Source organism: Macrotis lagotis, chromosome 3 (genome assembly GCF_037893015.1).
Source record: "Macrotis lagotis isolate mMagLag1 chromosome 3, bilby.v1.9.chrom.fasta, whole genome shotgun sequence".
NCBI classification, from domain to species: domain Eukaryota; kingdom Metazoa; phylum Chordata; class Mammalia; order Peramelemorphia; family Peramelidae; genus Macrotis; species Macrotis lagotis.
Genome location: NC_133660.1, coordinates 81599306 through 81743484, shown reverse-complemented (window position 1 = coordinate 81743484; position 144179 = coordinate 81599306). Strand labels below are relative to the sequence as shown.

Sequence of the window (144179 nt, the reverse complement as noted above, 5' to 3'; positions counted from 1 at the left end):
TTTAAAGTACTTAAGGAAGCAGATGCTTTTCTAGAACACCTTTGCTTTCTCTATAATGATCTTTAGTTCCTTTTCCTCTTAAAAAATCAGCTTGTACTTCCAGCAATTCTTGGTTTACATATTGCTGAAGACTGGCTTGCAAAATCTTAAGTATAACTTTGCTGGCATTGCAAAGTGAAATCAATGGTTTGGTAATTTGAACTGTCTTTGGCATTCTCCTTCTTTAGTATTGGGACATTAAACTGATTCTTTCCAAACCAGAGGCCACTATTAAGTTTTCCAAATTTGTTGGCAAGTGCAGTATTGTTTTTAAGGATTTCAAATAGTTCAGCTAGAATTCCATCAACTCCACTTGTTTTATGGTTAGAAATACTTCTGAAGGCATATTTGACTGCATCCTTCAGGATGTCTGGCTCTAGATCAGTAACTACATCATCATGGTTATAGCAAATGTTGAGATCTTTCTTGAATAGTTCATTTCTGTATTCTTGTTGTCTCTTCTTAATCTTTTTCTAATTCTGTTAAGTCCCTATTATTTATCATGCCTATTTTTTGCATGAAACTTTCCTTCAATATTTCTGATTTTCTTAGACATCTCTTGTTCTTTCCATTTTATTGTTTTCTTCTACTTCATTGTCAGTTCATTTAAGAAAATCTTATCTCTCCTGGAATTCTTGGAATTCTTCATTCAACTGGGTATGTCTTTCCATTTTTCCTTTCTCTTTCCTTATTTCCTCAGCAATTTTAAAGCCTTATCAAATAGCCATTTTGCTTTCTTGCTTTCCTTTTTCTTTGGGATGATTTTTGTTGCCACCTCTTGCACACTACTGTGAACTTCTGTCCATAGTTCTTCAGGTACTCCACCAGATCTACTCCCTTTAATCTATTCATCATTTCTACTTTGTATTCATAAGGATATTATTGTGAATGAGATTTAAGGTCATCAATAGAAAAGTGAATGAATTCACATGCTCCCTGGAGTTTAAAATCGCTCAGGATTTATTATAGCAGGCTTACAAAGTATACAGATAAAAAGCTCCTAGAAAAGCAGTAAGCACTGAGGATAGGCTAGGTGAGGTTTCAGTGTATGTGTGTATCTGAGAGAGTGGGGGGTGGGGAGGGAGAGAAAGAACAGATAGTCATAAGGGCTGGTTTAGTCTGGCCACAAGGCATGGGGCCCCCATGGTGCTCCAGCAGGTGCTACAGGTAGAGTCCAGGAGAGAGAGCCCGAGGAGGGTGGTGCTTCTTCTTAAATGCTCTTTTGTAGTGAATTGGACAAAGGGTGGCACTTAGGGAGTGGTCTACAACCTTGCTTAGGTACTATCCAATGGGCAAGCTACTGGTCCTTCCTGTTCCAAGGTGCATGACCTCTTAGTTCAACATGTCATTTCTTGTCATGCCAGCATCAGTGGGCAAGGTCAAGTAGGTAGAACTCAGAAACTGGGGAAAGGTGAAAAATTCAAGGCCAGTTCCATCCTTGAATGGAGTCACACCTTCCATAAAACCCCTTTACAATCATAGCATCTTCTCTGCGTCAATATCACTTAGAATATACACATATGGTCTTATAGTTTTCCCTATTTTCTTCAATTTAAATCTGAATTTTGCAGTAAGAATGCCAAGATCTAGAGCCAAAGTCAGCTTCAAGTTTTATTTTACCTGTCTGTATAGTGGTTCTCCACCTTTGGCTACAAAACATAGAATCAGTCTAATTTCTATATTGAACATCTGGTGGTACAGTAATCTTTTGGGTTGTTGAAAAGAGTATTTGCTATGACCAGTGATTTATCTTGATAAAATCCTATTAATCTCTGCCCTACTTTATTTTATAATTGAAGGTTAAATTTGCCTGTTATTCTAATAATTTTATATTTCTCACTTTAGCATTCCAATTCCCTACAACAGGTATTATAGCTTCTGTGTGTGTGTGTGTGTGTGTGTGTGTGTGTGTATGTATGTGTGTTTTCTTTCTTTAACATACTATAGATCATAGAACTGATCAACTTTGACCTCTGGCATCAGTAGTTGGAATATAGACTTGTATACTGTTATATTGAATGGTTTGCATTCAATTCAAATATATATAATTCTGTGACTTTTGAAATTGCATCCTGTTTTTCCCCACACTTTTATTGACTAGTAAGGCTAGACCATTTCTTCTAAGGGATTCTTGTACACAGTGGTATATTTAATGATCACCTGAATTAAATTCTTCTATTCCCTCCATTTAAGTTCACTGGCACCCAAGATATTGATGTTTTATCTTTTCATCTCCTGTTTGACCACATACAATTTACCTTGGTTCATAGGTTTTTATATCCCATGTTCCTAAGTAATATTGATCTTTACAGCATCAGACTTTTATCACCAGTCACAATCCACAGCTAAGCTTCCTTTAGGCATTCTTTCTGGAACTACTTGTAGTTATCTTCCACTCTTCCCCAGTAACATGATGGACCCCTTCTGACCCAAGAAGCTCATCTTCCAGTGTGATATTTTTAATCATTTTAATTCTATCCATGAAATTTTCTTGGTTCAGAATGGTTTGCCACTTTCTTCTCCAGCAGATCACCTTTTTTTAAGAACTCTCCAACTTGGGTAATTCTGAATAGCATAGCTCATGGTTTCATTGAAGCATGCAAGCCCATCTACAATTACAAAGCAGTGATCCAGGAGGGGATAAACACACATACATGTATGATATGCACATATGTGTATATGTTTAGGGAGGAAGGGAGGGAGGGAGGGAGAGAGAGGAGAGAGAGAGAGAGAGAGAGAGAGAGAGAGAGAGAGAGTAGTAGTAGTAGTAGTAGTAGTAGTAGTAGTAGTAGTAGTAGTAGAAACATGAATTAAATCCTACACTTGAAGTTACAAGATCTGGGTCAAATTCTACCCCCAACTCTAACTAGTCAAAAGACCAAATTGGGATGGCTAGGTGGTTCAGTGGATAGAGCACTGGCCCTGGAGTCAGGAGTACCTGAGTTCAAATCTGGCCTCAGACACTTAATAATTACCTAGCTGTGTGGCCTTGGGCAAGCCACTTAAACCCATTTGCCTTGCATAAACCTTAAAAAAAAAGAAGACCAAATTACTCTACCTCTTTGCTTCTCAGTTTCCTCATTTTTCAAGTAAGGTTCATAATACCTCTGGTACTCATCTCAAATGAGGTCTGTCATGAGGTTCAAATAAGGTAATATAGATAGCAAAATTTAATGTGATATAGAAATGTCAGTTAATATTAATTTTGAGATATCTTAGTAATTAAGAGCTTTTCTATCTTATCCAAATATATACTTTCAATTTCCAGCTCACTTTACCAGACTCTTGACTGAATTCCTTTTCTTTCAGACAAATAAAAGTATATCATTTCCCTACCTCCTTCAATTATCATGAAAATTGTCCTTATCTTTTAAGCTTCTTAGAGTTAATCTTTGTAACTTTGACTGTCACATAATGGTGCTCACAAATTTTTTAAATTGTTTAAAAATAATAGAATCTTGATACTTGCAATCTATTGGAAATGAATCTTTGGGAATATGTTTATATAGCATTTTAAATGCCCTGATTATCAGCATTAAGGAAGGCATAAAACAAGAAAAGATTATGCTTTTAAATTGGTTAACCAAAATTAGGAGGATGTCCTGAAAAGAATACAAATAAAAGATAAATTTTCTTTTTTTTATTTTAAAGATTTGAAGTTGAAATTTAAGAAAATATTAAAATACATTATCAATCAGGGAGATAGTAATGACACAGAACTAAACAAAAACATAGATTGTGTGTGCATATTATGAAGGCTAGTGAAATACAATATCAATGCTTGTGAAATTCCTATATAGAGAAGGGTCACTGACATCCTTCTGGGCCCTGAGAAATTCCTTAGAAATATAACTTTGGCTAGGCACCTTTGGGTCTGAAAATAGTCTGATAGGACCCAAGCGGTCACGGATATACCATAAAATTGTCTAAAGATTTACAAAGCACCCTTGTTAGCCTAATTATCTTGCTGTATCTGTTAAATTCCAGGACTGCCTCCCCTTCCCCAGATGTAACTGGAACCATAAGATAGTAAATTTCACTCCCTCAAACCTGTGGGAAGCCCATGAATATGTGACTCTCTCTGTCTCAGGAAACAAGTTCCTAACACAAAGACCTTGACCCTTTTCCTACTCTGTCTTGCCCCCTATCTATACTGAGCCATATGTTTACATATGTTTGTATTAGTATAACAATACATCTAATTGCTGTCTTGTCTAATTGCTTGCTCTCAGTACCCCCTCCCTCAAAACACTATAAAAACCCTATCCCCTGAACTTTCAGGTACTGTCTGATTTGGGTATTCTTTAATCCCCAAGCAGTCCCCAGTAAATAAAGGTCTCCAAGGTTATCAAATTCTGGTCTCCATCTAGCTCTTTGGGTTCAACACTAGAAAGAGTGTCAGATTCTTCCGAAAGTCTGGAATGAATTCCACACATAAACTCTGGCCTGATCAGAGAAATAGGGACATGAAAGTTTATTATATTACCATGGATACTAAAGTATCAAATTGTTAAGAAATTAAGCAATAATAAAGGTTAGATCTCTTAAAGAAATCTAGCAAAACTAAGAATGAGAGAATAAGTAAAAACAGTTGCAAGGTTGTAAGCAGCAGCTAAATTATTTAGCAAAGTAATGGAGAAAAGTAAGGACAGTTTCTAGAGGATTGTAATTTGGCTAGATTTCTTAGGGCAATTGGTTAAGAAAGTAACAAGGCAAAACTTCTAAAGTATGTTGATGTCTCATCTGGAGGAAGAATTAGGGTGGTGCTTGGTAAGGACCAAGGAGTGGTCAATATGCTCCAGAGGTCAACTCAGTGACTTTAAGTGGTATTAGTAAGGTAGACAATGAGATTTGAGTATGGGTCATTTTGAGTAGTTTAGACTGCCCTGAAAAAGTTGTAGTGCCAAGAAATGGGTAAAGGAGGAATTAAGGTATTTGCATCTTTCTTTGGAGTAAGTTTGGGGAACAGTTGAGTATATTTATATCACAGTATCCATTTTTGATGGAATAGTCTTTGGAGCTTGGCCAACTTTTTATTTTTATCATTATATCAAAATATTCCAAATGAAAGTGCCCTCAAGTAAAATAGCTTTTAGAGTATAGATTGCAGTTCTACAATGGGAGCTATTTATCTAGATAACAATGGGATGAGAATCAGACACCCACACAAAATGCAAGGCATCATTTTTCTCTATTATTTCCTTTACTACAAGAGGATTGTTTTCTGGTGGAGATTTATGGTCATTTTTTACCTTTTTAAAGTTTGTTTTGTTTCGCATTTATTAAATATTTCCAAGAATTGGAGACAGAATTGTGCTCTCTCTCTCTCTTTTTCTTTTTTAATTTTCAAGACTTGACAACTTAGATAACTGGATAGGCAAAGCAAAGAAAGAAAGGAGGGAAAGGAGAGAAGGAAGAAGAGGGAAGGGAAAGGGAGGGAAGAGGAGATGAAAGGGAAGAAATGGGGAAAAAGGGAAGGAGAAGGGAGAGAAAGGATGCAAGAGGAGGAAGAGGGAAAGGGAAGGTGAGGAAAAGGAAAAATTAAGAAAGGGAAGAAGATGAGGAACAAGAGTGAAGAAAGGGGGAAAAAAGGAAGAAAAAGAGCGGAACACGGAGGGAGAAGGTGAAAGAAAGAGGGAGAAGGAAGAGAGAGGTGGAAAACAGAAGACCAGAATAGGGAGGGGGGAGGAACAAAGAAATAAGTGAAGCAGATGAGAGAAGGGAAGAGGAGGATAAGAGGGGGGACAAAGGATGAGGGCACGGAGAGAAGGTCAAGGGCAGAGCAGCAAGACCAGGGAGGCGTAGCTCTTCCCGCTCCAGGTTCCACGCCACACCTTGATTGGCTCCGCCCTCCGGCCCGGCCCCGCCCCCTGCGCTCGGAGCCACGAGCTCCCCGGCCTATTCCCCGTTGCCAGGAAACCGCGCTCTCCCCCGGGTCCTTGAGGATCCCTGGCCGCTCCCGCCTCTCCCTGGGGGTATCCAATCAGAGGCTGTCCGCCCGTCACGCGGCCAGCGGCCCCGCCCCCTCCGGGCCCTCCCCCCCCCCCCCCCGCTCCCGGGCCACGCCCATCCCATCCCGGCCTCCGGCCCCGGGGGGTGGAGGGGGCCGGGCGAGGCTGAGGCGGGGCCATGCTGTCCCCCGGGCTCCGCTCTCGGCTTTCAGCACCTGCCGCTGTCCGCCGCAGGCGTGCCCGTCGCTTCCCGCTCTTCCTCCAGGTAGGGAGGCGGCAGCCCGAGGGGCCCGGGAGGTGCTGGGGCGGGGGGCAGCAGCGGGGCATGGGCAGCCGCCGGCGCCGGAGGGGTGCGGGGGGCAGGCACTGCTCGGAGAGGAGGGGGAGAAGGCATCGGGCACTGCTCGCCCTGCCTCTTTGGGCGGGGCGGGGCCGACACACCTGGCCGGGGCCCCTGCCAGCCCCAGGACTCCGGTCCCGCCCGCAGAAGCCTCCCGGCAGGGTCTGGCGGACCCACCTGTGCCATCCAGCGCCCGGGGCCCCGGGGCAGTCTGGAGGATGCTGTATTTGTGGGCAGCACAAATTGAGATTGCGACTGTGATTGCGGACTGAACCAGTCATCCAGCATCCAAGTGCGTGCCCACTGTTACAATGGCCAGGCGCGCTGCCAAGCCGCGGGGATACAAAGAAAAGCAAAAAATCCAAAACAAACCAAAACACACAGCCCCCTCCCGCAAGGGGGGGTGCAATCTCAAGGGGTCAGTCTCAAGGAGGAAAGACGACAAGCAGATCGCTCTGTACAGACGATACCTGCAGGGGCTAGAGGGAAAATGGGAAAGAAATGACAGAAGGCATGAGAATTAAGAGAAACCAAGAATAGCGGGATTCTCGGGCGGCTAGGTGGCGCAGTGGACAGAGCACCGGCCCTGGAGTCAGGAGCACCTGAGTTCAAATCCGACCTCAGACACTCAATAATTAACCTAGCTGTGTGGCCTTGGGCAAGCCACTTAACCCCATGTGCCTTGCAAAAACCCCCAAGAATAAAGGACAATTTAGGGGCGGCTAGGTGGCGCAGTGAATAAAGCACCGGCCCTGGAGTCAGGAGTTACATGGGTTCAAATCCGATCCTGGGCAAGACACTTAACTCCATTTGCCTTGCAAAAACATAAAAAAAATAAACCACGTTGAATGTATTTTAAAGAATGATGAAAACATATTTTTGTTTTTCTGTATTATTCTGTATTATCGAGCAAATGCTTTGTGTTAGTAAAAAAACCAAAAATATCCTAACAGTCCCCTTACTCATCTCTCATCTTTGAACATCGACAAAAGTTATTTTTTAAATAAAACTTTATAGATTTGTTATACTCTCCCAGGAAAATAAACTTGCTACTAGCTCCCATATCATCTCTATGTAGATAACTCTGAGAACTAGATATCAAGCCTCTCCTGGTCTGTTTAGTAAACCCACAGAAGGTCACATCACACTCAGCATGCGACCCACAGACATTCCTACTCTACATTATTGCAGCAGCTTCCTTATTGGTCTTCCTCTCTCGAGTTTCTCACGATACCAGTCTTTTTCAAAATAATTTTTCTTAAGCATAGATCTGGCCATGTCTCTCCAAACTCAATTAACTCCAGTGGCCTCACAGATAAAATAAAAACTCCTCTTTTTAGCTTTTAAAGCCTTATAAAACCTAGATTCAGGTGATTTCTCCCCGTTTCATTGAACATTATTCCTCTTTGCACAGTCTAAGCAAATTGACTTTCGTTTCTCATACTCTTCACTCCATCTCTAATTGAAGCACTTTTATACAGGCATCTCCTGTCTTTTGATTATATTCCTTCTTTCTCTTTGCCTCAGAGAGTTCCTCTCTTAAGATAATGCTCAGGTGCCACCTTCTGCATGAAATCTCTTTTGATTTTCCCAACTATTGGTGGCTTACCTCCTTAGTTTTTTGGTAATTGCTAGGGCAGCTAGGTGGTGAAACAAGATAGAGCATTGGCTCAAGTTCAGGAAGCCTCATCTTCATGAGTTCAAATCTGTCCTCAGACACTTACTCCTTTGTGACCCTTGATAAGTCCCTTAACCCTGTTTGCCTCAGTTCTTCATCTAGAAAAGGAAATGAGTTTAGTTCTGTTTAACCTTAATCTGCTAGATCAAAAAGTGCAAATGGCAAGCCACTCTAGCATCTTTGACAAGAATACATCATGGATATAGTCATGAAGAGATGAATACATTGGAGTGACTAAATAACAACCACCACCATATTGTTGCATGCCTGTGAAACCTCAACATTTTATTGGCACCATGCCAGCAAACTATATCACTTCCATTTGAATTGTCTTAGGAACATTCTGATCAGAATGTTCTGGCAGAAGAGGATACCAGATACTATGGTCCTTTCTCAAACTAAACTGCCAAACATTCAAACTCTACTGTAGAGATTTCAACTGCAATGGGCTGGCCAAAGTTGTTTGAAGGCAAACAAATGCTTGCCAAAAATATATTTTGGAGAACTCACTTCAGGGCAAGCTCTCACCAGGTGGTCAGAAAAAGCAATACAGGTACAATCTCAAAGTCTCTTAAGAACTTTGGAATTGATTGTGTGATGTATTAGAACTGGCACATGACTGCCCAGCCTGACATGTCCTCTTCAAGGAAGGTTTTGTGCTCTATGAGCAGAACAGAACTGTAATAGATCAAAATGTTTACAAGACCTATTTGTGCCCAACCTATAGTAGAGCACTCTGAGATTATATTGGTCTGATCAGCCACAGACACACTATAACTTGATTCTGACTTGCCTCTAACATAATAGTGATGTTATTCTAGTCCTCTTCAAGAATGAAGGACAACCACCCAACCACTCAACCAATCATTGAAAGTAGGGATCATTTCATTGTTTAAACTTGTATTTCCACTTAATAAAAACTTTTGATTTGATTAAAGGATGGTTTTCAATTAAGGGAAGGGGATTGTTGGATAAGAGAATTTAAGGGGAACAGGCAGGCAAGGGAAGTATTGATTCTAGCTCCAGTTCTTTTGCTGCTGAGTAATTTCAAGTACCAATTCAATCCAGCTACCTAGTCCAATGCCTACTAGACTTGTAATTTCTTTGGTGTGATGCCCAATTAGTAAGGAGCCTCTGCTCTCAATGAAGATTAACCCCAAACAGGTACTTGATAAATGTGTGCCGAATTAAATTGAATGAAGGATGGCATTCTTCACAGAGGCAAGTTCATTGTAACAAAGGTAAAAGAAATAGCATTATATTAAGAATTGACCAAAATGAAGGATGAGGTCATTGTGACAAACTAGCTATCTAGAATTATGATTCATTTTCTTGGGTATTAATAATAGCTAGCATTTATAATTCTACTGTAAGGTTTTCAGAGTGCTTTACAGATATCTCATTTGATGCTCCCCACTTCACCTTTGTGACATAATTTTGATGTAGATATTACAGGTGTTATTGGCATCATAATTTTACAGATATAAAAACCAAGGCACAAAAAGTGATCATTTGCCCTGAAGTTGCAGGACTAATTAAATTTCAGATGCAGAATTTGGTTCTGTATATTTTTTGACTCCAAGTCCAATGTTCTTTTTTTTTTGACCTAAGATTTAATAAGTACAGTGAAAAAAATTTACAAAGACTTATATACCCAGTATACAACAAAGATATGATGATCAATCTTTTTATTCTTATTTTATTTTTTTTAGGTTTTTTGCAAGGCACTGGGGTTAAGTGGCTTGCCCAAGGCCACACAGCTAGGTAATTATTAAGTGTCTGAGACCGGATTTGAACCCAGGTACTCCTGACTCCAGGGCCAGTGCTTTATCCACTGCGCCACCTAGCTGCCCCTCAAATAACTTCTTGATGGCAGATTCTCTCCCTATGCCATATTTTATTCAGGGCAAGAATTTTTGAGGTGTAACAGCCCCAATACTAACCTTTGAAGTCTGTGCTAACTACCTTTAATTTTTCTTAACATATAATTTTTCTTTAAGGTAAGGCTTCTTAATCTGAGGGTGTATAAATATTTGTAAAAAAATTAACTATTTCAATATTATTGACTTCTTTTGTAATCCTAGGTTTTTTGTTTTCTGTATTTAAAAGATTATTCTAAGAAAAAGTCAATAGACTTCAGCAGAAAGGGTTTCATTACTCCCCAAAAGGTTAAGTGTCTTTGATGGAAGGAAGGCCCCCTTTAGGTATAATCACTTATTCCTTGACAAACTTTTCTCTGTAGAATGCCTGCCTTGACTCTCTACCAAATTCTTGAGGACATATCAAGTATCAGGGGAATATAAGTATAAAAGTGAATGTCATCAGAGATATCAATGGCATGTCCTGGAGGCCTCAGCCTTGTGTTGTTTGTTTTTTGTTTTTGCTATTTTTGCAAGGCAATGGGGTTAAGTAACTTGCCCAAGGCTGCACAGCTAGGTAACTATTAAGTGTCTGAGGCTGGGTTTGAACTCAGGTACTCCTGACTCCAGGGTGGGTGCTCTATCCACTGTGCCACTTATCCGCCGCTCTTATGTTTTTTGTTTTTTTTAGGTTTTTGCAAGGCAAACGGGGTTAAGTGGCTTGCCCAAGGCCACACAGCTAGATCATTATTAAGTGTCTGAAACCAGATTTGAACCCAGGTACTCCTGACTCCAGGGCCGGTGCTTCATCCACTGCGCCACCTAGCCGCCCCCTCTTATATTTTTTTGATGAGACTTGTTCTCCCTAATTTGCTCACGCTAAACAATAGACAATAATCATTTTATTATACTCCTACTATGTACTGTACTAAGCACTGGGGATATGATTAATAAAAGAAAAAATAATCCTTATCCTTAATGAGTTTATAATCTAAAGGGGAAGGCACACAAAAGGAGGCAAAAAACAGCTGGGGGAGGCAAGGGACATTAGAGGATACTTGATGTTCGGAAGTTTGGCAGCAGATGCAAAGAAGAGTGAACTGGAAGTACAGTTTTTGTCCACAGGATAAGTTTGGTACTTCACCATAGGACCCTTTAATCAGAAGGGAGAGAATTATGAGGGAGGTGGTGTCAGTAAAGGCTCAAGTTAGCAGCTTGGTAGAAGTTTAGAAGTTATGAGCAAATCCTGTGAGGGGCATCTCATATGGTAATGCTGAAGCAATCAGACTAGCAGATGGAAAGTAGAATGATGACTTTGTCAGTAGGAAAGCTTTGACTCGTACAATTTCCAGCCCTGAACAATTTGCTTCTCTTTAGGCAGCCTGGTGGTCCATTATATTGGCACTGGACTTAAAATCTAAATTTAGCCTCTGCAGCTCAAAACTCCTGAGCTCAAGTGATCCACCTACCTCAATTTACAGAGACTACAAATGTAAGCACACCACTCAGGTCTCCTTATTCCTATTTTGTCTTTGAATTGGGTGATAAGATATTTAAAATTCTTTTTCAACAAAGTCCTTCAAAAAAATTATTCACTGGATCTCTGGAGATTCTACCCCACTTGACACATGTATAATCAGAATAATGATTGCATACTTGTCTAAGCTGGGAATTACAATCAAATGACCTCTTGGGTTCCTTGAAGCTAAAGATTAATGAGGACATTCAACATATAAATAATGAATTAGAAATTTTTATTTTTTTATTTCACATTCAGGGTATTTATGAAAATTCTTTGACAGTCTAATTGACTTGTTTAGAAATTACTGTTCAGAAGAAATAATTTTAGACCATTGCTTCAAAAATTTATGGGAAATACTATTTTAACTTGAAATATATTGGAAATTAAATACCTATTGCAAAATGATTGCATAGAATGAAGATAATAAGTATTTGTGAGCTTCCAAAATTATAGTGTATTATAATAGCCAGTTGGGTTTAGTTATTTGTATTAGATTTGTTTTACTCTATACAATTTAAATACTTATACCAAGAAAATATTATGGGCAGTATAGATAGACTGTAGGAAATATTTAATTTTCCTTCTTTATGTTCATGTTAATATTTTAAATCCTTTTGTTCATATTTATTTTTTTGCTTTTGTAGGTCAGTGGGGCTGCCCAAGGTCACACAACTTGATAATTATTAAGTGTCTGAGGCCAAATTTGAACTCAGGTCCTCCTGACTCCAGGGCCAGTGCTCTGTCTACGTCCCCTATTCATATTTGTTTTAAATAGAACCTTTACTCAGCCTCAACTTGGCACAGTGGAAATGAAATTAGACTGGAACAAAGGACACGTAGGATCAGATAACAGTTTTGTCATTTTAAAATTGTATGACCTTAAGCAAGTTATCTCAGTTTCTTCACCTGAAAATGTCAGAGATTGGCTTAAGTGATTTCTCAGTTTCTTTCTAGTTCTAATATATCTGAAAATACACTCGAATTTGAAACATTTTACAAAATAATTTTTTTACCATCACATGGACTACAATAGCATTGATTTTTCAAGAAGAGCAGGTATCTCCTATATTGAACTACTTGAAATTCTTGCCTATATCTTTAAATTATATTGACATCCAATATGTGATGGCATAATAATATTTGAGCAAAATGAACTCTGTTGTTTTATGTTCTAAGAAGCTTGACCTCAGGTTGATTGATTTTTTTCAGGATTTAACAATTCTTAAAGACTATTTTCTTGATTGGAAAACAAGCAAGCTGCTCTGCTAGAGAGTATTCATGAGATGAAATCATAAGTTCATGAAGTATTAACATATGCTGAGAGGAATCTAACATCCTTGCAGAACAGTTTCAGTTTAGGACACAAAGCGTTTAGTGATTCTAATATTGACATTTCTTCAGAATTTCAAAAGAGCAATGATTTTATCTATATGAACACTATTGGAAATTAAAATTCTTCCATACTTTCAAAGATAGTTTCATGAATTGAACCCCATCCCCCCCAAAAAATCTATCACCTGGTGAGCAGAATTTTGGCATTAGACCTTTTCTGAGTTTAGATGGATTGGTTCTTAGACAATAGGCATAATTGGTCATGAAATCTTGGACCCAAAATCAATAGTAGAACTTTTGTCAAGGCTTTTGTTCTTCTAGCACAGGGTAGCTATGCAGGGAAGACTTTTGAGTAAGATTTCTATTCGAGAATATAAAATCCAACTTCATCCTACCTTTTAATATGCTGTTGGTTTTTGTCTTTCTTTGGGGGGGGACAACAAATCAACCCCAAATTCTATTATCTGTCTTTATTTTTACATTTCCTTTGAATTCCTTGTATCTTCATGTCGCAGATCTTAATGTGTCTTTAGGAAAAAATAATTCATAAGGAATATCTTTTTTAATGTCTAATAAATGATTCAGACTATTAAAATGAGGAATTTCTTTCTTACAGTCTTCATTTATTCTTCCTTTGTATGGTTACAGAAACAGGCTTTTTAGACTAGAACTGTCTGATTATTCAGTATATAGTAAAGTAGTAAAAAATAGTGGCTTTAAAAATTAGACTTGTAATTTATATATTGTTCCTACCAGTTCTAAGATTAACATGAAATATTATGTTTAGCATAGAATATTTCAGCTATCCCATCTACATGAAAATTACAGAAGTGAGCAAAGGTAAAAACTTTGAATAACCTAGGATATATTTCTAGAAAGCTCTGTAAGTATGCCACTGATTAGAAATCTCCTTTGCAAGAATCAGTTTTGTAACATGATTTATGCTGTGCTAAGTCAAAAAGATTCATCTTTAGCTATGTATAAAAGTGTTCTTTAGAGATTTGTGTTTCGATGACCAGAGATATGAATAATTATTTTCTAATAGTAAGGGATACTTTACATTATTTTAATAATATTTAATTAAGTATCATAGTAAATATACATTATATTTTATTGTATTATTACATTAATTTTTATTAATTTAATTAAAAATTATTGATTATTTAGAATAGATTAAAAAATATGAACAATTAAGCTCAAAATATTTTACTTATACCCAATGAGCTAGACTTTGAACAGATCCTAAATCTAGAACAATTGTTAATATTCTTCATGCCATGTTTTATGCAACCTAAATTAAAGAATCAATGGATAATTTATGGAAAAGATACCATATTATAGTGAATTATATATTTGTTATAAGGATTTTTTTTTTGCTTTTAAATTAGAGGTGATGGTATCGTGGAGAGAAATTGTTAATTATAAATTATAAAATAAGATGAAAAAAATTTAAAAGAAATTTAGAGCAGAGATAGATTACTAGTGGACACCTGGATTCAAGTTCCACATCTTACACATACTAGTTGTATGAATGGACAAATTATTTAACCTGTCAGTGCCTCAGGCTTCTCTAAAAGTTGTAAGCAAGAGTTGATCTTTACTGAAAGAGGAAGTTTTCTTATAGGGAGGTCACAAATATGGTCCAAAAAAGGAGAAAGTTTACTTTTATTTTAAAACATTTTTTTCTCCTCAAAGCTCCTACTATGCCACTTCATCATGGTGTAGTTGTGACCTTGAGTTCTCTGGCAAACTAGAGTCAACCTCAGTTACAAGGGCAAGAGGGCTTCAAGATGATGAATTTTTCTTCCCTAGTTACTTATCCTAGAAAATGTATCTATGGGTATGTGTGTGTGTATGTGTGTGTGTATGTGTATGTATATGTATATGTATATGTATATGTATATGTATATGTATATGTATATGTATATGTATATGTATATGTATATGTATATGAGTGTATGTGTATATGTAGATAATATGTACATATATTCAAATGTATATATCCATATCCATATCCATATCCATATATGAAAACTGTGTTGTAAAATCTGAGAAGCAATGTAGTTCAGGAGGCTGGGTGATAACCCAGAAACCCTAGGGACAAATAGTATACCATAATGGCATACAATTACATGGTAGTATAAATAACATATATTAAACTTATATAGTAATGTTTGTTAAGAATAGGATAACTTCTATCCTTCTATTTAGTACAGTAGCGATTATTGCTATATAGTACTTCTAATAATCATATGTAGGGGAAAAAGCTGATATAATTAAGGTACTGGTAGAAAATTGCCATAATCAAAGAAAACCATTTATATTGCTCATAATAATTTCACAACTTTGATAATTTAAATTTTATTCTGACATTTAGATTAGATTCTACCTAAGCCAGGTAGGAGAAAATTATAGTAACAACTGTTCTTGAGACAGTTTTACTTACTTAGGTTTGGGGGATGTTTCACTATTCTTTAAAGTTGTCTAAAGCAACTTCATATCCCAGTTGAATGAAAGACATTATGGATATTTACAAAAAAGACATTGTCAAAATGGAAAAAAGAAATGAAAATAATTCTAGTAAGAAAAATTGGCAGATCTGTTACAGAATGATCATCTGAGTTAAGTAAGAAAAATTACATTCAACCCTCATAAATGAGAACTTGTTTAATAAGGGCTACTTTAAACTTCAAAGATGATTATCTTAATGTATATCTACTCTCTGCAAATACAGATGATAACCCATTTTATATTTTATGATTTCATGATCTGCTATGTCAGAAAAAATTCTTTACCTGTTTTACTAACTTGATGAGTTTCTCCACCACAACTAGATCGAATCTTCTGGTGGGTCCATATATTCAGATTCATCCTATTTTGGAAGGATGCAAGGAAGTATCAGAGAAAGATGTTAACAGAATAAGGCCTAGTAAATACTCATTAGGTCAGCTTTAAGATAAATGGCCAAACATGCATCTTCTGTTAAAGAAGACAACAGCAGAAAATATCACATTTTAAAAATATCATTAATCTGACTAACAGACATGAAAAAGTTAGTGTGATAAAATTAAAGAGGTAGAAGAAATCTTGCATACTATCAAATCCAAATCTATCATTTTTAGAGTAGCAAATACTAAGACCCAGAGCATGTAATGGACCTTTCTAAGACCACATGACTAATTTAATTGCAAAAACAAGATCAGAATCTAAATCTGACATAATCCAGTGCCCTTTTTTAGAGCAATCTGTTTCCATACCAAATAGCTATAGTATAAGCCACAACCAACTTTTCTGTCTTTTGTTACTTTCTGTCATAGGAAAAAATTCACAAGTTTGGAAAATTATGGTTAAAAAAACTGAGATGATATTAAAATAATGATTAATTTGGCCATATAGCCTGAGTAGATTCACTATATGGGAAATTTTGAAGCTGAGTATGATAGCCCACTTAGAGATATTGAATGAAACTATGTTTTTATTCATGTTTCAAAAAGTATATTGTATATTGAATTGCTTCAGAGTATAGTTAAAGCTTTGATCTCAATTTAAAGGCCTTTGTGTTTTGAGTCACTTACCTCAATGTGCTCCTTATGGCAATTAAGATCCATTAGTTAGCATCAACATTGTTCCCAGCTGGGAATGTAGTAAGAAAGACCAGAAAAAGGATTACAGGTGGTTTTCAGTTGTTCGGACTTGCCTTTAGATTAGGCATTCATAATGTAGGGTTTGTGAACTAGTTTTTAAAAAAATATTTTGCTAATGGTTTTTCAATATAATTGATTTCCTTTATATTTCTATGTATTCAATTTTATGCATTTAGAAACATTATTCTGTAAAGGGAGACATAAAGATTTCTCAGACTGCCAGAGAGATAAGAGCCCTGGGGTATAGTTTAATGTAGCAAAGTTGTGAAGAAAGTAAAATTTACCTTTTAGTCCTACCACACCCCATTTCTCGTTCTTCTCAACAGGATAACAGTCTACTTCAGGTATCCCATTGTCCTGAACCTGCCTAATAATCAGATCTTGAGCTGATCTGAGGCTTCCATGCACTTTTTTTTAAGGTTTTTTTTTTTTGCAAGGCGCAATAGGGTTAAGTGACTTGCTCAAGGCCACACAGCTAAGTAATTATTAAGTATCTGAGGCTGGATTTGAACTCAGATGCTCCTGATTCCAGGGCCAGTGCTCTATCCACTGTGCCACCTAGCTGCCTCTTCTATGCACTTTTCTACCCACTTAAACTTCTCTCCTGTGCTTCCTTCAATGGTATCACTTAGCTAAATCAATAAATTAGATTCCACTAATGGTATAATGACTGTATCCAGTTAATTATACCAGTAGGCATTTGCCAATAATTCACCGTTTTTATTTCATAATCCTTTAATGAAGAATGACAAGATTGATAGAGACATTAGTGTTTTAGGAGTCAAGTTTACTTGCATCTTTCAAAGCATGTCTTATAGGTAGACCCCTTTTGGCTGCCCCTCCCCCAAGAGCTTAAGAAACTGACCTGAAAGACCTAGTGGAGCCCAAATTGGGAGGTAGAGGCCACTTTTATACCTATTTGGAACAAGGGAGCCACTGGGATCCATTCCAGAGCTCAGTTAAGGCAACTTTACTGAAAGGTTGGACTGGTATACTTGAGTAAAGGAACTTAAGCATGATTGGTTCATCTGTATCCCTTTCATTGCAAAGATGAAGAAACTTGCCCACATAGGAATTCAGAGGTAGAGCTAGGACTAAAAACCACCATGCCTAACTGGTGGAAGGCTCTCTTCAGTATGCACTACTGATATCCCAGGGTAACTGATTGATCCCATAATTAATTGATCAACAGTGTCTGAAACCAGATAATATCACCTTGCTCTGTTCCTGGATAAAGAGGAATGTGTGTCCCAAATGTATATAACAATGTGATGAAGGTAACAGTAACTCATGTTCTCAACATGTAGAACTCCTAAATTATAAAATGTGAATCAGGAAATTTGTGAGTCTTTTAAAGAAATTATTTTACAGAAGGATTTACCATGTAAATTGAAAACTTTTATGAAACATTTAAATCTGACTCAATTTACACAAAATAAGATTACACATTATTTTAAAGGGATATATTCATTACATAGAGTGAGTACATAAAGTAGCATTTGTTACCTAGCAGAGATATGGAAAATTTCAGTATATATTTACTTTTATTGTCCTATTTCACTTGACTGCCCTGCTTTTGAGGTGGAAAGCGAAATGGTTTTTTCCCCCCTGTTATTTCACTTTTGTAGGGTTGCTGTGGTTTTAAGTAATATTATCATTCACTCAGACATTGAAGTTTAGAGATGATAAGAGGTACAAGTGATTCAGTTTGTTAAAATATAAATAAAATAACTTCAAATTTTGCAGAAAAAAAATTATGATTGCAGCTGCAGCTCCAGTGGTTCTAGAGCCCACCAATTTTATATTGTTACAGTTAGATGGCAGGAACATTTCATAGGAATGCCCCATGATTTTTTTTACCTTTTTTTGTTTAACATTTTATTTTTTCCATTTACATGTAAAATAATTTATTTTTTAACATTTTATTTTTTCCATTTACATGTAAAATAATTTTTAACATTTGTTTTTAAAACTTTGAGCTTTAAATTATTTTCCTTCCTTCTTCCCCACCCCACCCCCATTGAAAAAACTAGTAAGTTGATATAGGTTATACACATGTAATAAAGTAAAACATTTCAAGCATTATTATGTTGTGAATGAAAACTTAGATAAAAATAAAAACCTCAAGAAAAACAGTAAATGAAAGTCTGTATTCAGAAATCAGTTCTTTCTTTGCAGATGGATAACATTTTTCATCATAAGTCCTTCAGAGTTTTCTTGGATCATTGTATTGATGTATAGCTAAGTCATTCACAGCTAATAATCTTTTTTTTTTAAACTTTTGCAAAGCAATGAGGTTAAGTGATTTGCCCAAGGTCACACAGCTAGATGATTATCAAGTTTCTGAGGCAGAATTTGAAGTCTGGTCCTCCTGACTCAGGACCAGTGCTCTATCTACTGTACCACCTAGCTGCTCCCACAGATGTTCACCTTAAAATATTGCTGTTATTTTGTACACATTTCACTTCGTATCAGCTAAAGTAAGTCTTCAGGTTTTTCTGAGAGCATCTTTCTCATCATTTTCCATAGCAGAATAGTATTCCAACATAATCCCATCCAACAATTTGTTCAACCATTCCCCAACTGATTTCCAAGTTTCCTGCCACCAGAAAAGAATTGCTTTAAATATTTTTGTACATATAAATCCTATTTCTTTTTATTTTTTTAAAATATCTTTTGGGACACAGGCCTAGCAGTGGCATTGTTAGGTCAAAGGGAATGCATGATTTCATTGTTCTTTGGGCACACTTCTAAATTGCTCTATAGAATGATTGAATCAGTTCACAATTCCATCAGTGTCTCATATTTCCCACATCCCCTCCAACATTTGTCATTTTCCTTTTCTGTCCTATTCGCCGATCTAATAGGTGTGAGATAATACCTCAGAATTATTTTAATTTGAATTTCTCCAATAAATGGTGAGTTAGCAAATTTTTCATATGGCTATAGATAGTTTTGATTACTTCACCCAAAAACTGTCCATCTCTTTATCATTCTTCATATCATTTATCAATTGGGGAATTGCTCTCATTTTTATAAATTTGATTCAGTTCTTTATATGTTTGATAATTAAGGCCTTTAGGGACAACTAGGTGGCACAGTGGATAGAACACCAGCCCTGGAATCAGGAGTACCTGAGTTCAAATCCAGCCTCAGACACTTAATAATTACCTAGCTGTATGGCCTTGGACAAGCCACTTAACCTCATTTACCTTGCAAAAAAAAAAAAAAAAGAAAAGAAAAGAAAAAGAAATAAGGCCTTTATCAGAGAAACCATTTCAAAAAATTTTTTTTCATTGTTACTATTGCTAATTGTATTTCTCACCATTCTAATTTCCTACATGTTTATTGTTTTTTCTTTCTTTCACTCTGTCCCCTCTTCAAAAATGTTTTGTTTCTGACTGCTCCCTCTTCCAATCTGCTCTCCTTGTATCACCTCCCCCATCCCCTTCCCCTCCTACTTTGCTGTGTAGTAAGATAGGTTTCTATGCTCAACTGAGTGTGTATGTTAATCCCTCTTTGAGTCAATTCTGATGAGTAAGATTTATTCACTCCTATGCATTTCCCCCTCTCTTCCTCTACTGTAAAAACTTTTTCTTTTCTCTTTTATGGGAAAGAATCTACTCCTTTCTACTTCTCCTGTTCCCTTTCTCACAGTACTTTCCTCTCTCACCCCTTAATTTAATTTTTTAAGATGTCATCACTTCACATACATCTCACACCTAATTTGAAAGTTCTTTTGAGTTACAAGCACCATCCTCCCTTGTAGGAATGTAAACAGTTTAACCTTTCCTGTTTACCTTTTTTATGCTTCTTTTGAGTCTTATATTTGAAGATCAAATTTTCTGTTCAGCTCTGATTTTTTTCATCAGGAAAGCTTGAAAGTCCCCTGTTATATTGAATGTCCTGAAAGAGTATACTCAATTTTGCTGCATAGTTGATTCTTTTTTTTTTTTTGTAGAAGCCCTTTATTAGCAGAATTGCATCTTCAGAAAATTATGAAGCCATTCACCTGGACCAGGTCTAGTTTCCTAACAAAAAGGTTGGGCTTTCCCAAACACACAAATAACCTATAATTTTTAAGAAAGTTGCCAACACTTAATTTACCACTTCCCAACAAGGAACAAAGATGATTTATTGTGTGAAATAAGCAGGGCATCAAACAGGCTACTTCTCTGATTTTGAGTTAGAGAAATGAACACGGTCAGTTGTGCGTAATCTGGCTGAGACAGCCTGGGATTAGCAGCACTGGAGGCTTCAGCTGAAAGCTTGCAAATCTTAGATCCCCACAACAACCCTGTGAGGTAGGTGTTCTCTTCTAACTCCTTAGAACACAAAACAAAACATAGAGAGGTTATTGTGAAGGCTTGTTTGAGGCAGGGCTTGAGCTTGATTCTTCTTGACAGGAATAACTTGTTGCAGTATGATCTCTGCCTCTTAAGCATAACCTTAAACATACAAATGCCACACAGAGATGGAGAGAACAGTAATTTAAACTATATCACAATACACATTTTATCGAATGAATGGATGCAAGAGATGAAGACATTCAAGGGCAAGACAACTCGAATACTTTGCTGGGGGTTTTCTTTGACATCTGCACTTTGGCAGACAGGTTTCCAAAATGAGAGGGGCAGCAGTAGTAGTTATTTCTTATTGAGGGCAATGAGGCGATTTAAGTGATAGATGGATGGATGAATGAATGAATGAATGAATGGATGGATGGATGGATGCAATGGTAGGGAGGGGGAGGTGGTCTTGGTGTAGAATGTCTTTCATTTCATTGGCCATTCTTTATAACCCGAGCTTGGTCCTTCTCCAGTGTCTCCTCTTTGAGTTGTACCTGATCTTATTGCCAGTTTTCATCCAAATCCACTGGGGAACAGGACGATGCTGCTTCTGTTTCTTGGCCAGGAACCTCTTGATTCTGAATGTTTTATGAGAGGACATGATGATGAGATGATAGCCAAGCTTCCACCACAATGGCTGGACGGGCGAAAAAGGGTGCATAGTTGATTCTTGGTTGTATTCCAAGCTCTTTTGCCTTCTGGAATATCATATTCCAAGCCCCTCTGATTCTTTAATATCCAAACTATGACTCCATGATTCTATAATTATTTATTTCTTCTTACTTAGAGTATTTTCTCCTTGACCTGGTAGCTCTGAAATTTGGTGATAATATTCTTGGGATTTTTCAATTTGGAATCTTTTTAAAGAGGTTATCAATAGATTCTTTCAATTTCTATTTTCTCCTCTGGTTCTAGAATATCAGGACAGTTTTCCTTGCCAGTTTCTTGAAAGATGATGTCTAGTTTCTTTTTTTGATCATGGTTTTCAGGTAATCCATTTTTAAATTATCATTCCTGGATCTGTCCACTTACTTTATAGAATGGCTCTAAAACCAAATTTAATGTCTCTTCTCCCTCAGCTGCTATTATTAATGGATTTTTCATTTTTGTTTAAAGGTCCCACCATTCTTTCAGGTAACCAGACTTGAAGTATCTTTGATTCTCTCCCCTATTCCTACCCCATCTTCCTGACTGATACATAACATAGGGTATGCAAAAAAAAGACATACAAAGAAAGCCACTCAGAAAGACTACATTTCCACTGTTCTGATGAACAGAGATCTCATTTCTTCCTCTAGCAAAGCCAATTCTTTAGTATAAAGATCATTCTAAATTCCAGAACCGAGGCTAAATGAACTTTTAAAGCCTGACTATGGGAAGCCTCAGAAGGAAAAGAGGCTAGTGCCCTTAAATGGATGATTGGTAAGAATTGCTGCCCTCTTGCTCAGCAGATTAGTGGATGACTAGACTAGAAGGGTATAGTTAACCCCTTCATTGTGCAGATGAGGAAACTGTCTCAGAGAAATTACATAGGTTACTGAGGATCACTCATGTGTTAAATGAGAGACAGGATTTGAATTCAGGGTTCCTTCACTTAAAATTGAATCCTTTTTATCATACCATATTGCCTCTCAGTAGCTTAGCCTTCCAGTGGTAATTAGAGGTTGTTCAAAATAAGCAGTAAATTAGAAATTGTATCTTTAATATTTCCCATATTTTTTGTCTTAGAGTAATGTTTTAAATCTATTCTGGATTTTAACTACTTTGTTTTCTTAAAACATCTTTTCTCTAATGTAATATTACCTTGCCTCTAAAAATTATCTTCAGTTACTTTTAATTAATTTCCTTATGTCTTTTATGAGAAAGAAGGAAGAAATGATCAGTTTTGTTCAAGAAATATGCCTTTTAACATGTAAAATAATTTCCTAGTGGTAATTTGTAAATTCAAAATTTGTAAAATGATTTCAGAATTTTGCAAATATTTTGGAATGTAGAATATTTACCAAATTGAATACTTATGTTCATAGATGTTCTTATGTGTATATATATATACATATATATATATTTCAAAAATATGGATTATGGCAAAAATAAGAGGAAATAGCATATATATATGTATATATATATATATATATATATATATATATATATATATATATATAATATATATATATATATAAAGATAACTTGGAAACCAGAAAACCAGCATATCCTTATTTGAAGAAGTCACTCTACAAGTAGCTGACAATTATGTCTTAAAGGCTCTCTCTCTCTCTGTTAGAATTATTCTTACCAAATCTCATGCAGATACACAAAGTCATGGATAGAACAAGTTATTTAAGATGGCATTTTTTATCTCCTTTGGTATTACAGAGATTAATTTATAAGTGCTATTTAGTTCATATATACTCATGGATTTACTAAAACTGCAACATTATTGAGTCATGATCAGTAGTATGACAGGGTAGGCACAAAGGAACCAAGATTAAGAGATCAGGATAAAAAGGTATATCAGATACCACAGGGTAAGTAAGAGATTACAATCAGTTATTATAGAAAGATGATTTGTGATTCTATGGTGAAGACAAGTATGATACTCAGCTCAGAATATAACAGTGGTTAGTCAAACTGGAGGTCTGTTTAGACTTTGTCTAAATAGACAAGTCATTGATCCACACAATAATATAAGGAGTCAGAAGACAGAGGCGAAAGTGTCTGTATGACTCATTACTTGAAGAAGATGACTAAGAACATTTCTTCACCAACAATACTTTGAATCCCCATTTTACATATGAGAATGAGGTTTGGAAAAACTTGCCTAGGATCACACCACTAGTAAATGAAATACTCAGGACTCAATCCAAATCAATTCTTAGTCCCAATCTTTGATAATAAAAAGAAAAAGAACTAAAGTAAAAAACTAACAACAAAAACCCCCCCACAAAAAACAAAGCCTCACTGCTACTCCAAGAAGTGATATAAATGTACTTGGTAAAATCAAACCAGGTTCCAAGAACAGAAAAGGAATGGTTTCTCCAGAGATTTCTAAATGGGTAGGTCCATCCAACAGGGTGATTTATTCAGAGTGATTTTAAACTCCTTTCTTAGTGAATTAGTGAAGACTGGCAGGTTCTAGATGTCTCATAGAATTAGGGTTGGAGTACCACAAGTGCTTGTACCAAGTGAATGTGGAGCATCAGCAAAGGTATTCTGGCATTCTAGAACTTATATTACTTAGAACTTAATATTTTGAACTAGATTTATGATTTCATCTGTGTGGTAAGCCACTCTAAAGGAATTTCTTCTCCAAATGCCTTCTTTTCAACATGCATTAAAGCTGTCTAAGTAAATATCACTATGAATAGTGTCACCTAACAAAACAATGAATAGTGGCAGAAGGGAAACAGATTTAACAGAAAACGTTTTAAAACTCATCTAAGCCGGATCACTCCAAGAGCATTTCTAAGTGAAACTGGTAAAAGGAAAAGGAAAAAATGAAAAATGGGCACATATCTCAGTGAAATGTAGTAATTTACTGAGCTGTTAACAACAGTTCTTCCCTGATGTACTGCTATGTGAGAAAAATAACGGCAGTTTTAAGAAATGAAGTCAGGAAGAGCAGTTGGCCAAGACCAAGTGTATAAGTAAGATATTGATGCTAGAGGCAAGAAAAATTTGAAAGCATGGGGGAATAAGTTTTTCAGGATATCTAATTAGAGAAAATAGCAAATTGGAGAAAATACAACAGGCAAAGTTATTGTCCCCTCCTGCCTCATGACAACCAAGAAAGTATCAGTAATGGCCAATTTATGTTTTCTGTCTTACCTCTTTATAAGATTATTTTTTATTTTTAGGGTTTTTTTGCAAGGCATTGGGGTTAAGTGGCTTGCCCAAGGCCACACAGCTAGGTAATTATTAAGTGTCTGAGGTCGGATTTGAACTCAGGTACTCCTGACTCCAGGGCTGATACTCTATCCACCACGCCACCTAGCTGCCCCTCTTTATAAGATTCTTCATGAAAATTATGAAAATATAGAGAACAGTCAACCATTCACAAAAGATTTTCTATAGCAGATCCCATCATCAGCTAGGTGGCATTTAGATGGAGCAGTGGAGAAAGTGCTGGGCCTGAAGTCAAGAGGACCTGAGTTCAAAATAGACCTCAGACACACAGTAGCTCTGAGACCTGGGAAAGTGCTTATCTGTAACATACAGAAGATAATAGCACCTTCCTCCCAGGGTTGTTAGAGGATCAAATAAAATAATCATAAATTGTTAGCACAGGGCCTGGTACATAATAAAGACTATATAAGTGGTAGCTATTGTCATTCTTTTTTGGAGTTTCACAATGATTGGCAGATATAGAGTTCCCACTGAAGTTATTTTTTATAGTTCATGGGCAAGGCTTTTAATCAGTAGAGCAAAATAAAGACTTAATGGCTGTTTGGCAACAAGGTGTTACAGTTCAAGATTCCTTTATAGATGCAAACATGGGAATAACTTTTTCCTGTGGTCTCAGTATCAACATCAAATGAGGTGTAATACAAAGAGTTGGATGTTCTGTAGTGGTGTTTGACATTACCATGGAGTCTGCCTTGTATGGAATTCACATAAAAAAGATATTCCCTATGGGAAATTAAGTCCTCTAAATAATCCTGCTTATAGATGGTATAGGATTGACTACAGAACAATAAAGGGCTCCTTAAAGAGATGCACCTATCACTACTTAAAGGAGATGGTTATAAAAATGCACAGAGAAAAACAAAATGAAAAAAAAAAGTCTGTTGCCTGGGTTATGACATGCATATAATTAAACTAGTCATTCCAACTACTAAGGATAGGATAGAATAACAATAGAAAAAGGACTGGACTGATTTTGGTTAACTACATTGCTTTCAACAGTTCCAAGATGTTCTCTGAAACAAAGCCTCATCTTCTTAATGCCAATATTCATCTAGTAATTCTGTATGACTATGTCTTGAAATACTAAAATCTCAAAAATAATCAAAATTATTGTTGCCCTAAAGCCAACAGAAAAAAAGTATGATAGGCATGAATGAGCGACAGCATATTAACAAGAACAACTTATATGGAAGAAGTATCAAAGATTTCTTTTCTGAACAGAATAATTAATTGAAAAAGGAGGTAGACTGATAATGTAGCAAGGATGAGAGGAGAGAGAACAGATTTTAAATGCTGTGATTACTTTTGAAATATAAAAAAGACTTGAAGGCTTCCAGAATTTGGGGACATTTTTCAAAAAAAAATTGATAGCAGGATATAAACAAAGCCCCCCAAATCAAAGATGTCATGGATGGGTTAAAATTTACACCACTGGAGCAAATATCAAACTGAAGTGTTAGATACCTTGAATACTGAAGTAAATTGTTTTCTACCACAAAAGAGAACTGGTTCCTCAACTAAATTAGGTAAGAAGTTTGACAACATAGTTACAACAAAAGTTGTATTTGCTGGTTGCTTAGGACTAATAGACTCTTAACACTCCTACTAGTACCTTGTTTCATTTGCTAATTAATGCCCATGATAAATAGCAGAATGCTCTTGTGCCTGTAATTCCTCTGCCTTCACTAAGTACTGGCACTATGGAATGTGCTGGGGTTTGTCTGTTTTTGTTTGTTTGTGTGTGTGTGTGTGTGTGTGTGTGTGTGTGTGTGTGTGTGTGTGTGTGTGTCTAGCACCTAACACAATGTCTGGAACTTAATAGGGGCTCAAAAAAATGCTAGCTTACTTGACTGATTTTTCTCCATGTTATTTGATCTGTGATTATTGTAATTTCCCTCTCTCTTTCACTGTAATGTATCATATTTCCCCATGTATAAGGTGCACCCTTTTTGAAAAATTTGGGGTTTAAAAACTGGGAGTGTCTTATACAGTGGTTATAGATTTTTTTTTTACTTACATTTCCCACTTTCTGGCATTTATCTTTGCACTCAAATATTAGGTTACATTAGCCACGTTCTGCCCAGAAATGACTTAGAAAAGATTTTCGTCCTGTCCTGTCTTCAAGTTCAAAGTGATCCAGTTTGCAAAAGTGAATGGAAATTGTAGTGCTGAACCTCAGTTTGATCCTCCTCTAACTGAGAAAACAATCTGAGACTGGCTACGGAAAGAAAAAAAATCTGACTGAAAACGCTCCTGCAGAAGAACATGGCAAGTCAGCAAAATGGCCTGAGTTAAAGAGGGAATTGAAGGGATGGATTGAAGAGCAAAGGGCAAGGGGAATTCCTGTGTCCACAAAGATGGTTCAGCAGGAGGCAAGAAGAATTGCTGATGAAAAGGCAGTTACTGATTTCAAAGAAGGACACAACTGGTGCTTCAGGTCCATGACACAGGACAAAGCAAGCAAGCTTCCACGCACCAGACTTGCCCAAAAGATGCCTGAAAGCTATGAGCAGAAGGTCCCTGAATTTCATGATGAATAAAACTTGAGTTCAATAATTTTATGTAATAAATTTTTTTTTCAAATTTCAGGCCCCCAAATTAAGGTGCATCTTATACATGGGAGCATCTTATATATGGGGAAATACTGTATATTCTTACAATACTTTTCCGAGAAGAAAGAATTTTTTTTTTTACTATTTGTTATTTTACCCTTTTTTTTTTTATGAATTAAATCATGCTTCACTGTCAGTTGAATGTGAGACCTAGAACCTAAAGGAGAATTTTAACAATGTGTCAGAAGTTTTAATGTCATCTGTATGTAAATGCAAATTACATCTTCCTTCACAAACTGGCAAAGCTAGCAAATACTTCATGAACAATCTTTATCTTTAGTTAAGGAGAACATTATAGACCAAATAGGTTTGGCATTAATTTTCATTATATTTCTCATTTGATTTGTAAGATAATAAGCAATGGACCTTTAATAAACATACTTGAATTAAAATCACCTATCTTCACTCCTTTAAAAAAATAGTTTAAAGCAAAACAGCTTGCAACTGCCACAAGTATTTTAGGTTTGAGAAGCCATAACTTTTAAAATTAAATGCATTTGTGTAACTTCAAATCTTGAAGAAGTTCAAAACATGCATCTTCAACTAAATGAACCATTACTAGATAGAGATCTTCTTCATTTTTTAATATAGTAGTACCTGAACTCTATCTCATGGGAGGTATAGACTTAAATTCTGATCATTAACCTTATGCAGTCTGTATTAATATTTAGAAAATTTTACCCTTTATGATCAAGATAAAAGCTATTTTAGTTATGATCACAATTAAAATTTGTTGTAAAATCATCATTTAAAGCAATATGACAAAGAAAACAGAAGGCTGCAGGTAGCCACATACTTCCCTTATATTGCTCCCATTTCCTCAGTATTATAGTTTGTAAGTAGATACTGGCATTCTTTTACTTTAATTTACCTTTTTTTTTGAAGTCTCCTAATCAGCAACTGTACTAGCCTCTTATTTATCTTATTACTTTAGTTTATGGTTCTAAATAGATGGTCTCAGCTTTAACTGCTTATGCTACCATAGCTTCCTAATCTTAGCTTTATGGTTAAAAAGTTAAAGAGACATATAATTTCATCATTTTGTTAATAGGCTAACATGTTATTCATAAATGAGGTCTGTCAAACTCTTAAATGCTAAAAGCCAAAGAATCCCCCTGGCACATGGGTTCACAATTGATATGCTCTAGGAAGAATGAGTGTTCCCAGAGGGTAGCAATCAACTCTGATTAATTAACAATTAATGAGAGAATGCATATTACAGTGAGAAAGTGGGCTCATTCCAAAGAGGTGCTGAGAGAGTGATAGCAAGTCACACTTGAACAAAAAGACTATCTGTACTCACAGAACACCTCCTGCCTGGGGCAAGTTAGACAAAAAAATCCAACACTACCCAAGTCAGACAGAACACAATGGACTAGGAGTTTCACTTTAGATTAAAAATCTGTCTAGTTTGACATAATAGCAATACCAGAATGAGAATATTAAGCCTATCTTTGATCAGTCCTGCCCTTGAGAGAGTGGACACAGAAATAGGTTGGGGAAAAAAATCTCGGGTCTCCTCAATTTTAATAATTGTCTATTAATATGAACAGTTCTTTCTTAAAGGGGAAGGTGTTTTTCCCCACCCTTCATTGTTACAGAAATGTTTTCTGTTCAGTCAATGAGAATAGGAACCAGAAATATAAGGGTACATTATTCTATTAATATTTCTTCTCCTGTTTACTCTTCTTTCCTTCCTATCTGGTATATAAATTACATATATCTAGGCTATATTCCAAACAATAGGTTTAATCTGTAGGGAGACTGAGAGGTTTTTATCCTTGTAAAAATACAATTAAAAGTGAGGGCCTTTGTTTGGGGAAAAAGATGTAGCTAGAGATGCATAATAAAGGCTGGAATAAGGGCCTTACTGATTTCACTTAACTTAATTTGCATGATAATCAGAGATGATTTTAGGATTAAAGCTCTCCTCTGTGATCTTGCATCCACTCAGCAGTTTTTCTTGTTTTTTTACTGGGTGAAAAAACTGAAATGGTTTTTAGAAACTCACAGTCAGGGTGGGGAGGAAAGGCAGTGCTTCAAAATGAAGGTGTTAGGCCCAGAGCTTTTCTCTAGTTTTTTAGTCTTTAATGGTGGCTCCTGATCCACTGCCATTCTTTGAGCCTACCCCAATCCCAGAGACTACTGTGGGCCAGTCAGAGTTGCTGTGCCATGTGTCCATTGGCAAAGGGTCCAAGCACCTCTTCTGTCCCTCGAGGAATCATTCTCAGCTTCTCCGTCTTAGCACCCTAGAAGAGGGAAAAGAGAGAGTCACCATACAAAATATTGATGTCCAAATGAGATGTATTAAAAAAATAATCTTTATAGATAGCTGAGGTCTCCATGGAGCCTCAAGAGACAGGGAATATTGTAACTTTTGAGGTCTGGGCTTCCATTAACTGTCTAGGTGAGCTGGATGTTATTTCAATTAACAGAGTATAGCAATAGATTTAGGAACTTCAAAGTGTTGCTGGAGAAATTTATGCAGCCATTAAGATTGAGAGTTGGTGGAAGTGAAGGAATTCACAACTAGCCCCTGAGTTGAAATAAAGCAGGATTTGTTTCATAAGCCTGCCAAGTTTACAGAGAGAGAGAGAGAGAGCCATAAGAGAGGCTTGGACTCAAGAGAGTCTGACCACATGGAATAGAGGCCCATAGTTCTCCAGCAGCCTAGGCCTGGAGCATGAGGATGTAGCTTAGAGAAAGAAAATGTCTATTCTTGTAGGGAGAAAGAAGGGAGAAGAAAGAACTTCTCTTTGGGATTCCCTGACTTAAATGTGTTTCTGAGGTGATGTATGAGGAGTGGTTTAGCACTTGACTCTAGGTATTCTCCAATATGTAAAAACCATGGTGGGGTAGTCCTCCAAGGAGGGGCCAAGACAGTACTCATTGCATGGGCAACGAAAGGACCCAATAGTCCTTCCCAGTTTGTCTCTGGTTCCTCATGTAAAATGAACTGGAGAAGGAAATGGCAAACCACTCCCATTATCTTTGCCAAGAAAACTCCAAATAGGGTAAAGGAGAGTCAAACTTGACTAAAATGACTGAATAACAACAACTGCCACCACAAAAGATATTTAGAATTTTCTCTTGGTTGAGGAGATGGTGGTATAGATGATCTCCTGAATGTGTGAGGTCTACTTGGAACAGAGAAATAGGGTTTTGTTGAAAAAATATGATATTGTCAATTGTCCGAAACATAGCATGTTCTTGGGATCATGGAAGTTTGAAGTGCCAGTGCTTGACTGGGTACAAGAGAGAGAGAGAGTTTTTTGGGGTACTTAGGATCCTTGCTGGGTTTTTCTTTTTTTTTTTTTTGAGCAACCATGTAAAAGTTAAATAAGGTCTCGAGAATATAGATGTTCATATACTATGACAGTGCATCAGACTCTGAGAGACAGAACTCTGGCTTCTAGTGCCTGCCCCACAGCAACATCAGTTGAGAAGAATAATGAAAGACTGGTTCTGACCCTGAGTATAAGAATAGCAGCACCCTTGTAAATCCCCACTGGTCACCACATTGGGAAAGAAAGTGCCTGCAGGGGACAATGCAATCTGGAGCTTGGGATCTGAGTGATATTGGTAAAGGGCCTAGGAGATAGGCACTTCTGGAGAGGGGGCTTGCAAAGAAGTAAAGAAATCATGATGCTCTCTGACCTGGAAGTGTAAGAAAAACTCATCAATTTTAATTCACATATTACTGCAAAAAGTTATGTTAATTCACAAAGTTCTTTTAGGAGGCAGCAAAATAAAGATAGTTTTTAAGAAGATAGTAAAGTTATGGGAAAAAAACATAACTGAAGGCCAGGATTGGCAGCTGGGCTGAGGTCAGTTCAGATAGTTTAGAAGGGGAGAAAAAGAAAAGCTAGGAACAGCCACAAGGTAGGAGCCAGGCTTCAGCATGGCAAAGAGAATGAAGCTTTTTTTGAGGAGCCGGGCCCATCCTCTGATTTGAGAGAAGTCAGGGGGAGGAGCCAGTGACCACACCCAGAGGGGACTGGGGTCAGTCATACACCCTGGAAGGGTAGGAAGAGGGGGCTGAGGGGTTTCTATTATCACAATGGATTTATATTTCAGAAGAGCTGAACATTGGACAGGAAGTCAGAGGAAAGGTCAGATGACTATTTCCCTAATATTTCTCCTTCAACATTATCAGTTTCAGTAGAATGGCAATCAGTATGTATGAGATGATTTGTAACAGCAAGGACTTGTCTCTTAGAATGATAGGCCTGAGGTTTGCAGGGGAAGTGATTAGGTTTGTTTGTGGAACCAAGGAGGGAGAAAAGAGTTTCTTATACCATCTCCAAATTACATTTAATAATTATAACTATCATATCATATATGGTGTCAGTCCTAAGTACTTAATAACTATGATCTCATTTGAGACTCAACATCAACCCTGGGAGGTAGGTGCTTTTATTACCCACATTCTACAGAAAAAGAAAGTGAGGCAAACAAAATTCAGTAACTTGCCAAAGGTCACTCAGCTAGAAAGTATATTAAATTAGATTTGAACTCAGGTATTTCTGACTCCAGGTCAGGCACTCTATACATTAAGCCACTTAATTGCTCCCCTGTTCATAGCTAAATATATATAAAACACAGAGATTTGGAAGAATTGCACTAATTACCTGGGTTTCTGGGAAAGCCAAGAGAAATGTATTTGAAATGTTTCTTCTTTGGGAAGACTCTTAGTAAGGTGTTTTTTTTTCAATGTACCAGCTAGGTACCAGAAAATGAGCATATTTAATGATTAAACTGGGAATAAAAACTGGGTAACAATCAATACAGTGAATGTAATTTAATTCTAAATCTACCCTAGATTCTATATGGTCTCTTTTAAAATTTCTGAGGTAGTTTATAAAGAAGTCTGTTTTTAGCATCATTTCTAATGGCACCCAGAGCTAGCTAACTAGCCACTCTATTAAATGGAGGGTAAATGGAAGAGCAGAGTGGTGTATTTGATCATCCTATTGATCTTTGGAGAATATTCTCTCCAGCTTTACTCTAATTTCTTGACCATTTTATGAATGGACAAGGGAACTTAATTTTTTCACTTCTTCCTAGAATGGAATTTCAGTTTGCTTATCCAGAACTTAATGATATCAAAAAATTATTAGTTGAGAGTTATATATTCAGACACTTGGCAGAAGCCAAACTTTATCTGATAATTTGGAAACATTCATCAGAGTATTTTTTATTCTGTACTATTTAAATATAGGCTTCCAATTTCTCATTTATTATTCCTTTGATTGGATGTTTATATTCTAGTTTAAACCATTTTAGATGAAATATCATCTTCTACCACTGAATCTCATTTTGCAAAGCTTAGATTTTATTTGGTAAAGTTCTTTTAGTGGGAACACATTATCCTTGTTTAAGGTACTGGGTTTTCTTGATGCTGAATTTATAATTGCCTTAATTTAAAGTAGAAATGTGCTATGGCTTTATATGATTTATATCTCATCCTGGTTTGAAGAAGATGATTGGTATAAAGGACAAGGAAGAGTAAGATGTTTAGGATACAATCCTGATTTTCTGTACTTATTTCTTTGCACACAAGATGTTTTCTCTGCCATTTATATGAATATTTTTTCACAGAAGCATTTTAAGAGTTAAAAAAGTTTTATTTGTGGAGACTAATGAAGTAATTTATAATATGAGACTTATTTTTTATATAATATATATGTTTAGACTAGAGAGATTTTTTCAGCCTTGTGATTTTCAAATGAAATTTTAGTGCTTATTTTTGTTTTATTTAAGTTTGCATTAAGATTCCAAATACAGAAAATATAATTTTTAAGTTTCACACTGAGAACAATCTGTACTGAGAGGCAGAGTAATTGTATGGTACTTAAATAAAATAGAATTCATATATTTTTCCAAGTAGAGCTTCAAACTGTTCTTAATTTCTATATCTTATGATACCCTAATTACATTTGAAATTATAGAATAATTGCCATGGTAACTTCTAGATGGTATTTTAAAAATAGACTATTTTAGCTATTTTGACCTATTATCACTACAGTAATAAAAGAAAATTCTATTTTAAACAGTACCTTTTAAAGTTATATTCTATAGAAGAGTGTTTGGTTTTCTTTTAAAATTTCTACTTTTTAGTGACCACATTCTTAGTCATCAGATAAAGGTCTTTTTGTCCTTTTCTTGATTAACAGCCAAGAAACCAGAAAACATTCAGTTGTATCAGCTTTCTGTTCTCACTGAGTTTATTTCTTGTGCATGAAAGTAAAGAATATGATTTTCCCCCCTTTATTCTATCAAATTTCCTATCTTACCATTTTCTCTATAACTGCTACCTTTTCCATCATTTTTAACCTTTTGTTTTTCTGTTTATCTTTGTCTTCAATAACTATCATTTAGTTATCTTTTCCATTTGTAAAACAAACAGGTAGGGCAAAACTGAGATTTGCAAGGGGCTATATTTGAGGACCAGTATGTGCATGCAGTACTTTCCAAAAAGGGAAAGTAGCAGTGAAATTTGTGTATGCAGGTTTGGGTTTTATAATTAAATGATCAAAACATCTCAATATGTATTTAGTAACACTACTTTAGTGACTTTCAGAAATGGCTCAACAGTAATAGGAACCAAATATTATGTTGCAAATATTGTATAAAATAAGTTTCAAATACAAAATGTAGCAATAAAGCACATTCCAATGGACCACACATGGACAATATCCTTATTAGAATATCCCCAAATCAGAAAAAAAAAATTAAAAGAGAGATTCCCAGGTTATATCTAGGAATATTAATCTGAATTTAAAATGAGCAGGTTATCTTTCTTTTTGGCAGCTTTGTGTGATAATAGAATCTTAAATAGGGCTTTATGTTGAAAATACATGTTTTGAGTGAGAATGATAGAATTTAACTTGAAACATTCAAAACAGTCATGCATAAATTTTGACTTCCACAGGCTGCATTTATTTGTTAAGTCTTAAAAAATGCTGCTTATTGTTTATATTTGAGTTTATTATAAAAGCCAAAGTGTTGAGTTTTTAAGTGAGTATCCTTAAATTTTCTACACAGTGACAGAGATTGCAGTGAATAGGTTGAATTACTCAGCTAAAAACATCCATCTGAAAAATATCCATCTGTAAATCTATTGTAAATATTTCTAGTACTCAGAAACATTAAAATTCTATAAGAACTCTTATAAATTAGGGCCGCTAGGTGGCGTAGTGGATAAAGCACCAGCCTTGGAGCGGGAGTACCTGGGTTCAAATCCGGTCTCAGACACTTAATAATTACCTAGCTGTGTGACCTTGGGCAAGCCACTTAACCCCGTTTGCCTTGCAAAAACCTAAAAAAAAAAAGAACTCTATAAAAGTAGTTATGATTTTATATTTTTAAAACTTGATTTTAGCTTTTGTTGAATAACTTTGAACATGTGTTTCACCTAAGACTTCATATCATTACAATGTAGAATATCTGAAAGGTAAGTTAATATATCTGTATGCAATAACACTTTACATAGATACTTTTATCCTGTATTGGACTGAAGGCCTTTTAGTCATAAATTAATAATATTGTACTAGTTATCTGGGTCCTATTTCCAAACTAGATCATCAGCTAAAAAGTTTTTCTTCTGTGTCGAATATAACCATGAGATAATAGCAAATATATAAAATTCGTATTATTGAGAAAGAGAATAAGAGCAAGAATTTAGGTTTGGGAAAAAAAGTAGAGAAAATAAAATAAAATGGCATCTCTTAAAGGGATGCAATTGCCAAGTTACTGATACTACCAGTTTGTGTGTGGTCTGACAATGCTCAGTATCTTCTCCTGCAGTAAATCTGTATTATTCAGTAAGTATCAGGATTTACTTTCTTCCTCTCAGGTGAAATGATTTGTAACTGCTATAATAAGACTTTGCACTTTGTAAATTAGCAAAGCTTTGGATTGGCCATGGAAATACTTAGGTGGTACCCAAAAAATAATACCTATTCCAAGGTAGGTATAATGTAGATATGCACAATATTTATCCATTAGGTGTGTGTTTGTGTTGTGTGTGTGTGTGTGTGTGTGTGTGTGTGTGTGTGTGTTTGTGTGGGTCCATATAGTATATAGTCAAGCTATGTATAGTTGTGCAAATAGTTATATATATACATATATATATATATATATATGTATGTATATATTAGCCAAGTTGTTGGATTTTTGTGTTGGTTATTAATATGTTTCTGGAAAATTTAAATTAACTTTAAATTTAATATTGATTTCTCTTTTGCATAATCAAGATGTACCATTTAGATTCAAAAATGCAAATAATTATTGGTATTGTGTTAGCAGACTGCTGAATTTAGGATATCAAATCTGACCATCTAGATTTTGTCAATAGGCTGCCAGTTTGATTGTTTAAAAGACTGAAAGTTATGAGGAAGAAAATATGGGTATTTGGGTTCCACTAGAATGTGAAGGGAGGATTGTAAATTTATATTACAAAGACTGGGCTCTTCCTATTGTCTTATGGGCAGGTGATGACCTCAAATCTGATAAAAAAAAAACTGTAGAGATTGCCCCACCTACTTTTAAGTTAACCTAGTCTTGACCTTCTCCTTTGTGCATGCTCTAGGAGATCTAACAGTTCTTTCTCATTAGTATAATGAGCAGGGCAGGGGAAATGTATAGGAACTAATATATCAATTAGCTTTGTAACCTCAGGTTATGATTGACAAGAGAGGGCAGGAACAAAGCCTTTCTAAGTGCATAAAAGAGCTTATATTTTGGAATTTCCCCTTCCTCTCTCTCCCACCATGAGAGAGGTGTGCCATTTTGTTAATATATCTTAATAAAAAACATTTTAATCTCTCTGGACTAAGTATTCTAGAGCCATTTATAACATGAGATATAAAACCAACCTAAAAAAAATACTGACAAGTATTCTCACTTGTGTAACGATATAGTGTTTTATAAGTATATCATGGACACTGAATAAACTATAGGATCAAATAAATATTAAAATTTTTATAATAATAATAATAGTTTACTAGGTAAAATAATAATTATACAGATATTAATATAAATGTTGAAATAGTATGCATACTTTTGTTAGAACTGAATTTTAAATTGCTAAAGATATCTGTAAATGAAAAATGGTCAAAGTAATATTTTATTTTAAAAATTACAGGCAGTTTGCATTTTATGTAAAATTATAAGCTATAATCATTATTGTTATATATAATAAATTATAATAAAACTATAGTTTGAATTTCAAATATTCTATTCATATTTTATATCTGTTGATTGAAACTTAAAACATACAGAATAAATCTTATAAATGGTGACTAGGGGTCCACTCACAAAAGCTCACTTAACTAATCAAATAATAATAGAATTATATATGATAGACATTTAAATAACTGTTATAGATGAATAAATCATAAATTATGGAATTTTTGATTGTAAAGTAACTCAGTTGGCTAGTTTAACTTCTACATTTCATAAACATATTTATACAGATATTTTAAATGAAAGAACTGAATCTCAGAGGTAGAATTAGAGCCCAACAATCTGATTCCAAATACAGTGACTCCTGTTACTAATTCCATTGACTCATTGTTTAATGTAAAATTTGTATACTGATCTCCTTGGGTTTTACCCTCTACCTAATTCTGGATTGAGTATAGGGGAAGAGAGTTCACCTTTTTCCCTTTGGGATAAGAAGCAAAACAAAAACCTGAACTGGATTCCTCATAGGCAGACCCGAACCCAAGTAGCCAGCGGTTACAATAGTAGATGTTGAGGAGTCTCCTGAACTTGTCTTTTTGAGTTGCCCTATTTTCCAGAAACACACATGTCAAGGAAAAGTGCCCTCAAACCCAGCTGACATAATTTGTTTTTGTGTCCTTGGGAGTCAAGACAGGTGCCAGTTGATCTACACCAGACTAAGAAATTGTGCAGCTGGGTCCCCTGTAGATAAGCAGACCCCTCCTACCTTCATGGTCTAGCAGGTCTTAAAGGGAAAAGATTTGTCATTTGCCATCTACTTGTTCTTCCCCTTGGGAGAGGTTAGTCTTTTCCCATGGTTACTGCTTTTTTCCTCCTCCCATGCCACTACCATTTAGGAGGAGATTTTTTGTTCCCTCCTTCATTTGTTTTTTTCCCTTCTTCATTTGTTGTACTGTCACAAATATGCAGTTGACTGTATTGTGAACTTTTTGTATTTGCATAGGGTTTTACATGCATGTCCATTTCTCTTGTAATAAGCCCAATTTTTCACATATGTTTTGTGAAGTTGTGGTTTCCTGTTACCATAAAGGACACAAGTACATGTTTCATGAAGGGTTTGCCTAAAGTGCCAACAGTCTTCTTACCCCTACTTGAGGTCTGTTCGACTGATCAGTGAGTCTCCAGGTTCAACTCCATTTCATGAGAGGACCTAGCCCTACTCACTTCACTCTCAACTACTATTCAGCATTCTTCTCTCCCCAAATCTTGATGGCTGACTGTTTTATATTTATTGCCATTCCCATTAGAATGTAAACTCTTTGAAGAGAGATTATCTTAGTAGACTTTATTTGTATTGCATGCTTTCACTCTCTGCCTCTCTCACTCTCACTCTATCTCTGATTCTCTTTCTTTCCCTTTCTCTCTCCTTTCTGTCATCATCATCCTCATTATCATGGTCTTCAGTTACCACAATACTCTGACCCTAAAAGGATAAAAAAGGAAGTAGTAGGGAATGAATTTGGGATCAGTTCACAGGATACTTCAAATAGAAGTGGGAGGGAGTGGAAAGGTAGACAAAAATGATGAGTTTATTTATTAGAGATGGGGAAAATGAGGAAAATTTATGAAAAACAGTATTTCTATATAAATTAGCTACAATTATTTACCCAATTAGTAATTTTTATTTATATCTTTTTTAAGAAAACATTGGAATCATTTTTTCAATAAATCTTTCTTTTCAGTTTCTTTATCTCCAAAATGTAGAGGTTAGGTTAGAAAATCTGTAAGTCCCTTATAGCTTTAAATCCTATGGTCTTATCCTATAATCTTGATCATAAATCAGACATGTGACCTAATTCAAGTGTTCTGTATCTCATAATTACCTTACTTATTTTTTTTAATGTCTTATTCTCTTTTTGTTCAATGGGATTCAAGTTATAATGGTCATGGGACAAGTCGCCATCCTTCTGCTATTCTTTTATTTCTTGTGGTTTATAGACTATCACACAGATAAAATAATTGCTTTTGTTGTAGGTGAATAACAATGTTAACATTTAAACTCATGTAGAATCACAGAAAGCATCTTTGGTACAGTTCTGGTCATAGTCAGTTCAACAAAGTTGATGATATACACTTTATCCTGTTCCTTCATGACTGTATATTTTCTATTAGATCTCTATATTTTTGAAAGCTTTATGGAAAGATCTTTTGAAAATGTTCTTAAATTTCTGTGGGTCAATGTTATCTCTAGGCAGCTGTAGAACATTCACAGTGTGGACTGTGATGATTGTCTCCTTTTTATTAGAGCTTATTCATTGAATTCCTTAGCCTGCAGTGATCTGTTGCACAGCTTGATTTTTTTTTCTTTCATGAGCTACATTGATAAATGAAGCTTAAGCTCCTTAAAAAACCCCTTCTTTAATTTCTGTGGTTATAATTTATTATAATTATTATTTGATGGAGATCAGACAGAATTGATTCTGGGACAACATGCTATCTTGATATCCTTTCTTCATATTCAATATCCATGGACTTATGCATAGATAGATAAACTAACTGCTTTTCACAATTTACTAAAAGTATTAAGATGTAGATCACAGTCAGCAGACTCATTAAAAAATCCTCAGTAACTCTAATATTAACAAGACAAAAGGAATTATGTGTATGTCTGATTCTATTCCACATAATTTTGATTTTCAACCAGCTCTCTATATTTTGAAAATTTTATTTCATATAGCTTGGAAATTATGGTTATTTGGGATAGCAATATCTATTTACAAACATGGTTAACATTTAAAAATCAGTATTGTGTCCCAGATGATTATGGATTACAGTTGTCACTGATAATGGTCTAGTTCCAGCTGTATATAGAACAGAATTGATACATACCTCATCCTATTTTACCACATTAGGATTTTGATGTATACTGTAATCTTAACCTCTAGATCATTGGAATCATTTTTTCAATAAATCTTCCTTTATTGAATAGTCTTTATTAAAAGAAATAAAACCCAATGACCCTTTCTGACATTATAAGTATCATTTCACCTCTGTAGTTTTTCTATCAATAGGAAGGAGATTATTCCTCCTGGTAACCTTGGAAAAGTCACATAACTTCTTTGGGTCTCAGTTTCTTTATCTCCAAAATGTAGAGGTTAGGCTAGAAAATCTGTAAGTCCCAACTAGATTTTGGGTAGATGTTACATTTTTCTAGCCTATAGTAGTGTGTAGTACATCCTTCACTATTTATTTGTGTGATTCACATTGATCATTACATACTAGAAGTGTAGATTTCAAAAGATACTGGAAAATTCAACTAAAAAACTCTACTGAAATCAGAGCACCATCATAGAGTAGTGGTAGCCAGTTAGAAGATTGTAAACCCCTTGGGGGGGGTTGTGGGGGGGCAGGTCATGAGAGTAGTCAAAAGGATTCATGCTAAACATTATTTAATGGTTTCTTATATACTGAATGTCACAAGTATATTTTTCCTCTGAGGAAATTATATTATATTTATTTATTAAATATATTTATTTATTATATATATTTATTAAATATAAATATATATTTATATTTAAAACATATTAGGGTTTTTTTCCTGCAGATTCAAAATCATGCATGATTACATGCACAATAATTTTGGTGTCTATGCAATGATTACATCAAACTCTAACTACTTCTGACTAAATGTAGTACATCCTTTCAGTTTCTTAACCTGATAGCAAATCATTTCCATACAAGTAGAAGGATTCTGTTTTGTGTAAAGCAATTCCCAATAAATGGTAAGATTCAAGTCCATACATTCATTTGTAAGGGCATATACATTATAAGCATTTTAGAACAATTATGGACCAATAAATGTTCTGAAGCAACAACCTTATTTGTCTCTCATTACAATATTAAACCTATTTTCTATTTTAAACTTATCCTCTGCTTATGTTACTAATTTTCTAAGTGGTAGATTTTCAAATTAATTGGTTGGCCACAAAGGTCAATCATTCAGTAGAACTGTAGAAAATAGCAAGTGAGCCAGAAGAAAGTCACGTATCAGAAGAGATTATTTCCTAACAAAGGTTTAAATATAAACATTTAAAAAATGAAGCACTATATGCAATTGAATTCTAAGGACATTTACCATTTGATACAATGTTTTTTCATTAGTAGGTAGAAAAGTAAATATTTTATATTGCAACTATCTATTCATTTTTGTCAATAGGTTGGGTGGGTGGTTAAAAATTTTTTAAAACTATAAACTAATAAGCTTATAAAAACCTCCTATCATTTTGCACAATATATTTTTATAAGCAGGCATGTTCAGTTTATTCTTCTTTGAAATTAAAACATAAAAATAAATCAATGTGGAATGAGATTTAAGACTGTTTGATATTGATTCAAATATTGCAAATTTTTGTTCAATTAAAAAAGTACAACATTGAAATTAAATGTATATATAATGATTATGTTTGAATATATAATGAATATATATTATAATAAATGTATATAATGATTTATATTTGTTATTACAATAAATTATACTTATAATTTAATATATAAACATTGTTATTTACACTCAAATTGTAAAAGGAAGTCTTGCAGTTAATAACAATCATATCTGGTATTACTGGATTAACTTGTTCATAATTTTATATTTAGTTGCTATATTTTGTGGTTACAATTAAATAATATAATTTTAATTTGGATTTTTTGTAGCAAAAGTTACAATGGTAGTTATTTTAAACACTAAATGAATAAATCTAAAAGAATACAGAGTGATATATTAAATTACCCTGTGGCTGGATATGTTAAGTGACTGACTGACATCCTGAAATCAATATTTATCAGGCAAAAAAAATTTAAAGTAATTAACATCCACCACATATTTAAAAAAAAGTATGTTGTTGCTCAAAGAAGTCTGTGAAACTAAAACAAAAATAACATAGATCAGACTATTGTTTATAATAACTAGACAAAACATTTATCTATAAAAGCTTAGGAACATTTTAAATAGTTGTTTCAAGGCTAAATATTCATAATCTTCAAAATGTATGGAACAAGAACTCTTAAATTATAGAGATGCAGATGGAAAAACTCAAAGTCATGAGATAATGAAATGAATCATCTTCATCATTGTTTCTACTACTGAAGTTTTACCCAAAATTCATTCACTGAATTGATACAAAGGAGAAAGAGGAGAAGAATGATAATGATAATGATGGTAACAGTGACAAATAATGAAGATGATGATGATGATGTGAAAAGTATAGTAAATACTTTTGAAAGAAGTGGACATCACTTCACTAAACAAAAGTAAATGGTAACAATAGGTATATACCCTTAGATTTATTGAATATTGCCAAAAAGTTTACCTCTAGATAAAATTAATGAGACTGCTACAGTTCAAATATTGCTAGAGAGGCTTCATATACATGGCTGAATCATGCAGATAGATCTGTTTGTGGAATCAGAAGAAATAATGATAATTCAGAAACAAGTGCTTGCCACCAAAAATTTCAGAATGTTTGTCCTTTTAAAGCCTGTACTTAATGGTCAAAGAAATATAGTATGATACTAATGTGTCATTCTAGTCACTAGGTCTTATCTTGCTAGATGATCATTACATACTAAGTTTTTGAGATCTTCAGTGATATTTTGTATTGTTGCATAATCTATGTTGATCATAAGGCCAGGATTCTTAAAGATAATCAACTTTAATTTCTTGTGGATGTGACTTAGTCTTTAATTGCCATCATAATAATTCACTATGTCCATAAACAGATTGACATAATTTATCTATTTCTTCACCCTTCTTTGTCTACCTGTTATTGGCTGAGTTCATATATATTTACTCATGTAGGGCCTTTTAATTTTACTTCTTTCAGAGGTAAGCCACTTTCAGTTACATTTACTAATTCCATCAACATGCACCTATAATTTTCATTTAGTGTTGTTTGATCAAATGATATCTACTTGTGCTAAAAGTCTATCTTTAGGTTATTTTTTAACCTTTTTTATATGTTTTAAATATGTCCTTTAATTTTCCTTCTTTTTTTAGGTGAGAAAGTCTCTTTTTGCTTTAAAGTGATGGGACATATATATTAAAGTTGTACAAGTTTTTTATTAGGATGTTTGATAAATCCACTGTGGTTCATTTTATCTTTCAAAAAAGTACATTGGGGGCGGCTAGGTGGTGCAATGGATAGAGCACCAGCCCTGCAGTCAGGAATACCTGAGTTCAAATTTGACCTCAGACACTTAATAATTACCTACCTGTGTGGCCTTGGGCAAGCCACTTAACCCCATTGCCTTGCAAAAATCTAAAAAAAAAAAGTACATTAAAACTGGTAATGTATAGAAATTTTCTTTAAATTTGTTTTTCCTATTGAAGTTTGATTTCAGGATGTCAGCAAGTCTCTTAACATATTTAACATATTTAGGCACAGCATTTTCTTTAATAGCTTTATGCTTGACATGTCTTGTCTGAAAGAGTCCAAGGTAATGATAAATATTTCCTCATTTGTTGATTCAATGTGACCTTCAGATTCAGTATTTATCTTTATTTAATGTACTTTAAGATTTTTATACTTATTAAGTACAAAGGACTTTTTAATACCGTTGGAGAAAATTTCCATAATAATGAAGGAGCTGTTTAATGTGTCTTTCAGTGGAATCTTATAGATTCATGTGATCCTTGTGCATCTAGTGATCATTAAGATGTTTTAGTTTGGCTTCTTCTTTAAGTTGGAAGCCATAATGGATTGAAAATTAGAACCACAATGGCATGAAATATATATTCCCTGAAATTCCTGCATTTTACATCAACTGTTATTGACATTATTGAGTTTTGACATTTTAGAAAAGTTTTTCCTATGGATTTCAATGACTATAATTCTTTTTGGTAATATTAAATCTGTTAAATCTGACATCAAGGCATAGTGATAGCCCTGTTTCCTCAAAGGCTATGATAGTGAAGTGAAAGTTTTTGGTGAGTTTTTTTGTTTTTTGTTTTGCAAGGCAATGGGATTAAGTGACTTGCCCAAGGTCACACACTAGGTAATTGTCTGAGTGCTCTATCTACTGTGCCACCTAGCTGCCCCAAAGTGAAAGTTTTGTCATATTGGAAAGGCTTTGAAATTATATCTTCTTGTACTAGCTAAGAAGTATAGTGGAGAGAGCACCAGTCAGAAGGACCTGAGTTCAAATATAACCTCAGACACTTGATACTTATTAAGTTTGTGATCTTAGGCAAGTCACTTGACCCCACTGGCCCACAAAAACCAAAATCCAAAAAAATGAAATTGTATCTGCTTTTTGCTTTTGATGAAATAGCTAAGTAAGTCTTATCATCAATAGGCATTTTTGGTCATAGCCTCTCATGAAACAAATAAAAATGCAAAATGTTCTATGTCTCCTATTTCACATTAGCAGTAACCATATCAGATATGTATAAAGGCATGTCAGAGAGAGGTACTAAAAAAGAGTCAAGAATTACATAACTTTTAGAATGACTATAAACATCATCTTAAATATTGGTATCTAATGTGATATTATTGTGAAATAATCAAGTTGTGAAATATATTGCTGAAGAAATGAATTTTGTTTTTTTCATAAAAACAAGAGGAAAGGAGTAGTTGTTGTTTCATGAAAAGATGGCTCATAGATTCTCCTTAAAAATTAGAATGACCAGATGAAGTTTGGCAGAGTCAATTTATTCTATATCCAAAAGTATCATGAAATGTCATGTCATGGGACACTTGATCTATTTGCTGAGTAATGATGTTCATAATAAACATTAGCCAAAAGAATACCCATGACTACAATTCCAACTAATAACAATACGAGGGTGGAGAATCTATGAAAATCCTGATAAGATTCTTTGAAGACCTTGATAATACCTGTATACTTTAGTACATTGGTGACTTTAATGCAAAAGTGGACCTGTGGAGGAACAAGGGAAAAAGTTGAAGAAATGTTTCATGAATAAATGTGAATGAAGCTAAATGCTTATACAAAAGCATCCCACTTATATATCATAAATACATTTTTTTGCGATCAGAATTAGAAGGTTTTAGACATGATGATCATTAAATAACACCATAGAAATTAAAAATCTATCTTAGCCTGAAGAAAATGAGTACTGTTAGAGGTAAAACAAATATTAAAATATTTTAAAAAGCAAAATTATTTTGAGACAATTTATTAGATTAGAATTAATACCAAATTAATGGAAGAAATTAAAAATAAGAAACTAGAATGTGCAGTTAAGGCAGCTCCAACTAGATCTATTAAATAAAAAGTTTTGCCATGGAATGAGAAATCAATAAAATAATAGACATCAACACTATTACCATATCCTCTTACCATTTCATGTAAAATGAGTTCCATAACAAAGAAACCAAAGAAGTCTAGAAACTCCATTAACCAACAAATACTAAAGCTCTTTGCCAACTTGAGCTATTTAGTAACCAAAAGTAATAATGCTGGTTTAGACTAAAACTCATTTCCAAAATCTTCCAGAAGTGGAATATTATAAGCAACATCACTTCCTAAAGCAATGAGAAGTAGTGGCAAGGAAAAAAACTAGTTTACAGAAAGTTTAGCAAGAGACTCAACTATTTCAGGTGATCTCAAGAGCACTGAAGCACAAAACTAATAAGAATAATAAAATAAGACTCAACTCAAATCCTACCTTTTGCAAGAGGCTTTTCCCAGTCACCTCCTCCCATTCTGCTTTTCCCCCTCTGCCCACCTCTTCCCACTGGGAATACCCATTTACATTGATTACATATGATATATATTTATTTATAAATATATTTACATACACACTTGTGTGTATACACTAATTAAATCACAGGTTGGGTTTTTTCCTTTTCTTTTTTCTTTTTTTAGGTTTTTGCAAGGCAAATCGGGTTAAGTGGTTTGCCCAAGGCCACACAGCTAGGTAATTACTAAGTGTCTGAGGCTAGATTTGAACTCAAGTACTCCTGACTCCAGGGCTGGTGGTGCTCTATCCACTGCACCACCTAGCCGCCCCTCAGGTTGGGTTTTTTATTTTTTTTTTTTTGTTTTCGCTTTTGAGAAAGTCAGCTTGGCATGTCAATAGAATATCCTAAAGAGTTAGGAAGACTGGGAAGATCTGGTTGTTCAAGGTCCACCTCTGACACATTTTGGTTGTGTGAATCTCACCAACTCACTTAACCTCTCAGCTCCACAAGAAACTCTTTATAACGTTATAATTTGCATAGTGCAGGTGTCATTTGCATTGGTTGATGGAGTTCCCTACACAAATATAATCTTAGATCTAGTCTACAAAAAAGTATACACTAGGATAGTGTGATAAATATTTATTGAAAATCAGTATTAAGTACTTCTGTTCTCCAATTATTCTGAAGATATATTCAACTATAATGAGATAATAATCAGAAAAGTCCTCTTAAATTAGAGCTGATTTGCAAAAGATAAAATATAATTATCTTTTGATGCTAAAGTATTGACTTTCAAGCAGAGAAAACATATCTGATTCAGTATAATAAAATCTGGAAATAAAATTAAATTGGGGTTCTTCCATTGACCTAAAGGAACAAATTGTATAGTTGTCAGGGAAAATGTGAAAGTAGATTTTACTAGGACTTTGTGTATGTTTATAACCTCTATGGCTATTGCAGTACAATAGAACTGAATTCAGAGGTCTATCAAAGTGCAGGATGATTGAAATTCTGCGTTTTAATCATTGAATGATAAGGTGATTTATTGAACAATAGAAATGACTCTAGTATTTCTTCACATGTGTTTCTCTTCTAGTCAAAGATGCCCCAAGTCAAGCAAGTGGGCCTTTTGGCTGCTGGTTGTCAGCCTTGGAACAAAGATGTCTGTGCAGCCAGTGGAGATAGATTTGCTTACTGTGCTACTCTGGCAATCTATATTTATCAGGTAAAATTAATACTTATTAAACATCCAACATTTCATGGAAGTTGTAATGTTTATATTTTAATTTTAATACTTATCAAATTTATTTTTAATTTAAAATTATGGAAATATTATAACAATAAGTTTTATAAAATAATATTTGGATTATAAAACTATTCATATAAAATATGTTATACCTGTATATACTTATGTACTATGTATTTACAGTATGTGTAATTTTTAATATATTTATATTATTTAAGTAAATTTTAATAAATTGTTTTAAAATATTAATAATTTATTATATAAACATTGTATTATTACAAAGGGAATAAATATATATTCCATTTCATTTATTTACTTCTACAGTTGTTGTTAAATTGCCTCAGTCATTTTCAACTTTTTGTGATTCCCATTTAGGGTTTTCTTGACAAAAATACTGCATTGGTTTGCCATTTCCTTCTCTAGCTCATGTTACAATTGAGAAAATGGAGGCCCAGGGTCACACAGTCATGAATTCAGATTTGAACTCAGGTACTCTTGACTCTAAGCCTGGTGCTCTAACCACCACGCCACCTAACTTCCTGTGCTACAATGATTAGGGAACAATTTTCTCATGATTTTCAAACTACTGTCTGTGGCCTGTGTTTCTAACAGCATCATAATAGAAGAATTCTAATAGACTTTTTGAGCTCAGTATAATTGTAAGTCGACCTACAGAAAGCTTGTGAAACCAATGACTATAAGTTGAATGTTGAATATAAACACTCAAGTTTTTATCTCAGTTTCAGGACCCAAAAGTTCTAGTTTCATTACAACTCGTAGTAGAGAGTCATTTCTGAACTTAGTTAAGGTGGTTCCCAAACAACTGATGTATGTAGTTTGTCAATGAGACATTCTTTAGAGTATTTTCCAGAATTTACTCTCCATTGGCATAAACTTTGAGAATCCAGGGCCAATGCCATGCTACAGTGAAATCACAGATTTATGAAAGTATTAGAAAAAAGTAAGTTATTGTGTAGCTAGAATCTGTACTAAAGATTTTTAAATTAAAAGTTTAAGTAATTTAATTTTCTAAATTCTAAAAATTTCATCTAATTTTAATGATCTATTATAATGATCTGTGAATGTCATTGCAAGATATTTTTGCCAGATTAGTTAAGTAATAATCATTTTAGAAACAGTGGAATATCAAAAATAGTGATTTAAAAAATAACCTCTCAGTTCCCCCAAGCAAGTTTTTATGTTATAATTTGTAGTACAGGTACCATCTGTATTTGGAGTTCCCTACACAAATATAATCATAGATCTAGTCTACAAAAAAGTATCCTCAGGGGCATTGTGATAGATAGTTAACAAAAAGATTTAAATATATTCTATGAATGCCTATTTAAGAATGTATATTTTATTTAAGTAAATAATTTAGAAAGCTTAATGTTGATAATATATCAATAAATAAATGTTAAAAACCTGTTAGAAAATAATGCTGAAATATGAAATACTGAAATTTTCATTAAATACAAATAAAATGCATACTAATAGAAATTGGTGTTGTAAAATTTGGAATGATAAATAAATCAGATTGACACTCATTGAAAACTATGAAGTGCTATAAATATGTAAGACATTATTATTTCTTTCAGCTTAAATGTTCAGGGTTTTGTCTGTCACTAAAAATTAATTAGACATGGTAGAATTTTCTTTTAATAATTAAGCAGGTTTTTTTTTCACTGATACAATTTACTAATTGTATCTTATTTCAATGTAATGAGTCTCACTGGGGGTCCAGAGAGGTTTAAATGACTTGCCCAGAGTCATTGAGCCAGGTTAATTAATACATATTCATGCATGTATGTAAAATACAGACTATATAATAGGCATAGTTTATACATATATGTATACATACACACATATGTAGGTATATATTTATATACATACATACATACATACATACATACATACATACATACATGTGTAAGATTTTTTTATTCAGGTCTTGAACTTAAAAGTTCCTTACTCCAAGGCCAGGTCTCTATCCACAATGCTATCTCCCTCTCTTATCATTATTTATAAGTCATAATCACATTTGTAAATTATATGAGGAAAAAATAGAAAACCATGTTCTTTCATTCCAGTTTGGAAACAATATCAAAATGAGGATTAGGCAACATTTAGAGAAGAGTAACAAAAAGATACCAAGGAATTGCAAAGGTGTTTCCACCAATTAATAGCCAAATCAGGTGAACAGTTGTCAGTTCAGTCCTTTTCTGCTGAAATGGTAAAAGTAGATAAAAAAATTATATCACAAGCAGTTCTCTTATATAGGAGAGCTTTAGAATTACATAATTTATGAAAATTTTAAACATTTACAAGGGCATAATCAGTTGCCTGAAGAGGTGGTGGTTTCACCCTTTATTCGGTATTTGAATCTATGTCAGGCATGTTGTAAAAATAATTCTTTTTCAAAATATGGGTAGTACTCTGTGGCCTTTGAGGTTCCTTCCACCTCTGAGATTCTGGATTCTGTGAAGTTAAATGTTTTACTCAAATAAATGACAGATATCTTCCATTTATTTTGTCAGCCAGTGCTGTCTGTATTAGTGGACAGAGTTCTCTCACTTCTCTCATTTCATCCCTAAATGGATATTTTTATAATCCTGACTTGACTTGAAATATTCAAGTCCAACATAGACCATTTTCAATTTAAAATCTCTAATTCATAGTTAGTTTCAGTTCTTTTACTGCAAACATCAAAGTTAATTTCCTTGTACATTTAAATCTTATTTTCACCAAACTTTCCAGTGAACAGTGTATAAATTTAAATAATATATTAATGTATTTGTTTTGTGTATATCCTTTCTTTTAGCTGGATCATCAGTACAATGAATTCAAATTGCATGCAATTATGTCTGAACATAAAAAGACAATCACTGCAATTTCTTGGTGTCCCCACAACCCTGACATCTTTGTGAGTGGCAGTGCAGACCACTTAGTGATTATTTGGAATGTGGCTGAACAAAACATTGTTGCAAAACTTGACAATACAAAAGGTATTTTCACAATAAGAGTTTACTAATTGAATGAATGCTATTTTTCTTTGATAAATGTCAATTAATTTTAAGTTTTAAAGGAGAATAGAATGAATAGAATAATTCATAGAAAGTTATATTTAGTACTAAGTGCTTATCTTTCATATCACATTGTATTTATGCTATGTAATAATTATCTTATTTTCTTCCTAATGTGAGGACAGTTATGGCATATAAAATACTCTTGCTCATGTGTGGAAGTGAGAAATTCTTTTTTCTCCAAAGTTTAAACATTCTACTATTTATTATGGCCTTGAAAATACTGGAGTCAAGGATTCTTCAAACTGATTCTAAAGTGAAGCTGAAAAATCACAGACTGCATACTTTTTTTTTTTTTTTAGGTTTTTGCAAGGCAAACGGGGTTAAGTGGCTTGCACAAGGCCACACAGCTAGGTAATTATTAAGTGTCTGAGAGACGGATTTAAACCCAGGTACTACTGACTTCAGGGTTGGTGCTTTATCCACTATGCCACCTAGCCCCCCCTGACTGCATACTTTCAAACCTTCCTTGGGCTTTCTTGCTCTCTTGTTTAACCTAGTTCAAAGGAGTTTAGGATGTATTTTTTTTTCTTTTGTTGTAACATTAAAAATATTTAACTGATAAATAATGGCAAATAAAGAAGACCTATTATGAAGTATTAAGACCATTTAAAACCAACAAAATAAAAGCATAATTTACTTATTTGTTGCCTAATTATACTTTTTATCTTACATTAAAGACATAATGAAATGAAGATGTCCTCGGACTCCTGAAAGTTATCTATGCAGAAATTATATATGCAGACATCAAAATGATGAGACCAACAATTTTGTCTGTCAGGATTCCCTAGCATAGCTATAATAAACTGGTCATAATGGTTCTGGGGGAGTGGTCATCTAGTTGAACCCAAACTTGGGTAAGAATTTCCTTTTTACCTGACAAATAGTCTTCCAGTCTTTGCTTGAAGAACCTGAGTGAAGAAGAACCTTAAACCTTCCATATCAGTTCATTCCACATCTGGATAACTATAAATTCACATCTTATTGTTAATACTATTTTTCTAGTGTGTGGTTACAAGTCATGAGCTCCAAACAACAAAAGGTAAAAGTAATCCAAAAAGCAATAACAATACATGGTGTAAACAGGTTATGACACATCCCCAAAGAGGTACTGATAATAAAAAAGCAGAGTAATGATGTCTTCAGAGAAATCTTGTCCTTTCAGACTGAAAATCCCCAGTTCACTGTCAAGTGAATCTAATATAGCATCATCTTAAGATTCTTTAACACACTACTTTTCTTCCTACCTATGCTTTCTGGTTTATCAGAGTCCTTTCTAAAATGTAGTCTTGAAAACCAAATTCAAAACTCAAAAATGTTCTCTGAGAAAGAATAAAATAAGAATAAAAACTTCCTAACTCTATATACTGACACTGTAAGGCAACCTTTGAGCACCTTAACCTTTTTTGGCTGAAACACTACATTGTTGGCTCTCATTGAATTTGCATTGGACTAAACTCAGTAGATCATTTTTAGGCACATTCCTCCATCTTGTAAATTTGAAGTTGTTTAAATATAAATCTTTATATTTATCATTATTAAAATTGTCCCCCTTTTCTGGCCTGTTAAAATTTTTTTGTATCTTTTTATGTAGTTTACTATTCCTTTATCTAAGCCATTGCTGAAATTATTAAATGATATAAAAAAAGGAGATGCACCTGAGACACTTCATTAGAAACTCCATATCAATTTCATACTATGATCATTATTCTTTTGATTTCAGTCATTCATCCAGTTCCTGAAAATTCCCCAAACTGTATACTGTCCAGCATATTTCTATTTCTTTCATAATAATAGCATCCTTGATAAATGCTATTTTACAATCTAAATGAACTGTAGCCATTGGATTTCTCTGATTTACTTGAATAGTAGTCCTGTCAAAAATGACTTTGTTTATGTAACATGCTTTATAAATGTCATTGATAAATACCACCCTGAGATTGTGTTTCTTTCAAGTATAGTCCGCCTGTTTTCCTTCTTGCCTTGTGCATCTTGCTCAGGCTATAGGTTCAATTCCTCTTTTGATTGTTCCATTTTCTTGTCTTGCTATATTTTATATGTTATAATTTTGTAAAACATCTGCAAGATCTTAATGTTCTAATTTGGCATACTTAGTAGCCATGGCACATACAAATCAGAATAACATGGCCCCAAAGTGGGAGTTCTGCAAATGAAAGAATTAAAACCTCTTAAGACATAGTGACTAGCCTAGGAGACAAAGCAGTTGTTTAGAATTCAAATTGAAATGGATCCTTGTGGCTGCATATTGACTTAGAAAAACATAAAATTCACATCACCTTTGCTTTATTTTATTTTTATTTTGTTAAACATTTCCCAACTACATTTTAATCTGATTGGGCACTCTGGAGTTTGATACCTGTGAATTAAAAGATACATGGAGTGTAGGGAGTAATGCCTGGAATAGTGGGCCAGGTGAGGCAAGACCAACCAGGACTTCAAGGCCACAGTCCCAGAATTCTGGAGATGAATGGGAAGCTGTCTCTTCTAAGAAGTGACAGAGGAAACAGAAATTTTGAAATTTGGAGGAGGGGAATTGAAATAGTTCCCATTCATATTAAAGTAGGAGGATGGTTACCTACTAGGAATATGAAGAACGGAAACAGAGACTTGTGAAAAGAAGAAATTATTATCATGGTGAATGTGCCTGGAAGGGAGGTGAATAAAAGGATTGCCAAGCAAAGGAAAGTAAAGAGAGCTAATATGCCCAGCAGGATTTATAATGAAAGAAGTTGAAAAGGGTCAGGAGGGGAAAGGGAATGCTAGAATGGTGGTGAACATAGCCCTGGAATAACAGACTTTAGATCAGAGGCAAAATGTGAATAGAAGTTCACAGGATCATAAGTTCAGAGCTGAAAGGAACTTCAAGACAATAGCATTCTAATCCCCTCATTTTAAAGATGAGACTAAAGCACAAGAGGGAATGTGACTTGTACAAGGACAGTAGAGGAAAAGAAAGGGCAAAAGGAGGGAATGTTAATGTTCTGGATGTCAGATGTGAGTGGAAAAGGGTAGATATAGAGATGATGGACTCTGAAGGTGTGCTCACCTCTACCTTTACACAATCAAAATTTGGATATTCTATGTTTTGAAACTTTGTTTTATTTTTTTTACTTAAGGCAGCTAGGGGGCACAGTGGATAGAGTACTGGCCTTTAGAGTCAGGAGGTTGGAAGTTCAAATCCAGCTTCAAACACTAGACACTGTTTAGCTGTGTGATCTTGGACAAGTAACTTAACCCTGATTGCCTCACATCTAGGGCAATCTCCAGTTGTCTTGATTCACATCTGTTCACTGGATGACTCTGGAGGAGAAAATGAGACTGGTGACTTAGCATAGCGTCCCCTCACTCAAATCCAATTCATGTGTTTGTCATGGCATCACCTCCCCTGATGTCATGGTCTTCAAGAATGACAGACAAACATCATCATCATCAAATTTTATTTACTTTTTGGTTTGTCACATTATCAGTTTCAACTATTAAAGCTTATACCTGCATTAAAACTGTTAGGATACACTGTATTCTATGTAAAAAAGTTAAATTTCTGGAAGGAATGAATGCAAATAGAATAGTATTATGTGTTTACTTCCTTGGACTATTTATCTTTTATACCAGTCTCTTTCTTAAATCTATTCCAGGAATTCCTACTTCTGTTAGTTGGTGCTGGAATGCTGGAGATACTGTGGCATTTGTTTCCCGCAGAGGCCCACTGAATATCTGGACTATTTCAGGACCAGATTTAGGTGTGACAGTACACAAAGAGGCCCAGGGTTTTTTGTCTGATATTTGTCTCTTTAGATGGCATCCCCAAAAAAGAGGAAAAGTGATATTTGGGCATACTGATGGAAGCCTTTCAATTTTTCAGCCAGGTAAGCATCTAGACATTTCTAAAAACTATGCATCTTGGAACTTAGAATATTAAATGACTCTGACAGCCTCGTAGAACAGTCCTCATACAGTAGTTGCTCTCTCCTGGTCTCTTTTTAAGTTTTCTTCTACTAAGCATGATAATCATTTACTTAACTCTCTTGATGAGGATATGTCATTGGTAATGCTATGTAAAGTATTTCATAACAGTTTTCTTTGTCCAAGAAAATACTTCTCTGATATTAAAAAAACTTGAAACTTAGTATTTAGTATTATCTTGTTCTGTTTGGTCCCCCATATTTTTTCTCCTTGTTTTTCTGGCTATAGAGCTATAACTTAAACATAAATGGGAGATACTACATGAGAGAGAAAAAGAGCTTATGCCCTCTGTTGCTTCTTGGTCCTCATCCCTCCCTGATTTGGTATGTGTGTCACCGAGCCTAACTCATCATGAAACTTGGCCCATAAATCTGCCAGCAGAAGCAATGTCCTATCTTACCATCCTTTCTAAAAATAGTTCTGGTTATGCATCACTTTGTCCCCTTTCTTTTTCATGAACAAGAGACTCTGGGACTTGTGATCGAGATAACATGTCACATGGAGAAGCAGAAATCCTGCTGCCTCTCAAACCACCATCTCATTCTTTCATTTGATGGATATTTAATCAGTGCTATTTGGAGGATATAAGGGTGAATCACATTCCACCCCAACAAATGATATTTAGAAGAAAAACTAATAATTTTCATTTACTATTATAAGTATATATATTCAATATTCTACAAAAATTTACTATTCAGATTTTTTTTATTCTTTGAATATCATTATTGGTGTAGTTATAGAGTATTGAACTTAGAATCAGAAGACTTGGCTTTGAATCTTGATCCTGACACTCACTAGCTTTGTGACTATGAGTAAATTACTTTACGTTTGTGAAGTTCAGTTTTTTCATGTGAATGAATGAGTGAAAAAAAAGAGAAAAAAAGAAGAAAAATTAAGTGCATTAAATCAGTGCTTGATCTCATGGAGTTTAAATTCTAATAGGAGGAGGAAAAATGACAAGGTAGATTTAAGATTCAAGAACTAGAAAGTAGAAGTGGAGTAAGGGGAAAGACTGAAGATCCATGACTTCTGGGGAGAAGTCTAGTAAATGAAGTAAAGTATTTCTGCAGTTTGGAGCCAAAGGTAGTAAGCAACCAAGGCAAGCACCTATCAAGATATTAGGGTCCTAAGTTTTTTTTTGTTTTTGTTTTTTAGGTTTTTGCAAGGCAAATGGGGTTAAGTGGCTTGCCCAAGGCCACACAGCTAGGTAATTATTAAATGTCTGAGACTGGATTTGAACCCAGGTACTCCTGACTCCAAGGCCGGTGCTTTATCCACTATGCCACCTAGTCGCCCCGTCCTAAGTTTTCTTAATGAAAGTTGTACTTTGTGCATAAATTTGTTGTGAATGAAGTATTTAATGAAATAAAGCACTCTATAAATATATGACTATTAACTTAATTGACTTTTGTACACAGATACATTTGATAGTATATGATAGTCTATAGTCTTAGATTTTTTTTTTAAACTTTAGAGTAATAGGGCATCAGTACATATATTGCCTCCTGGATTTCTGGCCCTCAGAAGGTATACCCTTAACATCTCCTTGTGTTTATATTCTTAAACCATGGATGTACTGCTCTCAAGTACTGATTTCTGGCTACATCCTAGAAGCAAGGTGTGTTCAGTAGCACAGGGGAACTTAATCCTGAAAACTTCGAGGGTAGAAGCCTACAAATGAGGGGATGGGGGAAATCATCTTTCCTTGTTCTGTATGAAAGGAGGCAAAAAACACACATCAACCTCAGACTTTTGATTTTCCCTTTGAACAGAGGAAAATAATGGTCAACAATCCTCACCTAAGTTCTTCAGGAAAACTGCTAGCAAGAATGGCAGGATTATGGCTCTTACTGCCAGAAGGCATGGGTCGCAGGGAGAACTGCAGGGATAGATGTGAAACTGCATACTGCTTGTGTTTCTGCTACCAGAAGTGACTTTTCTCTACATTTCAAGAGAGTAACACATTGTTGAGGGGACCAAGGCAGCCATTTGTCAACCCTCTAATGTCAGAATGACCTGCTAGGTTCTTTAGGCATATATATGTATATGTATATGTATATGTATATGTATATGTATATGTATATGTATATGTATATGTTTATATATGTGTGTATATACATACACACATACATATATATACACACACACACATATATATATATATATATATACACATATATATTTTCAGGGCCTGGTAGAGAACCTATCAAGACTGGTCAGCTGGCTAACTGACTCACTTTGGGTTAATTCATATTGCTAAAGAAATCTCAGTAAAGAAAGTGAGGATGTTTGGGGCAAAGATTTTTTTTTTATTGTTGCTGTTGATTGAATGTAAGAACATCAGAAGAGAAATGCATATTTGGAAAATGAGCAGCTGGTTTAGATGACATCTGAGAATATAACTTGGATTTTACTGAACCACAATTTAAAATATAGGAGAAACAGGTATGGTTTCATCTTACAAGGGTTAGTAAGAGTGTATTTGCCTAGAGCCTTGCAAAACTAATCAAAGGCACTTTAAAAGGGAAAATAGAGGGAGAAAACTGTCTGTGAATTCACCAAATAAGAAAAGACAGTAGCTACAATGGAGGAAGAATAGAAGTAGAGATGCCTACATAATTTTATGAATTTGTAATAGTATAAATTCAAAAGAGTCAGCAATGAAAGCCATGGCCTCATGACTACACATAAATATTCAAATTATGAATAATTAGCAAGGTAAACTAAAGATCCTTTACACCAAGAGACAAATTTGGACTAATTGGTATCATTGATACTTGATAGGATAAAACCCTAACTGGAATATGGCTATGGAATTAGGGGATAACTCATTCAAAAGGAACAGGATAGGTATGTAGTTTTTTTGGGGAGTATAATATTCAATGTATACCATATATTAAGATGTTGTACTCATGTGAGGAGTACTAAGGCAAGAGATGTTTAATAGACAGGATTTGGATGAAGGCTAGTAGAAACAGAACAGAAGTGTTTAGCAGTACCAAATCTCCAACTCTCCTACAAAGTGGTAATCATCTAAACAATTAGTATTAGATAAGAAATTGAGTGGTTGCTTGTTGAAACAGATTAGGTTTACAAAGTACCCAATAACCTAGTGCTTGATAAACTCCAAGATCTCAGCTACTGTTTAACAAAAATTTCTGGGAAAACTGTAAAGTAATATGGCACAAACCAGAGACAGAACAGTGTCTCTCACACTGTATACCTAAGATAATAGATATATAATTTCAACATAAAAAGTGATATCATAAGCAAATTAGAGAAGCATAGGAAAAGTTATTTGTCATATTTATTGATAAAGGAAGAGTTCATGATAAACCAGAGATAAAGGGTTTATAGGAAGTAAAGGACAAATTCAGTCATGGATTTTGTCATTCTTTTTATCATAATGTTTGTTGGGTTTTTTCCTTTTCCTTTATGCAAGAATATTCAACAAATTCTCTTTTTAAAGTTTTATTGATATGTTTTATTTTTACATTACACACATTTATAGATTGTTCCCACTCCATGGGAGTATTCATGTAATAAAGTAAAGCAGTTAAGTAAAACTAAGAATTCATGGATCTCATCTGAAAGTGCATACAGTATTCTATATCTATAGAACCTACCTCAATTTTTTTAAGTCAACTGAAGCATCTTTTCTCTCCTGCCTGCTCCTGACCCTGTTGGAAAAAAAAGAAAAACATTTTTCTTAACAAAAAATACATAGTTGAGCAAAAGAGATTTCCTTTGTGGCTATATAAAAATAGATATGTTTCATTCTGCACCCTAAACCAATCATCTTTCTGTCATAGATAGCATGTTTTATCATCAGTTCTTTGGAATCATGAATAGTCATTATATTTTTCATACAAATACAAAATTTTTACAGTTTTTTATCATATAAATTATTTTAAGATACAAGAGCTTTTTGGAAAATTGCAGAACTACTTGTAATTTACTAACAGAATTTCACATTAATCTAGGCAATTATTTTTTTATCTTCTCTACTTATAAATTGCAGAGTAGAGACAGCTTTGCTTTTTCTACCCTTACAGTAACATGGAGAAAAAATTCTCAATAGGTTCATAAAAAGCTTGCCAAACACAACAGATATATTCACAATCTGAATATATTTGTAGCAACAAATTCTTATTTCTTTCTATACAACCATTACTTCTGTAAATATACTCATCTTCATGATTGTTTTATGGAGTACAAAGAACAGTAATTTGATGCATTATAAATTGTAAATGGTTTATTTTGTAAATAAATAGTTTACTCTTTTTTTTTTTTAAAATAATAGGTTCTAAGAATCAGAAACATGTTCTGAGACCTGAATCTCTTGAAGGGACAGATGAAGAGGATCCTGTTACAGACCTGGAATGGGACCCACTGTCAACTGACTATCTCCTTGTGGCAAATTTGCATAATGGCATTCGCCTTGTAGATTCTGAATCACTCTCTTGTATCACAACATTTAATTTTCCCACTGCCTCAGTATCAGTTCAGTGCTTAGCCTGGGTTCCTACTGCACCTGGGATGTTTATAACTGGAGGTAAGTGTTAATGAGGAGTTTCTATTGAAGTCATTAAATTCTGAAAAAAAAACCAAACCTCTATTATTCTGATTAATTCCAATCAAGTCTTAAAACATTCTAAATTCTGTGCTCCTGAGACAGTATATAAATCTGATTTTCTTTTAAATTTTGTAAGGCAATGGAGTTAAATGATTTGCCTAAGGTTACACGGCTAAGTATTAAGTGTATGTCTGAGGTCACATTTGAACTCAGGTCCTCATGACTCCAGAGCCGGTGCTGTATCTACTGAGCCACCTAGTTTCCCCCAATATATTAATCTGAAAAGGAAATGGAAAGTTATCTTTAGGAGTTTGAATTTTTGTCATGTTGTTTAGATAAAAATGAGATTAGAACCATTTAAGTTTCCTTTGTTCCACTTGAATTTCATCCTCATAACAAAAGTGAAATTAGGACCATATATTTTTCTGGTGTCATTATTATTATATATACAATTTTATTTTGGATTATCAAGTAAATTAGAAGTATTTATGTATGTGACTTTGTCAGATTAGTTTGGTTAAGATTAAGTCTTGATTAAATGTATTGGAAAGAGGTCAATAATTAATAAACTTCAGTAATAAATTGATCAGCCATGACCTAGACCTGAGTTAGACCCAGGTTGGATGATGAGAATGGGTTAATACTCAGAAGTCTTTTTAGTATGAGAAGATATAATAGAGCTTTTTTCTTCTGGAATAGCTTTTAAAAATCTCAGGTCACCTATATGTCAACACAGAGCATCAAAATAGCTTGTTTTAGGTGTGTCTAAAGAAGATGCCATGTGCTTTGTGCTTTTAATAAATTATGATACTTTTTTTCAAATTCTCTTCACTAGGTGATCCTTGTGACCAATTTTAGACATCTTTAAGGCAGCTAGCTGCCAATGAATGTGGAATAGGTCTGTTATGAATAGGGATTCTGAGCTTGAACCTCTAAACTTTGACTTCATTAGTGATATACCCAATATTTTTTTAAGCTTAATAATGCATAGTCCTTTTAGGAAGTATTCTTAGTATCTGACATGGCATATCCTTTATGTATTTTATTTTTAAAATTTGCTTTTGATTAGGATATGGGTTTTTAAAAAATTTTTTGTATTTAAGGCAATGGGGTTAAGTGACTTGCCCAAGGTCACACAGCTAGGCAATTATTAAGTGTCTGAGGACAGATTTGAACTCAGGTACTCTTGACTCCAGGGCTGGTGCTCTATCCACTGCACCAACTAGCACAGGATATAGATTTTTTTTTAAAATTCCATCTTTATTGTTCTTTTCTACCCATATGTATTTCACCTGGCTAGCATGAGGAGAAACATTTGTATGTGGGAAAGGTAATTTCCTCAGCCAAAGATGATAGGAGAACACAAGAATTTGATGGAGAAAAGAGGGCCAGTTTGGCAGCCACAAAGAAGGATGGGAAGAACTTCATTCCTTCTTTATCAATCAAGTGCTCTTGACCCAGGAGACTATGTCTCACCCATCTCTGAAGAATAGAAAGAAAAATCACTCATTTCTGAGTGATTCTGTACAGCAAGTTAGGGAAATGGTCAGATCAAAGTGACTTAAGTAGTATAATTATAAGAGATTTATATAGGGATTGAGAGTATATATAGGGTAACAGGAAAAAAAGCTAAAAGAAGGAAAACACTGTATCTGAAAGCTTTAGTTTACTTTAAAAGTATATGTAGCCAGACTAGCAGAGGCAGCAGCCAGAGCAGCCCCAGCCCGCGCCCTCTCCTGCCCGCCCGCTCGCTCCAGGGTCGCCCGCCCACCCCAGGGTCGCTCTCCCCTCTTCCTCCTCAGCCCGCCCTAGGGTGCCCCCTCGCCTTCCCGCCTGCCCCTATTGTTCTGCCCCCGGCCTCCCGCCCTTCCCTTTCCCACCCACTCCCCCTTTTCCCTTCACTCGCCTCAAGCCCAAAGTTTTTGGCTTCCACTCCCACCAGTGACCAAAGACTTGACCACTTTACAAAGTCCAAATCCCCAGGACACTGCTCGACATGGACACCGGTGTGATTGAAGGTGGATTAAATGTCACTCTCACCATCCGGCTACTTATGCATGGAAAGGAAGTTGGAAACATTATTGGAAAGAAAGGAGAATGGGTCAAGAAGATGCTTGAAGAGAGTGGTGCGCGAATCAACATCTCGGAAGGGAATTGTCCCGAGAGAATAATTACTCTGGCTGGACCTACCAATGCCATCTTTAAAGCTTTTGCTATGATCATTGACAAACTGGAAGAGGACATCAGCAGCTCTATGACCAATAGTACAGCTGCCAGTAGACACCCCAGTCACCCTGAGGCTTGTGGTCCCTGCTAGCCAGTGTGGCTCTCTCACTGGAAAAGGAGGATGCAAGATCAAGGAAATAAGAGAGAGTACAGGGGCTCAGGTACAGGTGGCAGGGGATATGCTACCAAACTCAACTGAGCGGGCCATCACTATTGCTGGCATCCCGCAGTCTATCATTGAGTGTGTCAAACAGATCTGCGTGGTCTTATTGGAGTCTCCCCCGAAGGGCGTGACCATTCCGTACCGGCCCAAGCCGTCCAGCTCTCCAGTCATCTTTGCAGGTGGTCAGGACAGGTACAGCACAGGCAGCGACAGTGTGAGCTTTCCCCACACCACCCCGTCCATGTGCTTCAACCCTGACCTGGAGGGACCACCTCATTCAAGGACAGTATGCCATTCCACAGCCAGATTTGACCAAGCTGCAACAGTTGGCAATGCAAGTCTCACTTTCCCATGACACATGGCAACACCGGATTCAGTGGCATTGAATCCAGCTCTCCAGAGGTGAAAGGCTATTGGGCAGGTTTGTATGCATCTGCTCAGACTACTTCTCATGAACTCACCATTCCAAATGACTTAATTGGCTGCATAATTGGGCGTCAAGGTGCCAAAATCAATGAGATTCGTCAGATGCCTGGGGCTCAGATCAAAATTGCCAATCCAGTGGAAGGATCTACTGATAGGCAGGTTACCATCACTGGATCTGCTGCCAGCATTAGCCTGGCCCAGTATCTAATCAATGTCAGGCTTTCCTCGGAGACGGGTGGCATGGGGAGCAGCTAGAACAATGCAGACTCACCCATAACCCACTTCTGTTGTTCACCACCCATGATCCATCTGTGTAGTTTCTGAACAGTCAGCGATTCCAGGTTTTAAATAGTTTGTAAATTTTCAGTTTCTACACAACTTTATCATCCACTCATGATTTTTTAAATTACAGTGTTTTAATTCCTTTCTCTGTTCAGCCATTAATGCTGAGAACCATATTTAGTTTTATAAGCTTCTCCCTGTTATTTTTTTTTATTTTTTTTGTTTCTTTTTTGTTTTTGTTTTTTGTTTTTTTGGGGGGGGGCTCATGGATTTTTTTTTCTGTTTTTGTCATTGAAATGTAAGAGTGGAATATTAATAAATTTCAGTTTAGTTCTGTAATGTCAGGAATTTTTCAAAAAAAATTAAAAGATGGACTGGAGCTTTTTCCTTGTGAATAGAAAAAAAAGTATATGTAAGGGGGCGACTAGGTGGCACAGTGGATAGAGCATTGGCCCTGGAGAAAGGAGTACCTGAGTTCAAATCTGGCCTCAGATATTTAATAATTGACTTGGGCAAGTAACTTAGTCCCATTGCCTTAATTTTTTAAAAAAAAAAGTAAATGTAAAACTAAATGAATGAAAGCATTTAATAATAACAGATAATTTTGTATAGTACTTGATATGTGCCAGGCACTGTGCTATAATTTCATTTGATCTTCTTAACAATCCTAGGAGGGGAAGGTGCTATTATTATATCCATTTTACAGGTGAGGAAATTGAGGCAAACAGATTTAAGAGCTATACTCAAGGTCACACAGCTCATATCTGAGGTCAGATTTAAAATCAGATCTTCCCGGACTAACATCTGTATCTGCTTTATCACTTTGCTACTCCACCATTTAATAAGCCCTCCTTAGGTGATAAACCCTGTGTCCAACTTTGGAGATACAAATACAAATTATTCCTCTCTTCAAGGATATATATTACATAGAGAGAAACAATATGGAGTTATACACATAAGTGCATAGGTAAGAGCATTAAGATGCAAAAAGTCACAGAGCCAGTGAATGGAGCCCTCCATTCAGGAACAGGTGCAGACTTGATTTTGATCTTGATTCAGAACTAGAAAAATGTCCAGAGATGAAAAGGCTGAAACCTCCAGAGTACTGTTTGGTCTGTGTGAGAAGATGGCTATCTAGGCTATTGAGAAGATGGCCAATGAGAAGGGAGTAATGTAAACTATGAGGTCTACCTGAAGTAGGTCAGATGAGAGACTTGGAATCCTCAGGGAAAAGTCAGAGATTGAAAGTTACACCTCCAGGGAAAGGTCTCTAGGGACTGGTGGATAGGACAGTGAAGGCAGCTGTCAAGGCTGCGGAGCAGCTGGCCAGAAAGTAGAAAGTGAATTTACACTCTCACACATATGTATATGCATATATATATATATGTATATGATATTGAGTGCCATCAACAAAATACACTAAAAGCCCTCTGTTATAGTTTCAGAATTATTTAATTACATTTTATATGTAGTTAAACTAGTTTCAAAACTGGACTTTATTGAAGGGAATTTTTCTTTTCTTATTAGATTCCCAAGTTGGGGTCCTAAGAGTTTGGAACGTTTCAAGGTCAACACCTCTTGAGAATTTTAAATTGAAGAAAACAGGATTTCATGTTTTACATGTACTTAATTCTCCCCCAAAGAAAAAATGTGAGTAAAAATATATTACTTAATAAAAAAATTTCTTGTTGATATCAAATGTAATAGCTGTCCTCAACTCAACATCAAACAGATCTCAGATATTTGATAAAAGAGGAAGTACCATGTGTAATATACAATGAAGGGATATAAGGACATTCTATTTTCCATCTTCATGTCTTTTCACAGACTATCCCCGCTTTTTGAAATATACTCCTTCTTCATTTCTACCTTTTAGAACCCCCCATTTCCATCATAACTCAGATCAGACTCCACCTCTTTCTAAAGCCTTCCCTAATCCTCCTTAACTGCATTGCCCTTATTTTAAGTATCCATATACATATGTACACACTTATTTTGTAGTGTTTACTTGATAAGTGTGAGGAATCTACATACTTATTTTGAATGTACATATGTATATGCTGTCTTCCACTAAAAAAAAAAAAAGCTTCTTGAGGGTAGGGACTATTTTTGTATTTGTATTTGTATGCTTCTGAATTTGTATTCTTAGTCATTTAGTCAATATGCATTTATTAAATACCTATGTCAGGCATGGTACTAAACACTGGGGAGGTGAAAAAAAGACAAAAAAACCAAAAAAAAGCTGTCCTTAAGGAGCTTGCAGTCTAATGTACACATTTCCATAGACCTTGTACCCTCTGTGGCATACAATAAGCATGCAATAAATGCTTGATGACTGATAAATTAATGTTATAATTTTTAAAATTCAGTAGGGTTGTTTTAGATCAGATATTCAAGAGAATATTTGCTTCCAGAAGAGATTTTGTCAGACAGAAAGCAACAACTAAAAGAAAAACAAAAAATAGTAATGTGGGATCTGATTGTGTTATAGAGGTATTTTGTAGAAGTGGAGTCAGATGAGATTGTTTGAAGAATAAGTAAGCATAAGAGGCCCAAAGAAAGATTTTAAATGGATTCTTCTCTCAAATAGAAATCCTTTCAGTAGCATCTATAAAGAGCCTACTCTGTAGCTGGCACTGGAACTACCAAGAAAGGCCAAAGATACTTTCCAGGAGCTCTCAGACTGACAGGATACAGCCTGCAACCAGCTCTGTACAGATTAGATAGTCAGGATAAGTTGGAGATGGTCTCAAAGAGAAGGCACTATATTAAAAATGACTGGGAAGGGATCTGGAAGAACTTGGGGCTTTCACCAAGTTGGGAAGGCAGTCAGGATAGCCAGGAGATGGCACTGAGGAGGCAGAGTACTCCACATGTGGGAGACAACTAGTGGAAGCCCTAAGAACCAGGAGATGGAATGTCCAAGGTGAGGAACAGCCAGGAGGACAGTGTTGCTGGATTGAAGAAAGTAGGAAGGTGATGAAGAGCTTTAAAATCTAGACAGGATTTCATATTTGATCTTAGTGGTATGAAGCAATCACAGGAGTTGACTGAATATGATAGAGGGATAGTTTTAGGAAGATCAGTTTGACAGTTCAGTGGAGGATAGATTATAGTCGGGAGAGACTTGAGGCAGAAAGATCAATCAGCATGCTATTGTAGTCATTCAGGAGAAAAGAAACTCTAATAAATTTGATACATATATTAGGCAGTTGGTAATGAGAGACTGGAGGTCAGGCTAGAGATGAAGTATCGACCAAGTTGATCTGAGAATCATCTGTATAGAAATGGTTATTGAAATGAAGAGAACAGATGGGATCACTAGTTCTACAACCATTGTATATGATCACTGTTTAAAAAGCTCCTAGTTTTTAGACCCCAAATTTTTCAAAAAGAGTGTGTCTTATACATAGGAAATGACAGTATATTCATATACCACGATTTGTTCAGCCATTCCCTCAATTTTCATTTCTTTGCCACTATGAAAAGAATTGCTATAAATATTTTTGTTCAAGTGGGTTTTTTACCCTTTTTTATCTCCTTGAAATACAGATCTAGTAATGGTATTGTTGGATCAAAAGTTACGCACAGTTTTATTATCCTTTGGACATAATTCCAAATTGTTCTCCAGAAAGGTTGGAACAGTTCACAACTTCACCAATAATACATTAAGGTTCCAGTTTTCCCACATCCTTTCCAACATTGATCATTTTCCTTTTTTAGTCATATCTGAAAGGTCTGAGGTGGTACCTCAGAGTTGTTTTAATTTACATTTCTCCAGTCAATAATGATATAGAACATTTTTTCATATGATTATAGATAGCTTTAATTTCTTCATCGAGAACTGCCTGTTCATATCCTTTTACCATTTATCAACTGGGGAATGACTTGTATTTTTATAAATTTGACTCAGTTCTCTATGTATTCTAGAAATGAATTCTTTGTCAGACATTAGTTATAAAAATTGTTTTCCAACTTACTACCTTCTTTTTAATCTTAGTTACATTGGTTCTAATTGTGCAAAACCTTTTTAATTTAAAGTAATCAAAATTATATTATTTGTATTTTATAAGGTTTTTGTATCTCATCTTTTATTCATAAGCTAGACTTGATAGGTAACATATTCCTTGTTCTCCTAATTGGCTTATAATATCACAACATCTAGCAATTTTGCTACAAATTCTCAAAAGAATAAATGTAGTAAAGGACTAAAAAATAAGTATCTGGTAAATTAATATCTCCTTGTATGTAATCTGATGTGATCCTATGTTCTGTGATTCAGTTTGGTAATATAGATGGAATAGTCTACAGAATATTGTATTGTCTCCCAGGTGAAAAGTCATAGAGGCCTTCTTGAAATAAGTAGATTATTCCATAAAAAGCTGTTCTACTTAATCACATTCTAGTCGTCATAAAATATCAGCCATAATATAAATATATATTTGAAACTTAGGACTCATTTTATAGTTTTAGATGTACGTGTATACATTTCTGATTGTTAAAAATAAAAGGTATTAAATGTTTTCAAGATATTATATATTTTATGTTATACATAAAAGCCATTACATATATAAATACATATTTGAGAAAGGGAGAGAGAAAATTAGGAGGTAAAACAACTTATTCAGAAGTTTTAACACTTGTTCCAAAAGCTAGCTTAATTTCTGTAGTGGTGACAAGATGACAATAAGCTAACTTTGTAAAGAATATAGTAGTAGGATTTGGAGATGAAAGGACTTTTAAAGACCACAGTGGTAGTAGGCTAACTCCAATTCTTTTTTTTTGTTTTTTTTGCAAGGCAATGGAGTTAAGTGACTTGCCCAAGGCCACACAGCTAGGTCGCCAATTCTTAAAATGTATTTTTCTTTTCTTTTTTTTTTTTAATTTTTAAGGCAATGGGGATAAGTAACTTGCCCAAGGTCACACTGGTAGGCAATTATTAAGTGCCTGAGGTCAGATTTGAACTCGGGTCCTTCTGACTCCAGGGCCAGTGCTCTATCCACTGTGCCTTAGCTGCCTCAAAATGTACTTTTCTTTTTAGAAACAAATAGAAATAATCTTTAGAATTAGTTGAAGAAATGACATCTAGGTAATGAATATGAATGAAGATGTATTTTAAACAGTATGGAATGTAACTGTTAGTACAGTAGGAAAGGCAGTTCCCTTGAACCACAGGAGCATTTCAGTGATGATTTCTTGACTCATGGTCAAGATTCTGCAGATCAGTAGTAATATCTACATTACAAGTGTAAGATTTAATTGTCTGAAATTAAGATAGGAGATCAAATAACAATGGGGCATTCAAAATACATTGGACTGGGAGTCAAGAAACATTTCCTACTTCTGTCTTTAGCTAGCATTGATTGGATCTGGTTGATTCATGTTTTTTTCTTTGGCTTTACAATCAACAAAAAATCTGGGCTTCATTTACTTCATCTTTAAATAAGCAAGGGATGAACCAGATGATCTATGTGGTCCCTTCTATCTCTTAAATTCTATGATTTTAAAAATAGCTGAAGTTCTCTCTATAAGATGTATTATGCAAGGTTATAGTATCATAGCATTATTCAGAGAAAAGTTTCACATTAAACATTATATCTGTGATTGTTTTAAAAAGTCAGGTCCCTGAAACATGATGAACTATACTTCTACAATGAAATTATTCCTTTGCAACTATATGTTTTTCTTTTTTTGTAAGATTGTCTTAACTATTGTGTATAGATTATGTTTGTGTGTGTGTGTGTTTTTGTATATGTAGAAGTAGGATACCAGGTATGCATAATATATACATTTCCCCCAAAGCAGCAGTGTCTCAAAAGTATTCCTTTATTTGTACAGAAAATTGTGTCAGAATATCTTGGCTTCATTCACAAGATTTAGATTATAAAGGAAAATAAATAATTACACATTTTTATTTTAAAGGATGTAGTAAAACTTTGTTCTGGATTATGAAAAGTAGGCTTATTCATTTTACCACAGTACCTGGCACAAAACAGAAGCTTAATAAATGTTTATTAATTGCTTGACCAGTACTTTCATGTAATTTATACTTTTTTGTTTAAACAGTTTTAGCACAATCTCCAACCAAAAATCATTATACATCCTCAACTAGTGAAGCTGTCCCTCCCCCAAGTCTGACCCAGAATCAAGCCTTTTCTCTTCCTCCGGGCCATGCAGTCTGCTGTTTCATGGATGGTGGAGTCGGGCTTTATGATATGGGAGCCAAGAAATGGGATTTTCTTAGGGATTTGGTATGTCTATTATCTTATTTTAAAATGTATGAGTTACTAACTTTTTATATTATGCAGTCTTATATAGTGAATAGAAGGCAAGACTGGGAGTCATGATTCAAGTCTAATCTTTCATGACATGCTTATGGACCAACCACTTAACTTCTCAGTGTTACAGGCAACTAAGACTGTAAAAGAAGAGTTACTAGCCTATATTGGTGGAGGGAATTTCTTCAATGGGGATTTTATTCTATTAATGAAATCAGAGGTCTAGACCAAAACTCCTACCATCAGTAATAACAAAGGTGATGGTGCAAATGTTTTCAAGCTATATATTACAAATAATGAAGATTTTTTTTAAAAAACCATAGGTAATCTCCCCTTATTGTTTCTCCTTTTGTGCCAAGTCAAAAAGTCTTTGGGCAATGGGTTTGTGAGAGGAAGTAACATTAGGTGTTTAAAACAGAGACGATCTGGTTCAAGCAAGACTCTTGAACCTGTAGTACCTTTCCTACCTTGGTCTGACCACCAAATCCATTACTGTTCTCTGTGATTGGCTAACTGTGACAAGGCAAGATTGTACAAGGCAGACAGGATGAAAATGTCTCCTCCATGGGAATGTCAATCCTTTCCATGGTTATCTTGGGTCCTCTGTGTTCAGAGTCCTAGATCAGAGTTCTTCCATTTTCCACCATTTCATATAGTGAGCCAAAAAGGGAGGAATATTGTTTTAAATGCTTTTCAAGCAAACTCCTGCTACTTGCATGTTTCCTAAAGCTCCTAGGTCTAGTACAGTCCTAAGGATGAAGAAGAGAAAGAGGCCTATAGCTTCTCAGTAGATACTATTTTATAATGCATTTTTGGCTATTCTGTTTATTTCTCTGCCTCTCAGTTCTATGGTGAGTAAACACTGATTTATATATCAGTGATAAGTAAATTTATATATCTGTGATAAGTAAATTGAAGCATGTGTCTCTGTTTGCAGTCAACTAACACCATTATTATGTCACTTGATTAGTAAACAGGGAACTGAAGATTTATTCACTGAGTGAGGACTCAAAGCTAAGTATTCACTAGGAAGACCTACACCCCACTCATAGATAGATAGCATGGGCAGGGAGCAGGGAATGGGGTGAGAGACAGACAGAGAAGAGTGGAGCTGAAAAAAAAAGAGTGGAGCTGACAGACAGACCTCTGATTTGCATGGAACCACTGAAAGCAGGGCTGTTATTCAGAATCTCTGCCTAATGAGCTTTTGGTTAACCATAGTGACCACTGATGGCTTCCTATTGAGAAGACCTGTACTACTGACCTCTGCTATATCTCTTGCAGGGTGCCTCATTGTTAGGGTGTGTGTGGGGTTTATGGCTGCTGGCCCCTGCTATCTCTCTGCAAGGTACCTCATTGTCAAGGTGTGTGAGGGTTTGTGCATAATAAAACAGAATTTTTCTTATTTCTCCAGTCTAAAAGTCTTGTTTCTGTATTTAAGGGGAAAAGGCAAAGGTGAAGCAAGGGAATTCATTTCCTTTCAAAGAAGAAATCCTTGGACCATGTTTTGCTATAACTTGCTCTTAATTGACTAAAAAGTATCAGAAACAGAATATTAATGTGTTCTGTATGTGTATGTGTATATATATATATATATATATATATATATATATATATGTAAATCAATTTCAACTATGTATTGGCCATGTATATTGTGACCATATGTATACTACATATGTATTGTTGTGAAAATAATCTAATTTCTCTGTAATTCAGCAACAAGTCTCAAAGTAGAGAGCCCTGAGAGTGGCAATGCTCCACCCCCATCACCAGCTCTGCTTCCAGCCTAGCTCACAGTAACCATAATCTAGTGGGGCAACTCTTGGGGATGAGCACTTGTCATCCTGCCACTACCACCACACCAATTGCCAACAACGAATGGTTAAACCCAAGATCTCTGAGAATAACAGTACCCTAGAATACAGGCCTTCCCTTCAGCTTTGTCTCTACAGCTGTAGCCCAGGGCAGTAATCCTTGTGAAGATTCAGGTAGCCATGATCTCTGCCAATATTGAAACCATCTAACTCACAGTTGAACTCTGTAAGTTGTTTCTTCCTTTTTTTTAAGGTGATCACCTTCAGAGCAGGAGCTATCTGCTTTTCTATTTACATTCCTAGCTCTTAGCACAATGGAAAGCACTTAAATGCACTTTGATTCATAACAAACTATACAATTAACAGAAAAGTAATGATGTGATAGCTTCTTTTGAAGAATTATAAACAAATTTATTGTTTAATATAATTAAATTGATCATTAGATGGTTTTAGTGGGTGCAAATCTCAGTGAGGAAACGATTTAGTTGCATGAGGCAGGGAGACATAGGATCATATACCCAAGAATCTATCAGAGGTAACACTTGAGCCTTGGTTTTCCTGGACTCCTGATCTCAACTCTTTAAACCCTACTTCATGTTATTTCTCTACTGGCTGGTTAGAACATTAAATTTTGTCATGCATTTCTTCCTATCGCAGGAAAAGATAACTTTTTTGGGATTACTTTACAACTCCATGCTCCTCCAACTAGAGTTATCAAGAGGCCAAACTCACTTGCCTCATATTTAAGGAAATTTTTATGACACTATACCTCCCTTTCATATTACCTCTGATCCAAGTCCCCATTTTTTTTTTTGGTAAGGCAAATGGGGTTAAATGGCTTGCACAAAGACACATACCTAAGTTAGTATTACATGTTTGATGCTAGATTTGAACTGAGGTCCTTCTGACTCCAGGGAGTGCTGTAGCCATTGACCAAAAAGTCCCCATTTTTTTCATGTTACTGGGATATATTTTTCATCTCTCAGGTAAATATTTGCCTTTCTACCACTTAAAGTAACTTCTGTCTCCTGTCCAATACTCAGGTCAGTCATAAACTGAAACCTGCGTTCAAGTGCAATGTCCTATAATCCACCTTTCTGAATTCCTTCCTTCAGGTGCTAGTTCTCCTTTCCCCAAATTATTTTGAATTCTTTTTTTTTTTAGTTTTTGCAAGGCAGTCCCAAGGCCACACAGCTAGGTAATTATTATGTGTCTGAGATCGGATTTGAACTCAGGTCATTCCTTATTCCAGGGCCCATGTTCTATCCCCTGCTCCACCTAGCTGCCCCTGTATTTTTTTTTAAATATGTCTTCCATGTATTTGTTTGTGCTCATGTGGTTTCCTTCAGTACACACTTTGAGAAGGACTGCCTCCTTTTGTCCATGTATCCCCAGAACCTAGCATAATACTAGGACTGTAGTTTCTTTATTGATTGAAGCCATGTCTTTAATAAAAAATCCATATGAAGAATATAATTGAGGGGCGGCTAGGTGGTACAGTGGATCCAGCCCTGGAGTCAGGAGTACCTGAGTTCAAATCTGGGCTCAGACACTTAATAATTACCTAACTGTGTGGCCTTGGGCAAGCCATTTAACTCCACTGCCTTGCCAAAAAAAACAAAAAACAAAAAAAAAAGCCCAAAACCAAAAAAGAATATAATTGCTTTTATGAAAAAGAACACTTGAGATAGATATGAAACAAAGAAATACCACAGAGTCATAAATTGTTAGAAGTAGAAGAGACCTCAGAAATTATTCAGTCTAAGCACACCATTTTACAGATGAGGAAAAGGTCTAGATAAGTTGTGGTGATTTAGTAAAAGTCAAAAAGATTAGAATAGAACCCAGACCAGAGTTCTTGCTACTGTACTATGCTTTCAGAAAAAACCAAAGGATTCTAAAATCTGTTTTTATGGATCTACTATAATTTTCAAATGAAATTTAGTTTTGTTGACTTTAGTATTTTACATAAATTAAATTTAAACCTTAGTTTAAGGGTTTGAATCCTGCTAAGTTATACTGGTACAGATCATTAATAGTCATTTTCCCCTAATAGACTTCTTGGAGCAAATCCTTATTTGCCCTTTTCTCACTCTCTTTTTTGCTGGCCTAACCTTTTCCCCTTTGAATTCCTCCTTCCCATTAAAATAGCAATTTGGTCATTTTTATAGAGTGTAATTCCAGAGACATATTCTTTGGCAGAAGGCAAATATAAGTAGGTTTTCAAATAAATACAGATCAGGAATGTGAGAAACCTTAGCTCAACAGGAGGGCAGAGCACTTGCTGTTAGGTCCTTCTATTCTTATCTTCCCCCTTCCCTCTATTTTTCAGTAATAGACTCAGATCACTTTCACACCTTTAAGGAAAAACCCTGGAGGTTTGGACTGAGAAAATGACTGTGGAGAAAAAGGTAGTCTCAGTCACTCTTTCTGTTTATTATCCAGATGCCAGCCTGGAAAGAGTTATGCAATTTTCTTCAAATTCTTTTTACATTAACAATCTCTTAAGTCAAGATACACTCCAAAAGATTGATGTGGTATATCTCTTTTGAAGTAGGGCAGCAGGGACAAAACAGAAATTATACTTGACACAGATATACTTGACTATTTCCTGAAAGAACATCATATTCATAGGGCCCTTATGTACTTCTTATATCAAATTATTGAAGCACTACTACTGTTATTACTGTATCTAAGTTTAATAATTTTTCTATATTTTACTGTAAAATGTCCATTCACACTTTTATGGCATTACTTGCTTCATTAAAATTAAGAATTCATAAGAATCGAATAAAAATGAGTTGTGGTAGTACAAAAACTCTTTAGCAAATTTCAAACTTGATTTGTATCCTTTTGGTAAGCATAATAATAATTTGTATTTAATATTTATAGTTCTAAAGTATTTTATCTTCTGATCCTCGCCATAACTCTGTGAGGAAGGTACTAGTTGTTATTCCCAATTTACAGATCAGGAAGCTGAAGCCTGAGAGAGGTAAAGTCATTTGCCTAGGAGCATACCACTAGTAGGTGCATTAAGCAGAATTCTAACCCAGGGCTTCCTGATTCCAGGAAAAGCATTCTAGCTACTGTATCACTTTGCTGCTTCGGAATAAGAAGAACTTATTTGACCCAAAGAATAAAACTGGAATTACAGTAGCAAAAATAGTATGAAAAATATATACTTTTTTTATCCCTAGCAATAAGATGGTAGATAAATGATCTATCTTTATTATTGAACCTGTCTCTCATATTTTTAGCAACTATATTTTGTATAGAAAATGTATTTCTCCTTTAAGACATTTTGTTTCATTTATGTCTGTGCTCTTCAATATAATGAAAGGTTTCTTTATAGGAACTCAATAGTAAATGTCTCCACCATTTGGAAAATGGTGTTATTGCAAGTATTTGTGGTTGGAAATTTAACTAGCATTTGTATGGGTTTTTTTTTTTTAGGTTTTTGCAAGGCAAATGGGGTTAAGTGGCTTGCCCAAGGCCACACAGCTAGGTAATTATTAAGTGTCTGAGGCCGCATTTGAACTCAGGTACTCCTGACTCCAGGACATGTGCTGTATCCACTGTGCCACCTAGCCACCCCATTTGTATGGTTTTAAGGAACTTTTGTTCAATGAAATATAAAACTGAAATACATGAAATTATGCTTTAGTTCACTGGTGAGCCAGTATTTCTTCAAATATTATGTCTTTTTATTTATATACTTATTTTCTCATAATCTTTCTAGAAGTCTCCAGTAAGTATGTTAACTTGTCCATATATTCAAAGTTGTCTTGTAGATTGTTTAAAATGGTAACACTTATTATGAATGTGCTTACCTTACATATTATATGTTTTGTTTTTTGTTTGCCTTATAGGGGCATGTGGAAACTATCTTTGACTGCAAATTTAAACCCAATAATCCTAATCTTTTAGCAACAGCTTCATTTGATGGAACTATAAAAGTTTGGGATGTCAATACACTGACAGCAGTCTACACCTCTCCTGGGAATGAAGGAGTTATTTACTCTGTTTCTTGGGCTCCAGGTAAGGATTATTTCATCAAAAATTTAATAAACTATATAGATTTTGTTTCAACTATTTTGCTATTTGAATTATTTTCTTTCTGTAAAAGTTACTTGAATTTGTCAGGAACTATTTTCAAAAAATTTTGTTAGCTCAGTACTCACATAATTATCTTAATAGTATGCAGCAGAAGACTCATTTCTAAATCTGACAAATAGGGAAGATGAAAAGAAGGGTCATCAATGATCAGGAAGAGTTTGGTGCATGCAGTTCTTCAGGCTTATCTGTCCCCCCAAAAGCATGTGGAAATTATTTATGTAAATAAATAGAGAATGGCTTGCTTTTTTGAATATTTGACTCAGTTCTCTGTATATTTTAGAAATGAGTCCTTTGTCAGAATCATTAGTTGTAAAGATTGTTTCCCAATTTACTACATTTCTTTTGATCTTGATTACATTGATTTTATCTGTGCAAAAGCTTTTTAATTTAATGTAATCGAAATCATCTAATTGGTTTTTGGTGATGTTCTCCAAACCTTAGTCATAAACTGTTCCCCTCTCCATAGATCTGACAGGTAGACTAGTCCTTGATCTTCTAATTTGCTTATAGTATTGTTTTTTATGTCTATGTCCTGTAATCATTTGGATCTTATCTTGGTAAAGGGTGTGAGGTGTTGGTCTAATCTTAGTTTCTTCCATACTAACTTCCAATTATCCCAGCAATTTTTATCAAAGAGAGAGTTTTTATCCCAATAGCTGGACTCTTTGGATTTATCATTCCTTATCTTTGAAATGGAAAAGCTGGATGGTTTTCTTGAAGTTGTATTTAGCTCTAAATCCATGCTCCTTTGGCCTTTTATTCTATCATTAAGGAAATAATTATATTTGTTGTTTGTTATTGCACCTTCTTTGGCAGAAGATGATAAAATTCACAGAGTAAACAGTAAGTGCCACTTTGTACTAGGTTCTGTGTTCAGCCTGGGAATGCAAAGGATGGCAAACACAGACCTTGCCTTCCAAGATAGTCATAGTTCAGGAGTCAGATGCCCATAGAATTTTCTCTTCCCATTTTAAAGTGAGAATATCAATGAGGGAAATGAGAAAAAGATGGAGTAAATATGGGGACCTCTCCTTAAGTAATATCATGAGCTACAATAAAAGAGAATTCAGCCTTTAAGTTTTCTGAGCACTCTGCTGACAATAACTTTGTGAAGTAGGTAGTGAAAGGAATTTTATCTTCATTTTCCAGATGAGAAAATTCAAACTCACAAAGAGGTTAAGTGCCTCTAAGAAGAATGTTTAACTCTTCTGACCTTTAATGTTCCTTCATTTCATATGGAACAATCCAAAAGAAATCTGTCCTCATTTTGATTCCCTTAGTTCAGAGACAGTCTTCCATCCTAAAATACCTTGAATCACCTAACAAATAAAAAAAGGAACATCATTTTCATAGTGCAAAATGAATTTCTACTGATTCTTAAATTCAAATCAGAGAATCCTGAGAGTTTCATAGAAAATGCTCATGCTTGTGACCACTCTGACTCTATACTAAATTTAGAGTACTATAGAGATTAGCATAGCCTATATCAGGATGCCATACAGATTCTTGAGGTGTCTATATTTTTGGTACGGACTTATGTTTAAAATGCTTAATATCATTGGAAAGAAGAGTCTTTTCTTTAAAAGATCAAAAGCATTTCTCTATAACCAAGAAATACATTTTTTAACATAGGAACATTGGAAGCTTTTCCAGTAAGACCAGGGATGAAGCAAATAATAATAGCAGTTTTTATGCTATTATTTGATGATGTGCTAGAAATACTGGCTGTAGCAATAATGTAAGGGAAAAATATAAGAGAGTAAGCAAGAGGAGGTAATGGGTTACTTTCAGAACTGTATTAAAGCAACAATAGCAACAAAATCAAGATAATGGCTTCACTAAAACAGAATACAAACTAAAACCATTCAAATCATCAGCATTTCTGTATATAAAGAAGAGAAAGTTGGAGAAAAAGGAATTTAATTTTAAATAACAATTTGTTTTCTCTCTCTCTCTCTCTCTCTCTCTCTATATATATATATATATATATATATATATATAAAAATACAAAAAACTTTTTTCCCTATAGAAAGACCTAAATTATTTGAAAAACAGTTCAGTGCTCATAGCTAGGCTATATCTATATAGTAAGATAAAAATACTACCAAATTTATTCTGCAGAATTAGTATTAAACCAGTCAATTTGCTAGAATTAAACAAAGGATAACAATTAATATGGAACAAGAAATAAGGGATAGAGGAGTAGGATATATTAGATAGACAAGCCTTTGGAGTAAATATAGCTACTTAAATTTCAGCTAGGTCAAAATCACATAGCCCTGGGGGGGGACTCTCGACTTGGAAAAAAACTTGGAAAACTGGAAGTTAGTTTGGCAGAAAGTAAGATTAAATCATCATCTTATACAATACCTATGATAATATTGTATATAACAGTTCCAATGGATAAATGATATAAATATTTAAAATCACATCATAAAATGAGAGAATGAAGCAAAGATATCTTTTACAGATAGATCAAAAATTCATTGCCAAATTGAGAAAAAAATTTTAAAAAACAAAAATAGACAATATATTACAGAAAATTAAAAAAAATTATTGCAATAAAAAAAGGCAAAGTCTTTGCCCACATGGATCCTGTAGTCCAATGTTGGATCCAATATGTAAATAACTAGGTATGTATAAGATATAAATGGAGTAGAAGACCATCTGAAGAGGGAAGTCATTAACTACTGGAGGACCAGGAAAGGTCCACAGGTGGGCTTTGAGTTGAGCCTTGGAGGAAGCCATGGATACTAAGAGGGAGAATTAAGGAGGAAGAATAATCTAGAGGGCATTAACATAACTCTTACTATGTGCCAAGCATCACAGGGAACCAAAGCAAAAGTAAAAAATAGTCTTTGTCCTCAAAAGGAGACAATCTGTAGGTATTATTAATTTGCCAATAGGCCAAATGGTTAGAGGAGATAAAATTTTCAAAGGAAGAATGAAAACTATCAACATTTGAAAAATTATTCAAAATCTTTATGTCTGGTGGTAATTGCAAATTAAAAGTTTTGAAACATCACCTCATATCATCAAATTAGCAAAAGAAGTAAAAGATAGGAAAATTGAAGTTGTCAAATGATTCACTGCTGGTAGAGCTATTAATTCAACCATTCTGAAAAAACGTTTTGGCATTTGTAAGAAAAGTTAATATCCTTTGACCTAAAGATACTATTGCTGGACAAAACCCTAGAAAGTTGATGATTGGGGCGCCTAGGTAGTGCAGTGGAAAAACACCGGCCCTGGAGTCAGGAGTACCTGGGTTCAAATCCGGTCTCAGACACTTAATAATTACCTAGCTGTGTGGCCTTGGGCAAGCCATTAACCCCATTTGCCTTGCAAAAACCTCAAAAAAAAAAAGAAAGTTGATAATTGCAATAAGAGACCCAAATATTTAAAGCAGTGTTATTTCTGATGAAAATACGAAATCTAAAACTATATCAAATAATTTGAGAATGACTGAACAAATCATGATAATTGTATATAATATAATATTACTGCATTACAAGGAATGATATTTGTCCTTAATTCTTGAAGAAGGCCATGACAACAGGGAGAGTGGGGAGTGCTATGCTAAGTCACCAGTCTCACTTTTTCCTCTGAATCCATCTGGGTCCAGTTGCCAGATATGGATCAGAACAACTTGGAGATGACCCTGGATTTGAGGAAATCAGGATTAAGTGACTTGCCCAAAGTCCCATAGCTAGTGTCAAAAGTCTAAGGTCGAATTTGAACTAAGGTACTCCTGACTGCAGGTCTGGTGCTCTATCTACTTTACCCTCTCTCTGCCCAGGTATTAGAAATAATTAAGACAGAAAAATATAGGAAGATTTGAATGAAATGATGAAGAGAATATAAAGCAGAAATACCATACATAATGACTACAACAATCTAAATAATAATACTAAAAGGAGCTTCAATTCAGGCCAATTGCAATGAATAAATATTGTTGGTATCATGTTAGCAAAGTTAAAGGACACATTAACCCTTTATGTTAACAATCAGTAAACCACAAAAGTGGAAAATGATCGGACCATTACAATTATACTTTGGATGTTTTAAGTTAAACCCTATCACAGAAATGTACTTTGCTAAAACAAAATGTACTCTAATTTTGTTAACACAAAATGCTTTAATCAAGAGAAGCAAGTCCAGCTCTTAGGGATGATTCAGTGACTAAAGAAAATGTCTGCTTCCTTACTAATATTAGAAGCAGAGTCAAGCACCATGTTTATAAGACTCTGAAACATCTATATGTAACATTATTTCCTAAGGTGATTTAAATTGTATTGCTGGAGCAACTTCCCGAAATGGCGCTTTTATTTGGGATGTTGAAAAAGGCAAAATGATAACTCGATTCAATGAGGTAAGATTTATTTATTGTTACTTAAATTAGAAAAAAATCGGTGGTGTCTACAAAAAAGGAAAAGAAAATGCATCTTTATTCATCTTACTTATGCTGTATATTTGGGTAGATAATAGCTACAGAAGATATATTTGCTCCAAACTATTCAAGCATTATAGAAAATTGATGATGATGTTTGTCCTTCATTTTTAAAAAAAGACCTCAAAAAAGATCATCAGGGAGATGACAAGAATGAGTGAGGGGGTGCTGTGCTAAGTCACCAGCCTCACTTTCTCTTCAGAGTCATCTGGTCCAGTGGCCAGATATGAATCAGGAAGACTAGAGATGGCCCTGAATGTTTGGCAATCAGGGTTAAGTGACTTGCCCAAGGTCACACAGCTAATACGTGTCATATGTCTGAGGCTGGATTCAGACTCCTGTTCTCCTGATTCCAAGGCTGGTGATCTATCCACTGAGCCATCTAGCTGTCCCTATTATAGAATTATTGAAAATTAGATAGTATTAATTTACCAAAATGAATTCTGAAAACTTCAGTTTTCCCTAAGATTTAGATTGTTCTTAGTCTCCTCATTGCACGTGATACTTAGCATCCTTTCACAAAATTAGTCATATAAAACAAGGTTTGGTGGAAAGAAGTTTTATCTAGGAGTCAGGAAACAATTTGGGATCTATCATTAAGTCACTTGAATGACCTTGGACAAATCATTCAATATCCTCACCCTTTATTTTCCTATTTGCAAAGTGGGAGAGTTGTATATAACTGGTTTTATGATCCTGGGCAAGTCACTTTTCCTTCTCTCTCTCTCTCTCTCTCTCTCTCTCTCTCTCTCTCTCTCTCTCTCTCTCTCTCTCTCTCCCTCTCTCTCTCCCTCTCTCTCCCTCTCTCTCCCTCTCTCTCTCTCTCTTTTCTTATTTTTCTCTTCTTGTTCTTCTCCCTCCTTCCCTCCCTCCCTCTCTCCCTTCTTTCCTTCCTTCCTTCCTTTCTTTAAAATTATGATGGAGTTGAAATAGATGATTTATTCTAATAACCCTTCCAGTCTGATAGTCCATGATTCTGTGATTGAATAATCACTAATGTGCCTTCCAGTTCTAAAACCTGATTATTTTATGATAAAGAAAGAGTTAGGGAACATTTATTTATTAAAATACCAGGCCCTTTAATTGTGTGCAGTTACTGTGTTAAACACTTTAAAAATATCATGAAGATCATTTGATATTTTTCTCTTTCTATTAGTAAAATTGGTAAACAGATTCTATATTACCTTTTGTTTAGAGTTAAATGCCCATCCTATTTTTCATTATCTTAAAAAGATATTTATAGAGGAATGATAACATACAAACATAATACACATTCTTGAAGAATTAGGCATGGAGGAATGAAGGTGATGAAAGAGTAGTTCTTATTGTCCTACTTTTATGTGGTGTTATTATATGAATAATTTTATTTCTATAAAAAATTACCACTATAGTTAAGTCATTGTGTTTTATTCACTAATTTGAATTGGAGGAAGGAGGGGCTTAAGCACAGCACAAACTAGAGAATTCAGGAGAGTCTATGAATTGGAACTGCATTTATAGACTGCTTAGATCTGAAGGCTGAAATGTCCACTATCTTTTAATTGTGCAAATTTAATCTCAGTGTATCATTAAAGTGCCTTCATTTAAAGTTTTTAAATACAATCAAATATAGAAATGAAGGCTATTATTTTGAAATAAATAGCTTCTAGATGTAGTCCCAAATAGGGAGTAGACTGAGGCTGACATGAGCTTGCCTAAGCTCACACAGCTAGTAAGTGTCATATGTCTGAGGCTGGATTCAGACTCCTGCTGTTCTCCTGATTCTAAGGCTGGTTATCCACTGAGCCAGCTAGCTGTCCCTATTATAGAGCTTGGAAGTTCTGAGTTGCACTGGGAAGTGCCAATCATGTATCTGCAATATTTACATTAATATGAGAAGCTTATGGGATCTGGGGGCCATTAAGAGTGCTTATGGAAAAGCAAACCAGTCCAGCAAGTCAAAACTCTTTTGCTTTTTAGAGCAGGATCAGAAGTAAGCCTTGAACTTCTGGATTATATGAGATCAGGAGACCTGGTCCTATAAAAGGAAGGAGGGAAGAAGGAAAAAGGAAAGAAGGAAGAAAGAAGGTTATTATAGATTATGCTTAATAAAAGCTCTATAAATAAACTGCTCTATGAATTGAACTGCTTTGCGAATAAAAATCTCTTTTCAATATGTGCCTTAATACTCATTAGGGACTAGAACTTTAAATTCCACGCTGTTAGTCTCTAGTATGTGTCAGAAGTAGGTCTTGAACCCTAATCCTCCCAACTCCAAGGCCAACTCTTTTTCTACTCTGCCAACCCTCTGTCTCTGATATCATCACAGTTTTCTTCTGTAGATTTGGCATGTGGTTTGTATTATTTTTTATTGATCATGTATTCCATTGGTATTTAGAACTCCTTGCAAGGAAACTCCCTTTGTCAAAATATATCAGTGATTTACTAGGCAATTGATATCTTAGAGAGTTGTCTGGAAGACAAAGAGATGAAGTATCTTACCTATAGTCACATAAGTGGTGAGATTTAAGTCCGGGTCATTTTGACTCTGAGACTGATTCTCCATACAATATATCATGCTGCCTCTCCAAACAAACCAACTATTCTAAACAAAATAAGAACTATATTGTTCACTACTCTCCTTAGAAAGATATCTTCAATTTCCATTTTTTTATTTATTTGGTTTTTACAAGGCAATGGGGTTAAGTGACTTGCCCAAGGTCACACAGCTAAGTAATTATTAAGTGTTTGAGGTCAGATTTGAACTCACATTCTTCTGACTCCAGGGCTGGTGCTCTATCTACTGTGCCACCTAGCTGCTCCCTTCAATTTCTATTATTGCTAAAAATGATTTGACTCTATATCTGAATGCTAACTATCTGTTCCCAATTCCATCCTTCTGGCTCTATATCTGTCCACACTGCTCCCTCATTTCTCTTACATGTGTCCTTGCCATTTCTGCTTGCTGAAACCTGTCTTTTTCTTCAGGGCCCAGCTCAGGGATTAACCTTTCTATGAATCCTTTCTCAGGCCCTTGAGTTAAAAGTGACCTCTTCCTCCTTGAACTTTTTTTTTTTAGTATTTTTCAATTCCTTTAAAATTTTTTTAAAAATTTATTTTCCCACTTATATGTAAAGATAGCTTTCAACATTCATTTTAAAACAGTTTTCTCTCTTCTACCCCTTTCTCCCCTTACCCTAAGATAACTGATATAAGTTATACATGCACAATCAAGTTACATATTTTTCCATATCCACCATGCTATGAAAAAAGAAAAATCATGAGAAAGAAAAAATAAAAAAATTACCAAAAAAGTGAGATTCTATGCTTTGATCTACATTCAAACCCCATAGTTCTTTCTCTGGATGTGAATGGAATTTTCCATCACAAGTCTTTTAGAATCATCTTTGATCACTGTATTGCTGAAAAGAACTAAATCTATCATAGTTGATCTTAATACAATGTTGATGCTACTATGTCCAATGTTTTTCTGTTTCTTCTCACTTCACTCAGCATCAGTTCATGTGTTTCCAGCTTTTTCTGAAATCTACCTGCTCATCATTTTTGATAAAACAGTGATATTCCATTTCATTTCATTTCTTTTTTTCTTTTTTTTTTAGGTTTTTTTGCAAGGCAAATGGGGTTAAGTGGCTTGCCCAAGGCCACACAGCTAGGTAATTATTAAGTGTCTGAGACCAGATTTGAACTCAGGTACTCCTGACTCCAGGGCTGGTGCTCTATACACTGCGCCACCTAGCTGCCCCATTTCATTTCTATACCACATTTTTTCAGCCATTCCCCATTTGATGGACATCCCCTCAATTTCCAATTCTTTGCCACCATAAAAAAAGCTATGTCAATTCTAGAAATAATGGATTAAGTGATTGATGCAGAGTTCTTGGTAAGGGAAAACATGCACCCAGAGAAGTAAATAAATAAAAGCAAAAAAAGGGATGAATTATTTTTTGATAGGCATTTTGCATTTTTTGAAGCATGGAAAGAATGGAATATTCTGTATTGCCTGGAGTCATAAAGATTCCAGAAGAATAGCAACCTGCAGTGCTGATGGATTCTGGTGAGTATTGTGCTTATAAATACCTCTCTTTATGATGCAGAGATTTGATAATACTAATAGCATAATATTAGAGTAGAGAGTAAGAATAATGGACCAAATACATTCTGGTCCCTTCATCTTCTTGGACTTCAGTTTCTTCAAATATAAAATAAGGGGGTTGAATTAAATTCAATCTTTTGGAAAGTCTTTGTAATCTTTTGTAAAACAGTTTCTGATTCTGTGTTATACTTATACAGGGAACAAACATATTGGTAAAGCCCTTACTTGGGAAGTGGTAGGAGCCATCACTATTGTGTATAAAATGTAATATTAGTATCTAGTCCTATATGAATATATATATACTCACATATCTACATATATATGTATTTGGTGATGATTTTAAATTGGTAAAGTTTCTTTCTAAATATGCAAAATAAATCTGATATGTAAATAATGGCAGATACCAGATTGGTAAGGGAACATGAGTAGAAAGATATTGAAAAATGGAAATAAAAACCAAATATAGAATTTACCTCAAATGAACTTTAGGATTCCTTAGAATGTTTTCATGGCACTTCTGAGAGATATATTATCTCCATTTCACACAAGAAGAAATAATAATAGTAGAGCTGATTGATTACTTTATAGTTTATAAAACTGCCCACATTTACTTAGTCATCATTATCCTATAACTTTGTTTTGCATAAGACTAACAATACTTTCCATGAGGGGGCAGAGTAGTATAGTTTAACATAGATATACATGTACATATAAATATACATAGACATATATATATTTATATTTATATGTATGTGTGTGTGTATGTGTGTGTATGCTACTGCTACTGTTTTTAATGGTAGTACCTGATTGCTCTGTCACTATTTCTGTTTGGACTAGTAAATTCTTTAAAAAATTTTTTTTTTTACTTATTTAAGGCTGTGGGGTTAAGTGACGTGCCCAAGGTCACACAGGTGATTACTAAATGTCTGAGACTGGATTTGAACTCAGGTCCTCCTGACTCCAGGGCTGGTACTCTACTCAACATGCTACCCTCTGGGCCAGTAGATTCTTTATGAACCCTGTCTAGTCTGCTCCATCATAAAAAGAGTTTCCAGCTGAAAACAAAACAAAATAAAAATTATAAGGGGAAAATTGCTTTAGGTCCTTGTTTGCAAGCCGGCACTACCTTTTGGCATCCTCAGTATTAATACTAGTATTTCTGTATACATATATTTGAATTCTTTAGTTATACTTAAGCAAATCTGAAACTTTGATGTATGTACCTCACAGGGTTGTTAGGAACAAATATGAGATAACATTTGTAAAATGTTTTATAGTTCTTAAAATCCCCTAAATGTCACTTATTACTATTCTCCTTCTTGTAATATAGTAGTCATAGTAGTCATAGTGTTTGTAGTCATTGTCATGGTCATAGTAGTAGTAGTTGTTGGAATAGTAAAAATTTTTTGGAGTTTTGTTCTCCTTAGCTCACTTTGGCTTATAAATATCATGGTACTTCAGGATATGGTCGGTTTGACCTTCCCTATGCAGCTTCCTCCCTGAGGCTTACCATATTGGTGCTGCACTTAACTAAGAACTACTCACCTCCCCCTCCATGATTCTTTTGTTTTTCTGTGATTCTTATTAAAGAATATATTTAGTAAGTATATGTGTGGTTTACAAATAGCCTTTACAATACTTGACAGCCCAGAGCCAGAGGGGTCTCCAAGAAACCAGCTTAGAGGTTTGTTTATAGGGTAATTTGGTCTACAAAACAATAAATTGCCATAAATATTCATTAAAACTAAGTCCTTTGAGTTTATAGGACTTATACTAGTTAAACTGGAGTTGAATTTTTTTAAAGGTTAATTTTTTTTCTAAGAGTCTGAACTGAATAAAAGAAAGTATGAAAAGAAACAAACATCAAGCCAACAACAAACCAAGAAAAATGGTCCCTGAGACTTGCCTTCTTTTTCTTTTTTCTTTTTTCTTTTTTCTTTTCCTACAGAGTAGAATAGTTTCTGAGTTGTGGGAAAAGAAAGGTCTGTTTTGTTGTTAGCAAAGCATAAGAGATCTTTGGTTGAAGTTAAGGGGGAGTCAGAAATTTGTAGCCATGCTAAAGATGTTTTAATTGTAGCAATTGCTTTGTTATATTACCAAATTAAGCAATTTTATAGAAATAAAGATTAAAACCTTACTAAATTTTAAAATGGCGTAGACTGTGTGATTCTAGATAGATCTCCTTTTGGATGAAATTTTCTCTCTATGAATTCCTTATTCCAGTCAATTCATGGACCTATATTATATTTAGAAACTTAATTTAATTGATATCTATCCCCAAGGATTGGAAATGAATTTGTTAAAGCAAAATGTTAACTTGTTACAATTATAATTATACAATATAAATAAGTACATATTATTTATTATTTTAAAGCACCATTAAGTGTTCCTGGTGCTTTGAAGACAATGTATCTGTCCTGAGGAGATTATACTTTAATTATATAATCTTTGACCCTGGATTAATATATTGGGAATATTGCTTTTTTCCTGTAATTAATTTCAGTATTATTCGAACAATTGATGGTAAAGTTCTCCATAAATACAAACATCCTGCTGCAGTTTTTGGTTGTGATTGGAGCCAAAACAACAAGTAAGTGCAATCTTCTTTTATGAAATGAACAGTGACTTTTGAGATATTTTATGTGCCCTAGTCATCAAACTCAATGGCTATAACAGTTTAAAAAACAACTCTAAAGGCAGTAGCTATCATTCTTTATATTAGATATTGCCCTTAGAAGCAAGTGAGTGAGATCCTTGAAAAGTGAGAGTATATAATGACTTAGCATTCTAGAAGAGAGCTCCCTGAAGAATTCTATGGTGGGAAAAGGAGATGGGCTAGTCACATTGCCAGCTAGCAGGAGGACCGATGTCCAAGTGTTTGCACCAACACCTAGGCAGTGTTCAGAGACCTGGATGGAAGGCCTCCAGCAGGTTGGTCAGGCCTCTGTGGAAGAGCCAGAGAAAACTGTGGCCAGGGAGCACATGGGGGAGAAAGGAGATTTGCCCTGGGGAAAGGAGGCTCAAGCCAGTCTTCCTGTAGGTTCTTAATGCTAAGTCAGAGAGCAGAGCACTAGCTCTTCCTCTGTCACACACAGCTAGGGGCTCTTAGCATCCCTAAGCCTCAGTGTCCTGCTTGGCAGGTGGTCTCTGTAGAATAATAATACATTTTGGAGAATTTGAAAGATGTTAAAGCACTTTCAAATACATTATTTGATCTTCTCAGTATTATAGGAAGAAAATTCATTATTCAGCCAGAACTAAACTGATTTCTACTGAACCTAGGTTCATAGGTCCCCCCCCAACAGATCATTATAAGATAATGTGTGTTAAAGTACCTTGAAAATAATGATGTTTTCATATGATATAAATAATGGCAAAGCATTATTTTAAAATCATGCTTTCTTGCTGATTAAGAAAGACAAAAACGTTTTAAGTCCTTGCAAATCAGTGTAGGGTTCACTTTAGTGACTGTGAAGCTCTCTGATCAACAAAAGTAAGTAAAGGCCTTTTATTTTATTCCTTCCTGCAAGGAACCTAGACATTGTGCTAATTGTTTTTTCTACATTTATGAACCACATCTTATCCCACACTATCTCAAACAAGGACTGTACTGATGCTACAACATATGGTAATTTGAGGAGGTCCCTAAAATGTAAGAACATAGGTGGAGGTTCTTTTTTCCTACTGAAAGTGTATCCTTGTTTGAGGGCTCAGCAAGCCCAGACTGAAAATCACCCATCCAGAGTGGGTGAATCCAAGTCCAATTGTGAACAAATGTTAGTTATTTATAGAAACCCTATAGCAGATGTTATTTAATTCAGATATGATCCCTGAACTCAGTGAACTTATAAACTATCATATCACATTTAGCATTTTTTTCATATTTTCATAAGAAATATCTTGTGGCTTTTCATAGGATTCATCAGAGATATAAATGTTGAAAATATGATGGGGACAGACCTTTGTAGTTCAGGAAGTTACAATACCTGGAAGCAGGTGAATAACCTGCCAAGGCAACCTAAGGTTTACTCCTTCTCAACTCCTCTCCTTTGACTTCCTGAATGTTTAGAACCCATTCCTTTATTCATTTATACCTGTAATGTCCAACCCTTTTTCTATTGGAGGTAAATAGATGTCTCAATGGAGTGTAGGAATACAGTATGGAAGAATGGAGTTAAATCTAGCCTCAGATGTTTACTAGCTTTGTGACCCTGGGGAAGTCACTTAAATCTGTCTGTCTCAGTTTCCTCATCTATAAAATAGGAGAAAATAATAGTACCTGCCTCCCAGGGTTGCAAGTATAAAATGAGTTAATCTAGAAGGGCCAGCTCTCTCTTTCTCTATGGGTGTCTGTTGGGTCTGTTGTCTGTCTGTCTGTTTCTCTCTCTCTCTCTCTCTCTCTCTCTCTGTCTCTGTCTCTCTCGGTCTCTTTGTCTGTCTGTCTCTCTCTCACGACGCAGACATACATATACTCAAATACATTTGTATATGTACATTTTTAATTTTCATCTGTTAAAAACCATGACAAATCCCTCAAGGCCACATTCTAATTCCCCATTCTTCATAAAGCCTTTTCTGACCCTACTCATCAAACATGATCCTTTATTACATCTCACATAGTACTTTACTCTCATCAGCATACCGTAACAAGTGGAATTGTGTTCTAAGGAGAAGCAAAATGTTATAAAGAAAAGAATGCTGGTCTGTAGAGTCAAGAGTGATCTTAGTTTGAATCCTACCTTCAATACTTATGTGACTATGGAGAAATCACTGAGTTCTCCAAGTTTCATTCTCCTCTAATATCTGAAGAACCTTTCTAAAAGCATTGAGTCAAGTGAGATATTATATAACACATTCTTTGTAAATTCATAAATAAAGATCTACATAAATGTCAACTCTATTAACATGTTTGATTTTAGAATATACTTACTTGTGATTGTCATATTACTCTACTATAGTGTGAGATTCATGAGAAGGATCTACTTTATTTAATCTTTGCATACCCTTTATAAACCATATGCTAGCTATAAATGTTTGTTTGGAAGAGGTTGTTAAACTAAATTTAAAGGACAAAATAATGAAACTGCCTGAAGGGTTGGCATTTAATAAAATAGCAGTTACCTTTATGAGGCTTAGTAAAGGGAAATTTTAAGGAAAAAGAAGGAATAGTGAACCTGTCCTAATTATACCAGACTAGGAAATTTGTCAAGAAGCAGATATTTCAGACAACTAAGATAGTCTTATGTGAAAAATGAATGTCTAAATTGTGGCAAATTTAGGGAAGAAATGAGAAGTTGGTTTGGTTTTAAGTTTATGTATGATAATACTAATTTGGTTTATAAATTAAATTGTAAAATAAATAAATTATCTGATACACAGTTTTATTTGAACTGATACCACCATTTTCCTCTTTCATTTTGTTCTCCTTAAGTCTTCAAATCTTTCTCTCTAAATAATAGAGAAAAACCATTGCAAGAAATAAGTATTTATATAGTACCACTATGTGCTAGGTAGTATGCCAAGTGCTTTTTACAAATAATATCTCCTCACAACATAACTGAAAGGTAGATTCTATTATTATCCCCATTTTACAGCCTAGTAAGGGAAACAGAGGTTAAGTGACTTAACCAAGATCCTACAACTTACAAATACCTGAGGCTGCATTTGATGAATTTTTAATTCTAGGACCAGTGCTCAAATTACTCTCTGTCACATAGCTTACAAATTGTTGCATAATAAAATAGAACTATTAAATCATATTATTTAATTCTAAAATATTTTCTCAATGACAAATGATACATGGAACCAATTGTATAATACCATTAATTTTCCTTATATATTTACATTCAACAGCCAACATTTATTAAACACCTCCTATGTAGAAACAACCACTGTGCTTGGTACTGGAAGGGATTAAGAAGATGAAAAAAAACCAACCCATTTCAGTCACTTGTATACCTAGTAGCAGAGAGATGATATTTGTAGAAATTACTATAATATGCAATAAATATAATGTGCAAGAGAAATGCCCATAAATTATTTGGAGAATTACAGTGAATGACAGACAGTCCCTTCCTGTAAAAATGGGGATGACATGATGGAGCATAGTCTCTTTAATTCTGTCTATAAGAATTATTCAAACTCCAGAACATTGAGTTTAGGGTGGGGAAGAGAAAGAAGAGGACAAGAAAGGAGTGTTCAAAAACAAAGAGACTTGCAAAGCCTATTTGTGCTCATGAAATAGTGAATAGTCTAGTTTTCATGGAACATAGCTGTGTAAAGGAGAATGGTCTAAGTTAAAGATATAACAGTTAGGTCAGATGGGGTGAGGCTTACAAGCTAATGAATTTAGACTGTAGTCTATAAATAATGGGAGCCATTGAAAAATTCTGAAGAAGGAGATGGTATGATCATAAGATCTTAAAAACTCATTGTGAATGGGGTAAGTGAATGAAATCTTAAAGGAAGTATTACAAACACTATTAAGAAATTATAAAAGATTTCACTCAAAGATTTGACATCTCTAAAACGTCATTATAGCCCTTTTATATACATTCTTTGCTTTTCTAAGATTTCTTGTATTTTTTTAGTCATGGCCATATAAATAGAAAAGACATACATATCTAAACATACAAATGTACATATATACATTCAGTCAGTCAACAAATATTTAGGAGTGTCTAATATATGTTAGGCACCATTATTAATACCTAGCACATTTCATTATATGGAACAGATACTGATTTGTTGAGTGAATACTAAAGGAATCTGTTTATATTTTAAAATGGCCAGTTTGTAAATGGAACAGGTAGGTTTCTTCATCTTGTAAAGATTTATAGAAATTTGATATGGTTTTTATTTTTAAATTGGTTTTAAATCTAAATTTTTCATAAGAACCAAAATTAAACTCCCTCCATATTTAGGAATTAGAGTAGCTCTCTACTTTTGAATTTGTATGAACACTACCAGATATTCCCGGTTCTGATGGTCATGTTAATAATATTGCAGAGACATGATAGCTACTGGCTGTGAAGACAAAAATGTCCGTGTTTATTACTTAGCCACCAGCTCTGATCAACCACTGAAGGTATTTACTGGACATACTGCAAAGGTGTTTCATGTAAGATGGTCTCCCTTGAGGGAAGGAATACTTTGCAGTGGTTCTGATGATGGGTATGTATTCTTAGATTCTAAATTATTCTTGTTCTAAGTATCCATGCCTAAATTCTAATGCTTATCATCTAAATTTGATGAAGTAGTAAAACCAGCCACATGGATTTCACCACAGAATGGGTTTTAGAAATGCCAAGTTGAGAATCTCTTTGTTTATTTTATTTTTAAATATAAATATTTTGTTTTCCAATTATATACAATAGTAGTTTCTACCTATCATTTTTGTAACGTTTTGAATTTTACAATTTTTCCCCCAACCTTCCTTCCTTCCTCCCCCCCAACAGAAGGAAGTCTGATAATCTTTTACATTGTTTCATTGCTTTACATTGATCAAAATTGAATGTGTTGAAAGAAAAATCATATCCTTGAGAAAAAAGTAAAATATAACAGACAGCAAAATTGTTTAGTACATAAAACAACTTTTTTTTTAAATTGAAGGTAATAGTCTTTGGTCTTTGTTTAAACTCCACAATTCTTTCTTTGGATACAGATGGTATTCTCCATCACAGATAACCTAAAATTGTCCCTGATTTGATGAAATGAGCAAAGTCCATTAAGGTTGATCATCACCCCCATGTTGCTGTTATGGTGTATAATGTTCTTCTGGTTTTTGAGAAATCTCTTAATAGTAACTAACTGTTAATCTCCAGAACAGTAAATAATGGTAAATAAATAATAATAAACATATAAATAAATAAATAAATAAATAATAGTAAATAAATAATAACATGATCTTGTTGGAAAATACTGCATTTGGAATCATGCAGTTTCTGTTCATATTTTTTCCTACCTACTTACCAATTGTATTGGCAAATTCTTTTACTTTTCTATGCTTCTGTTTCTCATCTTTTTAATTAAAGTGTAGCAGGAAGAATTGTTCAAGGGGGGAGGGGGCTTGCAAAGATTGATGAGAATTTGTTTATCAGTGAAAAAATCACAAAGCTCTGAGAAAAAGCATAAATTTCAATTCACAGGTTATTGAAAAAAAGTGAATTCATAGAGTTTTTAGAGAGGCAGCAAGGTAAAGAAGATAGTAAAATTTAAGCAAAGAAGAAACAGCTACAAAAGTTGGATTGGTGAGAACATCAAGGACAATTAAGAAGGGAGAAAGGGAAAGTGGGACAGCCATGAGATAGGTCCACATGGATCCAGAAACTTAAAGATGGAAAGACAAGTTTTTCAGGAAACTCTTGGGGGAGGGATCAGGTCTGGGCAGAACTGAAAGATATCAGAGAGGGACTCAGAGCTTAATACATGATGTAAGGTTGTGTTCCTGCACATGCCTGGAGGGGAACAGAGTTTTAGGTTAACCATAAATTCTTAAATTAAGATTAAGAATTTAGAGCACTTAACTGAAACTGTCAGCTTGACTGGGAGTTAGGGTCTTTATTAACACAAGGAAACCTAGAAGAATTTATGATTTATAACTTGGATACCTGGTGAGACAACTGGAGACACTAGTTTATAGACAGGATAACATAGCAGACTAATATAGTCAATATAGGGAAGGTTTAATAGTTTCAAAAGATTAACTATTTTAATAGAGTCTCTGATTTAATAGTGTCTCATTCCTTGCTTGTAGAGGTTTGCTTGTAAGGAAAGAATTATAATAATACAGAAAAAGAAAAGGATTAAAATATTTTTTCTTAATGGTTTGGTTCTTGTCTTTTGTTATCAAAGAAGATCAAGATGGCATCATTGTTTGAGACAAATTAGAAGTGTGTCCAACTGTGGCTGATAAGATCAATATGAGCTTGGAATGCTCTACCACAAGTTGGGTACAAATAGTCCATGTGAACCCTGGGGTCTTTACTCTAAACTTACAAATGTCACATTTCCTAAGCCTTCCTCATAGAGAGCAGCACCCTCACTGATGAGGGCATGCCATGGTGTACAGTCCTGTGCCAGTGTCTCCCATGCTGTACGATCAGTTCTAATGTTCTTCAATGAGACCTTCAGAGCGTCTCAGTATTGCTTCTTCTGACCCCCTTGTGAGCACTTGCCCTCTGTAAGTTCTCCATAAAGTAGTATTTTGGGAAAACATACGTCTGGCATTCTAACAATGTGTCAAGTCCATCATAGTTGCACTTTCTGTAGCAATGTTGGAATGCTAGGCAGTTTAGCTTGAGAAAGGACCTCAGGGTCTGCTATTTTCTCCTGCCAGTTGATCTTCAGACAATTTAAATGAAAACGATTCATTTCCCTGGCATGGTGTTGATAGGCTGTTCAGGTTTCACAGGCATATAGTAATGAGGTCAACACAACAGCTCTGTAGACCTTCAGTTTGGTAGTCAGTTTAATATCTCTTTTCTCCCACACTTTCTTTTGGATACTGAGAGCTAGCTCTGGCAATGCAAGTGTCAACTTCAATGTCAATGTTTACCTCCTTAGAAAAGATACTGCCCAGGCAAGTGAACTTGTCCACAGTACTCAAAACTTCTCCATTTGATATAATTGATGTTTCCGCATATGGAATGTGTGGTTTTCTTGGTGTTAATTGTTAGACCAAAATTAGCGCAAGCAGCAGAGAATCAATCCATACTTTGTTGCATCTCAGCTTCAGAGGCTGCATTGAGTGCACAATCATTTACAAACAGAAGTTCATACATCAACACTCCCTCCGCTTTGGGCTTGGCTTGTAGCCTTTTCAAATTGAAGAATTTACCATCAGTGTGGTAGCTAAACCTGAGGACATGTTCATCCTCAGTGAAGGTGGCTGAAAACATCATGCTAATAGGTATGGGAGCAAGGAACATTCTCATTTTACTCTATTGGTGACTGGGAAATCTTGAGAGCATCGTCCACCATCCAGAACCCCCAAATTCATGCTATTATGAAATTGACATAGAATACTGATGAACTTCTCCAGGTAACCAAATTTTGACAAAATTTTCCATAAACCTCGTTACTGATGGTATCAAATGGTCAAATATACAAATGTCATATATGGGACTCTGATCTGTTCCTGACATTTTCCTGGAGTTGTGGGGCAGCAAACACCATATTGACTGTTCCTTTACCCTTTCTGAAGCCACACTGACTCTCATGAAGGTGACCTACTTTCAGGTGAAGGATCAGTCTATTGATCTGGCAAGAATCTTACCAGCAATGACTAAAAGAGAAATATCCCTGTGATTGTCTCAGGACAATCTATTCCCTTTACCTTTAAAGAGATAAACAATGGAGGCATCCTTGAAATCTTGGGGGATAACCTCTTCATGCCATATAACTGGAAAATTTCAGTCAGATTTTGGATGAGCAATGGACCCCCTCTCAGCTGGAATCAACACCAGGCCCACTTGAAAGAAGCCTAATGGCATTCAAAACTTCTTCAGTTGGAACTTCAGTTAGGAATTGATTTACTTCATCTTGAGGTAAATGGTCAGTGACTTTTGCATTGATTGATCATGGTCTGTTAAGAACATTATGGAAGTGTTCAGCCCATCTTTCTAGGATCAAATCCCTATTGTTAATCAATGTGGATCCAGCAGAACTGAGTAACTGAGATGTACCATATGTCTTTGGTCTATAAACAGCCTTCAAGGCATCATAAAAGCATTTTAGTTTGTTACTTTCTACATAAAATTGAATTACATCTGTTTTCTTACTGAGCCAAGAAGCCTGAATCTCTCTAAGCTTTGCTTGGACTTTACTTTTTTTTTTTAGGTGGTTTTTTTTTGGTAGGGCAGTAGGGTTAAGTGGCTTACCCAAGGCCACACAACTAGGTAAATTATTAAGAGTCTGAGGCCGGATTTGAACTCAGGTACTCCTGACTCCAGGGCTAGTGCTCTATCCACTGTGCCACCTAGCTGTCCCCGGACTTTACTTTGGATGGAATTAAATTCTGCCTTCTTAGAAATAAATGAATTATCCTGCTGGTAAACCTTGAGGAGTTCTTTTTTTTTCTTGTTTTTACCAATTGTATTGGCAAATTCTTTTACTTTTCTGTATATCTTCATCATTTTCATGTTCTGGTCCAGATGAGCAAATGCAGTGCTGTACACCAGATCTCTGAAAGCTGCCCACTCCTTTTCTGTTCCACTGTTGCCAATTGTGTGTTGACTCAGCTTTCCCTACAAGTTAATAACAAACTGTTCCCATTCAGAGAGACACTCTAATCTTTTGCCATTAATTCTTCTAGTATTTATTTTGCCTTGGGGCTGCCACTTTGGTTGAATATGAATATTTAGATTAGAGTAGATGAGTCTGTGATCAGTCCAGCATTCTGTACCAACGTTGCCTTTTGTCACTCTCACATCATGTCTGTCTCTTCTCCTTACAATTACATAGTCTAATAGATGCCAGTGTTTTCTATGAGGGTGCATCCAGGAAGTTTTATTGTATTTAGGTAAATGGAAGACTGTGATGAGAAGGTTGTGAGATGCATAAGTCTTCAGTAGAAAGTGACTATTGCTGTTGTTGTTTCCAACACCATTCCTCCTGAGGTCTCTACCATGTCTAGTAATCAGCCTACTCTAGCATTAAAGTCACCCAGAGTTATAAGCTTGTCCACTTTTGGTACATTGATGATAAGGGTCTCCAGGATTTCATAATTTTTTTCTTTAACTTCATCAATGTTTGTCACAGTGGGAGCATAGGTACTGATGATGGTGGCATGGAGTTTTCTTGGTAGTAGCAATCTCATTGTCATGAACCTGTCATTCACTCCTTTTGGTAGGTACTCTTGAATGCTGACTAGATTAGTTTTGATTGCAAAACCTACCCTAACTTCATTGTGTTCCTTTTCATGGTGATTACTCCAGAAAAACGTGTATCCAGCTCTAACTTGAGGAAACTGGCTTTTGTTTGCTAGTCTTGTTTTACTCAGGGCTGCTATTTGGATACCATGCTGAGATCTCTTACAACAAGAGCTGTTCCTCTTTCAATGGACTTTTGGGAATGTTCCATGCCCCAATGATGAGGGAACTCCTCTTTGAAGAAGTTTTTGTAGATATTTTTGTGTCTTGACCTAACTGTGGGTTCCTCACCTGTTGCCCTGATTAGGGCAGGATTAGTTAAGCAGACACTTTTTAGGGCACCTTTTCTAGCTCCTTCCTCACATCAGGAGGTGAGCAGTGTGATCCTTAAAAGGACTGCTCAGTCACTCAGGGGGATGCTGAATCCCACTGCAGTGGAGAAATGACCCTATGATCCTGGGCCACCTATGTGCTAGGTTGTGACTACAGCTCCTAGTGCATCTGCACCTGCTACTTCATCACTTGCCTGTCACCACAGGACTTTGAATAATGGTTATGAGTGATGCCTTTTGTTGCATGCATAAATTGAATTTAAGTGAGGTAGAGCTGCTTGAAATCAACTGCCTAACTCTCTCTTCCAAAGTCATCATGATCCAGTATGGCAAGCAGTCAAATCAACTGGTGATGGCTTTAGATGCAGTGGATGACCTTGGCATCTTCAATGACTAACCAAGTTCTAAATGGTCCACAGTTCCTGCTTCAGTGGGGTATACATTATGTTCAAAGAAGACTAGTACCTTGGTGTGAGGGCTGCTGAGCCCTCTTTAGGAATGCTTTCCACCTTTCATGTCTACCTGAGCTACCTAACTCTCACCTGTGGCTTCAAAAAGTTGTATGCACAGTACCACCCCAGTAAACTGTTTCAGCAAGTGGGCTAAGCCAGGTTGAGGGTAACTGAAGGAGTCTCAAACTCATCAGTGGAATGTGCAGAGGAGAACAATTTGTTCTAATGGCCATGAAGCTAGCAGAAGTAGGTGCTGTGTGTTTTAATATAGAAAAAAGGAAAATAGTACAATATTTCTCTGTACCCAGAGTTCATCTGTTTCAAAAGGACTATGAGAAATAGAAGCTATGCATGAGCCCCAGATCACATAACCTATTAATATTCCTTATATTCCTTATTATTTTCATTCAACAACTTATTTATTTATTTATTTTTTTTTTACAAGGCAGTGGGGTTAAGTGGCTTGCCCAAGGCCACACAGCTAGGTAATTATTAAGTGTCTGAGGCCAGATTTGAATTCAGGTACTCCTGACTCTAGGGCTGGTGCTCTATCTACTGTGCCACCTAGCTGCCCCAACAACCAATATTTATTAAGTACCTCCTGTGTAGAAACTACTGTGCTAGGTATGGGGAGGGATTAAAAGGATGAAAAAACAAAACAAAACCTAGTTCAGTCCTCATGACACTCGTACCTAGTAGGAAAGAGAAGACATTTACAGAAGTGACCATAAAAGTAAATATAATGTTCAAGAGAAATGCCTGTAATTTATTTTGAGAATTAGAGTTCAAGACTCTGCTGCTATGGCCAAGCAAAAGATTAAATTCTAAGACTGATAAACAAAGGTGAACTGCAGAGGAGGTTGACATGATTATTTGCTAATCCTCTTTCAATTCCAGAAATGAGTCCAAACAGACCCTGGTAAAGAAAGATCAGGAGTTGTTCAAAAGGAAAAAGCCGAAGGATTGATGCTAGCAAAGAAGCAAACAGTCCTAGAGAAAATGGAGTTCAAAAACCAAACCAGATCCAGAAAACTGAAGGTGCTGATGATGTCAAATATATTATGTGAATTATTAGTAATTGTATACTTCTAGAATCTGCTTGAAATAATAATTTTTTAAATTTAAATTGAAAAAACTTAAGCTATGCTGTTAGTACACTGAATGGCTTGTTAGAAGAAAGGGACAGTTGTTACTGATAATCTTTATTTGCACAATAAGGAATGTTAGAATGAGGGAAAAATCTTGCTAATGAAAGTGATTTAATATTGAAAGGGATTAGTGAGAGAACATGAAATCATCTCTGAACATCCTTAATAATAAGACATAAACTGAACTGTTTATTGGTGGCTTTGGCATTTTACAGATGAAAAAAAGCATAGAGATTAATATAGGTTATTTCCTAATGACTAAATCTGTTAAGAAATCCCAACCTTATAATTACCAAGGGTTCCACTCCAAACATCCTATCTTATATTTTGACTTTTAGTTCAGTAGTTCAGTCATATCCAACTATTTGTGATCCTATATAGAGTTTTCATGGCAAAGATACTGAAATGGTTTGCCATAATCTTCCCTGGTGTATTAAGGCAAGCGGGTTAAAGTGACTTGCCCAGGACCACAGAGCTAGTAAGTATCTGAGGTTAAATTTGAATACAGATCTTCCAGGCTTAGAGCTCTATCCACTGAACCATCTGGTTGTCTCTATACTTTGACTTGTTTGATTAAAAAAAATTAGGACCCAATCCATCCAGCCAAAAAATTACTTAAAGCAACCCTAGTTATTTTACTTAAAGCAGAATAAGTATTTAATAATCAAGTCCATTCTTGTATAGAGGCTTTGAAATTTATCTGACATATTGCTCAATATAATAATAGTTATAATTATGAACATAAAATTTTATAAAATAGTAATTTCTTATATTGTACCATAAGAGATTTATGGGAGTGAGACTGAATGATTCTGTGGGATTTTCTAAAGCTAGTTTCACAGATTACAGCCCCCAAATACATACAATGGATCATGCAGAGCTAACTCATACCTTAAGGACAAAGACACAGATTAACTGTATCATTCAAAAACACAGATTAACTATATCATATATTTAAATCTGGAGGAATATTAGATGTCTTCTAGTCTTTCATACCTTCTCCCCCATCCCATCTTTTTGTAAATATAAATATTTATAGATATAAATATTTGAAGGCAATTAGTGAACAAATGAAACATTTTAAAATTGTGTATTATAAACAAAGCACTGGGTATACAAACAGATGGCTAATATATGGGCATATTTTGATAAATAAAATCTACAAATATAGATTTGTAGTATATTTAAAACTAATGCATTTTTTAATTAGAGGGCTAATTTTGATAGTGGTGATAATAACATTTTATTTAAGTTACTACTCATTATACACTGACCAAAGTAATTGTATTATTGGCATACATACAAACAATATAGAAATAAATAGGAGTTATAGCATTTTTGTCCATGAGCATAATTATTTACTGTTTCCTGAATATAAAAACATTTTACAGACATTAATTTTTATTGTAAAAATTGTCAGATTTTATTTTGTTTTATTGATTATTTTTAAATATAAATAATATTTTAGAAGAAATTCAGCAAGCTAGCTAATTTCCTCTTTAGTATAGTTAATATGAACATTTACTTTTTAAAAATTATTTCTTTATATAAATATCATACCACAAAACTTTTGGTAGGCTTATAGGAAATAAACCAAGATTAGAAGGAAATAAGAAAGCTGGGAAACAACTTATACAATTAGTATTTCTGATAAAGGCCTCATTTCTAAAATATATAAATGATACAACTTTATAAGACTACAAGTCATTGTTCAATTGATACAAGACCAGTTGTGAAGTCAGTTTTCAAATGAAGATTTGAAAGATATTTAGTCATATGAAAAAATGCTCTAAATCACTGTTGAGTAGAGAAATGCAAATTAAAATAACTCTTGAGTTATCACGTAATATCTATCAGATTGGCTAACATGACAGAAAAGGAAAATGACAAATATTAGAGGGAGTATGAGAAAACTGGAACACTAAAGCACTGTTAGTGGAGTTTTGAACAGATCCAACCATTCTGGAGAAATTATAACCAAAAGGCTATTAAATTATCATACCCTTTGATCCACCAATATCACTACTAGGTCTGTATTCCAAAAAGATCATAAAAAAGGGAAAAGGACCCATATGTACAAAAATATTTATAGAAGTTCTTTTTATGGTGGCAAAGAATTAGAAATGGAGGGAATGCTCATTAACTGGGGATAGCTGAAGAAGTTGTGGTTTATAATTGTAATGGAATACTATTATTCTATAAGAAATGATGAGTAGGCATATTTGTCAAACCTGGAAAGATTTACATGAGCTAAGAACTTGCATGATGTACAAGTGAAGTTAGTGGAGCCAAGAGAACATTGTACACAATTTGCCTTGCAAAAACCTTAAAAAAATTACTCCCTAAGAAAAAGTCTCCAGATCCAGATGGATTTACAAGTGAATTTTACCAAACATTTAAGGACCAGTTAATTCCTATTCTACATAAACTATTTTAAAAAATAGGAGAGGAAGGAGTTCTACAAATTCATTTTATGATACAAACATGGTGCTGATACCTAAACTAGGAAGAACCAAAACAGGCAAAGAAAATTATAGACCAATCTCCCCAATAAACATTAATGCAAAAATCTTAAATAAAATTTTAGCAATGAGACTATAGCATTACTAGAATAATATACCATGATCAGGTAGGATTTATACCAGGTAGATGGATATGGTTCAACATTAGAAAAACACTCAACATAATTAAACATATCAATAGCAAAGCCAACAGAAATCATATGATTATCTCAATAGATGCTGAAAAAGACTTTGATAAAATAAACATCTATTCCTATTAAACACTAGAAAGTTTGGGAATAAATGGAATTTTCCTTAAAATAATAAATAGTATCTATCTGAAACTATCAACAAATATTATCAGTAATGTAAATAAACTCTGAGCATTTCCAATAAAATCAGGAGTGAAACAAGGATGCCCATTATTACATTGCTATTCAATATAGTATTAGAAAGTCTAGCAGTAGCAATAAGAGAAGAAAAAGAAATTGAAGGAATCAGAATTGGCAATGAGGAAGCAAAACTTTCACTCTGCAGAAGATATGATGGTATACTTAGAGAACCTGAGAAAGTCATCTGAGAAACTCCTTGAAACAATTAACAAATTCAGCAGAGTATCAGGATATAAAATAAACTTACATAAATCTTCAGCATTGCTAAATATTAACAACAAAGCCCTAAGAGCAAGAGATAGAGAAATTCCATTTAAAATATCAATAGACAACATTAAATGCATGGAAATCTACCTCCCAAGACAAATCCAGAAACTGTATGAACACAATTATAAAGCACTTCTCACCAAATAAAGTCAGATCTAAATAATTGGAAAAAATGCCAAATGCTCATGGTTAGTTTGAGCAAATATAATACAAATGACAATTCTACTTAAATTACTTATTCAGTACCATCCCAATCAAACTACAAAATAACTCCTTTACTGAAAAAAAAATAGTAACAAAATTCATATGGAGCAACAAAAGGTCGAGAATAGCAAGGGAACTGATAAAAAAAATGTAAAGGAAGGTGATCTAGCTCTACAAGATCTAAAACCATACTATAAAGTTGCAGTCATCAAAACTGGTTAAAACATAGAGTGGAATAGGATAGGTTCAAAAGAAGTCGTAGTAAATGACTACAGCAGTCTACTATTTGACAAACTCAAAGACTTCAGCTTCTGAGATAACTCACTATTTGACAAAAGTTGTTGGGAAAACTGGAAAAATAGTATGGCAAAAACTAGGCATACACCCTAGAACAAAATAAGGTCCAAATAGGAACAGGATTTAGACATAAAGAGTGATACCATAAATAAATTAATAGACCAAGAAATATTCTATCTGTCAGATCTATGGAAAGAGGATAAGTTTATGACCAAACAAGAATTACAGACATTATAAACTGCAAAATGAATGATTTTGACTATATTAAATTAAAAAAATTTGCACTAACAAAATCAATGCTGTCAAAATTAGAAGGAAAACAGAAAGCTAGGAAACAATCTTCATAACTAGGAGTTCTGATAAAGGTCTTATTTCTAAAATATATGGAGAATTGCACCAAATTTATAAGGTCACAAAGTCATTCACCAATTGATAAATGGTCAAAGGATATGAAATGGTTTTCAAATGAAGAAATTAAAGCTATATATAATCATATTAAAAATGCTCCAAATCACTATTGATTTGAGAAATGCAAATTTAAACAACAATGAGTTATCATTCCACACCTATCAGATTGTCCAAGATGAAAAAAGGGAAGATGATCAATGCTGGAGTGGTTGTGAGAGGATTGGGACATTATGTGTTGATGGAGTTGTGAATGGATCCAAACATTCTGGAGAGCAATATGGAACTATGCCCAAAGAGCAATAAAACTATTCATACCCTTTGACCCAGCAATTCTAATTCTAGGTCTGTATCTAGAAGAAATTATTAAAAAAAGGGAAAAGTCCCACATATTCCAAAATATTCATACCAGCCCTTTTTGTAGTGGCAAAGAAATGGAAATTGAGGGGACACCCATCAATTGGGGAATGGCTCAGCAAGTTGTGGTACATGAATACTATGGAGTATTATTGTTCTATAAGAAATCATAAATGGTTGGATTCTAGAGAAGCATGGAATGACTTATGGGATCTGATGCTGAATAAAGGGAGTAGAGGCAGGAGAACAATGCATGCATTAACAACAACATTGTGAGATGATCAACCTTGATGGAAGCAGCTACTCTCAGCAGTGCAGAGAGCTAGGACAACTGTTTAGACTGGCTATGGACTATGCTGTACCCATCGAGAGGAAGAAACACACACACACACACACACACACACACACACACACACACACACACACACAGACAGAAAACCAACCCTATAGAATCTGATGAACACTTTATAAAAATTATCTCTTATGTATCTATTTCTCTTAATCCTAATTTCTCATACCAAAAGTAACTAATACTAGTCTGTAAACATGTTTATGAAAATATGTAACCTAACCTGATTGTTCGCTGCTAAGGGGAGGGGGGTGGGAAGGGAGGGTGGAAGGAAATTTTGTAACTTGAAAATATGCATATGCAAATGTATGAGAATAAACAAACAAATAAATAAATAAACCAAAGACAGTTGATGATCAACTTTGATAGACCTAGTTCTCAATAATATAATAACCAGGGGTGGCTAGGTGGTGCAGTGGATAGAGCACCAGCCCTGGAGTCAGGAGTACCTGAGTTCAAATCTGGCCTCAGACACTTAATAATTACCTAGCTGTGTGGCCTTGGGCAAGCTGCTTAACCCCCATTACCTAGCAAACAAACAAACAAACAAACAAACAACAACAAAAAATAATATAGTAACCAAAGACAATTTCAAAAACCTTGTACCACCTACATCCAGAGAAAGGACTATGATATAAATGCAGATCAAAGCATATTATTTTCACTTTGGGGAGGGTTTATTTTCTCATGGTTTTTCCTTTTTGTTCTGATTCTTTTTTTTTTAACATATCTAATGTGGAAATATTTTTAACATGATTGTACATGTATAATCCATATCAGATTGCTTGCTGTTCTTGGGGAGAGGAGAGGGAAGGGAGAAAAATTTGGAACTCAAAGTTTTATAAAAATGAATGCTAAAAAAAAGAAAATATTATCAAGTCCAAAAATTTATAAAACAAAATTATAACTATATCACCTAAATTCTTTGCTGTGAGAAGCAAATTGCAAATAATTTTAAATAATAATAATAATATTTCAGTTATCTTGAATTAGGCTATTAACTCAAAATTCATATATGTCCAATTACGTTACTTTAGCCTAGTTAAATTTTATTTTCATGTATTGTGAAATAGGAGGTTATTTTAATGCATTCTATATAAAAAATGAATGCTAAGTGATAGTGATTATTCTTTTATTCTTTTAGGGCAACTTAATCTTTTAACTGAATTATAATTTATGTTTTATCTATACTATTTTCAGTACTGTTCGAATATGGGATTATACACAAGATGCTTGTATAAATACACTCACTGGACATACTGCACCTGTGCGGGGATTAATGTGGAATCCTGAAATCCCTTATCTACTAATATCAGGCAGCTGGGATAGTACGATCCGGGTGTGGGATACTCGAGAAGGAACCTGTTTAGATACAGTATATGACCATGGTGCAGATGTTTATGGTAACTAATGGTCTTTACCTTGAAAATTCTTTCTTTTGTGGAGAACGCCTGAATTTTATAAATATCCATTTATTTGTTTAATTAAATAATAATATTTAATTAAAATATTGAACTATCTCATATTAAGAATGGGAAATCAGATCACTTAGTCATACCCAAACTGATGGTCCTGAATTCTTTCTTGGAAAATTCATTGAATGTGTTGGGATTGCAAAAATAACTACTGTGGGAAGCCTAAGCCATAACCCTAGGCATTTGATTAAAGTAATTAGGAGAAAAAGGAGTAAGCATCCTTTGATTTCTTCAAATTTAGAAATAGTTACTTTTCAATTACATATTCATCTGGCAGCTAGTAACTTGTTTTCAACCATTACCTATTCCATGTATACTTTATAGATATTTAATAAAAGACATTAACTATCTCACACATTTTTAAGGTTTACTTCCCTTAAAATTAGTTTTATGGTTTAAAAAATCATGTCTTTCATTTTTTTGTTTACATAAAATCCTTTAGTTTCAGTCATATTGCAGTGGTGATTTTTTTTTTCAGAAATACGTGACTTTTAAAAGTAGAGAAGAGATGTTGAGATTCATTCGTACTTAGATCTTATAGAACAGTGGTCTCATAAAGAATTTTTGATACTGTTTTTGTGTTTATGGCTCTTAGGTAATCAAGAGCCCAGCTAGAGAAAATGGGAAGAGGAAATAATGATTCTGACTGTAAATGATGTCCTTGAGTAAGCTTTTCAGAGGAGCTATCTTCCTAGTTGAATAATTCTCTTTAGTAACTTTATGGACAACCAAAAAATGCATATTGTAAAAAATCATAGTGCTAACATTGGACATAAGCCTGAACTGCAACATTTCACTCTGCAAATTCTAACTTGCAATACCCACTCCCAACAGCCAAGGATACTTTCGTAAAAATTGGACAAAAAACTTCGACTATGCTAAGAGAAAAGTACTGACTTTAATTTATAAATATAAGTACCCCTCTATTCTCTCTATTCTTACTTATTAAAATATGGACATAATACAATTCTGTAGAATATGTAGGAAAAATCTAATGCTAACATATTTCCTGATGTAGTTTTTCACAGTATCTTTATATCAGATTTAATCCTATAGATCTTTTGTTAGGTTTATAAGTAAAATGTAAATTATCTTAAAATATTCTTGCTTTAGGTTAAATAGCTTTAAATCTTTCCATTTAGGGTTAACGTGCCATCCACATCGCCCCTTTACTATGGCATCTTGCTCCCGGGATTCCACAGTGAGACTCTGGTCATTAATATCTTTAATCACTCCTCTACAAATAAACATCCTGGCAGATAGATCATGGGAAGAAATCATTGGGAACACTGGTACTGAACATATATAAATTTTAAATTCTCTTGGCTTTTATCTTAGAAGGAACCATATTTCTGACTCACTGAATTTCCACTCCAGATCGTGCTATGGAATCAGGTGCTCCCCCCCTCTTGTGTGGTAAAGTATCAAGAGAGATTAAACAAGAAGTAGAAAAACTGACAAGTAATCAGCGAAAGAGTAAACTAAGATGGTTTTCAGAATGTTTATCAGTAAGTATTGTGCAACTTCAGCATGGACTTTTAGCTCCAGTTAGCCACTGTAGGCTTTTTTCCTTTTTATTTTTTTTAAATAGCAGTGTGGGATAATGGAACAGGCTCTGCCCTGAGAATCAGGAGGCCTCATTTTGAATTTGTGGACAAATAGTGCTAAGTTCTTTAAGCCTCAGTTCATTTATGAGTCATGTAAATCATGCTTGCTTATGTACTTCACAGGAGTTCTGTGGGGAAAATGCTTTGTAAACTTTATAGGACGCTATAAGTGAGAATTATGATTATGATGATGGTGTTTTTAAAAGCTCTGAAATTCACTATTGTATATGATGTTTCCATTTTAATCTTTAGCCTCCAGGAGGCAGCAAAAATTTATGGGACCTCATTGCAGTAATAAAAGGACAAGATGATAGCTTACTTCCCCAGGACTACTCCAAAGGAATTATGCATATGAAACATTTGGTTAGATTTAAAACTGTAAGTAAAGCCTACCATTTTTCATGTCCTTGGCTAGAGTAGGGGGAAACTCTCTTTACAGGTGGTCATGAAAAGGAAAATGGTGCCAAAGTTTGCTTATGTGTTCTACAGACCCAGAAGCAAATGCTATAAACAGTAAATGAGTTCATATTCACTCGTTGTCTTTGTTTAGTACTTTTTATATTTCTTATATCTTGCATTAGTGATGCAGGCCATCTCTGTGTCTGGAAGAGGGACTAACACATTTGGCTCCTATCTAAGTAGTAATTCCCTCTACAGTGTTCTCAAAATGGTCACTCAGCTTTAATACTTTCAATGCCAGGAGATTCACTCCTCCTTGTTATTTTTGGACACTCTGTTAGGACAACCCTTTAACATCTCTTGTTTGAGACACTATGCTTCCCCTAAAGCAACCTAAGATTGCATTAGCTATTTTTGGCTATCATGTCAACATTGCTGATTATCTGAAAAATGCAAATAAAACACAGACTAATTCATCTTTATAAATACATTTTCACATCTTTCTAATGCCTTACAGGAAGCCTCCCTGAACTCCTTTAGTCTCACAATTTCAGTAAATAATTACAAAGTTGTTGCACTAACCCCATATTCTAATGAATCCTTATAAGGGCTTTGGGTCCTTTGGGGCATATTGGAATTTTAAGTAGAAATTTATTTATTGGAATTTGCTGTACCTGACCAGAAGTCACAAGAATTTGACCATACATCTTGGATATATTTGCTTCTAAACCCTGAGGACTAGGATGTTATGTATGTATGTTTACAATGGATAATGTGTCATTCATTTAAATAGTTATTTAGAGTATCAAGTCATCAAACAAGTTTTATTTGATGACATTTAAAGTTCCTTAGTGTCTCAAAAGAGGGAAAAAAGATCAGAATCCTTAAACTGGTGATACATCACAAAAATACATTATTATTAGTCACATCAAAGACCAGGTGAGAGAATTGTTGACTCACTACAAGCAACTTGGGGATGAATAACTCAGAATATTTTGAGTAGATCAATCATTTTTACATTTGAAGGACAAAATATTTTTATCTGTTGATCACAGATGCATAATTTAGTCACTCTCACCCTTTACTGGCTTTTTAAACTACAATTATATTCTGTACCTGGGTATTATTAAAAATATCATCTTCTTTCCTGTAGCCCCAGAGTATCTTAGTTCTGTTTTCTGTTAACAAATGAGATGGTGTCAGTAACAGTTTAGTTCATGAATATTTCTCAATAGACTTCATGATTCCAATATTAAAACTTGTTTTTTTAATCTGTCTTGTGATTTTATTATTTTATTATTTTTATTAGCAATCACAGAATTCATTAGTTTCCTTTTTCCAGTCCAAAGCACAAGAACTAACAACAGTTAAAATGTCCAAATTTGGAGGTGGTATTGGTGCACCTAGTAAGGAGGAACGACTGAAGGAAGCTGCTGAGATACACCTGAGATTAGGAAACATTCAAAGATACTGTGAACTTATGGTTGAACTTGGAGAGGTAAGATGTTTCAAAGCAAATAATAATCACAATTGAAAACTTAATAAATTACAGTTACTAAATCTATACAATAATTTCCAATTAAAGATTATTATGAAAGCACACACACCAAGAGTAATACCAGTTTGGAAGTAGAATTACAAATCTACTTAAACATTCTTGCTGGAGGTCTTTGCCCTCCCAAAATTGTCTGTTTCTGTCAGTCCATTTTTAATACTGGAATACTGTTGCTAATATTATTAGAAGTAGAGGATAAAACTAACAACTGAATTTCACAAAATTAGATAAGGCATTTCCACAAATTACCCATCAGTTAAAGGAGCCAGAGATATTAAAATATCATATCCCTGATATCGTAGAGCAAGTTTAAAAATATTTCATGATTTTCAGTTTATTATTATATTTTTATTGAAGGCTCCAAAAGACTATATACTATTCATTTATGCACACTCTCACACACATACATACAGACATACATATGTAAGTCAAAATTTTGGATTCATTTTGTCTGCGTCATAATCTCAGAACTGAACAAAGATTTCTTTTTTTATTTTAAACCAATACAGTAAAAACCTTTGAGGAAACACTAAAGTAAGAAAAGCATACAGTTTAGGAGTAACTATAATAAATTACTCCAATAAAGAATCAACTTTGGTGTTTGAAAATATCTCAGCAATTAAGTCCTATGTACCTAGATCATTATCAGAACCACTTCTTATACAAAATTAATTCAAAGTCAAGAAGGAAATGAAAAAGCAATTCTTTATAGAAAAATATAATTTTCACCAAATATAATTGATCTAATTTAAAAACACAGTTATTTTAAATGACTACCCCATCCAACCATCTATGAAGGATCTTATTTTCGTGCTTGACAGTTGGGTTATGTGGCATGAGATTGAAAAGTTCAAAATTATAGGTATTTTTGCCCTTACTCCTATGAAAATAAGATACTGATAATTATGTACAGTCACATACTTAGCATTATTTTCTTTGCTATGAGTTTAATAGCATAAATAAAAGAAAATCCTACTCACTTAAAAGTAGGAAACATCTTCTCAGGGAAGGTTTCAAAACTTTGTAATGCAAAAGGAAAATTTATATTAGGGCATTATTTTCTTCATCTTTATTTCACATTGCCCTTACTATTGGGGAGATGAACATCTTTAAAAAATAATTTATATAGATATATAATTTTACCTGTGTTATAGTTTATGAAATTATTTATTTTAGTCAATAACCAACTTTAGTTACAAAGCTGAACACTAGAAACAAAGCCTTGTATTGTTGAATAAAAACAGATCCTGATAGAGTAAGCTAAGGCTTGTAAGAAGAATTTATTGCTTACTCTATGGGAAACAAGATTGTGGCATAATAAGATGTCAGGGGGGATATAGGAATAAAGAAGTGACCTTTCAGTCCAAATATATAAGTTAAAATTAAAATAAATATAGGAATTTTTTTTTCTAAAAATATACTCCTAAGTTTGTTTTCCTTAAGTGAATACTAAAGTGTATGTAGCTTTTTAAGGCTTTCAAGTCACTTTACAAACCACTCATTTTATTCTCCTATTTTGGGAGATAGATGCTATTATTATCTTCATTTTAGAGGTGAAGAAACTGAGACAAGTAGAGGTTAATCTACTTGCCCACATATCACACAGTTAGTAAGTCTGAGGCTGGATTTGTACTTAGATCTTCCTTACTTCTATAGTAATATTTATTTGATTCAATGCTAACAGGTCACCTTTTTTAAAGAAAAAATATTGCTTTTTTTATAGAAAACATGAAAGAGGGATAGATAAAATTATCTTTGTTGAAATCTCTAATGCTTTGGATGTCTCCATTGTTTCGGAAATTGAAAAAAAATAATTTAAGGGTGAAATGTGACCACAATCAACAAAGCTATGGTGTGTTTTGTTGTTGTTGTTGTTGTTCTAGTGGGACAAAGCACTATCAGTTGCACCAGGAGTCTCAATGAAATATTGGAAGAAGTTAATGCAGAGGTAAGACAAAAAATATGGAGACATTATGATGCTTTCATTACAGAACTCAGAAAACTTTGTTTCCATTTTTTAGATAGAGGTTGGTCATTGCTGGACTATCATCTCTTTTCTCTCCTATCTTCAAGAGAATTATATCTATCTATTAAACAACAAATATTTGAAATCTAGAGGTATTATTCTTTGGTGGGGTTCAGGATAATAGCAACTTTTCTTAATTTTTCTGGAGATACACTTTTTTAAGATATTAATCTTCCCAATAGTAAGGGCATCAGTTAACTTAATCTTAATCATTTTATCTTCCCCTCCTACCATATGTTTATTACAGAAAAGACAATCATGAAGAGTAAGCAAACCTTTTTATCAAAGAAAACAAGTAAGATAGTTATTGGGGAAGTCACAGAGATTAGTTTAGGTGATAGACTATATAAAAGTTAAGGGCTAGGTTACCTGGAAACAAGATGAAATTTTAACTCAAGGAATGAGAGAACTGTTTCATCTAAGGAGCAGCTCTTAGCAGTCTCTATGTATATAGGCACTGGAAATCAATCGAGGAATACATTAGGATTCTAGCTTTTTCTCCTGTGCCTGTAGCTCGAATGGTTTCCTTCCTTTGATTCTGTAGTGCTGAAATTTCTCAGCCAATCACCTAAGAAACAGTCTCACTGCTGTTATTTTAATGAAATTAAGTATCATCTATATTATTTGCTTTCTGACCCACCAATTCTTTAGCTATTTATTCTCCAATTAAGTTTTAATCCTTTCTTCAGTGGTCCTATGCTGAACGTAATTTTGCTTCATTGTGGGCAGTAAGATTTATTTAATATTTCTGCTTTTCTGTATATTTATAGAGTATTTATCTCTATTAAATGATCAATTTTATTGATGCTGCAGATAAAAAATATTTATACTCCTTCCTATTCCTATTCAGTAATTGCCAGAAAATTTCTTATCTAAATTTTCTAAAATTCTACTCAGACCTTTAATTTCTTTCTTATTCATTTTCAGTTAAATTTGTCTAGCTCAAAAAGAGGCACTTTGAGATCCCTCACTATTATAATTTTTGTCTAATTTTACTCATTAACTCATTTAGTTTTTCTTTTAAATATTTAAATATTAAATAAACATAGCCATTCAGTAGATATATGTCAAGTATTGATATTAATTCCATTACCTCTAGTAACTTTTGAGCAAAATGTATCTTTCCTTTTTATCTCTTAATATAATTATCTGAAAGTATGATTACTACCTTGTTTTTTTGAGTTCTTGATCTAGCTATAAAAGGTCACATAATAAGCTAATCAGAAGAAAAAGGAGGGAATAACCTTTGAATCTATGGATGGGGAATAGTTCATAACCAAACAAGGGATAAAAAAGCTCATGGATGATAAAATATATAGTTTTGATTACATAAAATTTAAAAAGTTTTGCACCTACAAAAACAATACAGGCAAATATTAAAGGTTAATAGTTAATTCAGGAAAGAAGAAAACCTCTGCAGTATGTTTCTCTGATAGAGATCTTATTTCAAAATTATATAAGAAATTGATTTAGATATATGGCAAAAAGAATCAAGCAATATGAACAACAGTTCTCAAGAGAAAAAGTTCAACTTATTTATTTACCAAATACACTTTCAATCACTAATAAGAAAAATGCAGGGAAAAAAACGACTTTAAGGTTCTACCTTAACATCAATCAGAAAAGCAAAGCTGACAGACCTATGTTGGAGGGTCAATAGGAAAAGGCACATTAATGTACTGCTGGCAAAGCTGTGAACTGGTCCAGTAGGGGCAAGGGAGGTATTAATGCAAGTTCCTGAAGAAAAATAATTTTAAAATTATATTAATCTATGGAGAAATCTGATTTTTTGATTAAACCCTTTAACAAATATGAAGAAAATGCAGTACACTTCAATTAATTAATTAATTAATTCATAATAATGAGGAAAGAGAAGATGGTCAGTTCAAAACCACAAATGATACAGAAGCCATAAAATCACGGCATCCTTTACAAAATTTTTAACACTTTCAATCAAATTGAGTTTTGGCTCCTTTTTTCACAACTTTGCCTTTCCTTCACAGCTACTGGAGAATTTTCTGAGGGCTGGTGAAAAGACTGACAAGTTTGACAGAAGCAGGAAGTCAGCATTCATTAAGTCTCTGTGTAGCATATTATACTGGGTTTAAAGTATGAAGCTTCTTCATATACAAATGAAGGAGTTGGACTAATGGTCTTTAAGAGATCTTCCAACTCTTAGTCTATGATCCTATGATTCGTTCCTTTTACGGATTCAGAGTCTGAGGCTCAGTGAGGGGAAGTCATTTGCTAAACAAAATAGGAAGTAGTTGAACTAATAACCAAAACTGAAAGAAAATTCAAAAAATACTATTTTTAGTTATTCATTTTGCTTCATTCTTGCTATATAATTGTAGCTCTCCCTCTAGGTGGACTTAGTGCTCCCCTGAGGGAAGGTCCTAGGATTCTGTGCAGAATTTTATGTAATCAAAATCATATATTTTATCATCTATGATCTTTTTATCCCTTGTTTGGTTATGAACTGTTCCTCATCCATAGATTCAAAAATTATTTCATTCTTGTTCTTCTGATTAGTTTATTATGTGACCTTTTATAGCTAGATCAAAAACTCAAAAAGTCAAGATAGCAATAATACTTTCAAATAGGGCAATAGCAAAACCAAATTATATTAAAAGAGATAAAAAGGAAAGCTACATTTTGCTCAAAAGTTACCAGAGGTGATAGAATTAATATCAAAGCATGATATATATCTACTGAATGGCTATGTTTATTTAATATTTAAATATTTAAAAGAAAAATTAAATGAATTAATGAGTAAAATAGACAACAAAACTATAATAGTGAGGAATCACCAAGTGCCTCTTTTTGAGCTAGTTAAATTTAACTGAAGATGAATAAAAGAAAGCAAAGGGCTGAGTAGAATTTTAGAAAATTTAGATATGAAGCTTTCTGGCAATTACTGGATAGGAACAGAAAGGAGTATAAATATTTTTAATCTGCAGCATCAATAAAAATTGGAATAACTGCCCACAATGAAACAAAATTATATTCAGCATAGGACCATTGAAGAAAGAATGAAAACTTAATTGGAGAGTAAATAGCTTAGGAATTAGTGGGTCAGAGAGCAAATAATATAGGTGATACTTAATTTCATAAAAATAACAAATGTGAAATTGATTTAGCTTATGACAATTTTTTGGGATAAAGTCAAAATGTATATTATGAAATGCTTTCATCATCAAAAGATAGAAAAGAGTAACAAATTACTCAGTAATTAAAAACCTAGAAAATTAATTTTTTTAAAAATCAAGAAAGAAGCAAAAAAAATGAAATCCTGAAAACCAAAGAAAAAATTAATAAACATTAAAATTTAAAAGTGGGGGCAGCTAGGTGGTGCAGTGGATAGAGCACTGGCCCTGGAGTCAGGAGTACCTGAGTTCAAATATGTCCTCAGACAATTAATAATTACCTAGCTGTGTGACCTTGGACAAGCCACTTAACCCCATTGCCTTGCAAAAAACTAAAAAAAAATTTTTAAGTGGAATTAATAAAAGTGGAGCTTTTAAAAAATGGTAAAGTAGATTAACTATTAGCTAATTTTTAAAAGATAATTAGTTTTATGGAGAAATCAAAGGATACAACTGAACTTTTACAATTCACAAATGTGGTTATATAATTACATACAATTAATTTTCTCAAAATTGAAAGGATCTACAGCTGATTCTTCTCAACCCATTCCCAGAGCTCAGTGATTTCTTTCCTGGAAGTTGAACCTCATTTCTGAGGTTTAAATTCTAGGAACTACTATATTCAAATCTAAATATCCAAACTTTGAGGCTATTAATATAGTTCAACCAATTGGATTACAAAGTTTGAAGGATGAATATTGGTATGATCACTAATTAACAATTGGTACAAAGGGACCTCATGGGAACTGAAGAAGTGAGAAAAAAAAAGGGGACCACACTTACAATGCAGTTTTCCATTCCATGAAGTTAAGTACTGAGAATTACACTAGGAATTGACAGTCAAACTTGCTTTCATTTTGAAAATACCTGCTCTATAAATTCCCACAAATTATTCTTGCTGTTCCTTCTTCTTGTCTCTTATCTTCATTCATAGAGTATAATAGAATATATTGATACGATAAAAGGATTTCCATCTAACCCTTATCTTTTGAGATGATTTTATGCTAAGATCCAGTGTCTTAACAAGATTTTTAAGGATAGTAATATATTGACTTAGTAAGACTTGTTAACTCTGCTCCACCCTCATTTAGTGAACTGTAGTTATGCCTCCAGGACACAAGTAAAGAATAAAATTTTCTACCATAGGTCATTGATCTGAAAAAAATTGCAGGTGTCCTCCAAAAGAAAAAAAAATTAAACAAGATTAGACACAAAATCTTTAGTCACCAGTTGCCATGGCAATGAAAACATAAACCCCTATCCCACTATTACCAGACTTGATGTCCAGTGATGAAGGCTCTTATTTACAGCTGAATGCTGCTGCCACAGGCTTGTGATTTTAGAAGTACCATTGCAAAGATTCAAGCCCTGAGCTATGTGACAGAGTGCTCCCTCTTCTACAGATCTGCAGGACAATTTCCCAGCAAGAATTTATTTATCATTTCTCTTTTGGGCTTTAGGTATAAATTCGGGAAAATGAGCTGTTATTTTGAGTTTTGTATTCTATTTGCTAAATGGCATCTCTGCTAGTCTTCTAGCTCTCTCTGTCACCAGTCATTTAATGAGCACTTATTAAGGACTCCCTGAGCCAACATTGCACTAAGGACCAAGGATACAAAAAAAGGCACAAACTGTTCCTGCCATCAAAGAACATCATGGAGAAGACAACCTGAATACAGAAGAGTAGATGCAAAATATATCTAAAATGAATTCAGTGAGGTGGCTCAATGGGTAGACAGCTGGACCTAGAATCAGGAAGACTCCTCTTCCTGAATTCAAATTTGGCCTCAGACCCTTACTAGCTGTGTGACCCTGGGCAAGTCACAGAACCCTGTTTGCCTCAGTTTCCTTATCTGTAAAATAACCTTAAGAAGAAAATAGGAAATGAAGCAGTGAGGTGGTGCAATGGATAGAGCATCAGGCTTGGAGTCAGGAGGACCTGAGTTCAAATCCTGCTTCAAACACTTGATATTTGCTAGCTATGTGACTGGCAAATCACTTAATCCCAATTACACTCCCCCCACCCCCCCACCCCACCCCGGGAGGAAGAGGAAAAAGAAGAGGCAGAAAAATGGCAAACTATTCCATTATCTCTACCGAGAAAACCTCAAATAGGATCATGAAGAGTCAGGCATGACTGAAACAGCTGAACAACAAGAAGTAAGAAGACTCTACCAACCAGGAGGATGAAGGAATCTTCAGAACTGTCCAGACACTTATTTGTTTTAATCATAGTCTAAGAGAAATATTGTTGAATAATCACAAAACCAAGTTCTCATAATTTTAGCATTCATTCATATGGTAATCATATATTGACTTTATCCTTTGTGTGAAATACCATGCTGATATATATATATATATGTATATATATATATATATACATATATATATATATATACACATACATACACTGGATACATGATGCTGGCGAATCATTTAATTTGACCTCACACTTCCTCAGTAAACTTTGTAACACTGTAAGTTATATATGTAAGAGATGCTAGTCTACATCGGAAAATGGAGTTTTCATTCTGAGAGTTTCCTGAGAATGAATAAAATCACAGTCCCCTCCATCCATTTCCTCCAAATCTTTCTCAGAATTTTGCAGTGCTTTGGAATAATCATAAAATAAAAATTATTCTCATACTGAAATTTAGATAGAGATTGTATAATGGATTGAACTAATTCTATGCTGAGTCTGTAGCCAATCTTTTTTTTTAGTGTTTTTTTTTTGCAAGGCAAATGGGGTTAAGTGGCTTGCCCAAGGCCACACAGCTAGGTAATTATTAAGTGTCTGAGACCGGATTTGAACCCAGGTACTCCTGACTCCAAGGCCGGTACTTTATCCACTACACCACCTAGCCGCCCCGTGTAGCCAATCTTGAAAGTTTCTCTCTCATCAATATTCTATCATCATCACCATCTTCTATCAATGCTCAGTCATTCCTCTCTATTCCTCTATCATCTAGCTCCCTGACAAACTTTTTAATCTATCATAGGCATCTTCATCATAAAAGAAGAACTTCACAGGTTTATCATGTTTTTCAGAGCTACAACTTTCAACTTTTCTCTCCCTTTTGCCATTTCTTTCTACCTCTTGTGTCTTTTCTAGGTTGCCTCACCTCTTGATGTTATTTTCCTTTTCTTTTACTTTTTCTGACACTACTTGCCCTTCATCATTCCCTTGAATTCTCATTTTCTCTGTTTTCTATGTTCCAAAGTTTTTTAAGTTTTAGTTCACCAACCAATTCCAACACTCACTTGAACTTCTGGTTTTCTTTCTTTCTTTCTTTCTTTCTTTCTTTCTTTCTTTCTTTCTTTCTTTCTTTCTTTCTTTCTTTCTTTCTTTTTTTTGCAAGGCAAAGGGGTTAAGTGGCTTGCCCAAGGCCACACAGCTAGGTAATTATTAAATGTCTGAGGCAAGATTTGAACTCAGGTACTCCTGACTTCAGGGCCGGTGCTCTATCTACTGCACCACCTAGCTGCCCCTAAACTTCTGGTTTTTCTAAGGCATCAAACTGAACAATCATAGTGCTTTTCCAATGCTTCATTAAATTTGTTTAAAGTTTTTTTCCCTCTTATCTTCTCTGCATTATTAGGTTTCCCTGATTTCCATTGCTAAAAACTTAGTTTTGAGGGAACTTACTAATGGTGAAAACAAGATAATCAAAAAATTAACTGACATAAAAATGCAAACAAAAGAAAATGGAACAAATAACTAACCATAACTCTAGAGAAATTTGAAGTTATTGCAGGTCATAAATACCTTTTTATTACCAAAAGGATATTAATTACTCTACTGAGACCTTATTTCTCACTTTGGTAATGTTCAACTTCATGATGAGGATAAAAGGGCAAAAACTTTACAGAATGAAGTTTTCTTTTAAATTTCTGTTGTCTTTACCAGATTTCTTGCAAACCAGTGAATTATCCCATTTCATAGCTAAGACAGACTATTTTAGAACTTTAGTGCCTTCCCTTGTCAAGATTCTCTTTCATCTATTCTCATTTTGTTTCATATGTTCCTAGGTATTTACATATTGTTTCCCCTTTAGAATGTATACTCCCTCTCTTTTTTCCTTCTAGTGCTTAAGTCCAGTTACTGGCGCACAGTAAGTAAAAACTTAGTATAAATACTTGTTGTCTTGACTGGCTGACTACCTGACAGAAAAGGTCATTCAATTTCCACAGCAAAGAGGTAGCCATTACTTCTATCATTTCACGGCCTGGATCAGGCCATTGCTTCTATCATTTCACGGCCTTTAGAAAGATTGGAAATTGTTCTCCTTAATTTTTTTCTGCCAGTAAAGTAATAGGATAAACAGAGCTTGGAAACCTCCTGTGGACCTTCCAGCATATCTTAGTTTATCCATGATTCTTTCCTCTAAGAAGGGAGTGCATTCTGATACAAGAGCAATTCTGACAGTTACCCAAATGAGCATGAGCATGTGCTTTCTCTGAGTCTCAGTTTCTTTCTCTTGTCAAATAGGGATGATAATAGCAACTTGTGAGTACCACATGAGATCATGTAATGCAAAATGTTTTGGAAACCTGAAGTCTCTATATTAATTCATTGTTAAAGTTTTGTTAATTGGAATATTTGTTTTTTATTAGGAGAGCAGAGCAGTTAATTCTGGAAGTGGATGATGAAGTCATCCCATATTGCATAGCTACCGGGGATGTGAAAAAACTAGTCAATTTTTTTACTTCAAGAGGTCAACTTAAAGAAGCCCTCCTTATTGCACAGGTATGGCAAAGGACTAATATAATTCTCATATACCATAATAAAGTCACTGATTATTTTAGGAAGTAGGAAACTGAATTTTTAAAAAATTACACATGTGTATGGAAACAATATACATGTTTTATATTTGTGTATGTGTATATACACATATATCATACAAACATAGAGTTTTTAAAATAAAATTTTTTAAAATAATCATTTGCTTAAAACTGCTTCTGCTGGTAATTTGTAGGCCTAGTAACATTTTGCTTAAAACTACTTCTTCTGGTAATGTGTAAGCCTACTAAATTTTGTTATCATTAATTTTTTAGGTTATCATTAGTTTTTGAAAGACATTTCATCATCATTTATGAGAGATATCATGGAATGTGTAGAGAGAGGCAGTGGTAGAATCAGGATGACCCAGATCTGAGTCTGGCTTCTTAGACCCACCTATAGTATATGAGTTAAGATGATTCTCAGTAAGAGTCTTAGACTGTCAGTGTCTTGAAGCACCTCTAAAACTATATAGAGATGTTACTGAAGATTTAGGGTCTGAGCAATGGACAGTATTTCCTATGCCAAAAGCCCCCACATACATCCTAATAGAATTCCATATTTCAAAGTATACTTCAAACAAATAGTTACATATGAAAGTATATGTTTTATATTATTTAATTCTAAAGTGAAGTCTTCTGAAATTGTCAAACAGAAACTGATTTTACCAAATATTTATTTAATTTCTAGGCTGCTTGCGAGGGGAATATACAGACTCCAGAAATTTCCATCCATAATGGATCTTCATATTCTGACGGAAACAACATGGATGATTACAATGAGTGAGTGATATGCATATGTATACATGTGTATACATGTATGTAGTTATTGTTGCCATTTATTATTTCTTGACACTGGTCTTTACTCTCTTAACCCCATAGAGAAAGGGGATGACTTATATAATCCATTATAATTTTCTCCATCTAAGGCTTTTTGCAAAAACCTATAAGAATTGCTGGAAGGAGTGAAGCAGTCTGTATACATCTCTATGATGCTGTTAGGAAAGCTAAAGATTTTGAGGAAAGAGAGAAGTAGGGAACTTGGGCACTATACAAAGAACTTGAAATTAATGAGGTAATTGTATTTTTAAAATTGGAATGCTACCATTTCATTGTAAAAATGGAAGAAATTTTAGTTATAAAAATGCAAATAGGGTTTTTCAACTTACTAATGACCTCTATCATCCAATAAATAGCTCCACACTATTCCTTGTACTCTCCATCACCATTGTCACTGCTGTCACCACTGATAGTTACCTTGGGATAATAGATTTAGAGTGTGAAGGCGTGTCCAGGATAACCTATTCATCTTACATATAAGGAAACTGAGAGACCCAGGAAGATTGTCACTTAACAAAGCAATAAGTATCTGTTGTATGTAGGGGTGTGCTAGCTCTATTTTGAGATTTTCAATGTAAGCTTTTTATATCTTGGAAATCTGCAACATATATTACAAGTTAGGATTTGACTTGTTGTCTTGCTGTTTTTTTTAGGCCTAAGAAACTGATGGGAAAATATTAAAAATACAGATTTAACTTAAAAGTATGTGGTTTTGAGGAGTCATTGAATAGCTCACCACTGAGACATGAATATTCAATACTTACTCTGCTTACTTAGTCTATATTCTCTAAGGATTATGAATCATTTTATAGATGAGGAAATCATGATCTGGAAAACGATGCCTTGTCCAAGGTTACCCAGAGAATACTTTTTACCTATATACTCTAACCAGTTAGGTGCTTTAGGCCTATAATTACCTAGATTTCCTGGGAGAGTCATGATTTCAACTATTCTGACCCAATCAAAAATCCATCATTTAGGGCTTCAAAAAGTTTTTAAATAAACATATTTGGGAACATGCTATAATCCCCTAAACAAACTACTCCCATGAGACCTTGTCATTTTCAAGGAAACATGGTTGTTTATAACTTTCTTATAAGTTGTAAACTTATAGCTTCCCAAAATGTTACTAAATGTTTTATAGTTGCAAAACAAAACTTTAAAAAAACTTAAGCAGTCTTTATTATATAATCTTTTATTTAATACTTGTTAAAAATATGAATCAAATGACAAATACTTGATCAAAAAAGAAAAGGCTCTTGGTATTAGCACTTCTTTGAAAAGAACACCCTCTAAGAGAGGGACCTCTCTCTAATCTCTTTCATGCTGCTGTCTGCTCACTCAAGATGCACTGAATCTAATGTGAAAAAGGACTTGTGCAGGATGATTCTTAGACAAAATCCTTCCACAGAACCAAGGAGGAAGAATGTTAGGGAAGGTTAGGGATGACTCATAAAGGATTCTTAGGCCCAGAACCCTTGACTCTGGGCCAACCTGGGTTCAAACTTGGGCATGGCTCCTCAAATTATATTGCTTCATTTGTTTTTGTCCAACTCCAAATGACTTCCTGGAAACCTCAAAATACATTTCAAAAATGACTCATTCCCAGGTCTCAATATTATGTGGAGGGAATGGGTCAGAGATTCCATATTAGCACTCAGGGTAACAATTTATATCGAATACAGGACAGTCTTTATTTTGTCCCTTAGAAAAATGAAAAAAAAATTTAAATATTCACAGAAGGGAATGGGTCAGAGATTCCATATTAGCACTCAGGGTAACAATTTATATCGAATACAGGACAGTCTTTATTTTGTCCCTTAGAAAAATGAAAAAAAAATTTAAATATTCACAGTGATTCATAGTCATTAGGATGTTTCTTTCCTTTTTATTGCCTCTTCTACCTTCTCTAGTTTGGATTCCACTTGAAAGGGAAATGAATTTGAGATTGTTATAGAGGCCACTACCTCATGTCTAGGGGCTTAGAGGTCAGGAATATGGGGTCAGAAACTTCATAATGGGGCCAAGTATATAAAACACATGCCATAATCATGTACCTCTACTCCAAGGCAGCCTTTTGCAGCTCCCTGGCAGAATGCTATGTGTTCAGGTTCATTCTTAACTCTGTGTTCTAAAGAAAGCTCCCATTTTACTAACCTAGTTACAAAGGAATAGCTCAAACCTAAGATAATGGAGTCTATAAATCACCCTTAACATCCTCTTCTCTGAGTTGTCATCTAACAAGGTCCACCCTCTCTTGAGAGCAATCTTATCAAGGTCCCAAATGAAAGCTCCTCACCTTTCCTAAACTCACCAAGTTGACTGAGGCAGTTCTTTGCTCTTCCTACAGGGAGAGGTTGCACTTCATCCCTAATTCATTATGGAATTGACCCCAGAGACCAATCAACCAAGGAGTAAACAACTTAGCTCTTTTCATCCCAACTAGGTCCTAACCAGAAGTAATGTGAATTTAAATAAAGATAGTCACCATCAAATTTAAATTCATGGCATACATTGTTCTGTAGAAGATATGGGGTCAAGGTAGGCACCCATGAAACCTTGATTTTTTTCAGTTTTGGAATTTCCTACATTGATGCAAATCAAAGATTCCCACTCTTTGGCATTTTTTTTGAAACTGCATTGTTTATTTAAGATTACAGAAAGTTCATGAAACCCTTACTGAAAATGAAATTGGATTGAGACAGTGATATGAAGCCCAGCTCTCTTAGATTGAGATTGTTAAAACTGGAAGAAGAAACCTTTTCCGGCTTCTTCATTTTACAGAAAAGTAAACAAAGACCTTGAGTTTGTTGCAGCAACCAGAACCTCATTCTCTGAGTCCCAAGTCAATGCTTTTTCTGCCCAGATGTTGAAGTTTGGCTTTCCTTGAAGGCAGAAATGCCCTGGCCTTCTGAGCAGAAGTCCCCGCTTACCTGGCTAGAGATAAGCAGTAGATCAGGGAGAGCTACATTCCTTCCAGGAATACTCTGGCCTCCAACTCTTCTCCAAAAAAGATCTGGGATCTTGAGGGGTAAGATTTAAAGGAAAGGGAATTCTCAGGGATAGGAGGGATAGAAGAGTCAGAGCCATTCCCAGAAGCCATAGCTCTCTCTATACTGTTAGTGGAGATAGCTCTAGAATCCTTGAAATGCTCCACTTTACCTGCCTCCAACCCCTTGCCACCCTATGCCCCCACGCCTTCTTCCTTGGAAGACTTGGAGCACTTATTAGTGGCCCTTAAAGTTTCTGTACCCTAGGGCCATATCGTATACTCATTACTGCACAGTCCTCAGAACCCTATTTAGTCATCTGCCTACTCATATTGCATACATTTGGGTATAGAGGAAAGATCACTAAACTGAGTCAGGAAGCTATGTTTGAATCAGTCCTCTGACACTCATTCATGGGGAGAAACTCAGCTTCAGTGATCTTCTTTAGGTTGTGGGGAAAGTCTTCTGTTCATCTTAAAGCACTTCATCAATATTGCTTATTGCTAGCTATCTAAAAGCTATTTTTAATAACTTGTGACAATGGAAGATGGGTTTTTTTCTGTGTTTATGGAGAATTAAATCATTTTTTTTCCTACCACAGAATCTTACAGAGGGTCAGTAAAGAGCTGGCAGAATGGTATTTCCAAGATGGCCAAGCAGTGCTGGCAGCATGTTGCTATCTCGCTGTGGATAATATTGAGGTACAACATTTATGCATTTCTGTATGTGAATTAAAAACCAGTTATTCTTTTTTATATCATAAAATGTAATAGTATTGAAGAAAAATGGTTTTTTAAGCTTCTTTTCTTTGCAAGGGAACTATTTAATATACTACGCTTAAGTTTTTAAATAATATTCTCTGCTTGAATCATTGCTGAGAATATCTATTATAATTTTTCCTTAATATTTAAGCTTTAATATTGGATTAATTTTTTGAATTATTTGAGATGTTAGGATCAAACATTTTTATAAACTATTCCTAAAAAGTTAACAATAAGGCTATTTTGAGAAGGACTATTATGAATTACAAGAATAACAGTACCAGGATACTTTAGAATAATCTGAATCTGACAGTAAAACCTTTTCTGGCTGCACAAGTTTTTCAGTTTCCTTTTTTCAATCTGTTCCTTTAAAGAATGTAGGTAATCTTACTTAGTTTATAGGTTCATCTGACCCCATAGATTATAAAATTGACATTCTTGTGAATATAATTTGTACATTTGGAGGGAGGTGGTGTGAAGAATGATTAACTTGATTGGCATCTATGATACTAAAGATTATATTTTCTTACCGAACTAGCTTGCCATGGCATATCTGATTCGTGGAAATGAACTGGAGTTGGCTGTCAGTATGGGTACTGTCTTAAGAGAGAAGGCAGCACCAGCAACCCATTATGCCTTAGAATTACTAGCAAGAAAGTGTATGACAATTGCAACATGGTAAGGATTTTCATCAGATCATGTCACATAGTGCTTTTTAAAAAACAAAAACAATTGTTAGGTGCTTTGGATAATAAATATGCAGGAAGGATCTGGATTCTCTTCACAAAAAAAGATATGACTAGAAATAAGAATGAGGTAATAAAATCATTAGGATGGATTATAATATTAAAGTAATGAGAACTTGTTGGTATAAAATATATATATTCAAGCTCCTTCATTCTCTAGTAGTAAATCCAAGCCTTATTTGGTATATTAAACATTAGACAACCCCAAAGCAATGCTTTTTTACTCCAGATACATGTTGGGAACTGAGGGCAATGGGAGGTTCTTTAGATTGGCTCCTCAAATCCCAGAGGAAACTCCAGGAGACCCCAGGACTATATTGTAGACCTTCAAATACAGGTCAGAAGAATCCTATAATAAGCATCTGCCTTGGCCCGAGTCATTTTTCAGTCTAGGAAGAGGGAAGAGGGGGGTAATTTTGAGACTCTACCCCTCCTCAGGTATTTGCCACTCCTTGGAGCTTGTAAAGATATTATTTGACCATGACCCCTTTCTTACATGTTTACTTGATAAAAAAAAAAACAATACAAATGTTCCATCATTTTAGGTATACCCACTATTTTTTCCTTTTTCTTTTAAATTTTATTTAAGGCAATAGGGTCAAGTGAGTTGCCCAAGGTCACACAGCTAGGCAATTATTAAGTGTCTGAGGCCACATTTGAACTCAGGTTCTCCTGACTCCAGGGCCAGTGCTCTATCCACTATACCACCTAGCTGCCTCCAGGCATACCCTCAATCAAGAGCAGCACTCTACCTTGAATTAGATCTCCTAGATTTATTCTACTTCAACTTGCACCTTTAAGAGGACCAATAGGATTTGGGTATGACCTATAACCAGTCTTTATTAACATAGTCATTTAATGTTAGTTTGTCCCTTGAAACTACCCAATCATTCTAATATGATTGAATATTGTAATAGTTATTCAAGCTTACCCCAAAGAAATTTAAGCAAAGAAATAAATCAATTAATAGTATAGTTACCTCTAAGTGATTATTGCTTTAAGAGGCTTTTACCCCAAATTAAAGGTAGATGTAACTCCTGAAAAAAAAATAGGGTTGCTTTCAAAAAATCACTCTGAAATGATGTTTAAAAATGAGATTTGTGAAACTCAACCAAATGTAATAAAACTATTCATCTGACTATACTTTTACCTTTTTATAGCTATAGCTTTGATCTGTAGTAACCCCCAAAATTCTACCTCTACATTTCTTATATCTGTATCCTTTCCTTTACTCAAATGGGTACTACTCAACTTGAGGCCTTCTCTTCTTACCTGAACTACTCCAGTAGCCTACTTGCCTCTTGTGTTTCCTCTTTCCAATATATACTACATGTAGCTGTTGAAGGGATAGAACTGCTTGTGCCAGTCCTCTGCCTCCAATATTTCCTCTGTGATCTGGAAGACATTTATTTGGCTTTTAGAGCCTTGCCAAACCCCCTTTTTATTTATTTATTTATTCATTCATTCATTCATTTGCTCATTTATTTATTTGTTTATTCATCCATTTATTTATTTATTTATTAGATTTTTTTTTCAAGGCAATTGGGGTTAAGTGGCTTGCCCAAGGCCATGCGGCTAGGTAATTATTAAGTGTCTGAGGGTGGATTTGAACCCAGGTATTCCTGACTCCAAGGCCAGTTATCTATCCACTGCACCACCTAGCTACCCCACCAAAAGGCAATAGTGGTTAAGTGATTTGACCAGGGTCAAATAAGTAAATGTCTGATGCCAGATTTGAATCAGATCCTCCTGTTTCAAGGTGTGGGTGCTCTATCCATTGCACCACCTGCAATGTTATTCACTCCCCACCCTCCCCCACCACACACACACCTTTATATTACTCCACTCACTCCCAAACTCAGCCTCTTTAAATGCCTCTTTCTTTCAAAGCTCATTTCAAACTACACCTTTTAATGAAACCTTTATTGACCCACCTAGGTGCTAATATCTTCCCCATAAATTGATTTATTTTATATACTATATAACCTTTGTTTCCCCCAATAGAATGGAAGCTCCTTGAGGGCAAGGTTCTGTTTCATTTTTGTCTTTGTTATTTTCAGTGCCTGGAAGGCAAAACATGCTCATTGTTTGACTCTCAAAGATCCCTCCAATTTTCCAGTTGTATTTTATGTCACAACAAGATATATATATATATATATATACACATATTTTGAACAAAGTTGAAAATAGAAACTTTTATTTAGAGTCAGAGTAATTTCCAAAGAGCAACTATAGTCTTTGTAATTGCTAACAGCCTAAAGTGATGAAAATACACCTTTAAATTAGCCTATAGAATATAAGAATATAAGTTTAATCATTGTTAATAAACCAAGAGTAATAGGTTTTTTTGTTTATGGTTTAAGATGATAAATTTGATTCCTCTGGATATTCATTGTTATTTCAACATCTTCTTTATAGCTTTCCATTTCTTGGATACAGGTATTTTATAGTTTTATAAGGCCATAATTTAAATAATACACTGAAAAGCCCAGTTTTACATTATCAAAGAAATGTTTTTGAATCATTATTTTTCTTAATAAACTCAATCAGATTATTCACAGTAATACAAGGTTTAACAGCAAAATATGAGATCAGTTCCAACATTGTACATGAATATAAGTCTTATTACTTTATAGGTATACCTTGTCTAATAAATTGCCTCTAACTACTTATAATAAAAAAATTGTCCAATGTGGTCTGAGAAGAAAAATTAACATTTTTAATTCTTTGTGTAGTTTTTAATAATTTACCATTGACATATCTAATTATCTCAAGGTAAATCAAGTTAAAAGTTAAAATACAGTTATATCTTATATGTCTACATTAACAAATAATTATAAATAAATTTCAAGCTTGGGGAGGAAGAGGAAAATGCTGAGGAGGAAGAGGAAAATGCTGAGGAGGAAGAGGAAGAGGAAGGGGAAGGGGAAGGAAAAGGTATCTGCAGGCCTAAGCCATTTAATATAAACTCCAAGAAGATTTTCCCCCCTTTAACTCTAGACCACAAAAAGCTTAAGAACAGATTTCAAATGAAATTCCTAACAGTATCCTTAAATGTATTTAGCTAAACTTATTTTACTAATTAGTTCTTAGTGTTAGTGAGGAATTCACAAAAAAATGGAATTTCTCTTTCATTACCCATAAACTATTTTTTCTTAAGTTATTATTAATGATTATAGTAGCAATAGAGGTGAATCCCAACAAGCTATATGGGAAAAAAAGCCACAGCATACATACCATGCTGGGAAAAGCTTCAAGCATGAAGCTGAACAGTAGGCAGTTTCCCTGGCATCTAAGGAATAGCATTTTCAGCTTGTTAAGAGACTCATCATCAGACTAGCTCCAGGGTGGTGATTTTGTGATTAAGGGCAGTTCTGAGTATGTTGGTGGGATGAAAACTCTGGCAGGATTTTTGAACTTCAGCTCAAAAACTTCAACTAAGGAAGGGTCTGAAACATCCAAGAATAAGCTAACTACTGACTATAAATTTAGAATGACTCATCACCAAAAGTTTGGCCCCAAAAGGATTATTTGTTTTTTCCACATTATCTCAAGAAGATCCTCTACTAAGATATGGGTAATCTGCATTTATGGAGAAAATGCCCACACTGCCCATAATTAAGTATTTGAAATTTTGAAGTAGTGATATTTTATTAGTTTAGAATGGGGATTCTTAGCCTGTTGTCTGTAGATAAATTGAAGGGATTCTGTGAACTAAAAAAAATTTTGATAATCATATTTAAATTTGCTTGGTTTCCTTAATAATCCTAAGTATTTATTTGATTTATTTAAAAATATTATTTTGAGAAAGGTGAATCTGTAGACTTCACCTTCTGTCAAAGGAATCTATGATATAAAAAAGGTAAAGAATTCTTGGTTTGAAATACTATAAGATTTTGTTGAGGTAGATACAAAGTTACCAATGTCAAATTAATTATTTATAATTTAGCACTGTTTTCCTGTTAATAATTTCACACACCATATCAATGAACAGTTTTCAAACTGCCTCCCTCATTGGACAGTTACTAGGTCTAAAACAAATATTATTCAAATAGCTTAGAGTTTTATAAATTCCTTCATCTTTTCTTCATTTTCTATTAACACTGTTTATAAAATAATAGTAAACCAAAGACAAGAAGCAGTAAGAGGAAGAAAAACAAAGAATCAGGAAAAATAAAAATCATAATTTGTATAACTGAAAGTTGATTATGCATATTTCTCAAATTGTTACATACTTTTTTTGTAATAGCTAGTCAAAACTTCCATATTGTAGTTTAAAGGGAGTCTGTTTAAAATTGTAATGTTCTCAGTTCAGTTTTTGTATTTTAATCTACTTATGAATTTATGCATCTAATTTTGTGAATCATTAAATGAATTTTTATAAAATGGAATCCATCAGTTGCATCCCTCTGTTTGTTTGTTGTCTTGTTGATTGTCTGAAGGTTTACTAAGAAGTACCTAAAGTCTAAAAACAGTAAAATTTAAAGAGCCATGTTCTGTAATTAATTTAGCATTACTTTATGTTCAAAGTAAATGTCCATGATTTGACTTTAAGAGAAGTTGATTAATCAATTGAATGTGAGAAAAGGACCTGGAACTCCTTGTTAGACTCTAAATTTCTAAATAAAGTTCATAATATACACAATCATATCCACAGTGACTCATATATACATACATGCATATGTATATGTGTATATATATATATATATATATATACACACACATACATACACTTGCAATTGAGAATCATGAAATGTATATGAGTGGCAAGATGAATTTTTCTTCATTCTCCCTTAATGTTAATGACTTACACTTAGATGAAGAGTTCTAAGATTCAACGTAAAATTACTATTTTATGTGAAAATAATGTCAGGGGGAGATATTAAAAGTGTTATAATTTTGACAATTTTATAAATATTATATTTAGGTTCTCTTGAATAATTTTCTCTTTTTACTGTTTGAATAGGGATTTGGCAATGGATCTTCTCTTGCGGATTCCTAATAATGAGCTACATTTAGTAAAACTATGTGCTTTCTACCCAGGATGTACTGAAGAGATAAATAACCTACATGAGAAGGTACATTGTGTTGCTACTGAATTATTTTAGTCATGTCCCACTCTCTGTGATGGCATTTGGGGCGTTCTTGATAAAGATACTAGACTGATTTTGCCATTTTCTTCTCCAGATCATTTTACAGATATATACATAATTATACACATATATAACCATATATTCATATATATATTATTATGCTTATAATCCTCTTATCCTGTTTTTCTGAAAGGGATCACATCTTCATTCATAATCCAAGTCTTTCCATATTTTTCTAAATCCACCAGCTCATCATTTTCTCCACTAAAATATTTCTACCTAAAACTATCTAGTTATTTTAAATAGTCTATAATAATGTGGATTGATATAAGGGTCAACTTCTTTACAACCCATTAAGTACCAAATGTATTCTTGATATTTTTTTGAAAGTATTTTTGCTGCTAAAATAGGAGAGGGAATTATATATGATAACTAGAAGTAGAATAAAGAAGTTATGTGACATAATGGGCAGAAAAACTGGTTTCAGGATAGAGTTTGGTTTAAGTTCTGCCTGTTACCTATTGATTTTCTGGGGCTAAGTCCCTTAACCTCTCAGTATCTCTAGTCTATTCCCTAAGCCAATTAATTATAGAATAGTTGCCCATTTGTATTGGTAAAAGGAGTTTCCTTACTGGAATTTCCCTATGCCGATAAAATTATACATCAATATAGATTCATCTTATACACTTTAAATGAATAAGCCTTGTTGCAGATGGCTTTCATCTCTTCTAGTTTGGAAGATATGATATGCAACTAAAATCTGTCTCCCTTCTGGTCCTAGCTCTATTCTCAGCTGCTCAGAATAAGTCTAATCCCTTTTCTCCATCACTCACTTCTTTCAATTTCTTTTCAGTGTAGGTGCTCTCTCCAGCTGTGCAGATTGGAATCCATCCAAACTTCTCCTATGAAATTCTTATTCATGTCTTCTCTGATCCTCAAACATGCCAATTTTTTTTCTGGTTTTGAGGATTACTTGTGTACCAGCCTTGCAGCTGGACCATCCATAAGCTCTTGTTACCCCTCACTTTCAACATAACTGATGCCCTTTTTGTTAGTGTATATCTTATAGGCACTTCTTAAATGAATGTTGTCACAGATAATAGGATTGCAATATATTTATGCATACTAGGTGTGAATTCATTACCCTTTGGGCAAACTGATCTTGAAGAGCTTGTAGGGTTTCATGTTTTACCAAATACATCTATTACACATATTTACATATATTAGTGGTTCTTAAAACTTAGATTCATTGAGAGTGCTATGAAATTTCTGTTGAAACTGTTACAATCTAACAGTTTTATTTATTCATCTCCCAGATCATTGATCATCTGCATTGTTTGTTCAGGATATTCATCTTGAATTGCCAACTGTATGGGCTGATCATCTAGCTATATAGCATATGATATGGACCAGTGGTATCAAATTCAAGTAGGAATAGATCCCTATGGCCGTATTGGCTTAGAGAGCTATAAATTAACATTATTTGTGTTGTATGTGATTTTATGTATTGTGCTGACCATTTCCCAATTACATTTTAATTTGGTTCAAGCCATACTTGGAGTAGTGAATTTAATTCATCTGGTCTATACTATGGGCATTTTTCTCCTTGTTTTTCCATGTGGATTACTTCTATACCATCATAAATTGTTGGAATAGGCTTTTTGAGAAGGCTTCTATATTTGAAGTCATCCATGCAACAGAAGGAATAATACTACATTTGGAAGCAGAGGAAGAGTGTTCAGTTTCTAGCTCTGCCACTTATCTATGGCTTTGGGCATAGCCTTTTTAACAGAGTCTTATTGAGCTTACAGTCCATTAACATAATCAGATCTTGTTCACATAAACCTTTTGGTCTAGGCATAACTCCCTCATCTTGTGATTTCACTGATGTAAGAAACTCATAGTAAGGAAACTCCCACCTATCAATATAGGTTAAGAACTAGTCTTCAAGTTTTTGGCAGAGTTGCTTCTTGTAGTGATACAGTTGTTTTTTCAAAATGGTAAAAGATACTCAAACATAGATTCTGAGGTTTCTCTTTGGAGATTCCAAGTGTACATTGATAGCTAGAATAGTAGCTCAAATCTAGCAAAATGAAATTTAATGGAGATTAATCTTATGTACCATATTTGGTTCAAACTGTAAGTATAACATGGGGAAACCACAGATAAATGTCAGTTGAAATGAAACATATAGGGAGTTGGTGTGAAATGGCAATCATTTATAGAAGAATGTTTCTTTGTCTTGGTTAGACAGTATCTGGAGTGCTGTGTCCAGTGATAGCTTTCCACACCATAATTTAGTATGACTAAATAAGAGTGATTAGGTTAGTGAGAAAACTGATAATCATGTTATAAAAGAAAGGACAGAAGGAACTGGGGATATGTAACTTGTAGAAGATAAACCTATCAGTTATATTATCATAATGCTAAAATATTTAAGGGATTATATTTAGGATATTTAGGATTATTATTGTTATTGCTTAGCCTCGATAAAATATAGTACCAGAGTGACTTATTTTCTCTAAATATAAGGAAACAAATTCTAACAAATTAGTCCAAGAGTAGAATAGAAGGCCTCAGAAAATGCTAAGAGCCTATTTATTGACTGTGTTCAAGAAGCAATGTATGACTATTTTAGGGGAATAGTATAGAAATGGTGACTTAAGTATAATTAAATTGTCTGATCACTGAGAACCTTTTTCATCTGAGATTTCATGATTCTAGTTTGATTTTCTAATCTGATACTTAGAGACAGAAGTATCCAACTTAATCTCAGATATAAATAAAAATTTTGAACAGAAAAGGGCTAGGAGCTGATTCACATAACTGACATCAGAATCACAGAATTTCATAGTTGGAGGAATCATTTGAGATCATCTTATCTGATCCATACTTGAATAATAAGACAGTATCTCTAGAAAATAGGAAATAGGAAAATTCAGATTTTGCTCGACCACATCCAGTGATGATCCAGTTTCTGAAAGAATTTGAAAGCATTATTACACAGTTCTTTTTGTTCACTTGTTTGTTCTTGCATTAAGTCAATTTACTTCCCTTACTCTGGCTTCTTCCCCCTAAAGCTAAACAAAAAAATCTAATTCCTCTTTCATGTAACAGCTCTGCTAAACTTAGAAAGCAGCTATCTTATTCCTCCAAGTCTTTTTTTCATTCTTTTATCAATTCTCATATAATCTCTACTTGTCTTGCTAGCCTGATCTAAATTCATTCTAGTTGATAAATATCCATTCTAAAATGTCACATTTAGAACTAATTTCAGTCTGTTCTGTCTCAAACAAGACTACGTGATCTCATTCCTACCCTCATCCTTGACACTATTCCTTCAATTTTGAAGCCTAAGGTTGCATTATCTGTTTAGATTCTTGTGACATATTCTTGATATTGTTAAAGAGTATTAAAAACCCATATCTTTTTATAGAAGCCATGCCCTCCCTAAGTTTAGAATTTTATATTTCTCTCAATTGTATTAATTCCATTTTATTAGATTCAGTCCATCAACTTGTTGAAGTTCACTTGCTTCTCAGTTCTGTCTCCTAGTATGTTAATGTATGTCTTCCATTAATAAAATGTATGTATATATATTCCAAGTCATTAATAAAAATATTGAACTGCGCAGGGCTAAGGACAAACCTATGAGTTATCACACTAAAGTTCATCCTAAAATTGACAGTAATTATTGACAGTTCCAAATCTACCCTGACTCAACTAACACAGCTAGCCTATATTTGTCTATCTTTTTGATTCATTTCAACAAGTATTTATATAGGCACTCAATAGGTAGTTATAAGAATAGGGGACCAGAGTTCAGGAAAGAAATGAAGAGTGAAATTGTATATATGGTAATTGTATGTAAAGACATGGTTGCTAATGAGATTGATTAAAAGTAAAGAAGAAAATAGAGTTCAGGGCAGGTGCTTATTGATTATTATTCATGAAATGAGTGGGGATATAGATTACAATTCTAGGAAAAAAAAGTTGAGAAAGAGAGATCAGATAGGAAGAAAATCAATGTCTGGCAAACCTAGAGTAGTGTCTTGGAAACCCAGAAAGGATATAGTATCTAGGATAGTCAACAGAGTCATCAATGTGAAAAGTTGAAAAAAATCTGAGAACTGAGAAAATTTCATTTGGCTTAAAGATTTATCAATAAAAAATGAACTTAGAGAATATTTTGAAAGTTCAAAAATCATGTTCAAAGTTGAAATGATGACCATAAACCACTTTTTTCTAGGGTTATCACTCTGATAGGTAGAAAAGATGTCAGATAGTAGATTGAAGGGATGGCAAGGTAATATAGATAGCAGGGTCATAGAACCAAATGAAGGCAATTGCCAAAGAAAATAGTATGAAACCTTTCCTCTTTTTTACCAAATGGTAATTGTGGGGATTAACAATAATAAATTTGTATAAATCGCTCCTCAATTGTAACTTTAATTGAAAAAATATTTAAGAAACAAGGCATTTATTCAATCTCTCCCTATCTTATCTTTATTAACATGTTTAGAATTATTTTTTGACAATTGTTTTTTAGTGTAATCTACCCTCAATAGAAGAATGTACGGGATTAGCAGAGGCTGCCCTTGCAGATGGAAATATATTTGAAACTATAAAGTATTACTTGTTAAGTAAAGAACCTGAAAAGGCTCTTCCTATTGGTATTCGCTTCGTCAAAGGTGAGTTTTTACATGGCATGTTCATATGCAGTCTACTCATTTATTTGACCTCTTCACTCATTTTTGCAGTTGGTCTTAAAATTAAACACTGGCTCATGTATTGAAGGACTACAAGAAATCAGTGGTTCTAAAATTTTAAAAGAAAATCCAACAGAAGACCAGGTCTTAATTTAATTAGCTGTTTTTCTCTTCACTTTAGTTTGGTCTGTTTGGGTCTTGATGCTATGAATAGAAGTTCCTGATCTGTTACTTTAATGACCTACAGAACATGGAAATAAATAAAATTGATTTTAGAGACAAGGCAATGTTTTTATATGTAGTTCATGTAAATTTTGTGGACCAAATATTTACAGGTATTTTTTATTGCAAGATTGGTTTATTTGTGTGTGTGTGTGTGTGTGTGTGTGTGTGTGTGTGTGTGTGTGTGTGTGTATTTTTTTCAAATCAGAACAAATGAGCCATTCAGACTGGACATTGGATACTGTTTACCCAGCCCTTGACCTTCTAAGTTATGTCCGCACCGAAAGACTAATCCTACATAAATGTAATGAGTGAGTACATCTTTCTTCCAGATATTGAAATTGAACTTCTTGTCTTATTTTAAAATAATTCTTACTATCTTTTGTCTTAATTCTTTGTCAGTTTGAGATTTAGTTTCTTTCTTGGAACAGGTAAATTCATTAAACTTGGCTTAATGATTTAATGGTTCATTAAACTTGACCTGTGGGAGTAGAAGTAGAATGTGAAGAAGGGTAAGAGTAATAGAGAACATAATAAAATTAGAGTGGAATAAATTTGGAGTAAAAATACAGTTTAGAGCATAGGTATCAAACTCGAGACCCACAGGTAACAAGTGTTTATTCCAAAGTAAAGTATATTTGGGAAATGTTTATCAAATGAAATAAAAATTCAATACAAAGAAGATAATATTAATATATAGTTTTCTAGTTCAATGAGCAGCAACAGGAATCCATTTCTATTTCAGCTTGACATCACTGGTGTAGAGCTTCCCCCCAGGATAACAGGCATGCATAAATCTACACATGGCTCAACCCAAGTCAGCCCCCAAACCTGTAGCCACCATTGAGAATTATGGTCTGGGCTTTAAGGCTTCAGTGAGCCCTAGAAGGCAGGGATGTTTTCTGCCCTTCTGTTTAATTGCAGTCTTCAGCACAGGCCTGTTCCTCAGGAAGTGTTTAATGAATGCTTGTTGACTTAATGCAGCTATGTAGACAGCCACTGGGGAGAATCCTGTTTTAACTTCTTTACAGAGTCAGTGTAGCTTTAGGAAGCATAAGTTGCGCCATTTCAAAGCCATTTATGGGAATCCCCACAAAGTACCAAGCAATCCCTAACTTGTCTCTGCTGTGAGTAGGAAAGATGGGATGGTGAGAAGTAAATATGTAGGGAAAGTTTCCTTTTAAGATGTTAACTGTTTTAAATTTGAAAACATTTATGAAATAATTATCATTGTGCTACTTTTCTGTATATGTATGGGTAAATGATTTTATAGGCTACAAATCTGACAATTCAAATTGCAACTTTCACTGAAATTTTAATAATCAAACTTAATAATATTTCTTTGGATGTATGTAGTTGCTATGAACTAAATAATGTTCTATTCGTCAGATAACTAATTGCATTTAAATAAATGTGTTCTCTTTTAGAGTCCGAAATGAATTGCTGATATTATGTGGTTACATTGGTGCTTTATTAGCAATCAGAAGACAATATCAGAGCATTGTGCCAGCCCTTTACGAGTACACAAGGTACATTTGCTCTCATGAAAGAGCAATTTGTTTTTGAAACTAGGAACTTGAAACCATTATTTTCCCCTCATTTCTTTAAAATCAGTATATAAAATAAAAATTACTCAATGGGGAGAGCAGGGGGAATACTCTCCCTATTCCTGGTCTACAATGATAAATGTACTGTTTTTGAAAATGATGATTAACTATGGATGGACTACTGAGTGTCCAGAAATGCCAGTTTTCCTGTTAGTTTTATAGAATGGGAAAGACATACATAAGTAACTGCTTCCTGATATAGACCAAAGCCACACATGGCTTGTTCTAGGAATGCTTATTCTCATGCTTTGGTGTCTGTCTCTCACCTGTGGTGCCAAAAGGTTATATCATATACAACAGCTACACCCTGATAAAAACCATGTTGGCAGATGGGCCAAACCAAAATGAAGGTAACCAACAGGCTTCAAACCCTTTGGTAAGTTAGGGAGATATCAACTGAAAGCATGTGAAGATTTGCTCCAATGGAATGGGCAGATGAGAACAATTTGTTTCAGTGGCCACGAAGGCAGTTCTGAGCTTGGTCAGACACTGAAGATGCCAAAGTCCTCTTCTACATACCAAGTCATCACCAGTCATCTTGACTTTTGTCCTGTCTTTGGACTTCAATGATTCTGAAAGAGAAAGTGAGGCTGCCAACTTTGTACAACTCTGCTCACTTAAATCCACTCCATGTGCAAATCAAGACAGCAGCCCACGATGTCACTGATCTTTGAAAATGAAGGATAAACAAAAACAATATATAATCATAAGGTAGAAGGGATGGAGTTGATCTCCCTCTTTTTTGGTAATTCTATTTGGGTAAAAATCATAGTCTTTGAAGGACAGATTAGAAAATGATTGTTAACCACACTGAGATACCTTAACTTGAACAAACAGAAGGAAACATGAACAGTAATACAATATTAACATTCAAAGGACAGAAAAAAAATAAAAATATAGATTAGGAAATTGCATCTACTAAAAATAAATTCAATTTTTCAATTTTAGCTATATTTGTTAAGACAAAATTGAAATTAAAATTTTTGGCTATGTTGCTCAGGGTAAAAGCTAGTATTTGAGAAAACAAAGTATATTAATGTTTGTTACAATGATGTAAACACACATGGATTTGGGGTTCATATTTTACCTTTTTTCCTGTCAAGTATCATTACATTCCAGGAAGAATGAGAACAAACTAGGAGAATTAACCACACATATTTACCTTTTTTACCTAGCTGTGTGACCTTGGGCAAGTCACTTTACCCCACTGACTTAAATAAAATTAAAAAATTTAAAAACAAACAAAAAATTGTATTTGAATAAAATTTTGTTCTTAGGATTATAGACATAAAGTTGAAAGGCATCTGAATTCATATCATCCACCCTCTCTCATTTTACAAATAAAAGCACTTAGGGCTCAGGGAAGTTAAGGTGGCTTATCCAAGATCATATAAATAGTAAATGACAGAGCAGGAAGATAAATTTTGGTTCTTAAAGGTTATGCCAATGGAGAACAAAAAGTGACAAATTCTACAAAGATGAAAAGGTTTTCAGGAGGGAAAACTTGGAATTTAACTGACTTTTGCAATGAGCATCACCAGAAGGATGGCAAGTTTTGACCATAGCTGCTCATTTGCTTTGTTTACACAAGGTCTTAGAATCAATTAATCAATCTCTGACCAAGACCCTATTTCTACTGTCTCACTCACTTCCATAATAGGCCATGTCATTTTTTTCTTATATAAGTTTTTACAATTCATAGTCATAAAAATGAGGGTAGAGGTTGATTCACATCAACATTTTCGCTGCTTTCTCAGTTGATATTTTCTTTTATTATTCTTCTAACCTTTGGATTTTTATACCTTCTGAAGCAATACTATCATAATTATTATCACTGAATTCTCTCATATAATATTTGCAATTTTATGCTCATTTTAGCTTACTATATTAATGTATATTAAGAGCATATCTAAATAATGAGAGTATTCTGTTAAGCAGTAGAAAAGGTAGCATCAGTCTGAAAAGGAACTGGAGAGATCATAGAAAAAGAAGTCTACTGTACAAGTAAGTTGGAAGATTTCTTTGAGGTGACAATAGAAGAGAAGGTTAGAGAAGTAGTGGAAGGCAGAGCAATGTGGTCACTTAAAAAAACTTGTGATTTTAGGCTAACTATGGATAGGAGCAACAGAGATATAGATCTGGGTCCAGTGTAAGGAAAAATGCTTTATTAGATCTGTCTTGCAAAATGATTGGAGTGCCTTGAGAAGTGAAACTGGAAAACATTTTGTCATGAATCTTTTATAGGGGATTCCTGTGCAGTTATAGATTGGACTAGATGGTCTTTGGAATCCCTTCCAACTATGAATCTACATGTATAATATTTAATCTAAGCCTTCTCCTTTTACCCTGCATTTGACTTAAATGTTGCTTTACTTTTTTTTTTTTTAGGGTTTTGCAAGGCAAATGGGGTTAAGTGGCTTGCCCAAGGCCACACGGCTAGGTAATTATTAAGTGTCTGAGACCGGATTTGAACCCAGGTACTCCTGACTCCAGGGCCGGTGCTTTATCCACTACGCCACCTAGCCGCCCCTGCTTTACTTTTCATTCTTCACCCTTTTATTTATATAACATTTTTCTTCCTTAATATATTATTTTTCTGTTTTCTTAGTTCTCAGGTTTTTTCCTGTGATTTATCTCATTTTGACTATCAATTTTATTCATATTTGCCATATTTTACATAAATGGAGATTAAGCATTATGATTAAGAATGATGGATATATTTTCAGATTTTTAGAACTGCAAAGGAATGCAGATAACCATCTAATCTAGCCTAAATTTTTAGATGAGTAAAATAAGGCTTAGAGAACTGATTTTCACAAGATTAGGTATTGTCGCATTTTTATTTTCAGATTTATCTCACTTTGAAATTTTAAGCGGCAAAAGTAGTATGTTACAAGCAGCTATGCCCCAGAGAAAACTGTTAGCACTTAAGGTATTCTCCCAAAATGATAATTCTACTTGCCATTTCAATCAAAAAATAGCAATAGCAGTAACAATCTTAGAGAATCTGAAAAATAACATTTGAAATAAAATCAAAAGATCTGGGATCATGGTCCTAATCTCTTCTATTGTCTTTGTAATCATGAACAAATCACTTGACTTCTCAGGGTTTCAGTTTCTATCACTGAAATAATGGATAGCTATGGTTCCTTCTTGTTCTGAAATTCACTTTTTCATCCATGAAATTCTAACATTTTCAAACTTTTTACTAATACAATTGTTTTTTCATCAGTCATTTCCCAATATACCTCCTTCCCCTCTCCCCCCAAATATTTCCTTGTAACAAAACAAAACCAATAGTATGACTTCCTCTGACAGAAATGATGATCCAGACCAGGAACTCAACAATCAGGGACAGGATAGAAGTATTACTAGGGAAAATTGTCTCAGTAAAGTGAACAAGGAAACTCTTTGGAATGGTGGGGGCGGGGGAGCAAGTTTGAAAGAGTGTGATAATAAGCAAGGAATAAATGGCTCTCTTGCTGCAGGTAAGACCCATTTGAAGTTAATTTGTGATGTACCCAGATGTGTAAGCAAGAGTGGAGGAGGCAGATGTGGAAGTAATCCAGTCTGGAGCCTTGGCCATGCATGAGCAGTGAGACCACAAGGGCCAAGGGGTTCAAATATTGAGGACTTTGTGGAGCTGAAATGACTAACCTACTGGGAATGAGATTGGAGAGGAAGGAAAATAAAGTCTCAACAAAGATGATGACCTCAGAAATGATTGAGGGGTGGAGAAATCGAATGTCTCAGTGACTGAAGACTAAGCTTAGAAGGGGTAATGCATAAAAAAAGTAGAAGAATATGATATCATGGCAGGGGGAGGGGATGTTAGAGTTTCTAAGTAGGGAAGCCAAACTTTTCTGGTTAATGGTATGATCTAATATTTTACTATTTCTTTGTCTAGCTGATATGGAGTGCCATTGGGATCTATCACCTTTATAATCATGGACAAAACACCTAACCTCTTAGATCCTCAATTTCCTCTTTTGTAAAATGACAATCATAATAACTCCTAGTGGGGAATGTGAAGATCAAATGAGTATGTAAAACATTCTGCAAACCTTCAAGTGATATGAAAATATCAATTATTTTCCTCTATTTCAGCCAACTTTTAAAACGGAGGGATGTGTCAGTACCTCTGAAAATTGAACAACTTTCTGAAGAACTGGATGCCTGGAGAGTTTGCTTACATTCAAGCAACAAGTGAGTTTAATTTAGAAAATAAAATACAAAAAGGAAAATGGATTTTATTTTCAGAAAATAAAATCCTTAAAATGTATTAAATGTCTCAGTCATTATTTGTGGGCAGAATGAAGAAATATTGATTTGCATAAAAATATTCCAAATTACATTAATCAAAACTACCCTTTTATTGTCTTTTTATAGGCCTTAGATTTTTTTTATATTAATCAGTATGAAATAGATAATTTTCCTCATTTATGGGTGTTGCAATAGAGATTTATCAGGTCCCTTGTATCATTAACATTTTATAATTCCATAGCCATTAAAAGTTAACATATGCTGAATACACAGATCAACAGAAGAACCTCCTCATACCCCTCCTTCCGACTCCCAAAGAATGATTTATGCAAATTTGCTAAAGAAAATGAAGGAAGAACCACTCAAAGGCATCATTGGACCAGATTCTGTCACTGGATCAAATCTTCCAAGTCATTCAGATGTCCATCTCTCTTGCTTGACAGGATTAAAGATCCAGGTACATCCTTATATTATGCAAGTAGGGTGTTAAAAATAAATTTACCTAACTTAAAATAATTTCTTAAGCATATGATTATATTAAAATTAATGTATACTAGTAAAATGTTATGAGACCCATCAGAGATCTATTTTTCAGCAGTTCCAGGAGGTAGGTTTAAATGTCTCTTTTTTTCCCCTTAGGTACAATGCAAATGATCAGTATATTAAAGAAACATTCTCAGGAATATATGCAGTTAGTATTGTGTATATGTGGCTATTTTAAACTTTGTTCTCTCATAATTTGTCATTATATAAGGGATAATGATAAACAGGAATAGGTGCATACAAAAATTATGTATGGAAAATTGAATTTATAGTCTTCCCTTACAAGCCCACAAACAGCAATATACTAAAGAGTTTACATTTATGATATATGTATTCCTGTCAGAATAAGAAGTTTCCCTTAGAATATCAATCATGAATATTTTCAGTAATCTAAAATGAAAGAGATCACTGAGAGGACAGGTACTTTCCCTGTTTCAAATACTTTTGGTGGAACTCAGAGCATACATAAGTCATAGCAGCAGAACTATTTTACACTATGACTTATACCTAGGGATCCATCCTGTGGTATTCAATCCTTGTCCCCTCCAAGTATTAAGGAATTTGCATTGAAGACCAAGAAATTTTCAAGACCTAAGAAATTAACCCTAACTATATGACCAATGGAGAAAGTATTTTAAAAAGAAAGGAGGACCTTCACACCTCTTGAATTAAGTAGCCTCTAACTACAGGGAAAAAATGAGCTCTCTCTTCAATACCAAACTCCCTGCTTCTATAACCATCTATTAACTATTCCCATTAGCCTAGGATTTCAATTCTTCCCCATTTTAGTCTTTTAGCTAACATCATTTAGCATTTTAGCTAATGACATCATAGCTTCCAACGTCTATCAAACCTTCTCTCAGAAAAGGATCTAATAAACTGATAAAGGCTTAATGTGTTAGCCCTATCATGGCTATTTGCATTTTAACATATAATTAAAACCAAGCTAAAGGAATTAGTCTTCAGTTATAAAAGTTCCGGCATTAGTAAGGGAATGGGAGAGATGTTTTGGTAAACAATAGAAGTACATAAGAATACAAAGAAGACTCTGTCTGGCAGCAATTATATTGATTCCTTATGTGGCATGGAACACTTGAGAGTAGTAGACATTTATCACTTTGAAATGTGATATGGGAGGAAACTGCATAGGCTGGCCTCCAAAATCACATGTCTTTCCCAGAAGATAATTCCTAAAGTCTTACTGGACAATCCCATAGTGCTATATGTCTGAACCTAATGCAGAATGATAGCATTTGGCTTCTCTCCAATATCCAAAATAATCAATTACATGAAATTAATTCAATTCTCCTTTTTTGGTATGATAAAGTGCTAGGTCTGGAGTCAGGAAGATTCAAATTAGAGTCAAATTGAGTTCAAATCTGACCTCACATATTTATTAGCTATGTGACTCTGGGCAACTAATTTAATCGTTTGCCTTAGTTACTAATCTATAAAATGATCTAGAGAAGGAAAAAACCTTAAAAGGGGTCATGAGAAGTTGAACATGACAGAAACAACTGAACAAAATCTAAACTGTCTATTAAAGTAGCATATGTATCTATTCTATCACTCTCTTTATATGAGGGCTATGAATGTAGATATATTCTAATATGTTTATTCCTATCAGGGTGTCAAACATTCATGTGCTTTTATATTCCCCTAGTGAACAGGAGAAATTTGGAATTTGAATACATGTCTGTCATTCATGTACACAAATATCATTGAGTATTTGTACTTTCTTTTTAACTAGGTAACTATATTACATCTTCAAGATAAAGCTGCTTATTTTCTCAGTGATATTACTAATATTTACGTAAGGGATTTGGACTGTAAAAATGAAAACTAATTTCCATTTTGTCTGTCATAGAATAGAACATAAGTAAGAAATTATGTATATATATGTTTGTTGTCCCTAGTAGTAATTAGTTTTTCTTAATATATTTTCATTTTCTTTGATATTTATATTAACTCTGAGTGTGATTATTTTTTTGAAGTTTAAAACAAATATCTTATTTATAAACTTTTCTTATTTCTCCCATTACTTTTATATCATAGGGTCCTGTCTTTTTCCTTGAAGATGGAAAATCAGCAATTTCATTGAATGATGCTTTGATGTGGGCAAAGGTGAATCCATTCTCTCCCTTAGGGACAGGAATACGACTTAATCCATTTTAAAAGAGTTATTTTTCTTCATACTAAATTGCTTTTGGGGGGAGAGAGATAAGGGGAAAGGATCCTGCAGGTTAATATTACCTTAACCTCAGTTGCTGAAGGAGAAAAAAATGGCAGTTGATTTCATTCTGAATGACAAATGTAGTTGAAATGTGAAATATTCACACCAAAGGGAAGGAAAATGAAAAAATGATGGAAAAAATGAAACTTCTAAGTGATTTAAAGAAAAATCATCACATTCTTTAACTGAATTCCATGTTTGGAAGAAAAGTTAATGTTCTTTTTATCAGGCAATTATTTCAAATACATTAAAAGGCAAAATAAGCATTATGCCCTGACATGCTATGGTGGATTTTAAACTAAATGAACATCTACATTTTTGGTTTGTAAAATCTGTAATTATCTCTTTTTTATCTTTAGCTCATATTTAATAAATATTTCTCTTAGAAATTTGATGTGTAAATAAATGTGTGCATGGTACAATCAGCTCCATTTTCAAAGTCATATGAAAAGTTTATCTACCTAATCATATAGACTCGTTATGTTTCCATATTGACAAAACAAATGAACAAAATTACAGAATTCAGTCAGGTATCTCAGAATTTATAGAATCAATGACTCAGCTCCTCAGTTTTCACCTATATACTTGAAATTAGATTGACACAACCTAATTGTTTAATTTTATTTTGATTAACTTAAAAAATTATATATATATATATATATATATATATATATATATATATATATGTATGATGAATCAGTCCTAGTCAGTCAGTTCATCTTAACTAACAATTTTGAGATAGTTTAAAGTGTGTTCATGAAAACAATTTGGAGGAAATTGTTATAAAAAAAGCACACATTTATTCAAAACAATTGGAATACATATATAAATTTAACTTTTGTTCTAAAACTATTTGTTTGAAAAAAACGAAGAAGTGCCGTACAGTGTCTGATAATTAAATTCAAGGGCACTATTATCATGAGATTAGTTTTTTCCTGGAATTTGAATACAGATAAATTTTTAAAATTAGTTGGAACAGATACTCAGGTTTTGATACTCAGGCAATTATTTAAGAATAATAAGATTGATAATGTGTATACTTATAGGTTGGGAACATAGACTGTACTTAGAATATTTTTACCTCCTTAAAAATGCTTCTGAAGTCCCTTTATACCATTCTGGAGCAGCCAGATATATATTCTTTAGCTGTTCTTACTATTTATATTGCCTCAAAGAAGGAGCTCAAAATTTTTTTTCCTATTCTTAGTCGTATGTGTATATGCATGATACACTTTTCACCCTACTAACAGTTAAAATTTTATGTAAACATTAAAATTCCTTTGACTACAAAAATAAAGCTCAGTTTCCACTGTGATTCTTAATTTTTTAAACCAATGACATTTATCCTCAGTAACTGCCTAAAATGTTAAACCTTTTAACCTTTCCCTGTAAAATCATTATCTTCCATAATTTTTTTTGTTAATAACAAAAAAATTGTAGTGCTATATTATGGATAAAATTGTAAATACTTCAATATTATTCTTGTTTAATAAAAAAATAAAAATTATATATAAATTGTAAAACCCTTTGAATATAGAAAATAGAGTCATAAACTGTATTTTTGGGGGTGGGGAATTAAACCTCAAAGGATCAATTCAATTGCCACTGTGTTATTCATTAAATCTTTTGTAATGTTTTAAACATTCATATTAAATTAATATAAATTACTGTTATCAATTCTTCTGAGAATGATAAATATGCCACTTAACTGAGTCAAATTTGTGGAAAAGAAATGCCTTAGTATAGAAAACATTACAAATTTAATTCCTCTTTAAAATCAGTTCATTAAATATTATCTTTAGCATCCAAGTTTGAATATTAAAAACCTAAATCATTAAAATGACACTTTAATTTGTTTTGTAGTAAACAATATGACTAAGACAACATTGCTGGCTTTTTGTTTTAGTTTTTTTTTTTTTGCAAGGCAAGGGGTTAAGTAGCTTGCCCAAGGCCGCACAGCTAGGTAATTATTAAGTATCTGAGGCCACATCAGGTACTCCTGACTCCAGTGCTGGTGCTCTATCCACTATGCCACCTAGCTGCCCCTAACATTGCTGGCTTTTAATAAGGTTTCTATTTTAATAATCCATATATATACATATATGTAAAAGTATCACATATAAAATATGAAAATATATTGCTATAAAAGGTGCTGTGTTAATTTTAGCTTTTGCAGTTATAGTATTTTTTTTTTTAGTTTTTTGCAAGGCAATGGGGTTAAGTTGCTTGCCCAAGGTCACACAGCTGGGTAATTACTAAGTGTCTGAGACCGGATTTGAACCCAGGTACTCCTGACTCCAGGGCCGGTGCTTTATCTACTACACCACCTAGCCACCCCTATAGTATTTTTTAATGTAACTTTTTTGTCATTCACAATTAATGAAATATAATGTCTCCATCTTGAATTAAATGGTAATGCTTCCAACTGTAAAAGAAGCCTTGCAGGATAGGAGTGAATACTTCTTCTTTCTTCATAACAAAATGTTTTCCTTTTCTTTATCCCAACTTACCCTAGTTTTCTAAATTCAGTATAAAAGCATAAGTGTTTTGAAAACAAATTTAGCAGTTTTATCTAAAAAGTTATCATTTTTCTAAAAGAAAATTTTTAAATAATTTTTTGATTGAATAGAATTCTCTGAAAGGAATATACTTAGATGTAGAAATAATTGATATTCAATCAAATAACCCACCCTAAACTGGAAGTCAAATAAAGAGTGTCCCAAAAGTCAATGACTAAGTCTAAAATTTTGGCGTTATCCTGTTTAATAACTACATAGAAAACACTAAGGCTTCTGAATTCTGGAATCACATCAGTTGTATACTAAGTACCTCTTCCTTTATAATTTTTTTTCCTTTATTCCTGAAAAAGTCCATGACATCAGGGAGGTGATGCCAGGACATGCATGTGAGTTGGATTTGAATGAGGAAGGACTGTGCTAAGTCACCAGCCTAGCCTCACTTTCTCCTCAGGAGACATCTGGGTTCAGTGACCAGATATGAATCATGATAACTGAAGATAGCCCTAGATGTGAGGCAATCAAAGTCAAGTGTCTGAGGCCAAATTTGAAAATAAAATTCAAATTTGGGTCCTCCTGGATATCTCCTAAAGAACCTTATATCCACAATGTATCATCAGTGACTCTACCTACCTCCCTCCACTGGCAAATCTTGTCTATTCTACTGCCCCAAGATCTCTTTTTCCACTTAAAGTCACCACTGTCATTCAGATCATCATCCACTGCCTAGACTACTATAATAATCTTAATTGCTTTCCCTGCTTCCAGTCTGTTGCCTCTTCAAAACATATTCCACAAAAATGGCAAGATAATCTCCCTCAGTCACAAGTTTGATTGTCTCATTCCCTTGCTGAAACACCTTTGATGGCTCTCCAATATAAATCCTGTTATTGGGTTTTACTCATATTCTTCATGTTCCTCCACATCCATTGTGTTGAGTTAAATCCTTTGATTTCTCTTCTAGTGCCCTGTATTTACTTCTGGATATTTATAATGGAGTTTGGGGAAGTTTCACCTTGAGAAAAACAGATTTCAGCTCAAAACAAGGAAATACTCCTCAAGTTCTCTCAAGTAATTGAAATACTTATATCTGTGAAATAATTTGCTTTATTCAAACCCCTGAGTATTCACAAGTAAATTCATTGAGTATTCCCAAGACAAGAATTTAAGCTTCTTTGGAATTTTGTTTATTCTTAGCAACTCAGTAAAGCTGTCACATGTCAGTTCAGGATAATTAATGCTCTACCCCTTTTTATGTTCTTTCCGGACATAATTTTTATTACTTTGACTTCAAGAACTGTGTATAGCTAATAATAATAAGTTAACATTTACATAGCATTTTAAGGTTTACAAAATACTTTACTAATGTTTTTCATTTGATCCTCACAATTAACTTGAGAGATAAATGCTAATATTCCCAGTTTTATAGAGGAGAAAACTGGGACAAACAGTTTGTGAAGAGATTTAGCTTTTTTTCCCAGGGAATACATCTGAGTAAGGCACCTCAACTGTACTTGAGTTTATTCCCATTGTAAATGAGACACACACACACACGCGCGCGCGAAAGTTACATATCCCTCCCATCAAAGAAGGGATAGGACTACTGCTAATAATATGAGATACTGATGATTGATGATAATTACTGAGAAGGATCAAGGTTGTATGTACTAAGACTGCTACCCTCTACCCTCTCATCCCAGGAGAGCTTTACTTTAAGCACATTCCTAGAAATGTTTGTTGTTTTAGTACTCATTTCTCTTAATTACTGTTTCTTAGTGAATATAAAATCAACTAAGAAATTGATAATACATGTCTGAAAAAAGAAAAAAACAAGAGGTGCTTTTCTGTACCTATAAAAAGGCCTCACCCCCAACAAGTCTTTCTGAGAACCTGGTGCCAGAGGAGGGTAGGTAGGGATAACATTGAAGTACATGAGGAAATCTAAGAAGCTGAATAGAAAATATGTTTTTAAGCATGTGAATGAAGATCAAAAGAAGTAAAAGTAGAAATACTGTTGTTGGGTTATAACAACCACCACCTAGGATGAAGATTGGAGGAGAACTTGGAAATGCAGATCATTAACCTGGCATGGAAGTATCATATAGTACAGATGAGGGTCTGCAAATTTCTAGATCTTTATTCTCTCCTGTTCTATTTTCTCTTCTCTCTGTCTCTGTCTCTCTCCATATATGTATAAATACAGACACAGACATACACACATGACTTGTCTTGGAGATAATT

The 144179-nt window shown here is 34.4% G+C and overlaps 2 protein-coding genes and 1 pseudogene across 6 annotated transcripts; 2 read left to right on the top strand and 1 right to left on the bottom strand.

Annotated features, from left to right (window-relative positions):
* Positions 1-20772: 20772 nt before the first annotated feature.
* Positions 20773-21337, bottom strand: LOC141516141 (large ribosomal subunit protein eL39-like). Its single transcript, XM_074227408.1, has one exon. It carries the CDS (start codon positions 21313-21315, stop codon positions 21160-21162), a length of 156 nt encoding a protein of 51 aa, XP_074083509.1. The 5' UTR covers positions 21316-21337; the 3' UTR covers positions 20773-21159.
* Positions 21338-46222: 24885 nt separating this feature from the next.
* Positions 46223-139542, top strand: WDR17 (WD repeat domain 17). 5 transcript variants are annotated; one of them, XM_074228937.1, is made up of 29 exons: positions 46223-46345; positions 49188-49371; positions 53106-53336; positions 57737-57988; positions 62634-62756; positions 67173-67357; positions 73068-73236; positions 77592-77683; positions 81733-81815; positions 84358-84444; positions 88863-89027; positions 101629-101831; positions 103046-103195; positions 103281-103411; positions 103763-103888; positions 105252-105407; positions 107348-107412; positions 115251-115383; positions 116107-116198; positions 119847-119946; positions 120545-120684; positions 123171-123191; positions 125719-125830; positions 130395-130536; positions 130985-131087; positions 132204-132305; positions 136491-136589; positions 136920-137103; positions 139245-139542. In XM_074228937.1, the coding sequence occupies exons 1-29, from the start codon at positions 46223-46225 to the stop codon at positions 139362-139364; spliced, it is 3873 nt and encodes a 1290-aa protein (XP_074085038.1). In that variant the 3' UTR covers positions 139365-139542. The 5 variants fall into 5 exon arrangements, with proteins under 5 accessions (XP_074085038.1, XP_074085037.1, XP_074085040.1 ...); XM_074228936.1 differs by having other exon boundaries at positions 125695-125830; XM_074228939.1 differs by lacking the exon at positions 88863-89027.
* LOC141517671 (poly(rC)-binding protein 2 pseudogene) lies at positions 59876-61207 on the top strand (annotated as a pseudogene).
* Positions 139543-144179: the final 4637 nt, after the last annotated feature.

Excerpts from the sequence above, each read along its gene's own strand:
- LOC141516141 (XM_074227408.1), bottom strand. The coding sequence starts at position 21,315 with ATGTCCTCTCATAAAACATTCAGAATCAAGAGGTTCCTGGCCAAGAAA.
- WDR17 (XM_074228936.1), top strand. The coding sequence starts at position 46,223 with ATGCCCCAAGTCAAGCAAGTGGGCCTTTTGGCTGCTGGTTGTCAGCCT. Across the intron at positions 57,989-62,633 it reads TGGGATGTTTATAACTGGAG|ATTCCCAAGTTGGGGTCCTA; the intron begins GTAAGTGTTAAT and ends TTTTCTTATTAG. Across the intron at positions 125,831-130,394 it reads TAAATAACCTACATGAGAAG|TGTAATCTACCCTCAATAGA; the intron begins GTACATTGTGTT and ends ATTGTTTTTTAG.